At 52.3% G+C, this 124768-nt stretch overlaps 1 protein-coding gene and 1 non-coding gene across 2 annotated transcripts; both read right to left on the reverse strand.

Moving 5' to 3' along the window:
- Nucleotides 1–5092: 5092 nt before the first annotated feature.
- Nucleotides 5093–5230, reverse strand: LOC114815548. Its single transcript, XR_003763338.1, has one exon. It is a non-coding gene; the product is annotated as a small nucleolar RNA SNORA7 (small nucleolar RNA).
- Nucleotides 5231–26080: 20850 nt separating this feature from the next.
- On the reverse strand, nt 26081–112916 carry UBXN7 (UBX domain protein 7). The gene is given in 13 exon segments (XM_029061146.2): nt 26081–28857; nt 35062–35141; nt 35303–35696; nt 48387–48514; nt 49912–50002; nt 51940–52086; nt 60901–61013; nt 64143–64208; nt 76561–76602; nt 76605–76627; nt 78602–78644; nt 78647–78748; nt 112833–112916. Coding segments are annotated over 13 exon segments (1464 nt in total). The 5' UTR covers nt 112906–112916; the 3' UTR covers nt 26081–28695.
- Nucleotides 112917–124768: the final 11852 nt, after the last annotated feature.

Genomic DNA, 124768 nt, shown 5'->3' on the forward strand with positions numbered 1-124768 from the left:
CAGCCTCTGACACCGTCGACCATCCCCTCCTCCGTACCTTATCTCACCTCGGCTTCACGGACTCCGTCCTCTCCCGGTTCTCGTCTCACCTCTCTGGCCGGTCATTCTCGGTCTCCTTCGCAGGCGCCTCCTCCCCCTCCCATCCTCGAACTGTCGGAGTTCCTCAAGGGTCGGTTCTCGACCCTCTCCTGTTCTCCATCTACACTCACTCCCTCGGTGAACTCATTCGCTCTCACGGCTTCGACTACCATCTCTACGCAGATGACACGCGGATCTACATCTCCGCCCCTGTCCTCTCCCCCTCCCTTCGGGCTCGCGTCTCCTCCCGCCTCCGGGACGTCTCCGCCTGGATGTCTGCCCGCCACCTAAAACTCGACGTGAGCGAGACCGAGCTCCTCATCTTCCCTCCCAAACCCGGTCCTCTCCCAGACTTCCCTACCACCGTGGACGGCACGACCGTCCTTCCCGTCTCTCGGGCCCGCGATCTCGGTGTCATCCTTGACTCGTCTCTCTCGTTCACCCCGCGCATCCTATCCGTCACCGAGACCCGCCGGTCTCACCTCTACGATATCGCCAAGATCCGCCCTCTCCTCTCCACCCGGACAGCTACCTTACTGCTATGGGCTCTCGTCATATCCCGGCTAGACTACTGTGTCAGCCTTCTCTCTGACCTCCCTTCCTCCTCTCTCGCCCCGCTCCGGTCTATACTTCGCTCCGCCGCCCGGCTCATCTTCCCGCAGAAACGATCTGGGCATGTCACTCCCCTTCTTAGACAACTCCAGTGGTTGCCCATCGACCTCCGCTCCAAACAAAAACTCCTCACTCTAGGCTTCGAGGCTCTCCGTCACCTCGCCCCTTCCTACCTCTCCTCCCTTCTCTCTTTCCACCGCCCACCCCGCACGCTCCGCTCCTCCGCCGCCCACCCCCTCGTCGTCCCTCGGTCTCGCCCGTCCCGCCGTCGTCCCCCGGGCCACGTCCCCCCGCGGTCCCGGAACGCCCTCCCTCCTCACCTCCGCCAAACGGATTCTCTTCCCCTCTTCGAAACCCTACTTAAAACTCACCTCCTCCGAGAGGCCTTCCCAGACCGAGCTCCTCTTCTCCCTCTACTCCCTCTGCCGCCCCCCCTTTACCTCTCCGCAGCTAAAGCCTCATTTTCCCCTTTTCCCTCTGCTCCTCCACCTCTCCCTTCCCATCCCCACAGCACTGTACTCGTCCGCTCAACTGTATATATTTTCGTCACCCTATTTATTTTGTTAATGAATTGTACATCGCCTCGATTCTATTTAGTTGCCATCGGTTTTTACGAGATGTTCTTCCCCTTGACGCTGTTTAGTGCCATTGTTCTCGTCTGTCCGTCTCCCCCGATTAGACTGTAAGCCCGTCAAACGGCAGGGACCGTCTCTATCTGTTGCCGACTTGTTCATCCCAAGCGCTTAGTACAGTGCTCTGCACATAGTAAGCGCTCAATAAATACTATTGAATGAATGAATGAATTTCTCCGGCTTCGGTTTCCTCATCTGCAAAATGAGGATTAATTCTCTGTTCTCTCTTTCTCTTAGACTATGAGCCTTATTTGGGCCAGGGACTGTGCCTGATCTGGCGATATCTACCCCAGTGCTTCACACATAACGTGTACTTAAATACTGCAATTATTGTTAAATATTTGAGATTCATCTCCTCTCCCTTTTCATGCCCACCTTCTGAAAAGCGAAAAGGACAAAAGTCAAGTGAGGTGGCATGGAGCAGAGGTCTTTGTTGTTATTTTTTAATGGTACTTGTTAAGTGTTTACTCTGTGCCAAGCCCTGTACTAAACCTTGGAGTATATTCAAGATAATCAGGTTGGATGCTATTTTGTAATAATAATAATAAAGTTGGTATTTGTTAAGTGCTTACTATACGCAGAGCACTGTTCTAAGCGCTGGGAGAGATACAGGGTGATCGGGTTGTCCCATGTGAGGCTCACAGTCTTCATCCCCATTTTACAGGTGAGGTAACTGAGGAACAGAGAAGTGAAGTGACTTGCCCACGGTCGCACAGCCGACAGGTGGCAGAGCCGGGATTCGAACCCATGACCTCTGACTCCCAAGCCCTGTACTAAGCACTGGAGTATAGACAAGACAATCAAGTTGGACAGGGTCCCTATCCTTACAGGGGGCTTCCAGCCTAAGTAGGAGGAAGATTTAATCCCCATTTTACAAATGAGGTAACTGAGGCCCCCGAGAAGTAAAGCGGGGGCCACAGCAGACAAATGGCGGAGCCGGGATTAGAACCCAGGCCTTCTGACTCCCAGGCCCGGGCTCTTCCCTCTGGCTGGGAATATAGGAGCTAGTAGGAGCTGGCCAGAGGAACGGGGCATTCCCTGGAGGCCGACGACACACGCGATCCCCTCCTGGGTTCGTACCTGAGACGGAGACAGAGCCAAAGGTGAGGAAAGCCAACTCGACGAGGCGATCCCTCTGTCTCTCTGCGGCAGACGGGCTGGGTCCGTCCGTCCGTCCGCCTCTTTCTCTGTGTCTCTCCCCGGCGGCTGGTCTGACCCCGGCCCGATCCCGTCGTTCCTCCTCCCGGGGACGCCGTGGAGAGGGGCGGAGGGGACGGTGCCTATATGTGAGCCGGTGACCCCTGGGAGTTTTCGTGGGCCTCTCCCTCTCTTCCTTCCTTGGCCCTTAGATGGTTTGCCGGGGAAGAGCTTCCTGCCGGGGTGACTGGTCCCTGCCCTTCTCCATGTGACTCGGAAGAAGGAAAGAAGAAGTCCCGGTCTCATGGGCTGGTTCCCTAAACTGAGTCAGCCTGGGATAATCTGGGATCGAGCCTCTGCTTCTGCGGGCTCGGGGGGGGCCCCCCGACTCCTCCTAACTGAGGCAGACCCTCTTGTCTCCCCGACGGGGCCTGAGGACAACCGTTCCAACCTCCCAAGCCCTCACGGAGTCTACGCTCTGGAAACGGGGGTGCAGGAGGAGGCCCCGGGGGGGGGGGACCGTCCCCGCCTCTCATCACTGGGTCTCGGCACTTAACACACTGCTTGGCACACAGTACCCGCTTAAACAACGGTATCTGAGTGCTTACTACGTGCAGAACACTGTAAGCTCTAGACTGTAAGCTCGTTGTGGGCAGGGAATGCCTCTGTTATATTCTTATAACAATATCGTTTTACTGTTATACTGTATTCTCCCAAAAGCCTAGTTCAGTGTTCTGCACGGGGCCCTCAGTACATACGATCGACCGATTAGACCGTAAGCCCGGCACGGGGCAGGGGTTGTCTCTATCTGATGCCGAATTGTCCATTCCAAGCGCTTAGTACAGTGCTCTGCACATAGTAAGCGCTCAATAAATACTACTGAATGAATGGCTGGCTGCAGAACACTGTACTGATCTCTTAGGAGAGCACAATACAATGGCGTGAACGCATTCCCAGTCTAGTCTAGAATCTAGCGTCCTCAGTGTTATATCATTATCATTATCACGATTGTTATTATTATGAATATGTCTCTGCCATTAACTTGTAAACCTAGGCAGGTCACAACCTCGCCAGGTTTCAGTTTCTGCAACTGTAAGATAAGAATAATCGGATCTGGTTTCCGCCCCCCACCCCGCTATAAGTGGAGAGGATAAAGGTGGTAAAAAATTATGAAAGGTTTTGAATTCTTGGGAAGAAATTTCTAAGTGGACCCTCTTTCCCACTTGGTAAACTTCCATCTCCCCTAGCTCTGATTTCTATCGGCCTTCGGTCCCGCACACCCTCCTGGAATGGAGAGAGCGAAACGAGAAGCCGCGTGAGCCGGTGGGCAGGTCACAGGCCTGGGAGTCAGAAGACCCGGGTTCTGATCCCGGCTCTGCCACGTGTCTGCTGTGTGACCTTGGGCAAGTCGCTTCACTTGCAGCCCGGCTTAGTGAGAAGCAGCACGGCTCAGTGGCAAGAGGCCGGGCTTGGGAGTCAGAGGTCATGGGTTCTGATCCCGGCTCTGTCACTTCTCAGCTGTGTGACTTTGGGCAAGTCACTTCACTTCTCTGTGTCTCAGTGACCTCATCTGGAAAATGGGGATTAAGACTATGAGCTCCTCCCGTGGGACAACCTGATTATCTGGTGGTATCTACCCCAGTGCTTGACATATAGTAAGCGCTTAACAAATACCATCATCATTATCATTATTATTATTCACTTTTCTGGGCCTCAGTTACTTCATCTGTAAAATGGGAATTAAGACTGTGAGCCCCACGTGGGACAGTCTGATTATATGGTATCTACCCCAGCATTTAGAACAGGGCTTGGCACATAGTAAGCGCTTAAATACCATCATCATCATCATCATTATTACTATATGCTTTTCTGGGCCTCCGTTACTTCATCTGTAAAATGGGGATTGAGACCATGAATCCCCTGTGGGACATGGATTCTTTCCAACCTGATTACAGTTCTCTAAACCGTAAGGTCGCTGTGGACAGGGAATGTGACTATTTATTGCTGTATTTTCCCAAGCGCTTAGTACAGTGTTCTGCACACAGTAACTGCTCGGCAAATACGATTGAATCAATGAATTAGCTTGTATCTACCCTGTTGCTTAGTACAATGCCTGGCACATAGTAAGTGCTTAACAAAGACCTTTAAAAAAAAAATGAGGCTGAGCCGTCTGAGGTGGCTTTGAACATCACTGGTTGAAGGATGAGAGACTGTTTTTGCTGAATGGATTTTCATTTTGAGGAGGGAGATGGACCAAATCCAGCTTTGCTGGAGTTTCGGGCTCAGGCTCATCGCTCCGGATCTTCCACAGGTAGAAGAGGGATGCTCTCCTCTTGCTCCAGTGGCAACAGGATGAGAGAAAAATCAATCAATGATATTTACTGAGCACTTACTCTGAGCAGAGCCCTGTTCTATGCATGTCTTACGCCGTTGGATCATCTCCTACCCATAGCGACTCCATGGACACATCTCTCCCGGCACGCCCCACCTCCATCTGCAATCGTTGGGGTAGTGGATCCAGAGCGTCTTCTTGGTAAAAAAAAATTCCAGAAGTGGTTTACCATCGCCATAAACCTGCGTCTCGGCCCTCGACTCTCTCCCGTGCCGCCGCTGCCCAGCGTGGGTGAGTTTTGACTCGTAGCAGACGGCCTTCCACTCGCTAGCCCCCGGCCAGGCTAGGAATGGAACGGACAGGCCTCTGCTTGACTCTCCCTCCCGTAGTCGAGGCTGGTAAAGTACTGGAAACTCTCCAGGTGCCACCCTGAGAGGGAATTAAGCACTTGGAAGAGTACTATTGTTTTTACCAGATGTTCTTCCCCTCGACTCTATTTATCGCCATCGTTCTCGTCTGTCCGTCTCCCCCGATCAGACCGTAAGCCCGTCAAACGGCAGGGACCGTCTCTATCTGTTGCCGACTTGTTCATCCCAAGCGCTTAGTACAGTGCTCTGCACATAGTAAGCGCTCAATAAATACTATTGAATGAATGAATACTATACAACAGACTTGTCCCTGCCCACGACAAATTTAAAGTCAACCTCAGAAAGGACTGGATTGGTCTAAATCTTCCCTCTGCTCCTCCCCCCCTCCCTTCCCATCCCCTCAGCACTGTACTCGTCTGCTCAATTGTATCTATTTTCATTACCCTTTTTATTTTGTTAATGAGATGCACATCGCCCTGATTCTATTTATCTACTATTGTTTTAATGAGATGTTCTTCCCCTCGTTTCTATTTATTGCCATCCTTCTTGCCTGCCCATCTCCCCCGATTAGACCGTAAGCCCGTCAAAGGGCAGGGACTGTCTCTATCTGTTACCGATCTGTACATTCCAAGAGCTTAGTACAGTGCTCTGCACATAGTAAGCGCTCAATAAATACTATTGAATGAATGAATGAATGAATAAATCAATTAAACAATCAACCAAAGGTATTTATCAGGGGCTTACTATGTGCACAGCACTGTACTAAACATTCAGGAGAGTGCATTACAACAGAATCAGCAGACACGTTCCCTGGCCAAAGCGGGCTTACAGGCTAACGTCCCACCAGGGTTGGTAACAGCAGTTGCTGAGAGGGAGGGGTACGCTACCCAGCTGGGGGAATCCTTCGGAAACCCTTTCTGGGCCGCGCGGGGTCCGGGGCTGACCGAAAGACTCTGCCATCTTCAATCAAGCGATCAATCAGTGGCATTTATTGAGCGCTAACTGGAGGCAGAGCCCTGTACTGAGCGCTCGGAAGAGTACAACAGAGTCGGCGACACATTCCCTGCCCACCAGCATCCAGGAGGAGAGACAGACAAAATAAATGATGGAAATGTGCATAAATGCCACGAGGCCGAGGGGGAAAAGCAAGGGCTTAAAAGGTAAAGATCCGAGCGGCAGAGTGAAGCAATCATATTTTCATGTTTACTCTGGGGTGGGGGTGGGAGGGAGAAGGAAAGCGGGGGAGGGAAGTGTTCATAAGAATATTTACTTCTCTATCCGTTTTTCTAACTGAATCCTTTTATTTTTAGAAAATCACACTTGTTTTTGAAACTAGCCAAGTCCTTCTTTTTGCTGATTTCCAGCCCGCCTTTTCCGGGTCTTTCGGCCCAGGGGTTTTCAGGTAAAGAGATCTCCTTGACTGTTGCAGCTCATTGGGAACACCTCCTTCTTCCTCAGATTAGGAATTGGACAGGTGGGAAAAATCCTAATCACAACTGCCGGACTGCTTCCCTCTTACCCTCTAGATTGTAAGCTGGTCGTGGGCAGGGAACACATCTATCGACTCTTTGTAATCAATCGATCCCATTTATTGAGTGTTTGGGAGAATACGATATAACGGAGCTGGTAGACACATTCCCTGGTCCGGTTAGTGCAGTGCTCTGCACACAGTAAGAGCTCAATAAATGGGATCGACTGCACTGAGTCCCTCTCTCTGTGTGTCACCGTGGATGGGAAAAAGAGCGAACGCTCCCTTTTACCTCGTCTTTTCCTGGGAGGATCGGCGGGACGTGAGAACCGTGGGAAGCCAGGGGCCGATACACCCGAGCTTCTTGATTCCCAGCTCCTAGGGGAAGTGGAAGAGATGGGGGCTGTAAACTCCTTGTGGGCAGGGAACCGGTCCACCAACTCTGCTATATGGTACCCTCCCAAGGGCTTAGGACAGCGCTCTGCACACAGTAAGCACTCAATAAACTCTCTTCCCCTCTTCAAAGCCCTGCTGAAAGCTCCTCTCCTCCAGGAGGCCTTCCCAGACCCATTTCCCTCTGCCCCTCCTCCCCTCTCCATCGCCCTGACTCTCTTCCCCTCCTCCCAGCACCTGTGTATGCTTTTATATTATTATTTATTACTCTTTTTTTATTAATGTGTATATATCTATGATTCTATCTATTTTGATGGTGTTGATGCCTGTCTACTTGTTTTGTTTTGTCTGTCTGTCTCCCCCTTCTAGACTGTGAGCCCACTGTTGGGCAGGAATTGTCTCTATCTGTTGCTGAAGTGTACATTCCAAGTGCTCAGTACAGTGCTCTGCACACAGTAAGCGCTCAATAAATACGATTGAATGAATACATACCATTGCTCGGTTGATTGATTTGGCCCAGGTCAAGTGGGAAGCCCAAGGCCTTCTTTGGCGTGGGTTTAGGAGTCAGAGGGTCGTGGGTTCCAATCCCTGCTCTGCCACTAACCTGCTCTGTGACCTTGGGCAAGTCACTTCACATCTCTGGGTCTCAATTCCCTCATCTGTAAAATGGGGATTGAGAATGTGAGCCCCGTGTGGGAATGTGAGCCCGTTGTCGTGTAGGGGTTGTCTCTGTTGCCGAATTGTACTTTCCAAGTACTTGGTACAGTTCTCTGCACACAGTAAGCGCTCAATAAATACGACTGAAGGAACGAATGACTGTCGTGAGCCACCCACCCCCTCCCCGCCCTCGTACCAACCAGGACCTTCCCGGACCGGGGAAGCCTCGGTGACACACAGTAGAAGGCAAACCACACCTCCGATCACCAAGGTTACCGTGAGAAGTCTTTTCCTTAATTTTACCAACTTGCAAGGGAGTGACGCATCCACACTCACTCCCTCCCTCCACCCCACCAAGGGTCCGATACCAGTCTGCGGTCAAAGGAGCCCCTTCTGCCGCCGCTGCCTCTTTCCGCTTCCAAGAGCGACTGCTTTCTGCTGCTTCTCTGAGTGCTTCCCTCCTGCTGCTTCAGTGCTCGCTTCTCCGTGCTGCCTCTGGCTTCCTCCAACTGCCCCCGACCTCAGCGAGGCCCTCATCATTCAAAACCAGCGCCTTTTATGTGCCCGAGGCGGGCGGCTGGGACTCTCCGGGGCAGTCACTGACTGGTCCAGGCCCGTTCCCGGGTAGAGAAGGGAGAGAAAGCCCCGCCACCCTCCATCCTCCACCCCCCACAGGCCCGCAATCACCTGTCTCAGGTAGAGCCCATCAGCGCCTTCGCCAGTCCCTTCCTCCTTATTGTTAGTGGGATCACAAACGGTCACTAGTAAGGCAACTCTCTGTAGGCTCACCACAGGGACAGGGCCTGTATCCAACCCCATTTGCTTGTGTCCCCCACCCCCCGCCCCCAGGGCTCCGTACAGTGCCCGGCAAACAGTAAGCGCTTAACAAATACCGCAAATATGAGTATCACCAGATTTATTTATTTCGATTAACGTCTGTCTCCCCCTCTGGACGATAAGCTCGCCGTAGGCGGGAAATGTGTCTGTTTATTCCTCCACTGTACTCTCCCAAGTGCTTAGTACAGTACTTTGCACTCAGTAAGCGCTCACTAAATACCATTGAATGAATGAATGACCCATCCCCACCAGGGGTGCCCTCACATTCTTGTCTGCTGCGTGACCTTGGGCAAGCCACTTTACTTCTCTGTGCCTCAGTTCCCTCATTTGTAAAATGGGGATGAAGACTGGGAGCCCGTGGGACAACCTGATTACCGGGTATCTACCCCAGCGCTTAAAACAGCGCTGGGCGCGTAGTAAGCGCTTAACAAATACCATCGTTATTTATCCCTTCCGCAAGAATCGCTTTTTCCAAGATGAGGGAGAGCCAGGGCTTGTCTCGCCCCTGGGGATGAGAGACCGGCCCAAAAGGTCTCGGGTCTGAACGGAGGCATTGCTAGCGGGCATGTGTGGCATCTGCTCTGGGGGGCACCCGAGCCTGGGCGTCCTATTTCAGAGGGGCTGTCGGGGGGGGGCCTGGGCTAACTCATCCGACCTTACTCATCCCAGGTCTCTCGTAAAACCTGAGAATTTCCCAGCAGGGCCGCAGAGAACCCAGATGCTGCCTGCCCTCCTTGACTTGTTAGCTTTTTCTGTACATATCCTTATTTCCTCGTACCCGTCATTATATCCAGCCCCGATCTCTCTCTCGCTCTCTGCAGTCTCGCATCTCCTCCTGCCTTCGAGACATCTCTACTTGGATGTCCTTCCATCACTTCAACCTTACTGTGTCCAAAACTGAACTCCTTATGTTCCCGACCAAACCCCTGTCCTTCCCCTGACTTTCACATCGCTGTAGACGGCACCACCATCCTTCCCGTCTCGCGAGCCCATAACCTTGGCATTATCCTTGACTCCTTTCTTTCATTCAACCCATACATTCAAATCCATCACTAAATCCTATCTGTTCCACCTTCACAGTATTGCTAAAATCTGCCCTTTCCTCTTCACCCAAAGTGCTACCACGTTAATCCAAACACTTACCCTCTCCCGCCTTGATTGCTCTATCAGCCTCCTTTCTGACCTCTCTGCCTCCTGTCTCTCCCCACTCCGGTCCATAGTTCACCCTGCTGCCCGGATCATTTCTCTCCAAAAACGTTCAGTCCATGTCTCCCCACTCCTCAAGAACCTCCAGTGGTTGCCCATCCACTTCCACATCAAACAGAAACTCCTCACCATCAACTTCAAAGCCCTCGATCTCCTTGCTCCCTTTCACCTCACCTCGCTACTCTCCTACTCCAACCCAGCCCGCACACTTTGCTCCTCTAATGCCGACCTTCTTACTATTCCTCTATCTCATCTACCTCGCTCCCGACCACCCGTCCACGTCCTGCCGCCGGCCCGGAACGCCCTCCCTCCTCAGATCTGACAGAAAATTACTCTCCCCATCTTCAAAGCCGACAGACAATTACGTTCTCCCCTTCAAAGCCTTATTGAAGGCCCTGCTCCTCCAAGAAGCCTTCCCTGACTAAGCCCTCCTTTCCCCTTCTCCCACTCCCTTCTGCCTCACCCTGACTTGCTCCCTTTATTCATGCCCCTCCCATCCCACAGCACTTATGTATAGATCTGTTATTTATTTATTCATATTAACGTCTCTCTTCCCCTCTAGACTGTAAGCTCGTTGTGGGCTTATTGTTGTATTCTACTCTCCCAAGCACTTAGCGCTTAATAAATAAGCTTGAATGATTTCAATGTCCGTCTCCCCTTCTAGGCTGTAAGCTCCCTGTGGGCAGGGATCGAATCTACCATATCTATGGTCCTGGACTTTCCCAAATGCTCAGCACAGTGCTCTGCTCACAGTGAGTGCCCAATAAATATCTCTGATGGATTGACTGATGGAAGCCTGCTCCCTTCCAGGCCCCACTTCTCCTAATTTCACGCCCCATCCCGCCTCCAACTTCATTCATTCATTCGATCGTATTTCTTGAGCGCTTGGAAAATGCAATGCAGCAATAGAGGGAGACAATCTCTGCCCACAACAACCTCACGAGAGGGGGAGAGAGACATCAACAGAAGGAAACAGGCATCAGTAGAAATAAATAAAATGACAGAAATATACCTAAGTGCTGTGGGGTGGGGAAGGGGGGAAGAGCAAAGGGAGCAGGTCAGGGAGACGCAGAAGGAAGGGGGAGATGAGGAAAAGTGGGGCTTAGCCTGGGAAGGCCTCAAAATGGAAAATTAGCCCCAACCTACCCAGAGGGCCTAATTCAACATGCAACTGTTCAGTCAAGGAGGGAGCACTTGTCTGTTTACTATTATACTATACTCTCCCAAGTGGTTAGTACAGTTCTGTGCATGCAGTGAGTGCTCCGTAAATAATAATGTTGATATTTGTTAAGCGCTTACTATGTGCCAAGCACTGTTCTGAACACTGGGGTAGACACAAGGTAATCAGGTTGTCCAACTTGGGGCTCACAGTCTTCATCCCCATTTTACAGATGAGGTAACTGAGGCACCAAGAAGTGAAGTGACTTGCCCAAAGTCACACAGGTGACAAGTGGCAGAGTCAGGATTAGAACCCATGACCTCTGACTCCCAAGCCCGGGCTCTTTCCACTCAGCCACGCTGCTTCTCTAGCCATGCTGCTTCTCTACGATTGAATCCCAGCTCTGCCACTTGTCAGCTGTGTGACTGTGGGCAAGTCACTTAACTTCTCTGTGCCTCAGTTCCCTCATCTGTAAAATGGGGATTCATTCATTCATTCAATAGTATTTATTGAGCGCTTACTATGTGCAGAGCACTGTACTAAGCGCTTGGAATGTACAAATCGGTAACAGATAGAGATCGTACCCGCCCTTTGATGGGCTTACAGTCTAATCGGGGGAGACGGACAGACATGAACCATGGCAATAAATAGAATCGAGGGGAAGAACATCTCATTAAAACAATAGTAGATAAATAGAATCAGGGCGATGTGCATCTCATTAACAAAATAAAAAGGGTAATGAAGATATATACAGTTCAGTGCATGAGTACAGTGCTGGGGGGATGGGACGGGAGGGGGGAGGAGCAGAGGGACGGGGGGAGAAGAAGGTTTAGCTGCGGAGAGGTTGGGGGGGTAGAGGGAGCAGAGGGAAGAGGGGAGCTCAGTCTGGGAAGGCCTCTTGGAGGAAGTGAGCTTTAAGTAGGGTTTTGAAGAGGGGAAGAGAATCAGTCTGGTGGAGGTGAGGAGGGAGGGCGTTCCAGGACCGCGGGAGGACGTGGGCCGGGGGTCGACAGCGGGATGGGCGAGACCGGGGGACGGTGAGGAGGTGGGCGGCAGAGGAGCGGAGCGTGCGGGGTGGGCGGTGGAAAGAGAGAAGGGAGGAGAGGTAGGAGGGGGCAAGGAGATGGAGGGCCTCGAAGCCTAGAGTGAGAAGTTTTTGTTTTGTGCGGAGGTCGATAGGAGGTCAATAGGCATGGTGGTATTTTTATTATGTCACTCCCCTTCTTAAAAACCTCCAGTGGTTGCCTATCGACCTCCGCACAAAACAAAAACTCACTCTAGGCTTCAAGGCTCTCATTTCTGCAGGAAGATGAGCCAGGCAGCGGAGTGAAGACTAGACCGGAGCGGGGAGAGACGGGAGGAAGGGAGATCGGAGAGCAGGCTGACACGATAATCCAGCCGGGATATTACGAGAGCCCGTACCGGTGAGATAGCCGTCTGGGTGGAGAGGAGAGGGCGGATCTTGGCGATATCGTAAAGGTGAGACCGGCGGGTCTCGGTGACGGATCGGATGCGTGGGGCGAACGAGAGAGACGAATCAAAGATGACACCGAAGTCGCGGGCCCGAGAGAAGGGAAGGATGGTCGTACCGTCCACGGTGATGGGGAAGTCAGGGAGAGAAGATGAGGAGCTCAGTTTTGGTCATGTCGAGTTTTAGGTGGCGGGCAGACGACCAGGTGGAGACGTCCCGGAGGCGGGAGGAGATGTGAGCCTGAAGGGAGGGGGAGAGGACGGGGCAGAGATGTAGATCTGGGGATGAAGACTGTGAGCCTCACGTGGGACAACCTGATTACAGTGTCTCTTCCCCAGCGCTTAGAACAGTGCTCTGCACATAGTAAGCGCTTAACAAATACCAACATTATTATTAATGAAGGAATGAATGCTCCAGAGCCTGGGGCTCTGGGTGAGCCGAGGCTGGGAGGAGGGAACAGTCCTGGGGCCTGGTACATCCATCTGTAAAATGGGGATGAAGACTGTGAGCCTCATGTGGGACAATCTGATGACCTTGGATCTCCCCCAGCGCTTAGAACAGTGTTCGGCACATAGACAGCACGTAACAAATCCCAATATCATTATTATTATTATTATTATTATTCTCCTCCTCCCTCTCCCAGTTTGGTAGATTGGTCCCTGACCATGCCAGTTCCAAGAACTGTCAGGTCGCTCTCAATCTCCCAGTGGAAAGAACGTGAGCCTGGGAGTCCAAAGGAGCTGGGTTCTGATCCCGGCTCTGCCACTTGTCTGCCTTGTGACTTTGGGCGAGTCACTTTTTTCTTTTTACAGCATTTGTTAAGCGCTTACTATGGGCCTGGCACTCTCCTATACACTGGGGTAGATCTCGACTAATCAGGTTGGAAACGGTCCCTGATCCACAGGGGGCTCCCACTCTTAATCTCCATTTCAGATGAGGGAACTGAGGCCTAGAGAAGTGAAATGACTCGCCCCAGGTCACACGACAGACAGGCGGCGGAGCCGGCCTCGGAACCCAGGTCCCTCTGACTCCCCGGCCTGCGTCCTATCCACTGGACCACGCAGCTTCCCACTTGGCTTCTCTGTGCCTCTGTTCCCTCAGCCCTCATTTTTACCAATTCCATAATTCATTCATGATTCATGAATGAATGAATGAATGAAAGAATGAACAATAGAGTAAGTGGTCGCAATCCCTGCCCTCCGTGGAACTTGCAGCGTGGCTTTGTGGCAACAAGCATGTGCTGTTTAGAACCCATGTCCTCTGACTCCCAAGCATGTGCTGTTGCCACAAAGCCACGCTGCAAGTTCCACGGAGGGCAGGGATTGCGACCACTTACTCTATTGTTCATTCTTTCATTCATTCATTCATGAATGAATCATGAATGAATTATGGAATTGGTAAAAATGAGGGCTGAGGGAACAGAGGCACAGAGAAGCCAAGTGGGAAGCTGCGTGGTCCAGTGGATAGGACGCAGGCCGGGGAGTCAGAGGACGTGGGTTCTAATCCCGGCTCCGCCGCTTGTCTGCCGGTGACCTTGGGCAGGCCGCTTCACTTCTCTGTGCCTCAGTTCCCTCATCTGGAAAATGGGGATAAAGACCGTGAGCCCCACGTGGGCCAACCCGATTACCATGTATCTCCCCCAGCGCTTAGAACAGTGCTGGCCACATAGTAAGCGCTTAACAGATACCATCCTCATTATTATTATTATGAGGGAGGAGGGGGATGAGCTTATGAGGGAGTCTCACAGGGCCCGGTCTCCCCCTCTTGGCATATAGTAGGTGCTTAACAAATACCATAATTACTCATTATGATTATTATTATTACAAGGGATGCTAAAGATAATTATAGGCGGGAGGATGTAAGGAGTGCAAAGATGTGGGCATAACTGCTACAGGGTGTGAGTAGCCAAGTGTTGTAGTGTGCTAGTTGGTGGTAGGGTGGGGTCGAGGTGGGGAGTGGAGAGATTAATCAGGGAAGGCCTGCGGAGGAGATGATAATAATTATTATTATCATGGCATTTGTTAAGCGCTTAACTATGTGCCAGCACTGTACTAAGCGCTGGGGTGGATACGAGCAGAGCGGGTTGGACGCAATCCCCGTCCCACGTGGGGCCCACAGACTCGATCCCCATTTTACAGATGAGGTAACTGAGGGCCAGAGAAGTGAGGTGACTTGCCCAAAGTCACACAGCGGATAGGTGGCGGTCGGGATTCGAACCCATGACCTCTGACCCACACCCGGGCTCTCTCCACTGAACCACGCTGCTTCTCCAGCAGCAGATGTGTTATGGCCTAATGCGTAGAGCACGGGCCTGGGACAGAAGGACCTGAGTTCTAATTCCAGCTTCGCCATTTGTCTGCTGTGTGACCTTGGGTATCTCGCTTCCCTTCTCTCAGTTCGCTCATCTGGAAAATGGGGATTAAGGCTGTGAGCCCCACGTGGGATAGGGACTGTGTCCAATTCCATTTGCTTGGATCCACCCCAGCACTGTACAGTGCCTGGCACATCGTAAGCGCTTAACAAATACCACAATTATGATTTTTATCAGCAGGGAGGGCTTTGACGATGGGGAAAGCTGAGGTCTAGACCGTGAGCCCCGAGAGGGACGGGGACTGTGGGTCCCCTCTGATTCTCTGGTACCCATCCCAGCGCTTAGTATAGTGCTTGGCACGTAGTAAATGCTTAACAAATACCACAATCGATATAATTGATGAGGGAGGGAGTTACAGGCAGGAGGGAAGTCTTCATATCCAACAGACCACTAGTCTCCCCATCTTCAAAAGCCCTGCAAGAATCACATCTCCTCCGAGAGGCCTTCCCCGATTAAACCTTCATTTCTCCATTCATTCCCTCATATCTACGGAGCGCTTATTGTGTGCAGAGCACTGTGCTAAGCACTTGGAAGAGGACAATATAACAGATACATTCTCAGTCCACAGTGAGCCATTCCCTCTCTCTTCTGCATCTTCTACGCACCTGGCTCTGCCCCTTTAGGTCTTTGAATACAAAAGATGGTTTTTGTTAAGCACTTACTATGTGCCAAGCACTGCTCTGAGCTCTGAACTTCATTCCAGTCTCTGCCCCACAGCACGCAAGGGCTTAGCCATAGTTTACATTAATGCCTATCTCCCTCTGTAGACTGTAAACTCACTGTGGGCAGGGAACGTCTGCCAAGTCTATTGGATTGAAAATAATCAATTCTATTTACGGAGCACTCCATACGCCGAAGATTAATGTTAGGAAGAATTGCTACGAGGAGCCTAGAAAAAGTTATGAAATGTGCGGCTGGAACCATTGGCCCCAAAATATAAACTGCCAATTCCATGGTGAGAAGCAGCGTGGCTCAGTGGAAAGAGCCCGGGTTTAGGAGTCAGAGGTCATGGGTTCTAATCCCGGCTCCGCCACCTGTCAGCTGTGTGACTTTGGGCAAGTCACTTCACTTCTCGGTGCCTCAGGTCCCTCATCTGTAAAATGGGGATGAAGACTGTGAGCCTCACGTGGGACAACCTGATTACCCTGTATCTTATCCCAGCGCTTAGAACAGTGCTCGGCACATAGTAAGCGCTTAACAAATACCAACATTATTTTTATTATCATTTCCAGGGACGACGTATGGATCCGAAAGCTGGACAGTGAAAAAACAGGATAGAAAAAGCATCGATTCTTCTGAGATGTGGTGTTGGAGAAGGCTTCGGAGAATAGCACGGACTGCCCGAAAGACAAACGAATGGATTTGGGAGCAAATTAAGCCAAAGAGGTCTTTGGAAAGCCAAATGACTCGACTTAGATTAGAATATTTTGGACACGTAATCAGGAGGACTGATTCTCTGGAGAAGACACTAACGCTAGGAATAGTCCAGGGAAACGTGGAAGAGGCAGACCGGCGGCTAGATGGATAGAGACCGTAACATCGATAACGGAAGAACCGTTAGCAAGGTAACGGATCATGGCAAAAGGCAGGGCGTTCTGGAGGAAATACATCCATAGAGTCGCTATGAATCGGAAACGACTTGACGACGCTTGATAATAATATTACGTGCGGAGCATTGTACTAAGTACTTGGGAGAGGACAATAGAACGGATTTGGTAGACACGTTCCCTGCCCACCCTGAGCTTACAGCCATCTGGGGGAGACCTAAGAAGTCTTTTTTAATCATCTCACGCCTTGTAAACCCAGACCCTACCTCATGACATACACTCTTCACCCCACCTCTCACCCTACAGCACTTAGGTACACGCGTTTAAATTATTTATTATAAATTATTTATTCACATTAACATCCGTCTCCCCCTCAAGACCGTAAGCTCATTATGGGCAAGGAAATTCTAATTCGTTAATTCTCTCGTATCATACTCTCCCAAGCGCTTAGAACGGTGGTCTGCACTACTGAAAGCTCACTGCCTCCAGGAGGCCTTCCTAGACTAGGCCCCCCTTCTCCTCTGCTCCTCTTCCCCTCCATCGCCCCGACTCCCTTCCTCTACCCTCCTCCCCGCCCCGCGGCACTTGTGACTATATGTACATGCTTATTCTGTTTATTTTATTAATGTTATGTATATAACAGTAATTCTATTCATTGATATTGATGCTATTGATGCCTGTTTGCTTGTTTTGATGCCTTTTAGACAGTGAGCCCGTTGTTGGGGAGGGATTGTCTCTTCCCGTTGCCGAACTGTACTTTCCAAGCACTTAGTCCAGTGCTCTGCACACAGTAAGCGCTCGCTAAATACGACTGATTATTCAGCACTCGATAAATACCACCAATTGATTGATTTGACTGATCGAATGACAGGGCCGCACTGCAGGATGTTTGCTAACTCACGGTGAGGGACGTTTTTCCCCTCCCAAAGCCAGCGGCTGCTTTAGACGGTGGAGGAAAGCCGTGACGCAGCCTCCACACGTCACCATTTACCACCCTTTTCCATTAATGGGGTGGGAAATGAAGACTTCCCCTTCAGCGGGCCAGAGATGGGCAGCCATTTCAACATCATCCTCTTTTCCCCTCCCTCTATCAGGAGAACGCGCATCCGGCTGACAGCTCCGTGTGAGGTAGAAGGCTGATTCATCAGTCCAGTGCCCAGGGAAGCAAAGATTGGCCGGGGAATGGCGTGGCCTAGTTGGGAAGCAGGGAGGCCGGAAGCAGGGAGGCCTAGTGGGTAGACCAGGGACCTGGGAGTCGGAGGACCCGAGTTCTAATCCTGACCCTGCCACCTATTTGCCACACGAACCTTGGGCAAGTAATAATAATAATCATAATAATGATGGTACTTGTTAAACATTCACTATGTGCCAAGCACTGTTCTGACAGCTGGGGAAGATGCAAATTAATCAGGTTAATGATCAATGGGGCTCACATGGCACTCGCATTCTTCATCTCCATTTTACAGATGAGGTAACTGAGGCCCAGGGAAGTGAAGGGACTTGCCCGAGGTTACCCAGCAGGCATGTGGGGGAGTCGGGATTAGGATCCAGGTCTTTCTGACTCCCGAGTCCGTGATCTATTCATTCATTCGATCGTATTTATTGAGCACTTACTGTGTGCAGAACACTGTACTAAGCGCTGGAAAGTACAATTCAGCAACAAACAGAGATAGTCTCTGCCCACAGTGGGCTCACAGTCTAGAAGGGGGTAGGACGGACATCAAAATGAGTAAGCGGGCATCAATAGCAATAAATAGGATTATAGATACATACACTTTAGTAAAAATAAATAGAATGATAAATATGTACAAATGCACAAAAGTGCTGTCGGGTGGGGAGGGGGTAGAGCAGAGGGAGCGAGTCAAGGCAATGAGGAGGGGAGGAGGAGCAGAGGAAAAGGGGGGCTCGGTCCGGAAAGGCCTCCCGGAGGAGGGGAGCTCTCAGTAGGGCTTTGAAGAGGGGAAGAGAGTCAGTTTGGTGGAGGCGAGGAGGGAGGGCGTTCCGGGACAGCGGGAGGATGGGGGCCAGGGGTCGACGGTGCGATAGGCGAGAACGGGGGACGGCGAGGAGGTGGGCGGCAGAGGAGCGGAGCGTGCGGGGTGGGCGGTGGAGAGAGAGAAGGGAGGTGAGGTAGGAGGGGGCGAGGGGATGGACAGCTTTGAAACCGAGAGGAGTTTTCATTTTGATATGGAGGTGATGGGCAACCACTGGAGATTTTTGAGTAGGGAAGTGACGTGCCCAGAACGTTTCCGTAGAAAGATGATCCGGGCATTGGAGTGAAGTATGGACTGGAGGGGAGAGAGGCAGGAGGTTGGGAGGTCAGAAAGGCTGCTGACGCAGTCATCCACGTGGGATAGGATGATTGATCGTACTAACGTGGTAGCGGTCTGGATGGAGAGGAAAGGGCGGATCTTGGCGATGTTGTGAAGGTGAGGCCGGCAGGTTTTGGTGACCAACTGGACGCGTGGGGTGCATGAGAGAGCCGAGTCAAGGATGACACCGAGGCTGCGGGCTTGGTTGCGACCTACCCACTAAGTCACTTCATTTTTCTGTGCCTCGGTTTCCTCAACTGTAAAATCAATCGATGGTATTTATTGAGTGCTTCCCATGTGCAGAGCACTGCCTTAACGGCTTGGGAGAGTACAACAGAATTAGTAGATCGGGGATTAAATACCTGTTCTCCCTCCTACTTAGAAGGTGAGCCCCATGCAGGGCGGGGACGGTGCCTGACCTAATTAACTTGCACCTACCCCGGCACTTAGATCAGTGTTTGACACATGGTAAGTCCTTAACAGTTATCATTAAAAAAAAAAAAGAACGGGGTTAGCTTTCCCATCTTTCTCCTCGGCCCCGTGCCCGACCTCCCCAAAGTTCTCCGGGCCGACTTTCTCTTCCCTGCCCATCTGCCACTCGGACGGGAAAGTGGCGGGGATCGGCAAGGGCTCGGGAGGGGAAGGAGGGAGGGAGGACCAGCTAGGTAGGCGATCCTATTTCCTGCTGCCTTTCAAGTTTCTGACTCACGAATTTTTCCTCTCTCTAAAAACTTGCCCTCCACCTCCCAGCCCACAGCCACCTCGAAACACCCAACACGCTCCCGTCGGTTCCCCTTCCGGAGCGCGAGGTTTCCCAATAGCGCCGTGTTTCCCAATACCATTTCAGTCCTCCGTGGGAGAATATTTTTCCCAATGGGAAAATATGGTTGACAGCAGTCTCTCACTTCCTCCTGCCGGGTAGTGGGAGTGGATGGTGCGGCTAATTGTCGTCGACACTCCACGTCGGCTTCTGCTCGACATCGGTGCTTGCATCGAGGTGCTTGGCACATAATAAGCGCTTAACAAATGCCATCATGATTATTATTTCTATACGGAAGCCACGGCACCGCCCGACTCGGTGCCGTCGGACCGCCGGCTTCTCCGAGTCCTCGAGTCTTTCCATTTCCCCCTTTATTATTTTGGCATCTGTGAAGTGCTTACTAGCGCTTCGGTGGTAATAATAATAATAATAATGTTGGTATTTGTTAAGCGCTTACCAGGTGCCGAGCACTGTTCTAAGCGCTGGGGTAGACACAGGGGAATCAGGATGTCCCACGTGGGGCTCACAGTCTTAATCCCCATTTTACAGATGAGGGAACTGAGGCACAGAGAAGTTAAGTGACTTGCCCACGGTCACACAGCTGACAAGGGGCAGAGCTGGGATTCGAACTCAATCAGTGGTCAGTGGTCAAACAGTGGTCAAACACTGTTCTAAGCGCTGGGTGTTAATCAGGCTGGAACCAGTCCCTGTCGCACGGTGGGGCTCGAGGGAGAACAGGTATCGAATCCCCATTTTGCAATTGAGGCACAGCGCTTACTATGTGCCAGGCACTGTACTAAGCACTGGGGTAGATACAAGATAAACAGGTTGGACGATCCCCGTCTCACACAGGGCTCGTAGTCTCCATCCCCATTTTGCAATTAATGCCCTCCCTCCTCACATCCGCCAAACTCTCTTCCCCTCTTCAAAGCCCTACTGATAAACCGATATCTATCCCAGCGCTTAGAAAAGTGCTCGGCACATAGTAAGTGCTTAACAAATACCATCGTTATTATTATCACTGAGCTCCCCTCCTCCAGGAGGCCTTCCCAGACTGAGCCCTCCCTTTCCCTCTGCCCCTCCTCCCCCGCCCCATCGCCCCGACTTCCTCCCTCTGCTCTACCCCCTTCCCCTCCCCACTGCACTTGTCTATATTTGTATATACTATTTATTATTCTATTTTATTAAAGAGGTTTATATATCTATGTTTCTATTTATCTATTTTGATGGTATTGATGCCTGTCTCCCCCTTTTAGACTGTGAGCCCGTTGTTGAGTAGGGATTGTCTCTGTTGCCGAATTGTACTCTCCCAAGCGCTTAGTAGAGTGCTCTGCACACAGTAGGCGCTCAATAATACGATTGAATGAACTAGGCAACTGAGGCAAAGGAGTGACTTGCCCAAGGTCACACAGCAGACAAGGGGCACAGCCAGCATCAGAACCCAGGTCCTCTGACTCCCAGGCCAGTGCTCTATCTACTAGGCCACTCTGCTCTACCCAGCTACTTGGGTAGAAGCAGTGTGGCTTAGCGGAACGAGCCCGGGCTTGGGAGTCAGAGGTCGTGGGTTCTAATCCCGACTCCACCACTTAGCTGTGTGACGTTGGACAGGTCACTTAGGAGAAGCAGCGTGGCTCAGTGGAAAGAGCATGGGCTTTGGAGTCAGGGCTCATGAGTTCAAATCCCAGCTCTGCCACTTGTCGGCTGTGTGACTGTGGGCGAGTCACTTCACTTCTCTGTGCCTCAGTTCCCTCATCTGTAAAATGGGGATGAAGACTGTGAGCCCCACGTGGGACAACCTGATTCCCCTATGTCTACCCCAGCGCTTAGAACAGTGCTCGGCACATAGTAAGCGCTTAACGAATACCAACATTATTATTATCATTATTATCTGGGCCTCAGTTCCCTCATCTGTAAGATGGGGATTAAAACTGCAAGCCCCATGTGGGACAACCTGATTACCCTGTATCTCCCCCAGCGCTTAGAACAGTGCCTGGCACATAGTAAGCGCTTAACAAATACCATCATCATCATCATCATCAAAAGCCCCAAGGGATCCTGGATCCGGGATGTAGACTTAATGGGACCCATGAGGATTATCAATCAATTTATTGAGCACTTACCGGGCTGTACTGAGTGCTTGGGAAAGTAAAATTCAACAGTGTTGGCAGACGTGATCCTTGGCCACGAGGAGGTCGCGGTCCACGGCTTACAGTCCGGTTACTTCTCAACTCCCTTACTCCTGCTTGAGGCGGGCGAGGGGAGAATTGGAGTAAGCTCTGCTGGTCTCCGCTCTGGCCCGTCGGCACAACTGAAGTCTTCAAGAGGGTCCCGCCCTCTCAGCCTTAGCCCTTTCTCTCTCCGCTCCCCCTGTCTGGGCCAGCTGGGCTTTGGGGGCAGAGCTCTGTTTGGGCGAGGCCTCGTGAAGGATGAATCCAACTGGGTTTGGCCGCCCATTTCCCATTTCTCTCCTGGGAGACTGCGGCCTGGGAGATGGGACGGCGAAAACCCCGAACGCGCCCGGTACGGCTTCCTGAGAGGCCCGGACTCTGTCTCGCCGCTGACCTCTCGCCTCTCAGAGCCTCGTGGAAGGCCCATCTCCGCCAAGACGCCTCTCCTGGCTAAGCCCTCACTTCTTCTCCCACTCCCGTCTGCGTGGCCTTGATTCGCTCTCTTTATTCACCCAACTGACAACGCTTATGTCCGCATTTATAATTAATTTATATGAATGTCTATCTCCCTCTCTAGTCTTAAGCTCACCGTGAGCAAGGAATGTGTCCGTTATACTGCGCTCTCCCAAGGTTTGTGCCCAGTAAATACGAGTGACTGACTCTTCCCAACCCCGTCCTTCCTCCGTGGCGGGTGCCGGCCGACAGAAGTCTTTGGGGGATCTCGATGATCTGTGCCAGGGATGGAGGGGGGGACCTGAAAAAAAGACCTGCAGAAAACTCAGAAGGCTTATAGACAATTCAAGGGCAGGGAACTGTGTCTAGCTACTGCGCTGGACTCTCCCCAGCCCTGAGAACAAACCCTCCCACGCTCAACAGGTACCACTGAGCGGACGGCAGTTTCTTATTTCTTTGCCCAACATTTTTTAACTGAGTCCTATTTGGGTCAGGGACGGTGTTAGACCTATCATGTATTTACCCCAGTGCTTAGCACTTGGCATAAAGTAAAAGCTCCTTACCCGTTATTCTTCATAATTTTAAGATTTAGTAACAAGAGGCACGACTGACAGATTTCTTTCACCCCCTTTCCCTTTCTTTGCCTCCCATCGTGTGGTGTAATAGAGATACGCTTAAAGACAAGCCACCTCGAAGGAGGAAGAGGGGTCTGTTTAGCACCTACTTGGCCAAGAACACTGGGAACCTGTTTGCAGGTAATATTGTGTGTGCGCGCAGATGACTAAATACATACTGAGAAACAGGACTTTCAAGTACTTCAAAATTCCAAGTGACTTTGGAATTTTAAAGGGCATTCATAAAGAGAGAGCTCACCCAGCAACCATTTACGCCGTCGAACACAGAGCCCCAAAGTGAATACTGAAAACAGTTTTTATTTTTATTTCCAGGATCAAATATTACAATAGGACATTTACATATATTTATAAAAAAATGCAGCAGTTGTTTATATAGATCAGGTTTCCTTGAGTTTGGTCCCCCGTCTTGCAGCACAGTGAGCTGATGTCTTTTAAAAGACTTGGGTTTTTTTTGTTGTTCTCCCCCTTTCCCCGAACAAATTTGAGTTGCAGAATCGATACAAAGCAACTGGGAACGTCACAGCGGGAATATTCACAATTTGGAACAGCCAAAACTAGAAGATCACCCACTGGAGGAGATCCTTGGTGAGAAAGTGTCTATCTATAGATGCCTGGGATAGCTATAGATAAAGGGTGTATATACATATAATCACACCCAAATGGACTCATTTTAAAACAATATCCCTGGTGATAATCTGCACAAGTCTAGAGATGATCGGAGCCTTCCCTCACTTGGAGCCCGGTTAAACTCAGCAGGGGCCACTTCCCTCTTGCTGGAGTTTCTACTCTTTGCCACGCCCTTCCGGAGGTTGGCCTGAATCGGGAAGTCTTCGGATACAAGACGTTCTCGGTGCCTGGAGGGTGACCACCGCCCCCCACCTCCCCACCGGAACGCAGCCGGTAGATCCAAATACGACAATGAAAATGAATGAATCCGGGGCTCCCTCGCGCCCCGGGCCGCAGAGATCCCATCGGCGTGCGAGGGTACGACTCCGAGAGAGCGGCGTATCCCAGCCCAAAGAGAGAGAAGTTCTCGCTAAGTTCCCCCACTGGGTGAACTTGGCAGTCAGACTCAAAGTCCCTCACGTACACGGAACGCATCCTGGTAAAATAGCTACCTTGTTTAGCGTAGGGGAAGAGCTACGACACACGCACACCAACAAAAGGTAACGCCTACATCTTACTGGATTGGAACGGACAGTCGGCTGTCAATCTTTAAGTTTCTATGGCATTTCACCGGTTTAGGACAAGAACCGAGTTTCTCGAATATCTGGAAAAATAACGCGACGGACCGATTCGTCGGAAATCAACCGAAATGGCAAAACCGTCGGCACGCTGTCTGAGCTCTTGCAAAGGGATTCTAAAAGAACGCTGTCTGAGGGAGCTGGGTCAGCCTTCTCTAGGTCCCACATTCCCACTAGGGTCCGGTGTCCCATTTTCATCAATTGCTTGCCCAGCACTCCCCTTCTAAGAATGAGGGTGAGAAACTAAAGAGGGGTAAACAAAAGATTTGCCGTACTACTCACCATTAGAGCAAAACTTCTATCCTCATATTAGAAATGGGCCAGGGACCAATTTTACTAGTCTTTTAATGAGTGATATAAGTTTGCTCTGCCACTAATACATAGATCTTATTATAATATGCTCACAAAGCCTTTCTGAAATACTAGGTGATTTGGACAGGGACTGGAATCATTTTTGGAGACTTAAATTTTCGAGAACTACCTACCTTGAATTCATCCTCGGGGGGAACCCATTTTTGAAGTGACAAAGGACGACCCGTGACAGGAAAGCCAGCCCCCAACGACAGCTTGTAGGATCCGAAGACTCAAAATCACCCTGCGGTTATTTCTGCGACAGAGCGACACACCCGCTTTTCTTATTCGAATCCCAAGAGTAAACTCTGCTACTTTTAAAAATAGCTCGCCGTGGAGAATCAAAATCGCTTCTGGTTCAAGCGGGCAGCTTTCGTAGCCCGATCTCACTTCATTTTGATACGGCGTGGCAAGAAAGCCCTGCAAGACAAACGTAACGAGATCTCGCTCATTATGCTGAACAAGGGAGGGAGCTGGTGACTCGGCCAGATCCGGCAATAACGTTCTCGAAAGAAATGCAGGCCTTCTCAGAAATAGCCATGCCGGTTTCCATTCAAGCAAAGGAGAGCGAAAAAGTACCTTTAACGGTCGTGTAAGCCCGTTGTGGGCAGGGAATGTGCCTGTTCGTTGTTGTAGCGTACTCGCCCAAGCTCTTAGTACAGTGCTTTGCACACAGTAAGTGCTCATAAATAGTACTGACTGAATACTGAAAAACACAACAGATTTTTCTGGTTTCCTGTAACCTAAGATTCAGATAAGAGAAATCCTGTAAGAACACTGTAGGAGGAAAATGCTTCCCTTTAAAGGCAATGAACATTTGGGGAAAAATGGACTCGGTCAAGGGCAGGGAGGTGGGTGGGAAGGAAGAAAAGTTCCTTTCAGTTTCTCCCACGGAGGACGCAGGGAGTGCTACGAGAAGCAGTGGAAAGAGCCCGGGCTTGGGAGTCGAAGGTCATGGGTTCGAATCCCTGCTCTGCCGCTCGTCAGCTGTGTGACTGTGGGCAAGTCACTTCACTTCTCTGGGCCTCAGTCACCTCACCTGTAAAATGGGGATGAAGACTGTGAGCCCCACGTGGGGCAACCTGATTACCTTATATCTACCCCAGCGCTTAGAACAGTGCTCTGCACATAGTAAGCGCTTAACAAATACCAACATCATTATTATCGCCTTTCACTGTCTCCATGATTAATTTTCAAAGACTTGGATGGGAGAAACAAATTATGGAAGAACCAAAGAAAATAAGGAGGTTGATGCCAGGAACTTCCCTCCTTACCCAATGGCCCCTTCGACATTAACTACTCTGAAAACCCTACTGATCAGCAAAACAGGATCATATTCCAAAGCACTTCCTTCATCAGGGTTGTTTCTCTAGTATTCTTCAATCAATAGCACCTCATGGGAAGGGTCTAGACTGTGAGCTCGTCATTGGGTAGGGACTGTCTCTATTTGTTGCCTAATTGTACTTTCCAAGCACTTAGTACAGCGCTCTGCACACAGTAAGCGCTCAATAAATACGACTGAATGCACTGACTGAATGGAGACCAAGGGAGTCACGAGGATAGGGGTAAAAAAAAAACCTTCAATGATGCTACGGAGGAATAGGCGCTTTGACTCGCTGGCGTCCACCGGCTGCCTTCTCCATTTCTCCTCCTTTCCCCAAGTCAACTGGGGACCGCCACAGGCTCTCGCCTCATCCAGAACAGTCCCGGAGTCAGGGGACCAGACCAACGTTGTCGCCTTGCGGGGAGAAATGCCCAACCCTGGAGTCACTTCCAAAGACAAGACACTCACTGTGGAACCACTACCAGAGAACGGGGACGGCCACCTCCCTGGCCCAAAGCTGATGTTGACAGGTACCTTGGGGGAGACTGACAGACACAGAGCAACATTATTTCCAATGTTTTTTCTTTGTTTGCTTTTTTTACACAGTGAAAGGAGGGATTGGGGGGGTGGCTCATTGTATTGTAATCCTATCCAGCAGGGAAACCCAAAATACCCGCTAAAGTCTTGAGTCCTAGAGGGACCGGTATTCCCTCAGCGATCCAGCTAATTCGGGCCCTGGCGTAGACGGGCGGCGATATCTGCAAAACAAGGGAAATCGATAGGGGTATCCGGGTCATTTTGAGTCTGTCTGACTGTATGCCAGTGGCCGATCAGGAGGCCAGTCCTACAGACTCAAATCTGACTCCGTGAACACCACGACCCCCGCCAAAACCGAAGAAACTAACTTTCTATCGAATGACTGAGCGACCGATCCGCTCAGAAACCGGCGGACTAGTCGGATGGAGCTATCGGGCCGGGCCCTGCTCCTCTGCCTCCCTCGAATCCCACAGGCCGTATCAGCCAGAGGAGTCTACGGAGAGGAACCACGGCGGTGGGCCTGCAACAGCAGATGGGGCCCGGAAGTTTAGGGTTAGGCTCCACCGACCCCCTCCACGTCCCCTCCTTCATCAGGGCTCAGCTCCCTTCCTCAGGAAGCGAGCGAACCCGTCGGAGGTCTCGGAAGATGCTACCTGGAGGACCGCTCCGAAACCTACTCCCCAGGACCAAGCACCACGTTCCTGCAAGAAACCGGAAGCTGCTCGCAAACCGGGAGAGCGACGTTGTTCAACAGCTAATCCGACTAGATAACTGAAGATGTAGAGCGTGAAGTCGCAATGATATAAATAGATTTATAAATATCTTTACAGCTGTCGTACTTACACATAAAACCTCGTCACAGATTCGGGAAAACGTGAGGACAATCATTCATCGGTTCACTGGCAGGGATCCTCTAAAAGATACGCAGTTCCTCAACATTTCCCACCCCGCCAGGCATCCCGTCATCAGACGTCCTAGTCGACCATCCTGCGAGATAACCCTACGTTTTTTTTAAGCCTTCAACGTTAAAGAGGGACGGTCTTTGAGAACCAGGTGTGAGGCCTACGGATTTCCTCTATTCCTACAAAACCCAACTTCAATAAACTCAACTCTTGTGATTTCCAACGTTAGCCACTCCTCCCTCCCTAGAGTGTAGACGTGAGCCGGCCTGAATGACGACTAAATCGGGCTCATTCCGTAGGAGGATCGGCGGTATGAGGGGGCCAAAGTGGAGATTTCGACAGGCGCAACTCTCGGTCACTGACGCTCTCTCCGCCGCGCTGGGACGGAAGGCAGGGCGTTCTGGGAAAGAGATTCCTGAATGTCGTGCCTACAAGCCAGACGGTCTCTCCTCCACTCGAGGGGATGCGGGGTTCTCACCTCAACGGCAAGTCAAGCCCGGTTTTGGGTGGCAGCAGATCTAAAGGATCACCGATTTTAAAAGAGGATTTTTCGGTTCGAGCCGGGCTCTTAAAGTAGCTATCAGAGACGGCTAGTCTCATTCGGTCCGAGCAGCTTCTCAAGAAGCTTCAGGACTCCATCCTGGAATCAGAAGGATCCCGCTTCGTGGACCCACCTTCCCCAAACTCGGTGATGTGCTTCACGGCACCTGGGATCAATACCCGGAACGAATCCGTGTCCCATCTCCAGCCACGTGACTGACGGCTACCGTTTCCCGGCCCAGCACCACCTTACCCTGACCAGGAAGTTCCTGAGAACGATTTAGAGGAAACGTGCACGCTTCCTCGTCTCAGAACTTTCAATGTGGTGGAAGATCTTCCAAGCAAACAGTCATCTAACATCTACGTCCCAGAATTACTCGACCTCCGTTAATATTTACTTGAGCTACTTCTAGGTGAGGCCTCAATACCGGGAACCAGGTGACTTAGAAGGCATGGCAGAAGGCGGGCTCCGGCTGGAGTCCTGAAAGTCCCCGTACTCTAGTTAGGTTACTCCGTAACTGGCAAATCGGTTTGCTCATAACATGTACAGCTAGGACAGTATTCCTCGTCAGGCTTGGAAAGGGAACAATGATCCCTGTTTTGAGAAAAAAAAACAAACCCCCCCCCCCCCCAAAATAAACAAGTACAGAAAACACAAACAACCCCAAGATACACTTTCTCCATTTAAGAAAAAACTGGGCAATTTCATCACATGATATTTCCTAAAATTTATATATTTAAAAGAACACTGTTTTAAGACGGGAGGGCCGGGGCAGGGAAATTAAAGTCTTTTTTTTTTTTTTTTTAATCTGGCCACTTTTGCCACAAGAAATGCAAGGGACAGATTACCTTTTTTATTCCAAGAAACTGAAGTGCAAATCTCCCTTTCCCCAATGGTGCTCCCATGCCTTTCGGCTAGGGCCGGGATTGCCTCTCCTCCTGAAATTTTTTTTTGTCATTTGGTCACCAAATTGGGAAGGAGAGGGAAGAGAGATGAAAAGGACAGGAGAAGGAGAGAAAGAAAGAGACCGGAAGAGATCAAGAGCTAAAGGGAGGAGGAGGAGGAGGAAGAGGAGGGGAAGGAGGAGGAGGCAAGCCCGATTTCAGCTCTGTGGTCCTGTGACAGTTCACCTGCACACTCAGTGACTCGGTATGACGGATGAGAGGGAAGAAAGGTCAGCTAAGAGGTCAGGCCCAGGTGTTAATTTCTTTCCTGCACAAAGACCGTCTCTTGAGGACAGAGGCCTGCCTCTTGTAACGTGACATCATAGTCCAGGTGAGAGAGCTTCCTTCGGGGGAAGTTGGTGAGAAGTTCAAAACGTTCATTGGGGTAACCCTTGGACTGGACGTGCTTCACCAGGGCCTGCAAGAGATGAACGGAAACAGTCGAGACCGATTAGCAACGGAGGGACCGGGGGAGCGGGGAGGGGCGAGGGGCTGTGGGGGGAGATGGCCATCCGTGAGGGATCAGTTGGGCAGGTCAACCGCGGAGAAGAAATGCGGCTCACACCCTCGGCTCTTCTCGCCGTTCAATAAATCACACTCGGCGTATGGCTGAGTTATCCCTTTCCCAAAAACACAGTTGAGAGGAAAAATCCATCGACACACTCTAGGGCTCCATACTGATTTTCGTTTTGTGGGGCAGCAATACCAGTGTTTCCAGCTGACAGTGCAACTGAGCTGAGCGGCAGAGGAATCGGAGTTTATTAGTAGCTCCGCCACTTAATGCAAAGAACCAACTGTGGGCTCTAAAATGGGGATTTTGCTTTCCTCCTTACTCCACGGGGTAAAATGGGGATTTTGCTTTCCTCCTGACTGCACGGGGCTGTGAGAAGGATAAGGAAGATACTGGAAGCAAAAGCTTAAGTTTTAGGAAGATCTACAAGGAGGACGATTATCAACTAGGGATGACAGAGTCTGTGTGTGGGGAAAAAGAGAGTTTCTCTCTCTAATTTATCCTCCTCTGTTTCTGACTCTCCTCCAGCTCTGTCACTATTTTTTCCTGCTTCCTCCTTTTTCTTGGACCACCGCCCCTAATCCCTAGGGAATCCTCACCGTGAACTCTGGATGCGCGAGAAAATAGAGAGAGCTTGAATCTCCAATCAAGTTCCTTTTATGTTACTTAACGTGTCAGATTGCTCATCATTTTACAGGAATTGTAGTAACGTGTGGCTTTGTAAAAACCCGGCTCACGTAGTATAAATGGGTTGCAGTCTCCGGGTGCCAACAGCCTGCCCACTGAGCCCCAGAAGAAGACTGGGATCGAGAGCTTGGACAAAGGAATTAGTTATTGATGCTCACCCCAGTCTTGATTTACCTAACAATAATAATAATAATTACAGTATTTGTTGAGCACTCTGTGCCAAGCACTGTTCTAAGCGCTGGATATCCTTATACTCTATGTCCCCGTCTATAATCTCTTTCAATGTCTGTCTGCCCTGTTGTCTGAGCCCTTGTGGGCAACGATCCCACCCGCTAACTCTGTTGGGTCGTGCTTTCCCACGTGCTTAGTACAGAGCTTTGCACTTGTAAGCTAGTCTCTAGTCTGGAAGCTCGTTGTGGGCAGGGACTGTGTCTGTTTATTGTTGTCCTGTGGTCTCCCAAGTGCTTAGGAGAGCGCTCTGCACATAGTAAGTGCGCTCAATGAAGACGACCAAATGGATAGAAGAGTGCCACTTGCACTCTTTTATCCCTGCCAATCACATTTCTGCTGAGGCGCAGAGTGCAATGATAATCTTGATAAGAACAACAATAATAATGATATTTAAGTGGTCATTATGGGTCAAGGACTACAGTAAACACTGGGGTAAATAGGGGCTAATCCAGTCAGACGCGGTCCCTCTCCCACATGGGGCTCACGGTCTAAGGAGGAGGGAGGCAGAGCAGAGACTTAATCCTCATTTTACAGATGTGGAAACTGAAGCACAGAGGAGTTGGGTGACTCGCCCAACGCCACACAGGGCAGACAAGTGGCGGAGCCGGGATTACAACCCAGGTCTTCTGACTCCCAGACCCGTGTTCTATCTGCTAGGCCACGAGAAGCGGCGTGGCCTAGTGGATAGAGCCCGAGTCTTGGAGTAGGAAGGACCTGGGTTTTAATCCTGGCTCCACCACTCGTCTGCTGTGTGACCTCGGGTGAGTCCCTTCACTTCTCTGGGCCTCAGTCACCTCATCTTAAAATGACAGGAATGAAAGCGTTGACTACTACTGGATCTAGTCCCGCTGACCTAGCTGCTCTGAAAAACACCTCCCCTGTTCTTCCTACAAGTCGACAAATGGAGAAGGGGGAGGGAGACTCAGCTGGGCCAAGGGCAAGGGTCGGAGAAGAGAAGCACATTTTGATTGGAACGGCAGTTAAAATGGATGATGATGATAATAATAATAATGGCATTTGTTAAGTGCTTACTATGTGCAACTCAGCACTGTTCTAAGCGCTGGCGGGGCGGATACAAGGTGATCAGGTTGTCCCATGTGGGGCTCCCAGTCTTAACCCCCATTTTCCAGATGAGGTGACTGAGGCCCAGAGCAGATAAGTGACTTGCCCCAAGTCACACAGCTGACAAGTGGCGGAGTCGGGATCAGAACCCACGACTTCCGACTCCCAAGCCCGGACTCTTTCCACTGAGCCGCGCTGCTTCTCAACGCTATTGCCCTGCATTAAACCCCACCTATTCAATCCGTCACCAAATCCCGTCGGTCCCACCTTCCCGACATCACTAAAATCCGCCCTTTCCTCTCCATCCATACTGTACCACGTTAATACAGTCAGTCACCCTCTCCCGCCCGGATGACCGCATCCGCCTCCTCGCCGACCGCCCAGCCTCCTGCCTCTCCCCGCTCCAGTCCATACCTCACTCTACTGACCCGATTATTTTTCTACAGAAACGTTCTGGACACGTCACCCCGCTCCTCAGAAAACCCCAGTGACTGCCCATACACCTGTGTGCCTGTTATTGGGCCGGGATTATCTCTCTCTTGCCGAACTGTACATTCCAAGCGCCTAGTACTGTGCTCTGCACAGAGTAAGCGCTCAATAAATACTATTGAATGAATCAATCAAACAAAACCTTCTCTCCATTGGCTTTAAAGGACTCCATCCCCCTGCCCCCTCCTACCTCTCCTTCTACCACCCAGCTCACACGCTTCGTTCCTCTGGCGCTAACCTTGTCGCCGGGCCTCCGTCTCGTCGCCGACCCCTGGCCCGCGTCCCGCCGCTGGCCTGGAAGGCCCTCCCCCCCCGACAAATCCGCCAACCACTCTCCCCGCCACTTTTAAAGCCCTAGTGAAGGCTCAACTCCTCCAAGAGGCCTTCCTAGACCAAGCCCCATTGTTCCTCAGCTCTCTCTTCCACGTCACCACGACACACTCTCTGCTTTCCCCCATCCCCCGGCCCCGCAGCACTTACGTCTATATGGATAGATCTATAATTCTATTTATTTATTCTGATGTCTGTTTACTTGTATTGATGTCTGCCTCCCCCGCTCTAGACTGTGAGCCCGCTGTGGGCAGCGATTGTCTCCTTTTATTGCTGTACTGTATTTTCCAAGCGCTTAGTACAGTGTTCCGCACACGGTAAGCGCTCAATAAAAGACCGTATGTACTAAACACTTGGGAGAGTCCAACAGAACAGAGTTAGCAGGCATGTTCCCTGCCCACTACGAGCTTACAGTCTAGAGGACCGCAAACCTCTGGGATGCGTCTCCCCTCTCTGTTTCTCCCCCTAGGCTGAGTCTGCTGCCGGGTCTTCTCGGTTCTTCCTCGCCAGCACTTCCAGCGCCTGCCCTTCTCTCTCCCCCCGAACAGCCGCCCCGCTGGTCTTCTTCCTGCTTCCTGCTTCTCCCCCCTCCCGTCCACACGTCGCCTGACGGCGCGCACTTCTTCAAAAACCTCACGCTACGGGCGCTTTCCCACGCTCCTCGGAATACGCCGGCGGCTAACCCGTTCTTCTCCGCGACCAGCGAACGCTCCTGTCCATCGGGCCTTTCGTGGGCAGGGATCGTGCCTACCGAGTCTATTGCACCGTCCTCTCCCGGGGGCTGAGCAGAGTGCTCCGCGGGCGGGAAGCACTCAAGGAATACCACCGGCTGATTGAGCCACCTAATCAGCTCCTCCCTCCTACTTCCCCAGCCCGCTACTCCTCAGCTTCATTCCCCTCTGGCTCAGACCCGCTCGCCGGGCCCCTTCCTCGCCTCCCCTACGGCTCGGGCCCTCCTTCCGTCGCCTCTGCCTTCAGGTCCGTCAGTCCATCGAGTCTCCTCGTCGGCAAAGTCCTTCTGAATTCTCATCTGCTCCAGGAGGCCTTCTGTGATTAATGTCTCGTCTCTCCTGTTGCCTCGTGCCATTTGAGCACTTCCGTGCCACCTCAGGCACTTCAGTATTCGCAACCTGCCCTTCGTTCTGGCTGCCTCCCTCCTCCCAGCTCCTCCCCTCTCCACCCTACTCTGCGCCCATTTTTCTACCCATCCAACTCCACAGACAGAAACCCCTCAGAGTTGCCTTTAAGGCATTCAATTAGCTCTATCTTCTACCTAGTCTCTCTCTTCTCCCATTACATTCCTTCACTAATCAATCGTATGTATTGAGCACTTATTGTGTGCAGAGCACTGCATTAAGCGCTTGGAAAGTACCCTTAAGCAATAGAGACAATCCCCCGCCCACACCGGACTTACAGTCTAGAAGGGGGGGAGACAGATATTAAAACAAGTAAACAGGCATCGATATAAATAGAATTATAGATATGTACACATCGAAATACGTAAACAGGCATCAATATAAATGAATAGATGTATACATATAGACGTAAATGCTGTGGGGCAGGGAAGGGGGGGAAGGGCAAAGGGAGAGCGTTGAGGTGACGCGGAAGGGGGGGAGCTGAGGAAAAAGCGGGGCTCAGTCTGGGAAGGCCTCTTGGAGGAGGTGAGCTCACAGTAGGGCTCTGAGGGGGGAAGTGTGCTGGTTTGGCGGATTTGAGGAGGGAGGGCGTCCCAGGCCAGAGGCAGGACGCGGGCCAGGGGTCGACGGCGGGCCAGGCGAGGACGAGGGCCAGGGAGAAGGTGAGCGGCATCAGAGGAGCGGAGTGTGCGCGCTGGGATGGAGAAGGAGAGAAGGGAGGTGACAACTCAGCTTGACACTTCGCTCTTCCAAAACCAACCTACTCACTCGCCTCCACCTCGTCTCTCTCACCATCAAACTCGTGTGCGCGCCCCGCCCTCTGCCTGGAATCCCTTCCTCCTTCATATCCGACACGCCACTCTCCTCCCCATCTTGGAAGCCCAACTAAAACCGCATCTCCCCTAGGAACCCTCCCCCGACTAACCTCTCATCTCCCCCATCCTATTTTCATCCCCTTCTTTATAATAATTACGGTACGATAAGCATTTACTACGTGTTGAGCACCACGCTAAGCTCAGGGACACAAGGTCGCAGTCCCAAAGGGAGCTCGCAGTCTAAGTAAGGGGGAGTAGGAATTAATCCCCACATTAACTGAGTCGCAGAGAAGTGACTTGCCCAAGATCACACAGCGGGCAAGTGGCAGAGCTGGGATTAGAACCCAGGTCCTTTGACCTCCAGGCCCGGGCTCTTTCCATTAGGCCACACTGCTTTATCACCTATGCCTTTAAGTCTGGACACCCTTAGCACTTAAGTACAGACCGGCGTGGCTCTGTGGCAAGCGCCCGGGCTTGGGAGTCGGAGGTCATGGGTTCGAATCCCCGCTCTGCCACTTATCAGCTGTGTGACTCTGGGCAAGTCACTTCACTCTTCTGTGCCTCAGTTTCCTCATCTGTAAAATGGGGATTAAGACTGTGAGCCTCATGGGCGACAACCTGATGACCCTGCATCTACCCCAGCGCTTAGAACAGTGCTCTGCACATAGTAAGCACTTAACAGTACCAACGTTGTTATTATCATTATTGGATCCTTATGCTCCGTAGCTTCTCCTACCTTTGATTTCATCTTGATATCCGGTGCTTCCCTGCTACACCGCAAGCTCCCCGAGGGCAGGGATTGTGCCTACTTACTCTCCTGTGCTCTCCCGAGCGCTCAGTGCAGTGCTCCGCACAGACCGAGTGCTCAGGAAATAGCGCCGACTGACTGCGATCTTCCACACCCTAGGAAGTCCCCGCGACAGACCGGAGCCTGTGAATTGCCTCAACGAGGCTGGGACTCCGAAGGCCCCGGGTTCTGGCGCCGGCTCGCTCCGCCGCTTCTCTGCCGGGTGACCCTAGCCGAGTCCCTTCTCTGGGCCTCGGTTCCCTCACCCGGAAAACGGGGCTGAAAACCGGGAGCCCCACGTGGCACGCGGACTGGGTTCAACCCAACAGACTTGTATCTACCCGAGAGTCTGGGACGGTGCCCGGCACATAGTAAGCGCTTAACAAATACCATAATAACCACAAAAAAAGCCCCCCCAAATCCCAACACAAAGCAAAACAGAAAAAAAGGTGGTGGGTAGCAAAGCAACTAACCGGGTTTCTCTGGACTTGGGATATCTGTCGACATGTAGAGCTACTCACGTAGCTCTCCTCCGCACCCCGCGAATGCTTCAGGGGAGTGTTCGTTTACTTACTAGAAGCTTAGCTTGTTCTGGAAGAGAAATCTGTTCCCTCTTTCCATCTGGATACCTCAACATGAGTTGTGCTTTTGGTCCTAGGGCAAGGGGGGAGAAAAACACATCAGAGAGGGGCGGGGGAGACGTCGTCCGAGAGCAGAGCGAGATCTGGACGGGGGTCGGCTCCCCCTACTCCCCTTCGCATACGTATCCCAACGCGGGGCGGGGGCGTGGGGACTCCCCCCGCCCCCCGACTCACCATTTGCATCCAGGGCCCCCGTGAGTCCGGCCGTCTTCTCAGGCGACCCCTCCAGGATTTCCGAATCCGTGCCACACAGTCCTTGACGGTTCGCCGCCGACCCGGGCTCAGTCCTGGCCGGGGGCTCAGCGGGAGCCCTCCGACTCTCCTCTTTCCTGTGCCCCAAGTCTTTGTGGGGTGACTTCCTAAACTTGGCGGGATTATCCGCCTCTTCGTCGTCGTCGGAGCCGCAGACGGAGATGAACTCCTCGCTGCCGGAGAAGAGCTCCGATTCGGACTCGTCGTCGGAGCGGCTGTCCTGCTTCGGCTGGGTGGAATCGAAATGCGTCTCCTGCAGGGAGGCCCTGATGGCGGCTTCCAGCTGGCTGTCCTCGCTTGCGTCGATGAGGCTCTCCTGTCGGATGCCGCCCGGATCGATCCGTCGGGAGGGAGATCAGAGAGACGAGACATGTGGAAGGAAACACACAGTCAGGAAAACCACCGGCAGCGCCGCGGGTTGAACGAGCGGGTAAGGAAACCCTTTCCTCGCCAGCGAGCGGGTTCTTCCTCTCAGACGGAGGGAGAGGAACCGGGGTCCGCTTCTTCGCCCTCTCCCTCGATCTGGGCTGTCCCGCTTCCCCCCCCCCGCCCCTTCTTCCCCGCGACCACCGGCCCGTCGTTCTTTCGGGGGAAAGAGGGCGGCGCTGGGACGGAGAGACCCGCGTGCTGGTCGTGGCTCCGCGAGGTGGGGGACGTCGGCGGGAGCTGTGCCGTCCGTCGGGGGTGAAGCCTCCCTTAGGCCACAGTGTAGGGTGGACGGGCCCCACCGGAATCCTGAAAAGCGGCAAGTCCACGGGGGGTCCCGAGGCGGCCCCCGCCGGATCAGGTGCTCGGGCTTCGGGGACTCGCGGGCTCATTCATTCAATAGTATTTATTGAGCGCCCACTACGTGCAGAGCGCTGTACTAAGGGCTCGGCCCACCAAGACCCTTGACAGCGTTTCGCCTCCTCGCACGGGAACAAGCCGCCGGGGGCGAGGGAGTCCGAGCAGCGCTAACGCCAACTGGCTCTCTGGGCCTCCATTTCATCTGTCTTGCCCACGTCCCCTTGCCCGAGTCCTCCCTCTGGCCTGCGACTCCCTCCCCCTTCACATCTGTCAGGCAGATGGCATCTCCACGAATCACACCGCAGCGATGCAGCGTGGCCTGGTGGATCGAGCCCGGGCCTGGGAGTCAGAAGGGACCCGGGTTCTAATTCTGGCTCCACCACTAGTCTGCCAGGTGATTTGGGGCAAGTCGCTGTGCCTCAGTCCCCTCATCTGTAAAATGGGGATGAAGACTGTGAGCCCTACGTAGGACAGGGACCGTGTCCCACCTGATTATCTTGTATCCACCCCAGAGCTTAAAACAGTGCCCGGCACACACGGCACTTAATAAATACCACAGTTATTTATTATTATGGTTATTATCATTATCTCCTCCAAGAAGCCTTCCCTGCCTAACCCCCTCCTCACGTCCCCACCTATTTGCCCTCCCTTCAGACTGACCGTAGTGGGGTCAGTACAGCGCTCTGCACACAGTAAGCGCTCAATAAATACGACTGGATGAATGAATGGGGTCTGTCATCTCTGATGCCCTCCTCACCCCAGCCCCACATTCCCCCGAAGCACTGCGATACTCGGCCCACCCCAGCCCCACCTCCCTTACCTGTATCCGGTTTTAACGTCAGGCTCCCCGACTAGACGGGAAGCTCCTCGTGGCCAGGGAACGTGCCTCCGATCTCTGTTCTACCGAACTCTCCCAAGCGCTTAGTACAACGCTCGGCGTACGGTAGAGTGTTCAATAAATACCACCCATCGACCGACCGCGCAAACCCCTAACGCTAGAATCGGTTTCCTCACACGGGTTCACGCTTTTCAAGCCTCAATATCACCGCTCAGTTTGGGAATAGACTAAGAACTTCCAGGTGGGCAAGATGAGAAGCCCTCCAATCTCTCCCGTGAGCAAATCGGGACACGGACGAAAAGCGTGTCTAGCTTTTCCAAATAATAACGGGAAAACCTCACGGTCCCCTAAGTGGTTCTTAAAAACTCTGAGGGCAGCAAATACCATCCAAAAAACCACAGTGTGCAGAATAAATCTGGGCAGGACCAAAGTTATTCTGAAATAATTCCGGGCAGGGACTGGGCAGAGCTGACACTACAGTGAAACTAAAGTTATTTCTATCCAAACTGTGAGGAGATACCCGGATGGACAAGGGAATTCATTTCTGGAAGGCCTTCGGGCCAATTCGAAATCGAGAGAGAGCCAAATTCCCCGAAAACCAGACGCGGAAAACTAATTCCTGTGGAGGGGCCGTAAACTGTGATTATACCAGTCACACACAAGCTGAACTTTTAAAATACTGAAAAGTACTTCTACGTGACTGGCAAAATTAGCAGCAAACATGGTGATACTGCATAGAGCCCAAAGGAATGAAACCGATGAACAGAGCTGCCTTTATCGTTTACTTAAGATCGGGGGAAGAAAAGAAAAAAGAGAATCGACCCCACCCCCCACCTTTACACCCCAACACCTCCCCATACACACACCCTCTCTCTAGATGAGTTTTCCCCCAGAGACCAGAAGCAGAAGAGAGGACGTACTCTCCCTCCCCGCCGTCTGCTGGCTCCCCGATCCATCCGGGGGACGATGAGGCGGCGGCTGTTGCCGCTCACTACCCCGTCGGACTCTGGGGGTGGAGGACCTCCGGCGGAACGCCTCCCGGATCCCCGGAGGCCGACGGGAGCCGCCCTTTCGCTTTACGGCAGGGCTGGGACGGAGCGGACGTCTTCCTCCTCCCGTCAGGTGGGCCCCAGATAAGCTGGAACACCCTGAGAAACCATCGATCATACGGGAAAATGTCTACCAACTCGGTTGCGCTCTCCGCGCGACTGACCGATTGGTATTTATTGAGCGCTCCTTGTGTGCGGACAACTGGACTAGGCCTTTATTATGTGCAGAGCACTGGACTGAGCACTTGGGAGAGTACGGTGTAACGGAATCGGTGTACCCGTTCCCTGCCCACAAGGAGCTTACAGTCTAGAGGGTGAGACAGACACGAATATAAATTACGGATTCGTATGTACGTGCTGAGGGCCGGGCGGAAGGGTGCATAGAGGAAGCAAATTCAAGTGCAACGACCCCCATTAAAGGTCACCATGTTAAAAAAAAAAAAATGAACATCAAGACATCCGTGAAAGACGAGGCTTTACTGTTCTTACGAGGCCCCGGTTTTAAAATTAGAGGCTCCATTTCTCTGCCCAAATGCCACCGGGTGCTGCACGATGCCCGATTTAACTTCGTACCGCGGTTCACTGCAGCTGTGGACCTCAGAATGATCTCCCATCACTTACGATCCTTTATTCGGTCAATCGCACCATCTCTGCGGGCTTAAACCATTTGAATACTTACCGATCTAATCATCCGAACTAAATGACTTCGCCGTGACGAGACCGGCGCCGAGGTCAGTACACACAGGTTTCCGACCCGCACACCTCAGGCCTCCGACTCGAGAGTTCAGAACTACGTTTTGGGGTACGGGGATAGTCTTCTCTTGAAGGAGCTATTAGAGATCCTAGAAGCTGAGTTCTACACAGTGTCGAGCACCCTGCGAGGCGCTCTGAAATACTTTTGTGGAGAAGAACCCTTCCAGAGGACCGCATCGCTTCGAAAACTAACGGAGTCTCTGGATTCTTCCCTTCAAGGTGCTCACGGTTCCTCTCGGGGAGCCGTCTTAAACCGCGGGGAAAACGGTCTACCGACCGGTCCTCCTCTCAACCCCGGAGGAGGATTTACTATTCCAAACGGAGACGGCTATCCTCCCAAAGACCCAGATAAACAAGGGTTATTTACCATAATCTGAGCTCTCCAAAGGTGTCTGGAGATATCAGTCTAGTATCTGTTCCCAGATGTCCTCTGGACTCCTTCACGTAAAAGCTCAAAGGCTGTCCTGTCAGGAGGAAAGTGAGGGTGTCAGGCCCCGGTCCTCCCTCGAGGGAGCGGCCCGGGTCGCCCTTCCCTCGCTAGTCTCCCCCGGGGCTGACGTCCTGGCGACGCGAATCGACTCTGTTAGGACTCGAGGAAGAAAGCGCCACCCTCCCGAGCGGAGACGGGGGTCCGTGGCATCCCCTGACGTGGTCCCCCCCTCCGCCTTCGGAGAACCCGGGTTATATCAAACGACCCTCCGTTCTCCGGAGGTGGAAGAGCAGGCCGTGGCAGATGATCAAAGCGTGGCTCCAGCCGCACCCGGGGGGCGATTAAATGGAGCGCGGACACTCTTCGGCTCCAGGGAGAGTTTAAGCCGGCCACGTGAACCCACGTAAAATCTGTTTTCACGATCTCCCGTGAAACCGTCGGCCCCAGAATGACTGTCGGTCCGCTTCGGTGACAGGACGCTCGGGCCGGAGGTCGGGGGGGATATAAAAAAACAGGCTCGTGGTAGAATGAGCCGAGATCCGGGTTCCTAGATAGATGGTTCGGGATCGGTTCCGTCAAGCCGACAGAGCGACCGGTCCCGCCGTGGGTCTCAAAAAGGTGGAGCTGAAAGAGGGCTTTACCGAAGCGCATCTCCTAGCCGGAAGCCACATCCGGACGGACGGTAACGGCCACGGGGAGTGAGAAAAGCAGAATGTTTCTAAAGAGATGCTGAGATCACCACCTGACCCTTCATTAAGTGGGCTACGATCTGTTTCTGACATCCTATCTCTTCCTCCGCCACAGCAGAGGGAAAAAAAAGGGAATTCACACAATCGACCGCTTAGAATGAGTTTAGAGACAACACATCCTAAGCTGGGCACCGAGGGAAATGAACAAGTCAACCGCTTGCGTGTCCTGATTAAATCCCCGTAATGGAAAGGCTCCCTTCTCGTAGTTAACACGGTCTTCCCCGGCAATCAGGGTGGGGAGGAGGGGGAGAGAAAGAGAACAGTTTCCGACTGATGTGAAACTCCGACGCTACCTTTCGGACGAACAGCGGGTCCGCGCATGACGACCGTGTGGCCTTAAAAAACACCGCCACGGGGAGTGTTGTAGTGTCACGACTCGGGAATTTTAGGCCGCGGCTCTCACGGGTCTCAAAGGGTGGGGGGGGCCGTTGAGGGAGTGAGGGAGGGGGGCCGCACGAGGAAGCAGCGGGAGGCGAACAGACGCCTCAGAAACCTAATGATTGGGTGAGACGCCCAGAGACTTGTTATCGGAGAAAAACCGGAGGGTCTAGATGAAGAGCCTATCACCTCGGTCTCGGGCCAACTTCGCGCCCAGTGAACTCCAGGTGGGTTAAACAATCTAGGATCGTCAGAACGGGGCATCCCACGGGAACGGCGGCCCGGGGTTGGCATCAGAAAGAAAAGCAGACCCGCCTAGGAGATCTTCTAGCTGGAAGCGTGGCCTCGATACTCAGTCCCAAAACACCTCTCCGGGCCACCTCTAAGCGGCTCACCGATTAGCCTGAGAGAACGCTCGACTTGGGCCCGGACTGGTCGGGTCTTCCACAGCAGACTGGGATCTCTACCACCGTTCCCGGCTTAACCAGTCGGAAGGGCCAGGATCCTCTATCTCTCCTCCTTGTGCCACCACCGGGTCCAACAGCATTCGGGAGGAATCGGGAGGCAGCCCGAAAGCTCCCGCTCATATGCCAGGGCCTCCGCTTCGGCCCCGAACTGAAACCTAGCTTCCGACGCGGTCGCCGGATACCTCTCAGGTCCTCCTCTAGTGGAGCAGCGGGTCGGTGGAGGACACCCAGGTCCGCCCGTCCACCGAGACGGGAACGTACGGCCGACCGTCGCGCCCTGTCTGTTGGAATCGAACCCTGTCTGCAGAGTCGGCCGGTGAGCCGCCCCCTGATATCTCTGGGGACGTTCGACGGGCTGCCTTCGCGCCAACTTGCCGGGACCGGACTCTATCCAGATGGATTCGCCCACCGGGGAGCGAGACACGGGTCGCTAGCAAGTGCTGAGGAGGAGGGTCGGTGAACGGGCACCCCCTTGCCAGGCCCACCGCTGTATACCAACGTCCGCCCTGATCAGTTTCTGAAACGGCCTTCACCCGATCGGGGAGTTGGTGGGGAGAGACACAACTGGAGAGGTTACCTTGGAAGATGGACTGATGGAAGGATCTGAGGAGTTACGAGTAATAAATAATAATTACGGTACTTGATAAGGGCTTACTGTATGTGCCAAGCACCGCTCTAAACGGAGGGGTACTGAGAAGTTAATCAGGTTGGATACAGTCCCCGTCCCAAATGGGGCTCTCACACTCTTAACAGGCAGCTGACTGTGGTTACTCTGAGACCTGAGCGGGACAGGAAAATGTGAACTGTTTGTTTCATTCGACCGTAATTACTGAGCGCTTACTCTGCGCAGAGCACTGTACTAAGGTGGAACGCTCTTTCGTCACGTAGATGACCATAGAGCACGGGCTTGTGAGATAGAGGACCTGGGTTCTAATCCTGGCTCCACCACTTGTCTGCTGGGGGACCGTGGGCAGGTCACTGCCAATAATAATAACTGTGGTATTTATTAAGCGCTTACTACATGCCGGGCACCGTACTAAACGCTGGGGTGGATACAAGCAGATTGGGTTGGACACAGTCCCTGTCCCACATGAGGCTCACGGTCTCAATCTCCATTTTACCAATGAGGTAACTGAGGCACAGAGAATAATAACAACAAATAATGATGATAATGGTATTTGTTAATAATAATAATAATAATAATGCTGGTATTTGTTAAGTGCTTACTATGTGCAGCGCACCGTTCTAAGCGCTGGGGGAGATACAGGGTCATCGGGTTGTCCCACGTGAGGCTCACAGTTCATCCCCATTTTACAGATGAGGAAACTGAGGCCCAGAGAAGTGAAGTGACTCGCCCACAGTCACACGACTGACAAGTGGCAGAGCCGGCATTCGAACCCATGACCTCCGACTCCCAAGCCCGGGCTCTTTCCACTGAGCCACGCTGCTTCTCGGCGCTTACTAGTATGTGCCAAACACTGTTCTGAAAGCACTGGGGTAGATACAGGGTAATCAGGTTGTCCCACGTGGGGCTCACAGTCTTCATCCCCATTTTACAGATGAGGGAACTGAGGCCCAGAGAAGTGAAGTGACTTGCCCAAAGTCACAGAGCTGATAAGTGGCGGAGCCCGGATTAGAACCCACGACCTCTGACTCCCAAGCCCGGGCTCTTTCCACTTGGCCGAGACCACACAACAGACAAGTGGGAGGGCTGGGATTAGAACCCATGACCTTGTGACTCTCTGGGCCTCAGTTACCTCATCTGTTTAATGGGGATTAAGACGGAGGCCCATGTGGAAACATGATTAGCTGGTATCTACGCCAGTGCTTAGTCTGGTGCCTGGCACATAGGTGGTGCTTAACAAACACTATTTTAAAGAAAAAAACACTGCAAAAAACCAAAACCAAAACCAAACTTCTGTGGTACAACCCTACGCCACCGCACTGTTATATTCCACATCCCTTCTGGCAGTTGGTTTGGAGCAGCTTGTGAAAATCGGCCGTCTAAAGAGGAGAATACTCATTATGATGCTTGTTGAGCACTTACTATGTGCCAAGCACTGAGGTAGACACAGGTTAATCAGGTTGGACACAGTCCCTGTCCCACATGGGGCCCCCGGTCTTGTCCCCCATTTTACAGATGAAGGTAACAGAAGTGGAGACATGACGTGACTTGCCCAAAGTCCCACGGCAGATGTGGCGGGGTCGGAATTAGAACCCAGGTCCTCCCAGGCCCATGTTCTATCCACTAACCCGTATCTAGAGAGCGCTCACTGCCATCAGTATCACCTCCTCAGTGCCCAAAATGCACGGACACTGTACTGAATGCTTGCGCTTACGCAGAGCAGGTTGAACTAAATAATAATAATAATAATAATGACGTTGGTATTTGTTAAGCGCTTACTATGTGCAGAGCACTGTTCTAAGCACTGGGGCAGATACAGGGTCAGCGGGTTGTCCCACGTGAGGCTCACAGTCTTCATCCCCATTTTACAGACGAGGCAACGGAGGCCCAGAGAAGTTAAGTGACTTGCCCACAGTCACACAGCTGACGAGTGGCAGAGTGGGGATTCGAACTCATGACCTCTGACTCCCCAGCCCGGGCTCTTTCCACCGAGCCACGCTGACTCTCCGCACACCAGGGGCTCACAGTCGGTGAGGGCGGACGAGGGAGAAGACGAACGCGCAACCAGGGCGACGGGCAATAGACTATAAGCTTCTCGTGGGCAGGGAACATGCCTACCGATTCTGCTGCACTCTCCCAAGCGCTCAGTACGGTGCTTGGCCCTTAGTGAGCGCTCAAGAAATCGACCGATGGCTTGACAAGGTTGGTAAAAGCAGCCCAGTGGGGCCCCTTTCTCTCGCCTTTTTCCTCCACTGGAGAATCAATGGAAACAGTCGTCGACCATCTGAATTTTACACGGGCCTTTCTTCACCCGCCCACCCTCCGGTCCCACTGGGTGACGGGTCTGGCGAAGGGCTGTTGAGACGGGCCCGACCCGGGAGCGGCCCAAGAGTGAAAGGGGAGGACAGGTGGAGGTGGACGGTCTCAAAAACCAGGCTGCGGAACCCGTCTCTCGGGCCTTTTGAAGGAGAGCCTTCAATGTCCTGATCTTGCCTCCCCTGTGAGCCACAAGAAGGCACGGCTCAGATTTCACGTGGGCCCCAGGAAGAGCGCACGCTCCACGGGCCGGGGATGGTTCCGATTCTACGGCTCTGGCGAAATCATACTTGAGTTTCTACACTCCGAGCGCTTAGGACAGTGCTCTGCACGTAGGAAGCGCTCAATAAATACGACTGAATGAATTTCTCACCACACGGTCAAGGGGTTCTTTTTTGGGTGTACACCGGTGAGTGGCCTCGGGGGGTGGTCTGGAATCGGACGTAGTTTCCCGAGAAGGCCCGTGATTTACGTACAGTGTGGTTTAAGACTGTGAGCCCCCCGTGGGACAACCTGATGACCTTGCATCTACCCCAGCGCTTAGAACAGCGCTCGGCACGTAGTGAGCGCTTAACACACACCGACGTTATTATTAGGTAATTTGACCAAATGACCCTCCCAGAGGGAGGCCCTTCAAGCCGGGGTCGGGGAGGGAGACTGGCTTCGCAGCCGGAGGCTCGCGGGTGCTGTACTGAGCGCTTGGGAGAGTAGAGCAGAGCTGGGAGGCACGATTCCTGCCCACAAGGAGCTTTGGGTCTTAGCGCATCCTGCCTTCTTTGGCCTCATCCAGGGGAAAAGATAAAGCTGGTGGCCTCCCCGGGCACCCTTTGGTCTTCAACTCCCACATCCCGGCTCCTTCTCACGTCCGCCAAATTAACTCTCTTCCCCTCTTCAAAGCCCTACTGAGAGCTCACCTCCTCCAGGAGGCCTTCCCAGACTGAGCTCCCCCTTTCCCTCTGCTGCCTCTGCTCCTCCCCTCAGCACTGTCCTCATTTGTACATATTATTTATTACCCTATTTATTCTGCTAATGAGGTGTCCATCCCCTTGATTCTATCTGTCGTGATAATGTCGCCTTGTTTTTGTTTTGTTCTGTTTCGCTTTGCTGTCTGTGATCCCCGATTAGACTGTGAGCCCGTCGTTGGGCAGGGATTGTCTCTATCTGTTGCTGAATTGTCCATTCCAAGCGCTTAGTACAGTGCTCTGCACATAATAAGGCTCAATAAATACTACTGAATGAATGAATACTAGCTAGCTATTAGCTCAAGTTCAGAGGCTGGACAATGCTTCCGGTGCACTGCGTTGGGCCCTTGGACATCGAGTCTAGCGGTGGCCTGGGATGACCAACCAATCAATCCATCGATAGTTTTCGTTGAGCGCTTGCTTTGTGCGGAGCACATGCTAAGCGCTTTTGACAGTACGAGAGAATTGCGAAAGAGAGCCTGGGCCTTTGGACACTCTCATGAAAGAGAAGGAACCCGTACGAAGAGGGCAAAATATACAGAATAGTAATGACGGTATTTGTTAAGCGCTTACTATATTCATTCAACAGTACTTATTGAGTGCTATGTGCAGAGCACTGTACTAAGCGCTTGGAATGTACAATTCGGCCACAGACAGAGGCAATCCCCGCCCGATGACGGCTCACAGTTACCGTTCTAAGCGCTGGGGCAGACGCAGGTAATCAGGTTGTCTCGCAGTCTTCATCCCCATTTTACAGGTGAGGTAACTGAGGCCCAGAGAAGTGAAGCGACTTGCCCAAAGTCACACGGCTGTCAAGTGGCGGACCCGGGATTAGAACCCATGACCTCTGACTCCCAAGCCCGGGCTCTTTCCACTGAGCCACGCTGCTTCTCAAAATATATAAATATATTTACACTATATGTATACATTTATTATATTTTATATATGAAATTTGTATATTATGAGAGGCAGCGGGGCTCAGTGTATACATATATTTAGAGGGAGAGAGCGAGAGAGTCCGCGTGCAGAGAGGACACGTCCACATTCGGTCCACGGGTAGCCTGCACTGAAGGCCGGGAATGGGTCTGTCTGTTGTACTGTCCTCTCCCAAGCACTTAGTACGGTGCTCTGCACACAGTAAGCGCTCAATAAATACAGCTGACCGGCTGAGTGCCGTGTGGTGGGGGGCCACCGGGGTCAGCAAGATACAGGCACCTACTATGTCTTCGGGGCCTCGACGCCGGGGGTGACAATCCTGGGCTGGTTTAGGGGCCTCTCTGGGGTCGGAGACGCCAAAGACGCTGTTTCCCACGGGGAAGGCGCCCCATTGGCTTAGGCGTAGCTTAGTGGACAGAGTGCGCGTCCGGGAGCCAGGAGGACCTGAGTTCTAATCATGGCCCTGCCACGTATCTGCTGTGTGATCTCGGGCAGGCACTTCAACTTGTCCGTGCCTCTGGAAAATGGGGATAAGAGTGTGAGCTCCACGTGCGGCAGGGACTGTGTCCAACCTGATAGACTTGCGTTCATCCCAGTGCTTGGGACATAACAAGCACTTATTAATAAGCAGCGTGATAGCGGAAAGAACCCGGGGTTGAGTGTCAGAGGGCGTGGGTTCTAATCCCACCTCTGCCGCTTGTCCGTCGTGTGACTTGAGGCAAGCCGCTTGACTTCTCTGTGTCTCAGTTCCCTCATCTGCAAAATGGGGATGAAGACCGTGAGCCCCACGTGGGACGACCTGATGACCTTGCGACTACCCCCGCGCTTAGAACAGGGCTTGGCACATAGTAAGCGCTTAACAAATGCCATAATTATTATAATTATTACCATGGTTATCATCATCACCAGGCCCCTGGTATTTGTCAATGAACAGGCAGTTCTCATAACCCTTTCCTAGTGCCGTAGGTTCCCGGGAGCAGCAGGAGAAGACTGTACCGGGCCAGCAAAGACACGGAATCGGCCGTCAAATCCGGTCGGAGAACGAGGACCGGACGGGCCGCGCCTGGACGGACAATTCGCCCTCTCGTCTGACCGACGAGGGCGCTTCCCTGGCTCGGGAGAAATAAATAAAACCCCCAGATCCTCACGTCTGGTTTGGGATGGGATCTAGGGAGTCGAATGCCAAGCTCTAGATGGAGTGGTAAGATTTGAGAGGCTTTCTGGAGTCTCTAGGGTTTTGGGTTTTTTGTTTCGAAATGGTATTTGTTAAGCGTCTACTGTGTGCCGGGCAGCCCACTAGGCAAAGGGCTAACTGTAAGCTCGTCAGGTCGGACACAAGTCCTTGTCCCGTACGGGGCTCAGAGTTTTCATCTGTTCTCCAGCTGAGGGAACTGAGGCCCAGAGAAGGGAAGAGAATGGCTCAAGGTCACACAGCAGACAGGAGACGGAGCCGGGATGAGAAACCAGGTCCTCTGTCTCTCCGGCCCCCTGCTCTCTCCACTAGGCCACACCGCTTCTCTCTTTTCCTCCCACTTGGCGGTTCGCTACGTATAAACCTAGGCAAGCTCCGCAGAGATCTCTGAGTCCTCGGACGGGGGAGTGGGACGCAAAGGGAGGGGGCCGTGTTGACGGCAAATCCCCGCCACAGACCGCTCTCTCCGCCACGGGACGGCCACTCTTAGACATTCCCCTCGCCACCCCCGTCACCTGATTCTTATTTTCTGTTTACTAGAGACGCACGGGGGGGGGGGGGGGGGGGGGGGGTGATGCTGAATGATAATACTGATTCCAATAGACAAGGTATCTGTTAAGCGCTTACTCTGTGCCGGGCACCGTTCTAAGCGCTGGGGTAGATACAGGGTAATCGGGTTGTCCCGCATGGGATTCACAGTCTTCATCCCCATTTTCCAGACGAGGGAACCGAGGCCCGCGGAAGTGAAGCGACTTGCCCCCGGCCACCCGGCGGACAGGTGGCGGAGGCGGGATCAGAAGCCACGACCTTCTGACTCCCGTGCTCCGTCCACCACGCCGTGCCGCTTCTCTACGACGAGATGCGTACGTCTATCCAGTGCGTAATGACATCGCAGTGGCTCTCCTTCGGGGACTGTGGGAGTGAACCAAGGGAGCGGGAGCCCAGCAGCTGCAGCACAGGAAGGAGGAAGGCTCAGGGGCGGGGAAGAGGGGTCGGTCAGTCCATCGGTCCTATCGAGTGCTGACCCAGGTTGCTGGAAGTCGCCTGGAGCGGGGTGGGGAGGGAGGGAGAGTCAGACGCTCTGCCCTGTTGGCTCAAGTCTTTTCTAGGAGAAGGCCACGGGCGAGCCCCACTACGACGGGGATACGGCCGGCCCCGGGGCGGGGCCTGGACCTGCCTGGGCCGGGAATCTCCTGCCTCCTGGCAGGACGGTCTCTGGTCTTTGAGCTTTTACACGGAGGAATCCCGAGGCTCTCTAAAAGCAGACCCCGGGCCACTTCGAGCGGCCCATTTACCCACCTGGACAGAATCTTCCGATTGGTTCTTTCACTCCGTTTTGCCGTCGGAGAAAGAAATGTGGCGGGGGAGGTCAGGAACGCAACCTTTACCTTCTCCTAGCTCCCATTCGAACGAATCCAACCGAGCCACAGTCCCACGACCCCTCACCGAAAGAGAAGCGTTTCCCGCACCGAGGGGCTTGGCCTCCTTCCGCTCGCGCCCCCCCCCCCCGACCCCTGGCACTCACCGAGCGGGCGCACTTTTTGGGGGGGCTGCTGGAGAGTCCGTCCAGCTGTCCGTGCTCCCCCAGGAATCCCGTCACCTGGTCCACAAAAGAGGTCACATCCAGCTGGTGCCACTCCACTAGCTTCTGACCTGTGGAGCCGAACAAGGGGCAGCATCGGTGGCCAGACTCTCGGCGACGGCTCGGGCCCGGCGAGCGGGAGGCGAAGGTACGGCCCCCGGGGGCCGTTATCTCTCCGCCAGCGCCCGCTGCCGAGGCCGGCTGCCGTCCCGGGCCCAAGCCCAAGGGTTGCCCTCCCTCACCCCCTGCCCCTCGGAGGGATCTAAAAGGAGCAGTCACATTGCAGTGATGAAGGAACACGACAGCCCTCCCCGACCCCCTCGGCCCCTCCTGCCTCACCTCGCTACTCTCCTACTCCCACCCAGCCCGCACACTTGGCTCCTCTAATGCCAACCTTCTCACTGTACCTCCATCTCGTCTCTCTCGCCGACCTCCGGCCGACGTTCTGCCTCTGGCCTGGAAGGCCCACCCTCCTCCTGTGTACATATTTATTATTCTACTTATTTTATTAACGATGTGCATACATCTATAATTCCATTTATTGGTGCTACTGATGCCCGTTTACCTGTTTGGCCATCTGTCTCCCCCCTTCTAGACTGTGAGCCCACTGTTGGGCAGGGATCGTCTCTGTTGCCGAACTGTACTTTCCAAGCGCTTAGTACAGTGCTCTGCACATGGTAAGCGCTCAATATATATATGACTGAACGAATGAACTCTCCCCAGCTTTGAAGCCTTACTGAAGGTGATCTCCTCCGCGGGGCCTTTCCCGACTAGGCCCTCCTTTCCTTTTCTCCCACTCCTTTCTGCGTCGCCCTGATTTGCTCCCTTTATTCATCCCCCCCTTCCAGCCCCACAGCCCTTATGTTCCTGCTGTTTATTTAATAATACTGTCTGTCTCTTCCTCTAAATCGTAAGCTCGCTGTGGGCAAGGACTGGGTATATTCTATTGTTATTTGTACTCTCTCTCGAGTGGTTAGTAGGGTGCTCCGCACCCAGGAAGTGCTCCATGAATACGACTGACTGAGATCTCTAAGGAGCCGTCGCGCCCTGGCGATGAAGAAAACGCGGCAACCCCTTCCAACCGGCGTCCACTCAAATGCCGCCTCCGGTCTTTAGAAAGGACAGGTCTGCTTTAGGACGGCTTTATCCCCTGCAGGGAGACTTTTGGGCTAAAGGGGAGGACCCGTTCCGCAAAGATATTTAAACTCTAAAACAGGAATCGCTCTCTTGATACCTTCTGATCGTCCCAAACCTACCGAACGCCGGCTAGACCTGGAAAGAGCTAACCGGCTGGGAGCCTAACGGTTCCGGCCCGAACCGTTCACCGCGAGGAGGTGCGGCCGCGCCCTCCCGGCAGGACAGCCGAAGACGGAACCGGTAAAGATGAACGGGCTCAAACCCGCCGGCTACCTAGGAGTCCCAAAGGGAGGCACCACGCTACTGGGCTCTGGCCTGCTGCTGATCCCACCTGTCCTTGGGTCCAAGATGGAGACGTACGGAAAATCTCCCAGTTTGTAAAACTGTATGTACCGCTGGCCCTCCTCGCTGTCGTGGTATACCTGTCGAACAAGGAGAAAAGAAAGCCGATCAGCCCCCCTCGAAGCAACATCCGCTGCCGTGATACGTATCGGCTTTTCGATCCACTCCATCGTTCTCCCCGACGGCAGGAGTCCCCCTGCTGCCTTTTTTTACGATATTAGTTAAACGCTGACTGCGTGCCGGGCACTGTAATAATAATAATAATATTAACGATGGTATTTGTCAAGCGCTCAGTGTGGCTCAGTGGAAAGAGCCCGGGCTGGGGAGTCAGAGCTCATGGGCTCGTATCCCGGCCCTGCCGCTTGTCAGCTGTGCGACTTTGGGCAAGTCACTTCACTTCTCTGGGCCTCAGCTACCTCAACCGTAAAACGGGCATTAAGACTGTGAGCCCCACGTGGGATAACCTGAACGGTTCGTATCCTCCCAGTGCTTAGAAGAGTGCTTTGCGCTGAGCTAAGCGCTTAACGAATGCCATTATTATTATTATGTGCAAAGCACTGGACTGAGCACTGGGGTAGATACAGGCTAATCAGGTTGTCCCACATGGCTAGTCAGGTTTCCCACATGGGACTCACAGACTTAATCCCCGCTTTACAGATGAGGAAACTGAGGCACTTTCCCAAGGTTCACACAGCAGGCAAGCAGCGGGGCTGGGATTAGAGTCCATGTCCGGTGGACCACCAGGCCCACGCTCTAACCACGCTGCTTAAAAGGGAATTAAAAATTCAACACGTGGCCTAGCGGAAAGGGCCCGGGCCTGGCAGTCAGAGGGACGTCGTGAGTTCTAACTCCAGCTCCGCCACCTGTCTTGCTGGGTGACCCCGGGCAGGTCGTGGGTTCTAATCCCGGCTCTGCCGCTTGTCAGCTGTGTGACTCCGGGCAGGTCGCTTCACTTCTCTGGGCCTCGGTTCCCTGACCTGGAAAATGGGGATGAAGACTGCGAGCCCCACGTGGGACAGCCTGATTACCTTGTATCTACCCCTGTGCTTAGAATAGTGCTTGGCACAGAGTAAGCACTCAACAAATACCATCATTATTATTAAGTCACTTCACCCGTCTACGCCTCAGTTACATCACCTGTCAAATGGGCACTCCATCCTCCTCCCTCTGACAGACTGTGAGCCCTGTGTGGGACAGGGTCTGGCCAACCTGATTAGATCTACCCCTGGGCTAAGTACAGTGCCTGGCACATAGTAGAGGGGTCAACCCCGGGGCCGACAAGTACCGTCGAGAAGAACGAGAGAATGCACGCAACGCTATCACAGTCAGGCCGGTGCCCATCGGGTTCACGATTCCGTCTCCGACAACAGCCCTCGACTGTATATATCTTCATCACCCTATTTATTTCGTTAATGAGATGTACATCACCTCGATTCTATTTATTTACTATTGTTTTAATGAGATGTTCTTCCCCTAGATTCTATTTATGGCCATTGTTCTTGTCTGTCCGTCTCCCCCGATTAGACCGTGAGCCCGTCAAAGGGCAGGGACTGTCTCGGTTACCGATTTGTCCATTCCAAGCGCTTAGTCCAGTGCTCTGCACATAGTAAGCGCTCAATAAATACTACTGAATGACTGAACGAATGAACAGCGGCGAGGTGGCCCAAGGCTCGGTCTGCGGGCTGTCTTCCTCGACGCCCCCGCCCCACCTCCCAAGATTCAGACCGAGTTACTTCCATCCCGAAACACCGCGCTTTCGACCACCGATCCCGCGGCCTGGCAGATACCCATTTAAGCTGGGTAGCGGCTTCCAAAGAGGAAGGATCCGCTTTCCCCCTCTCGCCCCCATTCCAGAGTTTCTTCCGTTGCCGGGCCCAACCGCCCCAGCGGGGTCGCGGGACGGCCCGGGTCAGCTCTCCCTAACTGGGTCAGTTTCAAGAGGGATTAGATATTTACGTTCGCAGCCTCCACCTCCCCCGCCGAGGCCTCTCTGCCTTCCTTCAACCCTCTTTCCTACCTGCCAGAAAATGAAGTGCTCCCGGATCAGATTCTTCACGGCTTCATTGCTCCAGACGTCCCGGTTGAGGCACTGACACGCAAAATCCTGCACGTTCTGGATGTTGATCATCAGCCATTTGTTCTGCATCTGGCCGCATTCTTTCGCCTGCAAGCCGACCACCGCCACGGCATGGGTGAACATTGGCAGGCTAAGTCGGGACGGGGCCGGCTCTACCTCTGTCGCCCGGGAAAGTCCCGAAGAGCTCCTCTCGTGAAGGGCTCTTCTCGGACTTTCCCGAGAAGCAAAATGCGGGTCAGGAGCGATATCGATCATAAACGATCGACGCACTGCTGCAGTAGCCGCACGGACCACTCTCAGGCGGTGGCATGTGGAGATTTCATGGGTGATTGTTGACACTTTTAATTTCTCTCTTTCTTTCCTCCTCTTCCCGCTGCCCCCCGTAAGGGTCCCGGGTTCCCGACTCCAGAAGCGTAGAGCACGGGGCGTGGAGCGTACACCTCGGCACCTCTCAGGGGGCGTCACAACACCTCACTCCGCTAAAGGCCCGGTGGCCGCCATTTTCTTTTCCAAACCAGTTACTGGCTCAATGAACAATGAATCCCTCCAGCGAAAGTGGCGATTTACTTGGTTTAAACATTCTCGGGATAGAAGAGAAGGGCGAGGAGAAAAACGAGCCTTCAAAATTCCAGAAAAGGATTCCAGAATAAGTAGCTTAGAGAAGCAGCGTGGCTCAATGGAAGGAGCCCGGGCTTGGGAGTCAGAGGTCGTGGGTTCGAATCCCAAGTCTGCCACTTGTCAGCTGTGAGACCGTGGGCAAGTCACTTAACTTCTCTGGGCCTCAGTTACCTCATCTTTAAAATGGGGTTGAAGATTGTGAGCCTCACGTGGGACAACCTGATTACCCGGTATCTACCCCAGCGCTTAGAACAGTGCTCTGCACATAGTAAGCGCTTAACAAATACCAACATTATTATATCTCTTGAGTGGTAATGAAGAAGAGGGTGTATCACGAAGACCTTTCTCACGAAAGAAAGATGTGGACCGTCCATAAGGATCCAGTTCTTTCCAGCATGATGGCTTTTGTCCTAGTTTCACTACAATGGCACGGAACTGAATCACTTTCTAAGATGACATCTGTTATTCGCTTACTATGTGTCAAGCACTGTTCTAGTGCTGGGGAAGGTTGGACACAATCCCCGTCCCTCGTATTATATGGTGATCGCGGTACTCAAGTGCTTACTACGTGCCAAGAACGGTAATAACAACAATAATGGTATTTGTGAAGTGCTTACTATGTTCCATGTACTAAGCTCTGGGGGAGATACAAGGTCATCAGGTTGTCCCGCGTGGGGCTCACGGTCTTCATCCCCACTTTACAGATGAGGGAACTGAGGCCCAGAGAGGTGAAGCGACCTGTCCAAAGTGACACGGCTGACGAGCCGGGACCAGAGCCCACGACCTCCGACTCCCAAGCCCGGGCTCCTTCCCCTGAGCCACGCTGCTTCCCCTGCCGGGGTCGATACGAGGCTATCGAGTGGGAGCTAGACCCCGTCCCTCACGGGGCTCACCGCCCGCGCTGGAGGAGAGAGGATTTCATCCTCGTTTTAGAGGTGCGGTACCTGAGGCACAACGTGACTTGCCCCAGTTCCCACAGCCAACAACCAGCAGGGCCATCTGCTGCACGTTCAAGATTGCCAAAGTGTGGGATGGGGGAAGGGAGCGGGCAGGAGTTGCAGGAGGAGCCTTTCCTGGACCGAGTCACCCTGAGCTGGTCTGCAGGCTAAATTGGCGTGTGGGGTGCACGCTAATTGCAGAGGAGCAGTCAAAACTGCACCTCTAATTGCCCACGTCATAACGGTTGGGGAAAAAAAAAGAGAGAGAAAGTATTCTATCACCAACAGGAACCCATCCCTCTGCTTAACAGCAGGGAACACCGCGTAGGATTCCACAGTGAGGTGGGTTTATTTACAAAACTCCAAAGAGCACCAGGAGGAAAATTTAAAGAACGTACCCCTCTGGAAAGAGTCGCCAGAAGGTGTGAAATTGGCTAGACCGGAATTTTCCACTCAAAAATTAAGTGAGACTGTGCTGCGGAACCATTTCCCGGCTAAAGACTCCCTAGAAGAAAAACCGGGGAGCAGCCACTAAACTGAAAGAAAATAAAGACAGGAGGCCGTATCGGGCTTTGGGATATTAAACGAGCTCTAGCGGCTCCCAGGAAACTCTCTCCTGATGGGCTTAAATTGGCTAAATATATCCCCCGACGAATGGGAACTGGTCGTTCGTCAAGGATTTCCATTATTTGAGGTGGCATTCTTCCGCTGGTCTCGTGAGTCCAACGAATCCAAGGGTGCACTTGGGGTGTGGAGACCGTGATGACTTTAGAATACTGGAGAGGGTCAAAAGATTGGAGGACTTTGACGGGGAACAGGAACGGGCAGGGATTATCTCTATCTGTGGCTGAACTGTACTTCCCAAGCACTTCATACAGCGCTCTGCACACGGTAAGCGCTCAATAAATACGGCTGAACGAATGATTTGTGGGGAGTGCGGGAGAGAGAGCTTGTAAGGAGGTAGCGGCGTGGCTCAGTGGAAAGAGCCCGGGCTTCGGAGTCAGAGGACATGGGTTCGACTCCCGGCTCTGCCGCTTGTCAGCTGTGTGACTGTGGGCGAGTCGCTTCACTTCTCTGGGCCTCAGTTACCTCGTCTGTAAAATGGGGATTAACTGCGAGCCTCACATTGGACAGCCTGATGACCCTGTATCTAGCCCAGCGCTTAGAACAGTGCTCTGAACATAGTAAGCGCTTAACAACATTATCAACACCAACATTATTATTGTTATAGGGAAGCAGTGGGGCCTAGGAGAAAGAGCGCGGGCCTGGGAGGCGGAGGGCCTGGGTCCTAATCCCAGCTCTGCCTCCTGTCTGCTGCGTGACCTTGGGCAAGTCACTTAACTTCTCTGTGCCGCAATTCCCTCATCTGTAAAGTGGGGATTAAGATCTCTAAATACGACCGATCGGTTAATTACCATCTCTGCTGTAAGCTTGGGGGCAGGGAAACGTGTTTACTAACTCTGTTTTATTGCACGCTCCCAAGTTGCTTGTCACATACCTGTATCTACCCCAGTGCTTAGAACAGTGCTCTGCACATAGTAAGCGCTTAACAGATACCAACATTATTATATCTGTTGAGTGATAATGAAGAAGAGGGTGAATCATGAAGACAGCTGTGTGAATCATGAAGAATCAGCTGTGTGACCCTGGTCAAGTCACTTAACTTCTCTGTGCCTCAGTGACCTCATCTGTAAAATGGGATGAAGCCTGGGAGCCCCATGTGGGACAACCTGATCACCTTGTATCCTCTCCAGCGCTTTGCACATAGTAAGCGCTTAACAAATGTCATCATTATTATTATTATTCTCTTGACGTACAAATGGACATCTTCAATCCCACACCGTCCATCTCACTCCCCTGCCTCTCCGCCGATCCACTAACCCCCAACCCTGGATCCGCTCCCTACTACCTTTCCTCGACTCGAGCTGGAGGAGTTGGGGCGCTCTCCCCTCCTTCAAAGCCTTACCGAAGGCACATCTCCTCCAAGAAGCCTTCCCTAAGCCCCCCAATCCTTTTTCTCTTCTCCCGCATCCCTTCTGCGTCACCCTGACTTGCTCCCTTTATTTACCCTCCCGCCCAGCCCCACAGCGCTCCTGTACAGATCTGGCATTTATTTATTTACATTAACGCCTGCCTCCCCCTCTAGGCTGTAAGCTCGCTGGGGGCGGGGAATGCCTTTTCGTTGTTATACTGTAGGCTCCCAAGCACTGAGTACAGCGCTCTGCACCCGGTAAGGGCTCAAAAAACTCGACTGAATGATTGAATGAGCGCTGCTGGGGGAAATCCAAATACCTGGCCCACCTCGTCCATCTCAGATCCTCGCTCAGCTCCTTTAATCTGTCCCCTCCTCCGCCCGACAACACTATTTTTCCATCCTTCCTGACTCCCCCACCCGTTGCACGCACCAGCTGTTCCGGATGGTTAATTCCTTCCTCGACCTCCTGTCCCACCACTCGTTCATTCATTCTCTACTGTTTCTTGAGCGCTTAATATGTGCAGAGCACTGGAATGTACAGTCCGGCAACAGATAGAGACGAACCGTGCCCGATGACGGGCTTACGGTCTAATCGGGGGAGACGGATGGACAAATCTCTTTCCCCTCACGACCGGGCCAGGTCCTTCACTGAGAAAATTAAAATCAATAGGCGTGATCTCCCCTGTCCCTCTCAGTCCCTCCCTCCCCCTGCCCCATCTTCGACTCTCCCAATCTTCCCGGCAGTTTCTCAAGAGATCTCCCACCTCCTCTCAAAATTTCATTCCTTCCGTCGCATTTATTGAGCGCTTACTGTGTGCGGAGCACTGTACAATTTGGCAATCTACCCCCACCACCTGCATGTCTAACCCCATCCCTTCGTATCTTATTAAAACGTCTGCCCCCTCCCATCTCCCCTCCCTGACTGCCCCCTTCGACCGTTCACTTTCCGACGGCTTCTTCCCCACTGCTCTCAAAGGTGTTCATGCCTCCCCAATCCTAAAAAAAATCCTCCCGCGACCTTTCTCTTGCCAAATCAAGCAGCGTGGCTCAGTGGAAAGAGCCCGGGCTTGCGAGTCGGAGGTCACGGGTTCGAATCCCGGCTCCGCCACTTGGCAGCTGTGTGACTGTGGGCAAGTCGCTTCGCTTCTCGGTGCCTCATCTGTAAAATGGGGATGAAGGCTGGGAGCCTCCCGTGGGACAACCTGATGACTCTGTATCTACCCCAGCGCTTAGAACAGTGCTCTGCACATAGTAAGCGCTTAACAGATACCTAAAAAAAAAAAATCCAACGGCCCCTCCTACTCCAACCTAATTCTCCTCGTCCTCTCCACTGACTGTGACACGGTGGCCCGCCCCCTTCTTCTGGGGAACTTTATCCAACTTTGGCCTTCCCTACGCCATCCTCTACTGGATCTCTGGCTGTCCTTCCTCAGTTTCTTTTGCAGGCTCCTCCACGGCCTCCCACCTTCTGCTAGTGGGGGGGGGTCCTTCGAGGTTCAGTTCTGGGTCCCCTTCTAGTCCCCACGTGCACCCACTCCCTTGGAGACCTCATTTGCTCCCACGGCTTCAACTTCCACCTTCACATGGATGATTCCCAAATCTGCCTCTTCGGTCCCAACCTCTCGCCTTCTCTGCAGGCTCACATTTCCTCCTGCCTGCAGGATGTCCCACAGACACCTCACACTAAACATGTCCAAAACGGAATTCCTCATCTTCCCACCCAAACCCCGTCCTCCCCGCGTCACTCCCATCACTAGCCCCCTCGTCTCGCAAGCCCTCTATATTGTAAGTCTGTTGTGAGCCGGGAATGTGTCCGTTCACTGTTGTGCTGTACTCTCCCAAGCGCTGAGTACAGTGTCCCGCACACGGTAAATGCTCAATAAATACATCTGAATGACTGACAGTCCCAGTGATACTCATCTCCATAGCCCCACAGCATATCTGTAATTTACTTATATAAATAAATTTTAAAGTATTGTCTGTCTCCACTTCTAAACTTTAAGCACCATGTGGCAGGGAACGTATCTACCAACTCTGTTGTATTGTACTCTCTCAGGTGCTTAGTAGATAATAATGATGTTGGTATTTGTTAAGCGCTTACTATGTGCCGAGCACTGTTCTAAGCGCTGGGGTAGACACAGGGTGATCGGGTTGCCCCAGGTGAGGCTCACAGACTTAATCCCCATTTTCCAGATGACGGAACTGAGGAACCGAGAAGTGACGTGACTTGCCCAAGTCACACAGCTGACAGGTGGCGGAGCCGGGATTAGGACCCGTGACCTCCGACTCTCAAGCCCGAGCTCTTTCCATCGGGCCACGCTGCTTCTCTGGGCTTTGCAAATGGTAAGCGCTCAATAAATACAATGGAATGAATGAATTCTCTGCACGATGGAAACACTCAATAAAGAAAACCTCACGGGAGTCACGGTCTAAGAACAGAGGGGGAATGGGCACCGGGCGTACGGGGAAAAGGCGAAGCACGGGACTCCCGCCAAACACTACGGGAAACCAACTCCGTGGATAAATCCAACAGAAAAGAAGATAGAGAAGGAGAGCTCGGGGCTTCTGGCGGTTCCCGCTCCACGAGTGGCCCCGAGAGCGGCTCCGGCTTCGGCCCCCCGCGGCTGCTTCCGCTGTGGCCGCGGCGCTGGAGGAGATGGTCTGGGATCGAGGATGCGGTGGGGGGCGGCCCGGGGGGACCGGGAAGTTAGGATTGCCACTGCCCTCCACGGGCACTGGGCACGGGCACCGCGATCGAGGCCCCGGGATGACCGGGGAGAGGGAGGGCGTGTGGGGGACCACCGCGCGCTAGCAGTGGAGAAGCTCGTCTGTCCGTGGGGGGCGGGGGGGCGGGGGGGGGGGAGCAGGGGAGCCCTCTTTAGCTTTTTCCTACTGAGATTCCCTTTTCCAGCATCTCCACTCCTCGGCAGGCCTGTCAGATGGCGGTGCGGCCCTCTCTCGCTTGGACTTCCCAGACCGCGTCCCGTTCATTACTCTGAACTCACGTTCGAATCAAAAGCAGCGCGGCCTCTCGGAGAGAGCACGGGCCTGGCAGTCCGAGGACCTGGGTTCTAATTCCGGCTCCGCCGCAGGGCTGCTGTGTGAGACCTCGAGCAAGTCACTTGGCTGCTCTCTGCCTCAGTTCCTTCCTCGGTAAAATGGGGACTAAGACTGTGAGCCTTATATGGGACACGGACCTTGTCTCATCTGATTAGCTTGTATCGACCCAGCGCTTAGTACAATGCCCGGCACATAGTAGGTGCTTAACAAATACCATTTAAAAAAAAACCTGATTATCCAGTTTCGTGTAAATCTCTATGAATACTTCTAAGTCTAGGTGAGCCAAACAAACCCTTCTCCACCTCCAGCCATTACCCGTTTCGGACTTTTTGTCTTCGCGAGTTATTCGGAATTCTAAGGCCCTCCCTTATCTGGTCAGCTCTTCCCGTGCCCGCGATGCTGTCGCTCAGGTAATCGCCGAGGCCAGGGCTCCCACCTGGACAGGCAGGTTTCCTGGCCCCGATTCCCGGTCTGGCTTTCCGGTCCGGTTTTCCGCTCCTCGCTCGCCCCACGCGAACAGCCCCGATTCCCGGGCCCAAAGGCACTGTGGGAGAGATGCTCCTCGACCGGCTCCCGCCGAGGAAGGAGGGCAAGACGTCGAAAAGCGGGCCCGCCTCCGGAGCCAGGGACCAGAACCTGGGGACCGCCGAGACGGACGCTCCTGTTCTGGCCCCGGAGGCAGAAGGCTTTTGGGCCATATTCCTTCCTCTCGCCAAAGAGGGTATGGAACAGAGGGTTGGCTCTCACACTATGAGCTCGCTGCCAACTTGGTTCAACTCTAATGATAATGTTGGTATTTGTTAAGCGCTTACTATGTGCAGAGCACTGTTCTAAGCGCTGGGGTAGACACGGGGAGATCAGGTTGTCCCACGTGAGGCTCACAGTTAATCCCCATTTCACTCTCCCAAGCGCTTAGTACAGTCTCCGTACACAATGAACGGAGAAGCAAAGCGGCCTAGTGGATAGAGCACGGGCCTGGGAGTCGCAAGTTCTATTCTGGGCTCTGCCCCTTCTCTGCTGGGTCACCTTGGGCCAGTCGCTTCTCTGTGCCTCAGTAAGGTCATCTGTAAAATGGGGGTTAAGACTGTGAGCCCCAGGTGGGAGATGGACTGTGTTCAACCTGATTAGCTTGTATCGACCCCAGCGCTGAACAGGTACCATAAAACAAAACAAAACAAAAAAAGACGCTAAAGGACTCCAACCCAGTAAGTGCTCAACAGTTACCAAGGACTGATTGACCTCTTTCATTCATTCAGTCGTATTTAATGAGCGCTTACTGTGTGCAGAGCACTGTATTCAACGCTTGGAAAGTACAACCTCTGCTCTCAGAAGGTATCCAGACGGGGAGACTCTCCCGTTCAGATTTCATTTAGGGGAAGAGCTGACTGGAGGCAGAGAAGAGCCTCGCACTCTAACAGGTTGGATCGCCCTGGATTATTTAGCGCGGGACTACCCGAGGCCTGTTGTTTCTTAAAACGTTTGCCCCCTCCCATCTCCCCTCCCTGACGGCCACTTTCGACCGTTCCCTTTCCGATGGTCCCTTCCCCACTGCTTTCAAACGCGCTCGCGTCTCCCCATCCTAAAAAATCCTCCGATGAGCCCAGGGCTCCCTCCAGTTACCGCCTCATCTCCCTCCTGCCGTTCCGCTCTAAACCCCTCGAGTGAGCTGGCTCCACTTTCTCTCCTCCAAATCTCTCCTCGACTCCCTATCGGACTTCCGCCCGCTTCGCTCCACAGTAACGTGCCCTCGCAAAGGTCACCGACGACCTTCTTCTTGCCAAATCCGACGGCCCCTACTCCATCCTAATTCTCCTTGTCCTCTCCACTGCCCGCGACACTGTGGACCGCCCCCTTCTTCTGGGGAACTTTATCCAACCGCGGCTTCTTTCCACTGCCCCCGTCAGAGGCTACGCAAAGGATCGGAAAAGGCGGGACGCTCAACAGCTGATGTTATTTTTTAGGAACTCTGATGAAATGTTCGTTGGCAGAGAAGGTTGAGGCGATGGGCAAAATGACCTTTGGTAATTATCCACGAATTTCCACATTTCACTTCATCCATCTCCCGAGACTGAGATTAATCTTAAAGAGATTTATTTCCCCTCATCAGGAGCTGCCGCACGGAATATCTGTACCCAGCGACAATGACTGTTAAATGCCATTTTCTGCCCTCTGGCAGCACCTGAAATCTGCCCTCGAAAAACTGGCAAACGGCCCCAGGACCGGTTGAACCGATGGCGGAAAGTAAAGCAAGAGGCTTATGAAGCCATTTTCATTTCCTTCCTGAACAACTCGGAGTCATTAAGGACGTACCGTTTCAAAGCTGCCTTTGTGCATGAGGTCAATGGGAGGCCGGAAGAGATCCGCCAGGGTAGTCAGCTTCTTATCTATCGCTCCTCCGTTCCGCAGCTCCTGCTCTTGCCGAACTGCGGAGGCCCAGGAGAAAAATTCATTCCATTAGATGGAAAACGCCATCCACCGTCTTCACAAAACAGCTCTTGTGCTAGGTGACGTAGGATGAGGAAGATACCGAGGGGAAAAAAATGCCAGCAGAACCGGACTGTATCATCCTGTCTTCTGACAGTAATAATAATTATGGTATTTGTTAAGCGCTTACTATGTGCCAGGCACCGTACTAAGCGCGGGGATGGATAAAAGCAAATCGGGTTGGACCCAGTCCCTGTCCCAGAGGGGCTCCCGGTCTCAATCCCCATTTTACGGACGGGGGAAGTGACTTGCCCAAGGTCACATACCAGATAAGTGCCTGAGATTAGAACCCATGACTTCCTGACGCGCAGGCCCGGGCTCTATCCGCTAGGCCAGCAGCTCTTGCATGAGTCCCCCGAGGGACAGGGACTGTATATTCTCCTCCACTGCTCAGGAAAGTGCTCTGCACACACAGTAAGCGCTCAGTAACTATTATTACTACTAGATGAAGTAGGGTGGAGAGGATTCTGAGAAAAACTGCTTGGGCACCATCAAAAATAAGCCTTTGCTTTGAAAATGAACTCCGGTCCAATAGTTATAGTATTTTATACTCCGGGTATGGATTCTCCAGTGTGGGGATGTTGTAGGCCCCTCCTTTCTCCTTACTCCTCTGTGGCCTTTTGACCGGTTTACTCCCTGTTAGCAGTGTGGCTTAGTGGAAAGGGCGTGGGCCTGGGTTCTAATCCTGGCTCCGCCACGTACCTGCTGGGTGCCCGCAGCTCTCTCTTCTGCAAAATGGGGATTCGATACCTGTTCTCCCTCCCACTTGGACTGTGAGCCCCATGTGGGACTTACTATGTTGGATCTATCCCAGCATTTGGTTCAGAGCTTGGTAAGCAATTAACAAAAATACTATAATTATTACTATCACCACCACCGACGGGAAGGAGGCACAACTGAATTGATCGATTTTGATTCCTTTTTCCAGCTCTGGCAGATGGAGGTAAAAGCTTGGAACAAATAGCTAACATGAGAATTTTCGATCAGGGTGGATTTAATAACAATAATGGTGGCATTTGTTAAGCGCTTACTATGTGCAAAGCACTGTTCAAAGCGCTGGGGTAGATACAGGGTCATCAGGTTGTCCCACGTGGGGCTCACAGTTTTCATTCCCATTTGACAGATGAGGGAACTGAGAGGCACAGAAGTGAAGTGACTTGCCCAAAGTCACACAGCTGGCGAGCGGTGGAGTCGGGATTAGAACCCATGACCTCTGACTCCCAAACCCGGGCTCTTGCCACTGAGCCACGCTGCTTCAATAACGTTGGTATTTGTTAAGCGCTTACTATGTGCAGAGCACTATTCTAAGGGCTGGGGTAGATACAGGGTCATCAGGTTGTCCCACGTGGGGCTCACGGTTAATCCCCATATTACGGATGAGGGAACTGAGCCACAGAGAAGTGAGGTGACTTGCTCACAGGCACACGGCTGACGAGTGGCAGAGTCGGGATTCGAACCCATGACCTCTGACTCCCAAGCCCAGGCTCTTTCCACCGAGCCACGCCGCTTCTCACAGATTTCCATGATCTGTGCTGTGACCCCCTCTGCCTGGTCACCGCTAGGGCTGGCCCCGGTTTCGAGCACAAAGGTGGAAAATCTGGCACATCTTCAGCTCCGACTGGGGATGGAATCGCCCTAGTCCCCTTCTGAAAAGCCAAAAACCTCCAAGAGACAGGACCCTTTCCCGAATATTCAGTCAAAAGGGCTCAACACACTTGCTTCTGATTTTGAAAATATACCTACACCTAAGAACAAATATTGGAGGCTTCCCTGCAATTAAAAAAAATTGCCCTTCAATTTTTTAAGCAATACCATTTCGACCTACTTTACAAAGCTGAGTGTTCCAGCTTCCTATGGAAGAAGAGTTTAGTTTCGGTTCTTTTTCACGGTATTTCTTAAGCGTTTTCTATGCACCAGGCGCCGTACTTACCGCTGGGGTAGATACAAGCTGATCAGGTTGGACACAGTCCCCGTCCCACGTGGGGCTCCCAGTTTTAATCCCCATTTCACAGATGAAGTAACTGAGGCACAGAGAAGTTACGTGACTTGCCCGAGGTCACACAGCGGACAAGCGTTTGCTGTCGCACCGCTCCCTCCCAAGCGCTTAATGCAGTGTTCTGCACACAGTAAGCGCTCAATAAATATGACTGAATGAAAAGAGGAGGAACCGGGATTGGGACCCAGGTCCTTGCGACTTCCAGGCCCGTGTTCTTTCCCCTAGCGGCACACTGCTCCTCTTTTAGTCCAAAAAGTAGCAATAGGTCGGTAATCAGCAATAACTGAGAATCGATCTTTCATTCATTCACTTCGATCCTATTTACTGAGCACTTACTATTGTGCAGAGCACTGTAGTAAGCGCTTGGGAAAGGACAATGCAACAGTGAACGGACACATTCCCTGCTCGCAACGAGCTTCCAGTCTAGAATGCCCTAACAGGATGGGAAGCGAGCAGCGTGGCTCAGTCGAAGGAGCACGGGCTGGGGAGTCAGGGATCATGGGTTCAAATCCCGGCTCCGCCGCTTGTCAGCTGTGTGACTTTGGGTAAGTCATTTCACTTCCTCTGTGCCTCAATGACCTCATCTGGAAAATGGGCACTAAGACTGTGAGCCCCACATGGGACAACCTGATCAGAGAAGCAGTGTGGCCTAGTGGAAAGAGCCAGGCTTGGGAGTCAGAGGTCATGGGTTCGAATCCCAGCTCTGCCACTTGTCAGCTGTGTGACTGTGGGCGAGTCACTTCACTTCTCTGGGCCTCAGTTACCTCATCTGTAAAATGGGAATTAAGACTGTGAGCCTCATGTGGGACACTCTGATTACTCTGTATCTACCCTAGCGCTTAGAACAGGGCTCTGTACAGAGTAAGTGCTTAACAAATACCGACATTATTATTATTATTATCACCTTGTACCTCCCCCAGTGCTTAGAACAGTGCTTTGCACATAGTAAGCACTTAAGTGCCATCATTTTTAGTAAGAGAGCAATCTGCAGGCTAGAGGGAAAAACAATTAGATTTTTTCCTAATCCCATACCATAAATGGAGAAAAATGACAACATTCCACAGATACCTACTAGTTTCAGTCTGAAAATCCCGAAAACCATCAAATATCGAGCGGGCGGGTCGTCTTCTTTTAGGAGCTGAGAAGAAAAAAAATATATGTATGTATATATCTCTCCACAGAACTTTCTCCCATAGATTTAAACCAAAGGATCTCATCTGAATGTGTCTCTCCCAGATTCCACCCAGAATTTTTTTCAGTCACACAAGCATTCAGGGGTGCAATTCTCCATCACTGAAATCTTCAACGGACAAATACAAAAACACATTCAGCAAGATATTCAACAGTTAATGGAAAAGAGACAGAAAGGAAAAAACATCCCAATCAATCGGTTACTAAACAGTAATCTCTAGGTACTTCAAAGATATAAAAGCGTATACTATTGACAAGAAAACATTAGCCTTTTCAGATCGTTTCTCTCTAAATAAGGGCCAGTCTCAGGATTAACAAATAGATTAAAAAAACCTACCCCTACCTTTCCCCGTTGTTTTCTACCAACCTAAAGAAGTCTAACCCAGTTTCAAGATGCAGGTCACTCTACCTCCTCTCACCACGTCAACGGCGACCGGAGACGGCACGGATAATTTTAGCCAACACTTCCGACCTTTCCCTACTGGCTAAATTTTAGCCGGAGCTATCAAAAAATGAGAAATGAAATCGGGGTTTCACTCATCTTTTTCTCCCCGAACCCACCACTGGATAGAAGTCCTACTTGTTAGAGAGTGCAAGAGAAGAAACAGAGGCCTAAATGATAATAATAACTGCGGTATTTGTTAAGCTCACTGTGGGCAAGAAACATGCCTACCAACTTTGTTTTATATATATATATAAAATATATATTTTCTAGATGAATATTATATATATATATATGTGTGTGTGTGTATAAAACCCCTGAGGGTCTCTCAGGCCCTCTCACAGGTCACCAATCACCTCCTTCTTGCCAAATCCAACGGCTCCTAATCCTCCTCGACCTCTCAGCTGCCTCTGACACAGTGGACCACCCCCTTCTTCTCAACACGGTATCCAACCTTGGCTTCACTGACTCGGTCCTCTCCCGGTTCTCCTCTTATCTCTCTGGCCGTTCATTCTCAGTCTCCTTCATGGGTTCCTCCTCTGTCTCCCGACCCTTAACTATGGGGGTTCCTCAAGGGTCAGTTCTGGGTCCCCTTCTATTCTCCGTCTATACTCTTACTCCCTCGGTGAACTCATTCGCTCCCACGGCTTCAACTATCATCTCTATGCCGATGACACCCAAATCTACATCTCCTCCCCTGTCCTCTCCCCCTCCCTCCAGGCTCGCATCTCCTCCCGCCTCCGGGACGTCTCCACCTGGATGTCCTCCTGCCACCTCAAACTGAACACGTCCGAGACCGAGCTCCTTATCTTCCCTCCCAAACCCTGTCCTCTCCCTGACTTTCCTGTCACCGTGGACAACACCATCATCCTTCCCGTCTCACAAGCCGCAAGCTCGGTGTCATCCTTGACTCCGCTCTCTCACTCACCCCACACATCCGATCCGACACCAACACCTGCCGTTCTGACCTTCACAACATCGCCGAGATCCGCCCTTTCTTCTCCATCCAGACCGCTGCCTCGTTAGTACAGTCACTCACCCTATCCCCACTGGATGACTGCATCGGCGGCCTCCTTTCTGAGCTCTCGACCTCCTGCCGCTCCCCAGTCCATACTTCTCTCCGCTGCCCGGATTCTCTTTCTATGGAAAAGTTCGGGGCCTGTCACCCCCCTCCTCAAAAATCTCCAGCGGTTGCCTATCAACCTCCGTATCAAACAAAAACTCCTCACCATTGGCTTCAGAGCTGTCCATCACCTTGCCCCCTCGTACCTCCCCTCCCTTCTCAGTCCCAGCCCGCAAGCTCCGCTCCTCTGGTGCCGCTAACCTTCCCACTGGGCCTCGTCCTCGCCTGTCCCGCCGTCGACCCCGGCCCACGTCCCACCTCTGGCCCGGAAGGCCCTCCCTCCTCACGTCCACCACACACTTCCCCTCCTTTCAAAGCCCTACCGAAGGCTCGCCTCCTCCGAGAGGCCTTCCCAGACTAAGCCCCCCTTTTCCTCAGTTCCACCTCCCCTCCCTGTGGCCCCGACTCTCTCCCTTTGCTCTGCTCCTCTCTCCCCGCCCCACGGCACTTGTGTATATATGTACATACCTCTAATTCTATTTATTTATATTGATGCCTGATTACTTGTTTTCACCTCCATCTCCCCGCTTCTAGACTGCAAGCCCGGTGTGGGCAGGGATTGTCTCTCTTTATTGCCGAACTGTACTTTCCAAGCGCTTAGTACGGTGCTCTGCACACACTAAGCGCTCAATAAATAAATACGACTGAATGAAGAGGGCTAGTATAGTGCTCTGCATCCAGTAAGCGCTCAATACATACCACTGATTGATCGCCTACCGTGTGCCTAGCATTGTATTAAGCGCTGGGGTACGTGCAGATGAAATGACCCAAAAACACAACACACCCTTGAATTACCTTTCTTTTCTGCAATAGTTTACTTTTTTACTTTTCACTCGAACGGTGGTATTTACCGAGCGCTGTGAACAACGAGCAGCGTTAGTAGTCTGCAGTCTACAATCTAAGTAGCTAACTGGCTCAGTGGAAAGAGCCCGGGCTTGGGAGTCAGAGGTCATGGGTTCGAATCCCGGCTCGGCCACTCGTCAGCTGTGTGGCTGTGGGCAAGTCACTTCACTTCTCTGTGGCTCAGTTACCTCAACTGTAAAATGGGGATGAAGACTGTGAGCCCCACGTGGGACAACCTGATTCCCCTGTGTCTACCCCAGCGCTTAGAACAGTGCTCTGCACATAGTAAGCGCTGAACAAATACCAACATTATTATTAACTGATTTAGAAGCCGAGTGAATGAATTAATAAAGCCACGTAGCCTAAAGAAAAGGGCACAGGGCTGGGAATCAGAGGAGCTGGAGTCTAATCAGCGTGGCTCAGTGGAAAGAGCACGGACTTGGGAGTCAGAGGTCGTGGGTTCTAATCCCGGATCCACCACTTATCAGCTGTATGACTTTGGACGGGTCAGTTAATAATAATAAAGTTGGTATTTGTTAAGGTCTTACTATGTGCAAAGCACTGTTCTAAGCGCTGGGGCGGATACAAGGTGATCAGGTTGTCCGACGTAGGGCTCACGGTCTGAATCCCCATTTTACAGATGAGGGAACTGAGGCCCAGAGAAGTCAAGTGACTGGCCCAAAGTCACCCAGCCGACGAGTGGCAGAGACGGGATTTGAACCCATGATCTCTGACTCCTCAGCCCAGGTTCTTAACCTCTCTGTGCCTCGGTTACCTCATCTGTAGAAGGGGGGATTATGTCTGTGAGCCCCACGTGGGACAACCTGATTTCCTTCTGTCTACTCCTGCACTTAGTGCTTGGCACACAGTAAGCGCCTAACAAATACCATTTAATCATTTTAATAATGTTGGTATTTGTTAAGCGCTATGTGCAGAGCACTGTTCTAAGCGCTGGGGTAGACACAGGGGAATCAGGTTGTCCCACGTGGGGCTCACAGTCTTCACCCCCATTTTACAGATGAGGGGACTGAGGCACAGAGAAGTGAAGTGACTCGCCCACAATCACACAGCTGACAAGTGGCACAGCTGGGATTCGAACTCATGACCTCTGATTCCAAAGCCCATGCTCTTTCCACTGAGCCACGCTGTATTATTATTATTATTAATCCTGGCTCTGCCACTTGCCTGCTGGGTGACCTTGGACATATCACAACTTCCCTGGGTCTGTTTCCTGCTTTGTAAAATGTGAATTCCAAACCTACTCTCCCTCCCCGATTTAGACTACGAGCCCAAGTCAGACAGGGATCATCTGACCTGATTATCTCCTATCTCCCCCCAGTGCCTGGCATTAAACTCTTATCTTCATATTTGTTATTCACAGTCAGTCAAGGGTATGATTGAGCACTCAGTGGGTGCAGAGCACTGTACTGAGCACTTGGGAGAGAAAAACATAACAGCAGTGTTATGTCAGTGAGAACGACATTACGGTCGAAGTGTAGGCCCACCGTACTGGGAGCTGGAACTGGACTGACATCTGGCATAAGACACAGGCCCAGAACGGGCAGATTTGGGGGTCGGCGGCCCCCCGGCTCTGCCCGATTGCCAGCTGCCTCCGCCCCGCCCCCCGACCTTCCGCTCCGGCCCGAAACCCCGGGTTGCACGTCCACGGGAGCGTCTGGCTGGTCCTCCCCCATCCCCCAAGACCCAGTCGCCACCCTGGCCGTGGCCACCACCCTCTCCCCGAGCCAGGGAGCCCACTTGCCCCCCGGCCAGGGTGGGAGAGGCGGCTGCCGGAGACCCAGTTGGAATTCGTCCGACCCCCAGAAAGAGCGGCCGCTGATTTGAGACGACCAGATGAGTGCTGGGTGACTGACAAGATGACCAGGAACCCTGCTCCCACCCCCTTATAAACTGGCCCATCCATCCCAGCAGCCCCTCAAGAGATCTCCCGCCTCCTCTAAAATCTACCCCCTCCGCCTGCGTCTCTGACACTTCTCCTTTTATCGTTTCTTATGGTATTTGTTACTGCACTTCCTATGAGCTAAGCACTGTTCTAAGCGCCGGGGTAGATCCAAGCTAATGAATCCAGGTCATCTTGTCAGCCGCTCGGCGTGAACGAGAAGACTCATCAACGGGTTCCTTCTTGAAGAGGTAACTTTTTAGGACTTTGAAAGTGGGGAGCGATGTGATTTGGTCAAGGTAAGGCAGGAGAGACGGGAATCCAGGCGCGGGGAAATGCCCTGAACGACAGGTTGGAGGCAGGGGAGTTGAGAGCAAGGAACGGTTAAGGAGGCGAACTCGACGGAGAGGGAAGAATACACCAGAAGGAGGAAAACTACCAGCCTGGATTTTACTCTAACGGACGAGGCCCAACGGACCAACGGCTGACTTAATTTCATGAGATCATTTCGTTATTCTGTATTTCTTTTCTAAAAGATAATAACCCCTCAGTAAAAGCCAGAAATAACGAGATTACTGAGATCTGAAGATTTTATTGATTTGTTTTAAAAGTTATTAGCAATTTGTTTTGGCGAGCAATCTTTTTAAAATAATTTCCTGAGGACTCGAGACCGGAAAACATGAAAACGAGGGCCAGAGCAGCATTTTTTAGGAGTCGGCTGGGAATGGCGAGGAGGTATTTACCCGTTGGCTCCTCAGAGCTGCCCTTTCGGGGAAGGGAAAAGGCTCGTCCTACCCCAGGGGTCTGCCCTTCTTGCACAGTAAAAGAAAGCAGAAGCGATTTCGTGGTTCATGAATCCTGCAACATGGCCTAATGGCAAGAGCCCGGGCCTGAGAGTCAGAAGGTCATGGGTTCTAATTCCCGCTCCGCCGCTGGTCTGCTGTGTGCCCTTGGACAAGTCACTTCACTTCTCTGTGCCTCAGGTACTTCATCTCTAAAATGGGGATTAAGACTGGGAGCCCTATGTAGGACAGGGACTGTGTCCCACCCGATTTGCTTGCATCCACCCCAGCGCTTAGTGCGCATAGTAAGAGCGCTCAGCACATACCGTAATTATTATTATTATCCACCCAAGATACTTGGGGGGTTCGATCGAGGTTATTTCTTGAGCGCTTACTCCGTGCCAAGCACTGTACTAAGCAGGTGGGAGAGTACAATATGACAGAGTTGGCTGGAGGTTTCATTATATCCATTATATCACCCCCCTCTTCACCCCACCTTGCTCCCATTCATTCATATTCCTTCCTTCCTTCATTTTCCTTCCTTCCTTCATTCAATAACATTTACAGAGTGCTCAGTGTATGCAGAGCACTATAGTACGCTGTCAGAGAGCACAATAAAAACAAAGGACACGGTCCCTGCCCTCCGGGGGCTTATAACCCACAACCCCTTCCCGCTCCGACTTTTCCCCCCGATTTAAACCTTCTTCCACTCCCTCCGATTGGTCCCGTTGGGTTCCTCCATTGAGGTTTCGGTCTCCAAGGCTTGAGGCCAGGTGTCTACGCTGGTCACGCCCTCGCTTGTATTTATACTTTTTAATTTGTCTCACCCTCCTCCCACCCCCTTATAAAGTCGCCCATCCTTCCCAGCGGTATCTCAAGCGATCTCCCACCTCCTCTAAAATCTAATCCCTCCGCCTGCGCCTCCGACACCATCCTTTCACCTCTTCCATCATTTCTTAGGGTGTTTGTTCCTGCACTTCCTACGAGCCAAGCACTGGTCTAAGCACTGGGGTAGCTACAAAAGCAGACAGAGAAGACAGAGGAAGCGGCGTCTTTTAGTGGAAAGAACCCGGGGCTTCGGAGTCAGAGGACGTGAGTTCTAATCCCGGCTCCGCCACTTGTCTGCTGTGTGACCTTCACTTCTCCGGGCCTCAGTCCCCTCATCTGTAAAATGGGGGTTAAGACTGTCAGCCCCACCCCGGCGCTTAGAACAGTGCTTGGCACAACGTTAAACGCTTAACAAATGCCACAAGTATTATTATCATTAATATACAAGCTAATCAAGTTGGACACAGCTCCTGAGCCACAAAGGGCTCATAGTTTAAGTCAGAGGGAAGATGGTTTAATCCCTATTTGACAGTTGAGGCAACTGAGGCACGGAGAAGTTCAGTTCCTTGCCCAAAGTCATACAGCAGACAAGGGGCACAGCTGGGATTCAAACCCAGGTGCTCTGACTCCCAGGCCCATACTCTTTCCACTGGGCTTAACTTCTTCTTTAAACCCTTGTTAAAAACACTTGCCCCCTACTCTGTTCCCTCCGTGACCCGCCATCTTCAACTGTTCACTGTCCAGTGGCTCTTTCCCCACCCTTTTCAAACACGCCACGTACCCCCCATCTTAAAAACCCCCCTCCCTTGACCCCATCTCCCTTCTACCATTCTTTTCCAAAGTCCTCAAATGAGTTGCTTAAGCTCACAGCCTCCACTTCCTCTCCTTGACCCCCAATTTGGGCTTCTGCCCACTCTGTTCCCAAGAAACTGCCCTCTCTGAGGTCAGCGTCGTCAGCGCTGTGGACCACCCCCCTTCTCCTGGAAACCATCTCCAACCTCGGTCTCACCGGCGCCATCCTCTCCTGGTTCTCCTCCCAGCTCTCTAGCTGCTCACTCTCCTTCCCTTTCGCGGGCCGCACCTCTGCCTTCCACTCGCCCCAAGGTTCAGCTCTGGGTCCCTTTCTGTTCTCCATCTCCATCCACTCCCTTGGAGAACTCGTTCGCACCTGTGGCTTCAACAACCCCCTCTATGCCGATGACTCCAGAATCTACGTCTCCACCCTTGACGTCTCTCCTCCTCTGCAGGCTCGAAATTTCCTCCGGCCCTCATGAAATCTCTACCTGGAAGTTCCGCCGACACCTCAAGCTAAACACGTCCCAAAGAGAACATCTCATCTGTAAAATGGGGATGAAGACCGTGAGCCTCACGTGGGACAACCTCATTACCTTGTACCCCCCCAGCGCTTAGAACAGTGCTCTGCACACAGTAAGCGCTTAACAAATGCCAACATTATTATCATCATCATCTTCCCGCCTAAACCCTGTCCTCCCTCCGACTTTCCCATCGCCGTAGACACCACCACCATCCAACTCCTAGTGTTCGTGTACAGTCGTTGCACTCTTCTGAGCCCTTAATACATGGCTCCGTACCCAGTAGACATTCAGTACATACTATTAAGTCGAGTGATTCTTAACACCAATATCCAGGCTCTAGTCTTTCCCTTGGGATCTTTAGCATCTCTATTATTTGAAAGTCGAAACAAGTTCTATCTAGTGATCATTTGAGCTCTCGTTGAGTGCTTCCTAGATGCCGAGCACTGTACCAAACACTTTTCAATGCATTAGACAGTGTTTATTGAGCGCTTACTATGTGCAGAGCACCGTACTAAGCAGTTCCCCAGCACTCATTAATGCAGGTACACAGGTTGTCAAAAATTCACTGCATTCACATCAGCAGCTCCATTTTTCTGGGAAAGGGGTAGAATCATTTTTACAAAAACATGTTGCTTCAAAGTCCCTTCTCTGTCCCAAGTCGGGCCCCTAAAAAAAAAAATACATAAATAACAACATAGTAACGACAGCATTGCTTTCCTGACTGGTAACGGTCAAATTCCCCACCTCCTTCCTGTTTGCTCAAACCAAACCGAAGAGGAAGGTGGGTTTTCTGGGCAAGTCTTTTGCCTTTACTTGGCGGCGGGGCTGCTGCTTTTAAAGTATAGATTTTTCATGTTTTTTCAAAGAAATCCATGATACGTAATTACACGTCATTACTGTTATGATTCACATAAAGCAGTATTTTCATGGCAAAAACTTCTTTGGTAATACTGCTCCTTTCCAATATTTGCAAATGATAGAAATGGCTAAAAAGAGCACTCCGCTACAGTTCACCTGTTGGTCTGTGTAATACAAAGTAGACTGCGAGCCCGTCACTGGGCAGGGATTGTCTCTATCTGTTGCCGAATTGTACATTCCAAGCACTTAGTACAGTGCTCTGCACATAGTAAGCGCTCAATAAATACCACTGAATGAATGAATGAACCAGCCCCACAGCACTTATGTACACATCTGTAATTTTATTAATTTGTAATGTCTGTCTGTCTTCCTCCCCTAGACGGTAAGCTCACTGTTGGTGGAGAATGTCACCGTTTATTGTTGTATTGTACTTTCCCAAGCGCTTAGTACAGTGCTCTGCACCCAGTAAGCGCTCCATAAATACAATCTAACGAATGAATACCCAACACAGAGAGAAACAGAGAGAAACCAAACCTGTCCATAGGTGTCCATTACCGACTCAATCAATTGTATTTATTGAGCGCTTACTGTGTGCAGGTCACTGAACTAAAGACTCGGGAAAATACAATATAAAAAGGAGGTAGACACACTCCCTGCCCACAGGGAGCTTAGAGTCTAAAGGAAGAGGTGGACATTTAAAAAAAAACACCTCACTCAGATAAGGACATTCAGTGCTGCATACTTCCATCTACCCCAAAACATTGATCGTGCTTGTAAAAATGACTAAATCTCCCAGACATCATACTGCAAAATACATGCACGTTATCTGGCTGATTGGCGACATGGCAACTCATCGAATATACTAACTTGCGTTAACCTGGGAAATTAGAATGGATTCCTCTCAATCCGAGTTCATTTCGCAAGTGAAAAATTAAGTCTTTTCCTGCTTGCTTTTCACTGTCTGATCCTAAAAAGAATAACTCAGGGAGAGTAGAGAAAAATGTTGGTCGTAAAATGAATACCCTAATAATAACTGTGGTATTTGTTAAGCGCTTATGGATGTCAGGTGCCGTGCTAAGCATTGGGGGAGGTTCAGGATAATCGGGGCCCACACTGGGCCCCCGGTCTAAGGAGGGGTGAGAGCAGGTATTGAATCCCCATTCTGCAGATGAGAGAACTGAGGCCCGGAGAAATAACTCTCGCAGCAGGTAAGTGGCGGAGCCAGGATTAGGACCGTGGTCCTCTGACTCCCGTGTTCTTTCAACCAGGCCTTGCTGCTTCCCCACTCAACCCATCTTCTCCCGAAGCCAAGCTATTTTCTCTGAAGAGTGAAGATGAGGCTATTTTTTAATGGCATTTTTTAAGCTGCTCTAGATTGTAAATTCAGAACAGGCAGGGAACCTGTCTGCTAATCCTTTTGTATTGTACTCTTCCAAGTGCTTTGTACAGTGTTCTGCACATAGTAAGCACTCAATAAATACTACTGCTGATTGATTAAGCACGCTTACTATGTGGCAGACACCGTATTAAGTGCCGGAGAAGATACAAGATAATCAGGTTGGACACAGTCCAAGTCCCACATGGGGCTCAAAGTCTTAATCCCCATTTTACGGATGAGGGAACTGAGGCCCGGAGAATAATAATGTTGGTAATTATTAAGGGCTTTCTATGCACCAAGCACTGTTGAGTTATTTTGTTAATGAGATGTACATCACCCTGATTCTATTTATTTGCTATTGTTTTAATGAGATGTTCTTCCCCTTGATTCTATTTATTGCCATTGTTCTTGTCTGTCTCCCCCGATTAGACTGTGCGCCCGTCAAAGGGCAGGGATTGTCTCTATCTGTTACCGATCTGTACATTCCAAGCGCTTAGCACAGTGCTCAGCTGATAGTAAGCGCTCAATAAATACTACTGAATGCATGAATGACTTGCCCAAAGTCACAGAGCAAACAGCAGTGCCGGAAATAGAACCCAGGTCCTCTGACTCCCAGGCCCGTGCTCTTTCCATTAGGTCACGCTGCTTCTCTATGACAAAGCATATCCAGAATAAATTTACATGCAAAGCAACTAGTCAGCTCTTAACTGCAATAAAATTAGGATAAATGCACATAAAACCTTTCGAAATAGCATCTGTTTCACTCGGTGGCAGGCCCATACCTATGTTTCTTCCACCCGACCTTACTGCATTTCTGGTGGCTAATTTCTTCCTAGCAGTCCACCTCCCGATCTACAGCATATCCTGCTAACCCACCCTTCCTTCTCCAGCCCAACCGCGACTACTCTAATCAAAGCACTTACACTGCCTCGCTCGACTACTGCATCGGCCTCCTCGCTGACGCCCCCGCCTCCTTTCTCTCCCGACTCCGGTCCAGAGTTAATAATAATGTTAATAATAATGTTGGTATTTGTTAAGCGCTTACTATGTGCCAAGCACTGTTCTAAGCGCTGGGGTAGACACAGGGGAATCAGGTTGTCCCACATGGGGCTTACAGTCTTCATCCCCATTTTACAGATGAGGTAACTGAGGCACAGAGAAGTTAAGTGACTTGCCCAAAGTCACACAGCTGACAAGTGTCCGAGCCGGGATTTGAACCCATGAACTCTGACTCCAAAGCCCGTGCTCTTTCCACGGAGCCACGCTGCTTCTCTGGAGCCACGCTGAGAGTTCCGTCGAGAACCTCCAGGAGTTGTCCATCCAAATCTGCATCGAACCCAAATTCTTTACCGTCGCTTTTAAGGCGCTCCATCAGCTCTCGCCGCTCCTACTTTAACTCCCTGATCGCCCGCTACGACTCGGCCGGCGCGCTTCGCTCCTCTACCGCCGGCCTATTCCCAGTACCTCGATCTCATCTGTCTGGCCACCGACCCCTTGCCCGAGACTCCCACTGGCCTGGAAGTCCCTTCCCCTTCGTATCCCAGAAAACGTCACCCTCCCCACCCTCGGAGCCCTCTTCAAATCGCATGTCCTCCGAGAGGCCTTCCCGGCCTGCGCTTTCATTTCCCTCCCTTCTGCGTCACCTGAACACATATTCACCTCATCCTCAAATCACTTACAAGCCTATTCTTCCACTCTGCCCCTTCCCTTATCTGTAATTATTGTAACGTCTTGTCTCCCGTATAGAATGTGAACTCCTTTGTGGGCAGGGATCACATCTACCAACTCCATTGGACTGTACTCTCCCAAGCGCTTAGCACAGGAAACACTCAATTACTACCACTGATTGACTGATTTCTTTCCCACTTTGAGCTCGTTCCTTCACAGCACCACCCCAGAACCATTCATTAACGCTCAAGAGCCTTCCCTGACTAAGCCCTCCTTTCCTCTTCTCCCACTCCCTTCTGCCTCACCCTGATTTGCTCCCTTTATTCACCCCCTCCCTCGGCCCCACGGCATTCACCTCCATATCCGCAATTTATTTATATAAATTCCTGTCTCCCCCTCGAGACCATAAGCTCGTTGTGGGCGGGGAGCGTGTTTTACCAATTGTTTGTACTCTCCAAGCTCTTAGTACGGGTGCTCTGCACACAGTGAGCGCTCAGTACATACAACTGACTGAGGCCTTCCCCGACTGAGCTCTCATGAATGATGAAAATGGTATCTGTTAAGTGCTTTACTATGTGCTGGCACTGTACGAAGGCGCTGGGATGGAAACAAGCAAATCGCTCACGCTTCAATTCCTATTTTCCAAATGAGGTAAATGAGGCACAGAAGTGAAGCGACTCGCCGGGACAAAGAGCCGACAAAGCGGCGGAGCCGGGACTAGAACCCAGGTCCTCCGATTTAACAAATACCCCAATTATTATTATTATTCCCACGACTGATTGAAGTTAGAGGGTTCCCCATAAACCCGTTTTTCCTATTTTATTTCTCACATCTGGGGCGCGACAGAAGCCAGAAGCCAGCTGTAACTGCGACGGTAACCTTGTATTACCCCCATGGCACAGAAGGACTCTGGTCCTCAGCTGTGACCAGTTGTGACCAGAGATATTTACCCCTACACATCCTTCGCAGAAAAGGCAACAGCGAATGAGGCCAGAGGAGACAGCAGCCCCCGCTTCCCACTCTGCCAAAATAGAAACCGGACAAATCCGCTTAAGGGAAGACAACGGCGACTTCATTCGGTTCTTCCGACACCTCTGGCAGAACTCCGGGCACGGCCCTGCAGAGAAATGAGCATTAAAGAATGAGAAAGAAAAAACTCACCCCCAAACAGTGGCTCGGGTTCCACCAGTATTTCCTGTTTTGGGGAATGGGAGCTCGTACTTCATCCCTAGAAAAGAGGGGACGGAGACAGAGGGAAAACGTCAGGAGACGGGTCATTTTCTGTCGCCTGTTCTTCCTAACTACTACAGATCGCACGTTTAGACCGAGGCCAGAGGAGGGCCGGGCCCTACCGACTTTTACGGAGCGAACTAAGCGTCGGCTTTAGCTTTTTCAAGGCCGTGTGGGGAAGCCGCTGCGGCAGAACCGTCTCTAAAGCGCACCCCAAACGCTGAGAACGAATTTTCGTCTCGCCACCTGCCTGGGAATCCATCTAAGGATGGATTTAAGGACCGAAAGCTAGGGACACTCTGCAGGGTGGCCCAGGGGAAGAGCACGGGCCCGGGAGTCCGGGGACCTCGTTCTCATCCCAGCTCTGCCGAAGGCTTGCCGTGGGACCCGAGGCAAGTCGCCTGACTTCTTCGGGGCCTCAGTTTCCTCAAATGTGGAACGGGGGTCCCCTATCTCTTCCCCCTCCAGCTGTGAAGCCCCACGCGGGACTGGGTCCAACTGGATGAACCTGTATCTACCCCAGCGCTTAGAAAAGTGCGTGACATACAGTAAAGCACTCTAACAAATACCATAATGATGATAACCTCACTTCTCAGCGGCCTTTACTTTTCCACTCTGGGGCCATTAAAAAGATCGAAGCGTCTCTCGTTTAGGGGTGGCCAGAAGTGTCTCCTGGGGAAGGTCTGAGAAGTCGCTCCTCCTGGCCCTGGCTGTACGGTATTTCAGACCCTCTTTCCCGAACTGAGGGAAGAGGTCACCGCCAACACCAGTCTCGGGCCCCCGGCCCTAGTGGAAGAGCTTTCGATTAGCCATCGTCACACCTCAGAGTCCCCCCTTTGGCCGCTCGACGGCCAGCTGAACGACAACTTGGCGACGCTGCGATTATAATCTGCTGGACTCTACACACCTGTGGAGCTGGGACTCTCTTAGCGCAACAGAAAAAAAAAGTCTGTGCCAATGACGCTTGTGGGAGCCTTGTTTTCGCAGGCCACAGGACCTTTGGGCAAAGGGAATTGTCGTCTTCTCATTCATATATCTAATTTCTATTTTTCTAAGCTTCGTATTTGTTCCTCTCAACTCTAGACATGGTGAGGATCATCCCGATTTAATAATAATAATAATTATGTTGGCATGTGTTAAAGCGCTTCCTATGTGCCAAGCACTGTTCTAAGCACTGGGGTGAGATACAAGGTAAAACAGGTTGTCCCACGTGGGGCTCACGGCCTTCACCCCCATTTACAGGTGAGGTAACTGAGCACCGAGAAGTGATTGGCCCAAGGTCACAGAGCTGACGAGTGGCAGAGGCGGAATTAGAACCCACGACCTTGACTCCCAAGCCCGGGCTCTTTCCACTGAGCCAGGCTGGAAGTCCCACCTCCTCAGCCTGAGCACGTTCTTGGTCTCGGCATTCTGAACGGGAAGCTGGCTCTCCTATCGCGTGCCCAGGAGCTTGGCTGGGGTTGCCACGAAATTTGAGTTTACGCCTCCCCGCCCCGCCGCGTTTATTGCTATGCTGTACTCTCCCAAGCGCTCAGTACAGTGCTCTGCACACAGTAAGCACTCAATACTACTGAATGAATGAAAAAGCTGGACTCTCCGTCCCCGTCTTCCCACTCTCTCTTTCTGGTCCTGGCCTTGGCCACGATCTGGACCTCCCCCTCCATCCCACCAACGGTGACCTGAATTCTGGCTCCTTCCCCACTCACAGCCGAACTACATCTGCTAGAAGGGCAGGGTTTGGATCTAAGAGACGAGGGACAGGCTTAAATTTAATCCCTAGGAAACCGACAAGGGAAACGTGCCCAGGGGACACTAGGCCATCGAAGACACCGCGCACGGCTTCGACGCTCCGTCCCTCTCCTCTCGTACGTCTGAGCGGCGGCGAGGGGCGGCCCGAGAGACCTTTCGGGGAAATCGCCACCCCGCTCCCAACGGAACCAACGCGGAACGGCGGGAAAGAGAAAGGACGTACTCGGTGAGCGGTCGGACGGTCGACACCCCTGCTGAGCTGGTGCTGGCTCCTCGGCTATCCCTCCACCATCTAGAAACATAGTGACGGCCATCTCCAGATTATTGTTGCACGCTTCGAGCATGTGCTTCCCTACGCTCTCATTGGCACCTAGAACACCAGAGAGGCAAAGAACAAGTAAGTCCAAGAGCTCGGAACTGGAAGACGGATAATTACAATTCTTTACTAAGCGCTGAAGCGATTAAAAGAAAAGTCAAAAGTAAACCAAACAATGGAGCGTGACATTTTAATTGGCTTTTCTGGAGTCATTTATAAACCACCCGTGGGCGGCGGGAGCCGACAGTGATAGGAACCTACTGTAACTGGATCCTACTGTGATCTTTTTTTTTTTTATTAGTTTTCTGAAGTCCTTCTCGCTCTCTAAAAGTGCAGGCTGACTGATAATGCCCCAATGCTGACAGACGTCAACTCTGCCAGTCTTTGTTTCTGGGTTTTTGCATCTGGTTTTTTCTCTTTTGGAACCTTCCTGGTTGAGCTAGAATCTGAAGGTGCGTGCTCGTCGGTCGGGGGCTGTTTTGGCTAAGAGCTGAAATTAACTCGTGTTATTTTATAGGTACCTGCCTCACAATCAATTGCAAATTTTTACTGATTCACAATCATCTGAAGTGAATCCCCCAATAAGCCGAGCTGTTTTACTACAGGACACTAAATAAGTTCAGGAATAAGACCGGGGTTTAAACACCTAATTCTATTTCACCATTTCTTCTTAAGTGAAAATAGAAGACTATTTCTCATCACGGCTTACCCACTGGAGCAGATTCAAATAAGCCACAAAGATGCCGGGCACCTCGAATGCGCACACGTCCAGAAACTCGAGACGTGCGCTCAGTTGTGGGCAGGGAATGCGACCACCAACTCTGTTGTATTGTACTCTTCCAAACGCTTAGGACAACGCTCTGCACCCAAGCGCTCCACCTCCCTCCCTCTGCTCTTCCCCCTTCCCCCACTGCACTTGTGCATATTTGTCTATATTATTTATTACTCTATTTTATTAATGGTGCATATATCTACGATTCTATTTCTCTTGATGGTACTGATGCCCGACTACTTGTTTTGTTGTCTGTCTCCCGCTTTTAGACTGTGAGCCCGTTGTTGGGCAGGGATGGTCTTTATCTGTTGCCGAATTGTACATTCCAAGCGCTTAGTACAGTGCTCTGCACACACTAAGCGCTCAATAAATATGACTGAAATACTGCGGATTGTTTTAGCACAGTGCTCTGCACACCGGAAGTGCTCAATAAAGATCACTGACGGTAGGCAGGTCCAGAACGGATCAAAAGCTTTCTTTCACCGGATTCACGTATTGCTAGGGTATTAATAACAAATAACAACACTGGCATTTGTGAAGGGCTCGCTACGTGCCAAGCACCGTACTAAGCGCTGGGGTAGATACGACGGAAGCAGGTCGGACCCGATCCCAGTCCCCGTCGGGGCTCGTATCTAAGGGAACAGGACTCAAACTGTCCTTTGCTCTCCCCGGGCAATTCTGCTTAAAAGCAACAGGGTGGCCAGGAGCAAATGGCTGCTGGGCAGGGTCACCTCCAAGGGAACAAGGGACACAGACTGGCACGAGAGAAAGGTGCAGGGGGAGAAACCAGGACCCGGAGCCCAAGGGAGGGAGAGAACAGGGCGACACGGAATGCGGAAAACGGGATAAAAGTGGGAATGGGCTGGGAGAGACAAGAGGAGGGGACTGGCTCACAGTGGCTCTACTGGGGTGAGGAAGGCCTAAAATGGCAGCCCAGCGACCCAGTGGAAAGACCACTGGACTCGGGAGTCCGGAGACCCGGATGGGAAGCAGCTTGGCTCAGCGGAAAGAGCACGGGCTTGGGAGGCTGAGGTCATAGGTTCGAATCCCGGCTCTGACACTTAGCTGTGGGACTGAGGGCAAGTCACTTCACTTCTCTGTGCCTCAGTTCCCTCATCTGGAAAATGGGGATTAAGACTGGGAGCCTCACGAGGGACAACCTGATGACCCTGTATCTACCCCAGCGCTCAGAAGAGTGCTCTGCACATAGTAAGCGCTTAACAAAGACCACCCTTCTTATTGTTAGCTCCAGCTCCGCCCCTTGCCTCCTGGGTGACCTCGGCCTAGTCACTCCATTTCTCGGGCTCTCAGTTTCCTCATCTGTAAAAGGGAATAAAATCCCTGCTCTCAGTGAGGGGCAGGGACGCCGTCCATTCTGATAATCTTGTATCTGCCTCCAGCACTGAGGGCAGGACTGACAGCTGGTGGGCACCAACTACACACTGCTAGAATTCTGCGTGGCTCAGTGGAAAGAGCACGGGCTTTGGAGTCAGGGCTCATGAGTTCGAATCCCAGCTCTGCCACTCGTCGGCTGTGGGACTGTGGGCGAGTCACTTAACTTCTCTGGGCCTCAGTTCCCTCATCTGTAAAATGGGATGAAGACTGTGAGCCCCACGTGGGACAACCTGATTCCCCTATGTCTACCCCAGCGCTTAGAACAGTGCTCGGCACAGACTCCCAAACCCGGGCTCCTTCCACCGAGCTATGCTGCTTCTCCTCTAACACACTCCAGCGGGCCAATTTTCCCTGCCCAGAGCGGCCCACCAAACTTTTCTTCAAAATAACTGTGGTATTTTTTAAGCGCTTACTAGGTGCCGGGCACTGTACTGAGCGCTGGGGTGGATACATGAAAATCGGGTTGGACGCGGTCTAGATTCTAGATTGTGAGCTCGTTACGGGCAGGGATGGTCTCTCTTTATTGCTGTATTGTACTTTCCCAAACAATTAGCACAGTGCTCTGCACACAGTAAGCGCTCAGTAGCGCTTCTCAATTGAGAAGCGGCGTGGCTTAGCGGAAAGAGCCCGGGCTTGGGAGTCAGAGGATGTGGGTTCTAATCTCGGCTCCGCCACTTGTCGGTTGTGTGATCTTGGGCAAGTCACTTCATGAGGCTGTGAGTTCTAATCCCGGCTGCCACTTAGCTGCGTGACTTTGGCCCAGTCACTTCACTTCTCTAGGCCTCAGTTCCCTCATCTCTAAAATGGGGATTAAGACCGTGAGCCCAGGGACAACCTGATCACCTTGTATCCTCCCCAGAGCTCAGAACAGTGCTTGGCACATAGTAAGCGCTTAACAAATATCATTATTATTATATTATTATTATTATTCTCTGGGCCTCAGTTCCCTCAACTGTAAAATGGAGATTAAGACTGTGAGCCCCACGTGGGGCAAGATGAAGACCCTGTGTCTACCCTAGTGCTTAGAACAGTGCTTGGCACATAGTAAGCGCTTAACAAATGCCATAATAATAATAATATAATAATAATATGAATGAATTCATTCATTCATTCAATAGTATTTATTGAGCGCTTACTATGTGCAGAGCACTGTACTAAGCGTTTGGAATGAACAAGTCGGCAACAGATAGAGACGGTCCCCGCCGTCTGACGGGCTCACGGTCCGATCGGGGGAGACGGACGGACGAGAACGATGGCAATAAATAGAGTCGAGGGGAAGAACGTCTCGTAAAAACAACGGCGACTAAATAGAATCGAGGCGATGTACATTTCATTAGCAAAATAAATAGGGTGACGGAAATATATACAGTTGAGCGGACGAGTACGGTGCCGAGGGGAGGGGAAGGGAGAGGGGGAGGAGCAGAGGGAGATGGGGGGAAAAGAGGGTTTAGCTGCGGAGAGGTGAAGGGGGGTGGTAGAGGGAGTAGAGGGAGAAGGGGAGCTCAGTCTGAGAAGGCCTCTCGGAGGAGGTGAGTTTTAAGTAGGGTTTCGAAGAGGGGAAGAGAATCCGTTTGGCGGAGGTGAGGAGGGAGGGCGTTCCGGGACCGCGGGGGGACGCGGCCCGGGGGTCGACGGCGGGACGGGCGAGACCGGGGGACGGCGAGGAGGTGGGCGGCGGAGGAGCGGAGCGTGCGGGCTGGACGGTAGAAAGAGAGAAGGGAGGAGAGGCAGGAAGGGGCGAGGGGACGGAGAGCCTCGAAGCCCAGAGTGAGGAGTTTTTGTTTGGAGCGGAGGTCGATAGGCAACCACCGGAGGTGTTTCAGAAGGGGAGTGACAGGCCCAGAGCGTTTCTGCGGGAAGATGAGCCGAGCAGCGGAGTGAAGAATAGACCGGAGCGGGGCGAGAGAGGAGGAAGGGAGATCGGAGAGAAGGCCGACACCGTAGTCTAGCCGGGATATAACGAGAGCCCGTAGCAGTAAGGTAGCCGTGTGGGTGGAGAGGAGAGGGCGGATCTTGGCGATATCGTAGAGGTGAGACCGGCGGGTCTCGGTGACGGATAGGATGCGCGGGGTGAACGAGAGAGACGAGTCAAGGATGACACCGAGATCGCGGGCCGAGAGACGGGAAGGACGGTCGTGCCGTCCACGGTGACGGGGAAGTCTGGGAGAGGTCCGGGCTCGGGAGGGAAGATGAGGAGCTCGGTCTCGCTCATGTCGAGTTATAGGTGGCGGGCCGACATCCAGGCGGAGACGTCCCGGAGGCGGGAGGAGACGCGAGCCCGAAGGGAGGGGGAGAGGACAGGGGCGGAGATGTAGATCCGCGTGTCATCTGCGGAGAGATGGTAGTCGAAGCCGTGAGAGCGGATGAGTTCACCGAGGGAGTGAGTGTAGATGGAGAACGGAAGAGGGCCGAGAACTGACCCTTGAGGAACTCCAACAGTTCGAGGAGGGGAGGGGAAGAGGCGCCTGCGAAGGAGACCGAGCAGGACCGGCCAGAGAGGTGAGAGGAGAACCGGGAGAGGACGGAGTCCGTGAAGCCGAGGTGAGATAAGGTGTGGAGGAGGAGGGGATGGTCGACGGTGTCAAAGGCAGCAGAGAGGTCGAGGAGGATCAGAATGGAGTAGGAGCCAACGGATTTGCCGAGAAGGAGGTCACGGGTGACCTCGGAGAGAGCGGTCTCGGTGGAGCGGAGGGGACGGAAGTCAGATCGGAGGGGGTCCGGGAGAGAATGGGAGTTAAGGAATTCTAAGCATCGATCGTAGACGACTCGTTCTAGGATTTTGGAAAGTAGGGTAGTAGGGAGACAGGGCGATAACTGGAGGGGGACGTGGGGTCGAGAGCGGGTTTTTTTTAGGATGGGGGAGACGTGGGCGTGTTTGAAGGCAGAGGGGAAGGAGCCCTTGGAGACTGAGTGGTTAAAAACAGAAGTTAAGGAAGGGAGGAGGGCAGGGGCGACGGTTTTAATAAGGTGAGAGGGAATGGGGTCCGAGGCGCAGGTGGAGGGGGTGGCACTGGCGAGGAGGGAGGAGATCTCCTCTGAGGATACTGCAGGGAAGGATGGGAAAGTAGGGGAGAGGGTCGGTGGGGGGGCGGGGAGAGGCGGAGGGGTGACTTTGGGGAGCTCAGACCTGATCGTGTTGATTTTTTTGATGAAATAGGTGGCCAGCTCATTGGGGGTGAGGGATGGGGGACGGGGAGGAAAGTAACTGACGACAGGATTAAGAACAGATGCACTAACTTTTGCAAGATATTTTAAGCCACGGAAAAGAAGGGACCGTTCCCCTACGGGTTGGGGGGGGGCGGGGGATTCTAGGAAAATATGCATTATTATTTACATTACAGTTAAGTTTATTTTACAGATTCATTTCACAGTACATGATTTTACAGAACATATTGCAGATAATGAACTTGGCAAACAACTCTCTTTGATTCTGTAATTCAGAAGGAGCAACATTTTAGTGTTAGTCGAGCAATACTTACGGCTAGGCAATAATGATCGTTAGAGATACAGATCTAATTACACCCTGACTCCTGCGCCCCAAAATGACGATGATTCTCCTTAATATTTTCCAGTTTAGCATAGAGGAAATGGGGCAGACCATCAACCATGCAAAACTACTTACTGAGCACCGCCTGAGCACTGTAGTACGCTCTTGGGAATGGAAAACTTGATCGACACGATCCCTTCCTCGAGGTATTTACAGTCTGATCAAGGGTAGAAGGAAGGACTTTTTTTTCCGTTATTCTCGGTCTCTTTCAGAGGTTCCTCCTCCGCCTTTCACCCTCAAGGTTCGGTTGTGGGTCCCCTTCCAGTCTCCATCTCCACCCCTCCCTCCGAGAACTGACTCGCTCCCACGGCTTCAGCTACCACCTCTGTGCGGGTGATTCCCAAATCTACACCTCCAGCCGCAGACAGCGGGGTGGAAAGAGCCCCGGGCTGGGGAGTCCGAGGTCATGGGTTCGAATCCCGGCCCCGCCGCTTGCCAGCTGTGTGACTTTGGGCAAGTCACTTCACTTCTCTGGGCCTCATCGGTCAAAGGGGGATTAAAACGGTGAGCCCCACGTGGGGCAACCTTGATCGCCTTGTATCCCCCCCCGGTGTTTAGCACATAGTAAGCGCTTAACAAAATACCACCATTATTAATATTATCCTTCCTGTCCTGGAAACCATTACCTTGGCGCTTCCTCGACTCATCTCGCCCAATCGACCCACATGTTCTACCCCTCCATCCCGTACGTTCAACCTTCCCGGCGTCGCTACAGTTTCTCCCTTTCCTCTCCGTCCAAACTTTTAACCCCGTTAATAAAAATGTGGGTATCTGTTAACGCTTACTATGTGCCGAACACCGTTCTAAGCGCTGGGGTAGATACGGGATAATCGGATTGCCCCACGTGAGGCTCACAGTCTTCATCCCCATTTTCCAGATGAGGTCACTGAGGGCCCGAGAAGTGAAGTGACTTGCCCGAAGTCACAAAGCTGACAGGTGGCGGAGTCGGGATTAGAACCGACGACCTCTGACTCCTAAGCCCGGCCTCTTTCCCTAATCCAAGCGCTTACCCTATCCCCCCCTTGATTACCGTCTCCATCTCCTTCCTGACCGCCCTGCCTCCAGTTTCTCCCCACTCCAGTCCATACTTTATCTTGCTGCCCCGTTTGTTTTCCTACAGAAGAATCTCATATCGGCCACTCGCCAGCTGTGCGACTGTGGGCATGTCACTTCACTTCTCTGTGCCTCAGTCACCTCATCTGTAAAATGGGGATTAAGACAGTGAGCCTCCCGTGGGACAACCTGATGACCCTGTGTCCACCCCAGCGCTTAGAAACGGTGCTCTGCACATAGTAAGCGCTTAAACAAATACCAACGTTATTATTATTACAGAAGCGTTCCCCGCTCCTCAAGAACCTCCGGTGTTTGCCCACCCACTCCTCATCCAACAGAACATCCTCTCCATTGACTTTAAGCAGTCGATGCCCTTGCCCCTTCCTACCTCACCTCACCGTTCTCCTACTAAAACCCAGCCCTCACACTTCACTCCTCTAATGCCAACCTACTCGCCGTACCTCGGTCTCGTCTATTTCGCCGCCGTCCCCTGGCCCACGTCCTGCCTGGGACGCCCTCCCTCCTCACATCCGACAAACGATGGCTCTCCCCACCTTCAAAGCCTTACTGAAGGCACGTCTCCTCCATGAGGCCTTCCCTAAGCTCTCATTTCTTCTTCTCCACCCCCCCGGGTTTTTGCGTCACCCTGATTTGCTCCCCTTATAATAATGTTGGCGTTTGTTAAGCGCTTACTATGTGCCAAGCACTGTTCTAATCGCTGTGGGGGGATACAAGGTGATCAGGGTGTCCCTCGTGGGGGTTTCACGGTCTTCATCCCCATTTTCCAGATGAGGAACTGAGGCCCAGAGAAGTGAAGCGACTTGCCCACAGTCACACAGCTGACAAGCGGCGGAGCCGGGATTAGAACCCATGACCTCTGACTCCCAAGCCCGGCTCTTTCCACTGAGCCACGCTGCTTTATTCACACCTCAGCCCAACAGCACTTATGTACGTATCCGTAATTTATATTTATTTAATTTATTTATTTATTTAATTGGAAGCAGCGTGGCTCAGTGGAAAAGAACCCGGGCTTGGGAGTCAGAGGTCATGAGTTCGAATCCCAGCTCCGCCACTTGTCAGCTGTGTGACTGTGGCCAAGTCGCTTCACTTCTCTGTGCCTCGGTTCCCTCATCTGTAAAATGGGGATGGAAGATGGTGAGCCTCATGTGGGACAACTTGATTACTCTGAATCTACCCCAGGGCTTAGAACAGTGCTCTGCACATAGTAAGCGCTTAACAAATACCAACATCATTATTATTATTATGCTCACGCCTGTCTCCTCCTCCAGACTGGAGTGTGTTGTGGACAGGAATGTGTCAACTGACTCTGTTATTCTGTCCTCTCCTAAGCACTTAGTACAGTGGTCTGCACCCAGCAAGCGCTCAATAAATGCAGCTGATTTGATTAATCAGGACTTAGTGTCCTCGTACCTTTCCTCCAGAAAGAAGAAACATTTCCTTAGAAAACAAGCCAGCATTAAGGAGAAATAAATCACAACTAGCACTCTCATGGAAAAAAATCAACTACCCCCTTGGAAATAAAACCTGAAATGGGTCTGATGAGATTTAGTTTCAAATTCCAAGACTTCGGTAATTTCTAATGCCACATGTGGATCACCCTTGCATAAAACATTTATATGCTATCCATACGGCACGCCTGCAATAATATCTGAAAAACATCTCTATCCTGCACTGCAAATCTTTCTATTCATTCATTCATTCAATAGTATTTATTGAGCGCTTACTAGGTGCAGAGCACCGTACTAAGCACTTGGAATGGACGATTCGACAACAGATAGACACTTTCTACTCACCATTCCAAAAGAAAACGGTGAGTTCTTTAGTTTTTAAATTGCATTTATTCCATTTCAACAGGATGACATCTTTGGGCCCCCACCTGTCTAATGCTAGGACAGGATAAATACAGGCCACAAGACAGATATGGGTTCCCCCCAAAACGAAAGCCAAGCATGAGGTTTATTATTTCATCGCAATGGCTCAGGTCTATATTTATTACAAAGGAGAAGAAAGAAAGGCAAAAAAAAGAGATATGAGACGCATCTTTAATAAGCTAAACATCATCAGTGTTACTCCCACCCACGTGGTAACAGGCTACTTTTAACGGAACTACCAGAGCAAGCCGTTTAGTTGGACTGTGGCGTAGTGGATGCAGCACGGGCCCGGGAGTCACGGGTTCTAATCCCGGCTCCGCCACCTGATCGCTCTGTGACCTTCACTTCTCTGGGCCTCGGTTACCTCACCTGCAAATCGGGGATTGAGACTGCGAGCCCCAAGTGGGACAGGGACCGTGCCCAACCCGATTTGCTCGGATCCACCGCGGCGCTTGGCCGAGTGCCTGACACGCAGTAAGCGCTTAACAAAAACCACAATTATTATGCATTCAGTAGCATTTATTGAGCGCTTACTATGTGCAGAGCACTGGACTCAGCGCTGGGCATGTACAATTCGGCAACGGACAGAGACCATCCCTGCCCAGTGACGGGTTCACAGACCAAAGGGGTGAGACAGACGGCAGAGCAAAACAGAACAAAAGACATCATCGAAATAAGTGGAATCAAGGAGATATACACCTCATTAACAAAATAAATAGGGTGTTATTCTTTAATATAATTGAGAGCCGCTACCAGCCTACCCCACGATACGGCCAGCTTTGGTGTCCCGATAGCGTGGATGAACTGTGGACGGCTCTGACACGGAGTACGTTTGCTCCCCGACTTCTGCGCCTCGGGGAGGTTCCTGCTCTGACAGCCGCGCGGCACAAGGTGCCGTACAGGGGCTCTAAAATCCTCCTCCACTCCCAACGTACGCTCCCTTCATCCCTCGACTCGAGCGGCCTCGCCGTTCCCACCCTTCCCCGTCCCCTCCCCAATCCCCCCTCTCCCGCCCACCGCTCTTCCCCCTTCCCCTCCCCTCGGCGCATATCTGTATATTACAGATATCGATTACAGTCGATTAGACTGTAAAGCCTGTCAAACGGGCAGGGATTGTCTCTATCTGTTGCCGAAATGTCCATTCCAAGCGCTCAATAAATACTATTGAATGAATGAATTGATGACCCTATTTATTTTGTTAATGACATGCCTATCTCTAAGGTTCTATTTATCACATCTGTTTAGAGAAGCAGCGTGGCTCAGTGGAAAGAGGCCGGGCTTGGGAGTCAGAGGTCATGGGTTCTGATCCCGGATCCGCTGCTTGTCAGCTGGGTGACTCTGGGCAAGTCACTTCACTTCTCCGGGCCTCGGTTCCCTCGTCTGGAAAATGGGGATGAAGACGGTGAGCCCCATGTGGGACAACCTGATCACCTTATATCCCCCAGCGCTTAGAACAGCGCTTTGCACATAGTAAACGCTTAACAAACGCCATCATTATTACTGTCTTGTTGGTGCTGCACTGTTTTTGCTTTGCTGTCCGTCTCCCCGGTTGAGACTGTGAGCCGATCACTGGGCAGGGATCATCTCTGTTGCCGCACCGTCCATTCCAAGCGCTCAGTACAGTGCTCTGCACATAGTAAGCGCTCAATAAATACTACTGAACGAATGCATGTCCCCTCAACTCAGCCACCACACCCACACCCTCACCCGTCTCCCAGTCCCTTCCACACTTCCGAGCTCCGGGATGCCTTTTCGGGGGGCGTGTGGTGTGCAGCTTGGCCTAGCGGACAGAGCCCGGGGGCCAGAAGGTCATGGGTTCTAATCCCAGCTCCACCTCCTTGTCCGCTGGGTGACCTGGGGCAAGTCACTTCGCTTGCCTGGCCCTCAGTCCCTCATCTGGGACGGGGACTGCGTCTATCCCAGTGCCCAGACTGTGCCTGGCACATAGTAAGCGCTTAAATACATTATTATTATTTTAATAATAATGTTGGGTATTTGTTAAGCGCTTACTATGTGCCATGCACTGTTCTAAGCGCTGGGGTAGATATAGGGTAATCGGTTGTCCCACGTGAGGCTCACAGTCTTCATCCCCATTTTACAGATGAGGTAACTGAGCACCGAGAAGTTAAGTGACTTGCACACAGTCAAAACAGCTGACCAGTGGCAGAGCAGGGATTTGAACTCATGACCTCTGACTCCCAAAACCTGAGCTCTTTCCACTGAGCCACGATTCATGTGTATTTATTGAGCGCTGCCGGTGTGCGGAACACTGTGCTAAGTGCTTGGGAGAGTACAGTGCGACACTGTAACTTTTTAACTTAGCACAGGGGGTTCGGCAAGAGCGAACATTGCCTCCTCCCCGCTCTGACCCGGTAGCCCAACCTTCTTCCCTGGTCAAAGCTGCAAGAAGGGGAACGGGGACCAAAGGGTAGGGAGAGGTGACGGGGGCGGGAGCAGCGGGGACCCAAGACGGCCGCCGCGTCGCTTGTCCCGTCACTCCGGTCCCGTCCGTCCCTGAGGCTTCGGGGTTGGCAACTCTACGCTCACCTCAAGGCGTTATTCGTTCATTCCGATAGCATTTATTGAGCGCTTACTATGTGCAGAGCACTGTACTAAGCGCTTGGAATGGACAATTCGGGCAACAGATGGAGACCATCCCTGCCCAGATGGGCTCCCAGTCTAAATCGGGAGAGAGATAGCAAATCAGAACAGAACAAGTAGTCTGGTGTAGATATCAAGATAAACAGAATCACAGATAGAGACATATCATTAACAAAATAAAGAGAGTAATAAATAATACCTATGCACGGTGCTGTGGGAGGGGAAGGGGGAAGAGCAGAGGGCGAGAGAAGGGGGAATGGGGAGGGAGGAGGAGTCAATGAATCACATTTATTGAGCATTTACTGTGTGCTGAGCACTGTATTAAGCACTTAATAATAATGTTGGTATTTATTAAGCGCTTACTACGTGCAGGTTACGAGAAAATGAGATTCTACGGTGTGAAGACGGAGGGAGTCCGGGGGAGCGGACTGAGCCTGGAGCGCGGGGGAGGAAACGGAGGGCTTCTCAGAACAGGAGAGGCCAGGGAGGTGAGGAGAGATGATCGTGATGCTCATGATGATGCTATTTGTTAAGCGCTATGTGCAAAGCACTGTTCTAAGCGCTGGGGGGGGGGGGATACAAGGTCATCGGGTTGTCCCACGTAGGGCTCACAGTTTTAATCCCCAGATGAAGAGTGGAGAGGGAATCGACTTTCTTGCAGCGCCTGGATGTGAACGTTCGGGGCAGGGCTTAGGCCCGTTGGGGCGACAGAAACGGCCAGACCGCTCCCAACCGAGGCTGTGGTTACTGCCAGGTGGCCAGGACCCAGACTCGCCTCTCCTAAGATCCTCTACTTCCTAGAAGTCACTGGTCATCCATATAACTAAATGAACAAAAATCCCTGTCCTTTCAAACCTCCAAATACTGAAGAACAAAAATTAACATTATATATATAAGAATATATTATATTATAATATATTTCACAATGTATTATATAATGTATTATATTACATTATAATTTATTGCTATATAATATAATGTATATATGTATACATATATATGTGAATTGCCAATTACATATATATATATATATGTAATTGGCACCTCCAAACTAAAAAAATTCCTAAGCTGCAAACAGCCTCTCTCCTCTACCATAAAGGCCCATCCCATACACAAAGAAGGGAATGTGAGCGTTTATTGTGGTACTGTACTCTCCCAAGTGCTCAGTGCAGTGCTTCGCACGTCATAAGCGCTCAATCAATACAACTGAATGAATGATAAGGAAAGAGGCGTAACAACTAAGACATTGGGCAGTTCTCTTCCCAGGACACTAGAAATAGTACAGAATTGGTAGAAGACGCAATGCCCTTTTGAAATTTCTGCCGCGCTTTTCTGTCCTTCCTACACTAATTTTCAAATCTTTAGCAAATTCTTAGCATTTGCCTTTGAAGACGACTGACGAACAGAGGGAGCCTGCTCCATTTACCAGCTGCTACGTTCCTGGGAAAGACCAGGGGGTCCAAATGGATCCCGGGGGGAGTAAAACACCACCGGCAAACTGGTACCGTGGGACTGAACGGTAAGTAGGGCGATTAAATAAATCTGGACTACTTATTCATTCATTCATACATGCGTCCTGTGTGCGGAACACTGTATTAAGCGCTCGGTGAGAGGACGATACAACAATAAACCCATTCCCTGTCCACCGACGAGCTTAGGGTGTAGAGCTACGAGAAGCAACGGCGTTATTAGTCACCCTCATTACCCGGCGGCAGCTAATTTATATAATATACAGCAATACAGGAAATGCAGATCGTTCTAAACTACAGTCAGCCACTCTTGTTAAAATCCACGTGCTTGGGAGCCACTCCTGTTAAACTCCACATTGCAGGGAGACACTCCCTGCCCACAAGGGGCTTCCAGTCTAGAGGGGGAGACGGATGTTATTATAAGTTACAGATATATAGTATATAAATTAATCTGTACGTAACGCACAGGTATAGAAGTGCCGTGGGACCGGGGGTGGGGGAGAGATACCGAGGGTCCAAAGGGTCTGTGCGTAGATAATTGCAGAACAGTCCAAAGGGTCCGTGCCAGTGCACGGATAATGCAGAACAGTGCTTGGCACAGAGTAACCGCTTAACAAATACCATAAAAAAAAAAAAACGCAGAAGGAGGCGGGAGCTGGGGAAGAGAGGGCTTCATCGGGGAAGGCCTCTGGGAGGAGACGTGACCTTAATGAGGCTCCGAGGGTGGGGAGAGCGATGGTCTGGCGCATACGGAGCGGGAGGAAGCTCCAGGCCAGAAGGAGGATGTGGAAAAGGGTCGCACGGTGAGCAAGCTGGCGGCAGCGGAGCCCCGGCGTACGGGCTGGGCCGCAGCAAGAGACGAGGTAAGGCAAGGGAGAAGGGGGGCGCGCCGACTGAGTGCTTAACGCCGACGGTCAGGAGTTCCTGTCCGAGGCGGGGGGGGCACAGGCAGACCCTAAAATAAATGACAGAGGGGAGGAGGAAGACGGAAAGGGGGCCGGGCTCACGGCTTAGTGAGCAAGTCGGGAGGTCTGGAAGACGCAGCAGCGCGGCTCCGTGGGAAGAGCCCCGGCTTAGGAGTCGGGGGTCATGGGTTCTACTCCCGGCTCCGCCGCCCGTCGGCCGTGTGACTGTGGGCTTCTCTTCTCGGCGCCTCGGTTCCCTCATCTGGAACACGGGGATGAAGACTGTGAGCCCCACGTGGGACGACCTGATCACCTTCTACCGCAGCGCTTAGAACGGTGCTCGGCACCTAGTAAGCGCTTAACAAATACCAACATTCTTATTATTATGTGAAGGAAAGTGCCACGGGTACCCGAGTGACGCGACGGCGGCCAAGTGCGGAGGGCACCGTCGGAGGGAGGGTGGAAGCTGGGGAAGGCCTCGCTACCAGAGGGGGTGGATGTCACCGCAAAAGGCCTTTCTGCACTGTACGCTCCTTGGGGACAGGAACGTGTCTGCTCATTCTGCCGTGTTGCCTTCTCCCAACCGCTCAGTCCAGTGCTCTGCACACAGTCGGCGCTCCAGAAATACCACTGATCGACCGGGTCGATTAAGAAGGGGAGAGCTGCAGGTTGACGGCTTTGCCGGGACGGACCTCCAGGCTGGAGGGTGGGTGCGAGCAAAGGGCGGGGGAGGTCAGTCGACTGAGTTTATTGAGCGCTTACTGTGTGCAGAGCACTGGACTAAGCGCTTGGGAGAGTCTGACTCAACAACAGACACATTCCCTGCCCACAGTGAGCTTACAGCCTAGAGGAGACAGAAGAGAACAAGGCTCGGGAGGAGGTTAAGTAGAGAGGCGAGCTGGAGAAGAGCACGGTTATAGCCCAGAGAGGAGCGAGGATTCATTCAGTCGTGTTTACTGAGCGCTTACTGCGTGCAGAGGCACCGCTACCCATAAACAGACACGTTCCCTGCCCACAGCGAGCTTACGGTCTAGAGGGGCAACCACTTGAGGTTTGTTGATGAGGAGTGGGGAGATCTGTGCAGAACGACGTTTCGGAGAAACGATCCGGGCGGCAGAGTTGAAGTAGGGCCTGGGGAGAGGGGAGGGATCGGAGGCTGGGAGACAAGGGGACTACCTCATCCCCGCTGCCGCCTCCAGCCGGGATGTGGCGAGTGCCAGACGGGAAAGAAAAGGGCAGGACGGTGGACGCGTCGTGAGGGAGAAATTCACGTTTCCGAATACGGAGGCTGGAAGCGAGGGAGGGGTCACGGATTGACGCCGAGGTTCCGGGCCTGAGGGGGGGGAGATTGTTTCGTCCCCTGGGATGGGAAAGTCAGGTGGAGAAGAGGATATCTGGGGAAGAAAAGGAGTTTGGGGGTCCTGGGGCTGGCAAGAAACCCATGCGGGGATGTCCTCCGACTGTCACTGTGGGCAGGGGACGTGACCACTCACCGTACGGTGCCCTGCACGCGGTAAGTGCCAAATCAGGATGATTGATCGACGTCCTGGAGGCGGGAGAGGTCGGGGTTGGCGAGGTGGAGTTGGGAGTCGAAGCCATGAAGGGGGATGAGCTCCCCTGGGACCGAATGTAAGAGAGGGAGAAGACGACGGGAGAGGAGAGAGGAGGGGACCTGGAAAAGAGCCCCGAGAGGTACCTACCTTTAGGGCACAGGAGGCTGAAGAAGGGCCGGTGAGAAAGACCGAGCAGGATGGGCCAAAGAGGGAAAGGAGAAACTAAGAAAGAACAGGGTGAGACCAACCGGGGTCAGAGACTGTTTCCCGGAAAAAGGAGTGCCAGAGTCGAAGCCCACCAAGGGGTCCAGGAGGAGGATGAGGCTGGAGTAGAGTCGGATGGATGTGACGCCCGCCGGACACCAATCTTGGCAATCGGCTCCCTAATTAAGCCGGCACCGCCCTTGCCCGCCCAACCCGCCGACCGACCGTCCCGAAACGTAGGAGGTTCCGGGGCCCCCCGGTGATTCTGGGGGTTCTGGAAGCCTCCACCTGGGGGGCCCGGGAGGAGCAGGGCAACTCCGAGCTGGGGTTCGGTTCTGTTGGGACAGAAAACCGGGGCCCGGTCCGGGCGGCCGCCGGCCCGGGGCTTCTCTGCCCCCGCGGCGGCCACCGCCGGGGACCCGGATCCACGGGCCACAGAAGGGGAGGCTCGGCCTCAGGCCCCGCATCTCTCCCACCCCCAGCTGAGGGTCCCCTTCAATCGGGACTGGGGATGGGGTGGGAAAGAGAAGGGGCGAGGCAAGGGCGGCAAGGCCACCCTGCATTACCCCGCAAGCAACGCGGTCTAGTGGCCCAATCAATCCATCCTATTTATTCGGTGCTTACTGTGTGCACAGCACTGTTCTGAGCGCTTGGGAGAGTGGTGTATAAAGCGGTAAGAACCCGGGCCTGGGAGTCAGGAGTCATGGGTTCTAATCCCGGCTCTGCCACTTGTCTGCTGCGTGGCCTTGGGCAAATCACTTCACTTCTCTGTGCCTCCATTACCTCATCTGTAAAATGGGGAATAAGACAGTGAGCCCCATGTGGGACAGAGACTGTGTCCAACCCGATTTCCTTGTATAACAATAATAATAATGATAATAACAAGGGCATTTGTTAAGTGCTTACTATGTGCCAAGCACTGTTCTAAGCACTGGGGCAAATGCAAGGTAATCAGGTTGTCCCACGTGGGGCTCACAGTCTCAATCTCCATTTTACAGAAGGGGTATCGGAGGCTCAGAGAAGTTAAGTGACTTGCCCAAGGTCAATCAGGAGACAAGAAGCGGAGCCGGGAATTGAACCCATGCCCTCTGACTCCCAAACCCGGGCTCGTACCACTAAGCCAAGCTGCTTCGCACCCCAGCGCTTATTACAGCGCTTAGCAGGCCTGGCACACAGTAAGCGCTTAAAAAATTCTTATTAAAAGCCACATCCCCGCCCACAGAGGAGCTTAGAGTCTAGGGGACTGGCCCAGCTCCGCCACTTGCCTGTCGAGTGACGCTGGACAAGCCACTTTAACTGTCTCTGGACCTCGGCTTCCTCAACTGCCAAAATGGGGACTCAACACCTGTTCTCCCTCCTACTCCGGACTGTGAACCCTACGTTCATTCAGTCGTATTTATCGAGAGCTTACTGTGCCGGAAGCACTGTACTAAGAGCTTGGAGAGTAACAGTTCGGGCAACAGATAGAGACCATCCCTACCCAACAACGGGCTTCCCAGGCTCGAAGGGGGAGCCAGACACAAAACAAGTCGACAGGCATCAATAGCAACAAAATAGATAATAGATAATGAATAAAATTACCGCTCTCTCTAAGCTCACCCATTGACCACGTTTCATTCACTCACTATTTCTTGAGCGCTTACTGTGGGCAGAGCCACTGTACTGAGCGCTTGGAAAGCACAGTCCGGCAACAGGTGGAGACAATCCCTACCCAACGGCGGGCTCTCGGTCTAGGAGGGGGAGGGACGTCCACGTAGTTTCCGAGCCGTGGCCAGAGCGGTTCGACGGATTGGTGCGAACTTCTCCACGTGAACTCTACGTGGAAGCGGCGAGGCTCGGTGGAAAGAGCCCGGGCTTGGGAGTCAGAGGTCATGGGTTCGAATCCCGGCTCTGCCGCTTGTCAGCTGTGTGACTGTGGGCGAGTCGCTTCACTTCTCTGTGCCTCAGTTACCTCATCTGTAAAATGGGGATTAACTGTGAGCCTCGCATAGGACAACCCCATTACCCTGTACTACCCCAGCGCTTAGAACAGTGCTCTGCACATAGTAAGCGTTTAACAAATACAAATACCTCCTCTTGCCAAATCCAATGGCTCCTACTCCATTCTAATCCTCCTCGACCTCTCTGCTGCCTTTGACACCGTCGACCATCCCCTCCTCCTCCACACCTTATCTCACCTTGGCTTCACGGACTCCGGCCTCTCCCGGTTCTCTCCCGGTTCTCCTCTTATCTCTCTAGCCGATTATTCGGTCATTCCCGTCTCTTTTGCAGGCGCCTCCTCCCCCTCCCAGTCTTTAACCGTTGGAGTTCCTCAGGGGTCGGTTCTCGGCCCTCTTCTGTTCTCCATCTACACTCACTCCCTCGGTGAACTCATCCGCTCTCACGGCTTCGACTACCATCTCTGCGCAGATGACACGCGGATCTACATCTCCGCCCCTGTCCTCTCCCCCTCCCTTGGGGCTCGCGTCTCCTCCCGCCTCCGGGACGTCTCCGCCTGGATGTCTGCCCGCCACCTAAAACTCGACATGAGCGAGACCGAGCTCCTCATCTTCCCTCCCGAGCCCGGTCCTCTCCCAGACTTCCCCGTCACCGTGGACGGGACGTCCGTCCTTCCCGTCTCTCGGGCCCGCGACCCCGGCGTCACCTTTGACTCGTCTCTCACGTTCGCCCCGCGCATCCGATCCGTCACCGAGACCCGCCGGTCTCACCTCTACGGTATCGCCAAGATCCGCCCTCTCCTCTCCACCCGGACGGCTACCTTACCGCTACGGGCTCTCGTCGTATCCCGGCTAGACCACCGTGTCGGCCTGCTCTCCGATCTCCCTTCCTCCTCTCTCGCCCCGCTCCGGTCTATTCTTCGCTCCGCTGCCCCGGCTCATCTTCCCGCAGAAACGCTCCGGGCCTGTCACTCCCCTTCTTAAACACCTCCAGTCGTTGCCTATTGACCTCCGTTCCAAACAAAAACTCTAGGCTTTAGTCACTCTAGGTCACCTGGAGAAGTTCGCACCAATCCGTCGAACCGCTCTGGCCACGGCTCGGAAACTACGTGGACGTCCCTCCCCCTCCTAGACCGAGAGCCCGCCGTTGGGTAGGGATTGTCTCCACCGGTTGCCGGGACTGTACTTTCCAAGCCGCTCAGTACAGTGCTCTGCCCACAGTCACCTAGTTCACTCTAGCTTCGAGGGCTTTCCATCACCTTGCCCCTTCCTACCTCTCCTCCCTTTCTCTCTTTCTACCGCCCACCTCCTCACCGTCCCTGGTCTCGGCCTATCCCGCCGTCGACCCCCGGGGCACGTCCTCCCCGGTCCGGAGCGCCCTCCCTCCTCACCTCCGACGACAATCTAATTCTCTTCCCCTCTTCAAATCCCTACTTTAAAGCTCACCTCCTCCGAGAGGCCTTCCCAGACTGAGCTCCCCCCTTTTTTCCCTCTGCTCCCTCTACCCCCCCTTCACCTCTCCGCAGCTAAACCCTCTTCTCCCCCGTTTCCCTCTCCTCCTCCCCCTCTCCCGTCCCACCCCCTCAGCACTGTACTCGTCCGCTCGACTGTATATATCTTCATCACCCTATTTATTTTGTTTAATGAGATGTACATCACCCCGATTCTATTTAGTTGCCATCGTTTTTATGAGATGTTCTTCCCCTCGACTCTATTAATTACCTCTTGTCTGTCCGTCTCCCCCGATTAGACCGTGAGCCCGTCCAAGGGCAGGGACTGTCTCTATCTGTTGCCGACTTGTCCATTCCAAGCGCTCAGGACAGTGCTCTGCACATAGTAAGCGCTCAATAAATACTATTGAATGAACGAATGAAAATAAATAGGATAATAAATATGCACAAATATACACAAGTGCTGTGGGACAGGGCCTTATTTGGCCCGATGAACTGGTATGTTTCCCAATCTGTTGACGCACATTAAGTGAGTCAAGAGGAAAAAGCAGCCCAGAAATGCTCGGCTGCAGATGGGCCGAAGGGATGGGCCACCATCCGCCACCCTGCCGGACCGGGCCAGGTCTGGACGGGCCGGAGTCTTCAGGATCTCACTCTGCCCGGCTCCTTCGGAGCGGTGGTGCTGGCGGCTCGGCTGTTTGCTCCACTCCCCCCCGCCCCAAAAGGAGCAGACGGAGGGGTACGAGGTCAACGGCTGCCCGCCCTTTCCACGGCCTGAACCCCAATCTGATCCGAGCCTGGAGCGGGGAACACGTCTGCTAGTTCATCTTATATCGCGGGCTCCCGAGCACCGAGAACGGTACACTGGATTCTAGTTAAGCGCTCAATAAATTACGACCGAATCACTGATCGATCTGAGGGCTAAGGTGGAGGCTAGCGGCTAGTTCCGGGAAAGATACGGCACCCGAAGTCTGCCTACGCAGATCAAACGGGGCTAATTAGCCACCCTGATTGTACACGGCTTTCTAGCCGAGATTTTTAGGGCCCTGTGAAAAAATCCTAAACATATTCCAGATGAGGAAACTGAGGCACCGAGAGGGGGTTGACGTCACCTCCCCCGTAGCCAGTAACCTCCCGGTGAGCAGGGATCACATCTGCCAACTTTATCGGACTGGTCTTCCCAAGAGCTTAGAACAAAAACCCTCCAGTGGTTGCCTATCAACCTCGCGCCGAAAGAAAAACTCCTCACTCTCGGTTTCAAAGCTCTCCGTCACCTCGCCCCTTCCTACCTCTCCTCCCTTCTCTCTTTCCACCGCCCACCCCGCACGCTCCGCTCCTCCGCCGCCCACCTCCTCGCCGTCCCCCGGTCTCGCCCGTTCCCGCCGTCGACCCCCCGCCCCCGTCCTCCCGCCGTCCCGGAACGCCCTCCCTCCTCACCTCCGCCACACTTCACTCTCTTCCCCCCTTCCAAGCCCTACTGAGAGCTCCCCTCCTCCAGGAGGCCTTCCACACTGAAGCCCCCCCTTTCCCTCCGTTCCTCCTCCCTCCCCATTTCCCCCGACTCCCTCCCTCTGCTCTACCCCCTTCCCCTCCCCACTGGCACTTGTGCGTATTTGTACATATTATTTATTAGCCTATTCATTTTGTTAAAGATGTTTACATCTCTAGGATTCTATTTATCTTGATGATGTCTACGCTAGTTTTGTTTTGTTCTGTCTTGCTTTGCTTTCTGTCTCCCCCATTTAGACTGTGAGCCCGTTACTGGGCAGGGATTGTCTCTGTCGTTGCCCAATTGTACACTCCCAAGCGCTTAGTACAGTGCTTCTTGGGCACATAGTAAGCCCTCAATAAATACTGTTGAATGAATGAATGAACAAGGCCCTGCACACAGCAAGCGGTCAGTAAATATTACAGATCAATCGATTGACCAAATTAGCGGCGGAGCTGGGTTGTCAGATGCCAAATGTACGTCAGTCAAATAATTATACATTAGTACAGTCACTCACCCTATCCCGCGACTGGATGACCGCATCAGCCTCTTTTCTGACCTCCCCACCTCCTGGCCTCTCCCCTCTTCCACTCCACACTTCACTCTACTGCCCGGATTGAGAAGCAGCGTGGCTCAGTGCAAGAGCCCGGGCTTGGGAGTCAGCGGTCCACGGGTTCTAATCCTGGCTCCTCCACTTGCCAGCTCTGTGATTTTGGGCAAGTCACTTCACTTCTCTGGGCCTCAGTTACCTCATCTGTCAAATGGGGGATGAAGACCGTGAGCCCCACGTGGGACAATCTGATTATCTTTGTATCCCCCCAGCCGCTTAGAACAGTGCTTTGCACAAAGTTCCAACTGCCCAAACCTGTACACTCCAAGCGCTTAGTACAGTGCTCTGCACATAGTAAGCACTCAATAAATACTAATTGAATGAATGAACGAATAGTAAACACTTAAACACCACCATTATTATTATCTTTCTACAGAAATGCCAAAGGCAAGTCACCCCCCGCCTCTCCACCTCCGTATCAAACGAAACTCCTCACTCTTGGCTCGAAAGCTCTCCATCGTCTTGCCCCTTCTTACCTCGCCTTTCTTCTCTCCTTCTCCATCCCAGCCCATACGCTCCGCTCCTCCGATGCTAACCTTCTCCCTGGGCCTCCATCTCGCCTGTCTCGTCGCCGTCCCCTGGCCCACGTCCGCCTCTGGCCCGGAACGCCCTCTCTCCTCAAATGCACCAGACGATCACTCTCCTCCCCCTTCAGAGCCTTATCGAAGGCCCACCTCCTCCAAGAGGCCTTCCCAGACTAAGCCCACTTTTCCTCATCTCCTCTCCTTTCCACGCTGCCCTCTCTCCCTTTGCTCTCCCCCCCTCTCCCCCGACCCTACAGCATTTATGCATATACCTGTAATTTTATTTCTTTATATTGATGCCTGTTTACTTGGATCGATGTCTGTCTCCCCCCGCTCTAGACTGTGAGCTCGTCGTGGGCAGGGATTGTCTCTCTTTAATAATAATAATAATGTTGGTATCTATTAAACGCTTACTATGTGCAGAGCACTGTTCTAAGCGCTGGGGTAGACACATGGGAATCGGGTTGTCCCACGTGGGGCTCACAGTCTTAATCCCCATTTTACAGATGAGGTAACCGGGGCACCGAGAAGTTAAGTGACTTGCCCACAGTCACACAGCTGACAAGTGGCAGAGCCGGCATTCAAACCCATGACCTCTGACTCCAAAGCCCGTGCTCTTTCCACTGAGCTACGCTGCTTCTCTCATTATTGCTCTCTTTATTATTATTAAATTATTATTATTATTATTTATTCGTTCATTATTTATTATTATTATTATTGCTCTCATTATTCTCTATTGCTTTATTGCACTTTCCCAACCTCTTAGTACAGAGCTCCACATACAGTGAGCGCTCAATAAATACGACTGAACGAATGAGTGAAATCCAAAGCACTGAACCACAGAATGATCTGTCCTGAATTAAGTGAAATTGGACATTGAACACTATTCATTTTAGTCAAATTTGAACATTCAAAAACTTCAGTCATGAATGAACATTTACTAGATGTTCCAAGCCCACTGGGCCTGAATAACCTCAAAAAGAGGTGCCCTCACCAAGCTCTGGTCTAAGTTGAAATCCATATTTTTCTTCAAACAGGAAGAGACTCTCACAGATAGGACGGTGGCTATAAGGAAACTGGTAAAAGCTACTAGCTTGGCTCAATTCTTTTTTCCATAATAGTATTTGTTAAACGTTTACCCTGTGCCAGGCACTGGATTAAGCCCCAGAGGGGGATACAAGCTATTCAGATGGGAGGCTTCCTGGGGCCTCCATTTTACAGATGAGGAAACTGAGGCACAGAAGCGAAACGCCTTGCCCGAAGTCACACGGCAGCCACGTGGCAGGGCCGGGATTAGAACCCAAGTCCTCCTGACTCCCTGCCAGTGCTCTACCCACTAGGCCACGCTGCTTTCAACTCAAGCCAAGCCGCCCCACCACGTCCTTAGCCAAGGGTTAGCTTTCGGGCAGATTTGGGCTTAGAGAGGATGCTGCCTGTCCCTTAAGACTTTTTACAAGGAGGGCGGGAAACTGAATTCTGTTTTCCTGCTCCCTACGTTCAAACGTATCAACTCACCTGAACTTCCGTAAAACACACCAAAATACTCATTCCTTCCTGTCTCTGCCTTTCTCACCAGCTGGAAGTCGTGAAGAAAAGAGGAACGGCAGAAATAAGAAATAAGACAGGGCTGGACGGTGATATTTGAGGAGGGGAACGAAAGAGAGAGATTCATTACAGTTTGGAGCCCTTCTAGACTGGAAGCTCCTTACGGGCGGGGAACGTGTCTGCTAACTCTCCCGCGCTGAACTCTCCCGGGTGTCTAATACGGTGCTCTGCTCATAGTGAGTGTTCCGTAATGTAATGGACTCCCAAGCCCGGGCCTGGGAGTCGGAAGGTCATGGGTTCTAATCTCAGCTCCGCCACTCGCCTGCTGTGCAACCCTGGGCCCGTCACATGACTTTTCTGGGCCTCAGTTCCCTCATCTGTAAAATGAGCATCGAGGCTGTGAGCCCCACGTGGCACAGGGACCGTGTCCAACCCGATTTGCCAGCCTCCACCCAGTGCTTGGTGTAGTGCCTGGCACACGGTAAGCCCTTAGCAAATACCAGAATTATCCTCACCGACTGATGAGGGAAGGGGGAAAAATCATGGGGCTTTAGAAGCATTACGAGGGTAAAGTACGGAGCAGAGGAGAGATTTTCAGCCAGCTGCAGACGGGAGGGGGAGCCGGGACTCAGGTCTCCCGCTGCCCAGAGCTTCGGGCTGGCCGCTGGTCATTCCTGACCCACCCCGATCCGGTTCCAACCCCTCCGCGCCACCGAGGCTGCGCCACTCCAAGGTCACCGCCGACCTGCCCCTGAGCGAATCTTACCGTCCTAATCCTCCTTTGACCCCTTGCTGCCTCAGAAACGGGGGGCCAGTCCCTCCTCCCGAGGTGCTATCTGATCTCGGTTTCAGCAGAAGTTAATTTCGGTTTTCCTCCTACCTCTCTACCCGGTCCGGTTTCTCTCGTCCCCCCCCCCTCGCCCCTTCCTCCTCTCAGGCTCTAACTGTGGGTGCTCCTCAGGATCCATTCGGGCGCCCTTACTCTTTCAGGGGTTCACCGGGGGCTCGGCTACTACCTCAAAGCCGAAGACTCCTAAATCTCTCTCAGTGGCCCCAACCTCTCCCGGCATCTGCAGTCTCTCTTCTCCTCTTGCCGGCAGACACCTGTAGAGCCGTGGCCGGTCAAAACTTTGTGCACAGTGTCAAAAAGAGAACTCTGCATCTTCCCTCCTTATTCCCTCCCTCCTCTCCGTAACTCTATCATTCCTTCAATCGTATTACTGAGCGCTTACTATGTGCAGAGCACTGTACTAAGCGCTTGGACTGTACAATTCGCAACAGATAGAGACAATCCCTGCCCAGTGACGGGCTATCACAGTTGACAACCCCAACATCCCTCCCTGTTTCAAACCCCACAACCTGGGTATTTTCCCTCTGGACTGAAAGCTCCTTGTGGGCAGGGGTTGTGCCTGCCAACTCTGCTATACTGTACTCCCCCAGGCGTCTAGTACAGCATCCTGCACCACAGTAAGCACACAAATAATAACACTGATTGATTGCTGATTTCCCCACTCTCATATCTAATCAGTTACTAAATCCTGTCGGTTTTTCTTCCAAGGCTTTTCCAGATCCATCGATCGATCAGTCAGTCAGTGGTATTTACTGAGTGCCTTCTGTGTACTAAACGTTTGGGAAGGTACAATGCGGAGATGGAAGGCAGATATTACTGTAACTCAATTGTGGATATGTACACGGGTGCTGTGGGGCTAAGGTGGGGTGATTATCAAGTATTCAAAGGGCAAGGGCTCTGGAGCCAGCCTGATTCATTCAATAGTATTTATTGAGCGCTTACTATGTGCAGAGCACTGTACTAAGCACGCGGAATGTACAATTCGAGAGCCAAGCCCTACCCAATGATGGGATCACGGTCTGAGCTGACCTAATAACTCCTCTAATAAGAATCTCCAAAGACTGTCTATTCAACTCGATGCCCCCAACCAACTCCTTACCGTCGGCTTTAAGACCATCAGCTCTCTCGCTCCTACCTTACCTCGCTGATCTACTACAGCCCGGCCCGCACGCTGCACTCCGCTAATGCCAAAATACCGGCCGAGCCACGATCTCGTCACTGACCCCTTGCCCGCCTCCTCCCTCGGGGCTGGAACTCCCTTCCCCCCGGCCCGCCGCCGTATACGACAAACCGCCGCCCCATCGCATTTATAAATTCTTTATATCGCCTGTTTTCCCCTCTACACTGAGAGCTCGTGGTGGGTGGGGAGCGTGTCTCCCAACTTAGTTGTCCTGTACTCGAAGCATTTATTACAATGTTCTGCCTCTGACCTCCTCGCCGTGCCACGTTCTCGCCCGTCCCGCCGTCGACCCCCGGGCCACGTCCTCCCGCTGCCCCGGAACGCCCTCCCTCCTCACCTCCGCCAAACTGACTCTCTTCCCCTCTTCAAAGCCCTACTGAGAGCTCCCCTCCTCCGGGAGGCCTTCCCAGACTGAGCCCGCCTTTTCCCTCTGCCCCCTCCTCATTCCCCCTACTCTCCCCCTCTGCTCTATCCCCTTCCCCTCCCCACATCCCTTGTGCATACTTGTATATATTATTTCTCTATTTTATTAATGATGTGTATATATCTATGACTCTATTTATCTTGATGGTATTGATACTTGACTACTTGCTTTGTTGTCTGTCTCCCGCTTTCAGACCGTGAGCCCGTTGTTGGGCAGGGATTATCTCTGTTGCCGAACTGTGCATTCCAAGCACTTAGTACAGTGCTCTGCACACAGTAAGCGCTCAACAGATACCACTGATGATGATGACCACCACTCTCCCCACCTGCAAAACCCTCCTAAAATCGCATCTCCCCCAAGAGGCTTTCCCAGACTGGGCCCTCATTTCCCCCGTCACCCTTCCCTCTACATAACCTGTGCACGGGGCTGCGCGTGTACCCCTTAAACACTTCGATACTCACCGGCCCCTCACCCACGTCTTCCCTCGGGCCTGGATCGCCCTCCCTCCTCCAATCTCACAATGACTCTCCCCTCCTTCGAAGACTTATTGAAGGCACATCTCCTCCAAGAAGCCTTCCCCGACTAAGCCGCTTTTTCTTTTCTTCCTCTCCCTTCTGTGTCCCCAGACTTGCTCCCTTTATTTACCCCACCGCCCTTATGGACATTTCCATAATTTATTTCTATTAACGTCTGTCTCCCCCTCTATACTGTAAGCTTGCTGTGGGCAGCCAATATGTCTATCGTCCTATTGTACTCTCCCAACCGCTTGGAGTACCGTGCTCTGCACACAGTGAGCACTCAATAAATACGACTGAATGAACACTCACCCCAACTCCAAAGACCTCTGTAAACATCCTTATACTCTACTAATTCTCCTATCTGTAATCTGTTTGAAGATCTGTTTCCCACTCTAAGCACTCTGATACTCACCCCAACCCCAAAGAGCTATGCAAACATCATTCAGTAGTATTTATTGAACGCTTACTATGTGCAGAGCACTGTACTAAGCGCTTGGAATGCACAAATCAGTAACAGATACAGTCCCTGCCCTTTGACGAGTCAAACATCCTTATACTACTCACTCTATCTCTAATTTATCTTGGTGTCTGTCTCCCCCTCTAGCCCATAAATTACTTAATGATCGTAATAATAATAATTATGGTATTTGTTAAGCTCTTACAACTTGCCAAGCACTGTTCTAAGGTAATCAGACTGTCCCGCATGGGGCTCAGGTCTTAATCCCCGTTGTACAGATGAGATACCTGAGGCACAGAGATGTGAAGTGACTTGCCCCAGGTCACCCAGCAGACAGTTGGCGGAGTCAGGTGAGATCCCACTGACTCCCAAGCCTGTGCTCTTGCCACTAGGCCACGCTGCTTCTCTTTGTGGGCATTCAGTCGTATTTATTGAGCGCTTACTATGTGCAGAGCACTGTACTCGGCGCTTGAAATGTACAATTCAGCGACAGATAGAGACAATCGCTGCCCAATGACGGGCTCACAGTCTAAACAACTGTGGGCAGGGACCATGTCTACCAACTCTACTCTGTCGTACTCCTCCAGGCATCTGGTACAGTGCTCGGCACACAGCAAGTGTGCGGCTCAAGGAATACCACTGACTGACGGCTCCGTCCACGCTGCTCCCCGGCCGCTTCCCCCTCTATCCCCGTCTTCAACTTCTCTCCTTTCCCGCACCCACGCTTCGCTCTGGATCATCTTTCTAAAAGATTCAGCCCTCATCTCTCCAGTCCAGGAGCAGCGTGGCCAAGTGGAAATCAATCGCTCAGTGCTATTTACTGAGCACTTACTGGGTGCAGACCGCTGTACTAAGAGCTTGGGAGACGACAGTGCAACAGAATTAGCAGAGACATTCCCTGCCCAAAATGAGTTTACCGTCTAGAGGGGGAGACAGATAATCTAAACAACTAATTTATCATTATAAATGAGTGCCTAAAGAGGCTGGGGCTGGGAATTGGGAGGACTTGGATTCTAATTCCGGCTCCACCACTTGTCTACTGTGTGACCCCTGGGCAAGTCACTTCACCTCTGGGCCTCGGTTACCTCATCTGTAAAACGGAGATTAAATCCTCCTGCCTCCGACAAACAGCGAGCCCTATGTTGTATCTAGAGAAGCAGGATGGCGTAAGGGCTAGAGCCCGGGCCTGGGAATCAAAGGTCATGGGTTCTAATCCTGGCTCCGCCACTTGTCTGCTGTGGGACCTTGGGCAAGTCCCTTCACTTCTCTGGGCCTCAGTCATCTCATCTGTAAAAAGGGGATTGAGACTGTGAGCCCCCCAAAGGACTGGGTCCAACCCAATTTTCCTGGATCCACCCCAGTGCTTAGCACAGTCCCTGGCACACAATAAATGCTTAACAAATATCACAAATATTATCATTATTATTACCCCAGGGCTTACAACAGTGCTTGACACATAGTAAAGAGCTTAAATACCAGGGGGAAAAAAATATTCAAAGTACCTCCAGACATTCTTTCTTCACCTTCATATCAAAGTCCTGCCCATTGTTCCCATCAGCTCCCGCCCTCCTACTTATCCTCCCTTGTCATTCCAGCTGGAACTCTCCGTTGCTCCCAAGCTCACCTTCTCACTGTGCCTCATTCCCACCCCTCCTGGGACCCACTGCACCCACCTCCAATCTGCCAGGCCAGAACCACCCCAAGTTGACGATGATGGTATCTGTTTAGCGCTTACAATGTGCAAAGCACTGGTCTAAGCGCTGCGGGGGGGGATACAAGGTAATGAGGTTGTCCCACGTAGGGCTCACAGTTTTAATCCCCATTTTACAGATGAGGTAACAGGCAGAGAAGTTAAGTGACTTTGTCACACAGCTGACAAGCAGCGGAGCTGGGATCAGAACCCATGACTTCTGACTCCCAAGCCCGGGCTCTTTCCACTGAGCCACGCCTACAAAATTAAAAAAGGGAAAAAAAGCACACCTCGCCTCCTCTAGCAGGCTTTCCCGTCCCTATTTTTCTCTTCCCGGAGTTCCCTCTTCCCTACTTCTAGCTCAGCGCTTTTGCCCTGACAAGGAACTTGTGGTACCCACTAACTCTTGCTGCATTTCGGTATATAATCTGCTATTTGAGCACTTCCTCCCATCTGCAACTTTGTCGGCCAGCCCCCCTTAACAACAAGGCTCTTTTTTGGGCAAGGACTGTGGCTTTTCCTACTCTACTCTTGCAAGCACTGAGCAGAGTGCTCTGCCCACAGCAGATTGACTGCTGTGGCTGCGTAAGAGACGGAGTACTGACTGGGGAGGATCGCCGCGGCCAGGGGCTCTTGTTGTCCTGCTGCCCTGCGTTTCCTGGAAAGGATCTGGTCACTTGGCCATTTCTGTACATGTCAATTTTACCTGTATTTCACTGCTGAATTAACACTCTAAAGCCCCAAGCCAGTGATGTCCTTAATCCTTTGGGGAAGCCACATCAGTGAACATGTGTTTCCAGAGAAGACTCGGGATCTATCCCTGTTAGACAAGTAAGAGGGGAAAAGAAATTCTCCTTCGACCCTCTCCGGCTGGAAGACTCAGCTGACTGGAAACCTTTCAAAAGCGGATCCCACGTGAGATCGTGAAACCCGCTGCAAGGGCCAACTGCCCGAAAGGCTACAAGCCGAGCTGGAAGGCCGTCTTCTTTGCTATCGACTTCCGACTTCTTTGAAAGGAGAACTGAAAGCATTTTACACGCCTGGATCGAAAAGCAATTTCTAGAAGTTTTGTTTTGACTCCCAGAATGAAGATGTCCGTAGAAGAACGGGCAATGAGGACAGACGCGCCGAAAGACCTGTTGCCAGCCTGGTGAAACGTACCTTTTCTACCATTTCTACTGCCCGCCCTCACATCGTCACCTCTGCACAAATCTACCGCCTTCAAAACAAACGCCCAGGTTACAGCAGTTTAACGGTTGGCCAACTAAAAGCCCCAAATAGCCCATCGACAGCTCCCCGGACCCCTTTTAGCAGCACTCGGTACGTGACCAATTCACACTGGCCTTCGAGTGGCTAATAAGTGACCTTAGGGGAATCAAAATCGATAGGAAAACCGATCAGTTAGGCCTAAACAGCCCATGCATGTCTAAACTATGATCCTTTTCTGTAAAAGCAGCCTGGCCTAGTGGAAAGAGCACATGGCCGCAAGGGAGAGGGCAGTCAAAAGGCCTGGGTTCTAATCCCCGCTACGCCACATGCCTTTTGTGAGACTCTGGGGGGGGGTCACTTCACTTCTTTGGGCCTCAGCTTCCTCACCTGCTCTCCCTCCTACTTAGGTTGCACGCCCTACATGGGCTCTATCTTGCATTTATACCAGTACTTAATAATAATGATAATGTTGGTATTTGTTAAGCGCTTACTATGTGCAGAGCCCTGTTCTAAGCGCTGGGGTAGGTACAGGGTCATCAGGTTGTCCCACATGAGGCTCACAGTCTTCATCCCCATTTTACAGATGAGGTCACTGAGGTCCAGACAAGTGAAGTGACTTGCCCACAGTCAAACAGCTTGCTTGGCACAGAGTAAGAGCTTAACAAATACCACAATTATCATCAAGGTATGTGAAAAACAAGGACTGAGTGTGTTAATTTGTTTTACCACTTCACCTCCCAGAGGCAAAATATATCCCAACAGGTTTTAATTAAAAAAAAAAATCTCAACCACCCTAAAGACAAACAGCGCTGCTTTCCCTCTTGTGGACTTTCGACCTTTGATGGCAGGAATTTGCTTGGCCTGCTTTAAGCCCACAAAAGTGATAGGGAGTGTGGTTAGACTGTGAGCCCGTCGTCGGGCGGGGATTATCTCTGTCTGTTGCCTAATTGTCCATTCCAAGCGCTTAGTACAGTGCTCTGCACATAGTAAGCGCTCAATAAATTCGATTGAATGAATGATTAGGTGAGAGGGGGTCTGAAGGAGGAGTCTTTAAAAAAAAAAAAAAAAAGACTTATTTTACCTTTCATTCTTTTCAGTTAGTTCTCTTGGAAAATGATTTGACAACCTACTTTTCAAGATACTGTGGGGACTGATGAGAAGGTTGGCAGAACATTTCGAGTTCCTAGGAGAAACTAGCTTGTATTTATTCAGCAGCTACGAAGAATTAGTTAGAGAAGCAGCTTGGGTTGGTCAAAAGAGCACCAGTCCGGGAGTCAGAGGATCTGAATTCCAACCCTGGCTTGGCCAGCTACTTGCCGTGTGACCGTGGGCAAGTCATTTAGCCTCTCGGTGCTTTTCTCCCCTCATCTGTCAAATGGGGGATTCAATACTCGCCCTCCCTCCTGCTTGGACCGGGAGCAGCGTCTGACCTGATGATCTTGTCTCTACCCCAAGAAGCAGCATGGCTCAGTGGAAAGAGCACGGGCTTTGGAGTCAGAGGTCATGGGTTCGAATCCCGGATCTGCCACTTGTCAGCTGTGTGACTGTGGGCAAGTCACTTAACTTCTCCGTGCCTCAGCTACCTCGTCCGTAAAATGGGGATTAAGACTGTGAGCCCCACGTGGGACAACCTGATTCCCCTGTGTCTACCCCAGTGCTTAGAACAGTGCTCTGCACATAGTAAGCGCTTAACAAATACCAACATCATTATTATTATTACCCCAGTGCTTAGTAGAGTACTTGGCACACGGTAGGCACTTCACACAATGATTATCATCTGCGTTAAAAGCACCTCTAAAAAGTTTGGTTGAAGAGGGAATTGGTAAACAGTGGATAAAAATCACTGATGCAATCTGACCTACTAATTCCGAATACTCCAAGTACAGACCCACACAATCATTTATTGCTAATAAAAATAAATCTTGTATCTCCCTGCCTTCACAAAAATGGCTATGGGGGCACTCTGAAGAACATGTGGGCAGGAATTGGGTCTCTATTGTACTCTTCCAAGGGCTGGGTACAGGCACTCTGCCCAACAAAAAGTGCTTACTAAATACCACTGCTTGATTGGTTTTTAGAAAAGGGGATTCTGGAGAAGCTGTAGTGAAAGAGAAAAAGAATATATCCCTTCCAGGCTCATTTTTACTTTACCAACTCTACTTTCCTTAATTTTCTCAGGTAGTCCAAAAACGAAACCTAACTTTTCAAGAGTCCAGTTTCACTTATGGTGGGGTCTGAAAAAGAATACCGAGGATGGGCAGGAAAAGTGACTTGAAGTCCCCCTTTCCTTCTTAAATTTCATCTGTTCAGCTCTTTGTGCCAGGCACTGTACTAAGCTTTGGGATACACACAAATAAATCAGGTTGGACACAGTCCCGATCCCACACGGAGCTCATTTTGCAAATGAGGGAACTGAGGCCCGGAGAAGTTGACTCGCCCAAGGTCACACAGCAGACAAGTGGCAGCGCTGGCGTCGGAACCCAGGTCCTTCTGACTCTCGGGCCTGGGCTCTATCTACTAGGCAACACTGAAAATAAACTTATCCTTAGAACCGGGCTCATTTGGCAGTCTTTAAAACTCCACACCTATACGGAGTGGAAAGTCATTTTCTGCACGGCCAAGTCCACTTCAGGAAGTTCTGGATTTTCAGTGAGGCCTTGAGGCCTGACGCCCTCCCAAAAATGGAAGAAAAATCCCCCCCAAAACACAAGAAAACGGTGAATGACACGTGGGCCCACGGACTCTCCATTCTCTCCATCATCTGCTCGGCCCTCTAATCACCCAAGCCAAAATAAAAGTTTGGAAGCTCGAGAGAGGAAGGAGAGGGAAGAAAGGCCTCCCGGGGTTCCCAAGAAGAGGTGCCAGTCTTCATCCCAGGGCATCAGGGCGGGCTGGGGCTTCCCCCGGGCATTTTTCCCGGGGATTAAGCGCCCACCCCGCTCTGGGGATGGTCACCGTTCCCGGGATGGCACCCTAAAACTGGGGGTCCCCCCCACCCCCCAAGGGGAGAAGGCGGCCAAGCCAAGCGCCCAACGCCCTGGGGGGCTCTGGGCCTGGACCGGGGAGGGGTGTGAAGGTGTGGGGAGGTGTGGAGGGGTGTGTGGGTGTGTGGAGGGGGTGTGTGTGGTTTTGTGTGTGCAGGGGTGTGGAGGTGGAGGGGGTGTGGGGTGTGTGGAGGCGGAGGGGTGTGGGGGGGGTGTATGGGAGGATGGAGGTGTGTGGAAATGAGGGTGGGTATGTGTGGGGGTCTGTGGGGGGTTATATGCAGAGGTGGGTGCATGTGTGTGGAGGTGAGGAGTGGTAAGGGGGTGTCTACTTGATGCCTGCCTACTTGTGTGGTGTCTGCCCCCGCCCCCCATTTAGACTGTGAGCCCGGCGTTGGGCGGGGATGGTCTCTCTCTGTTGCCGAGTTGTCCAGTGCGCTGCACACAGTAAGCGCTCAATAAATATGAATGAATGAATGTGGGTGGTTGTGTGGGTGGAGGTGGGGGAGGAGAGGCATGGGGGGGTGTGGGGGAGGGTTTGTAGAGGGGCGTGGGGGGCAGTGTGTGGGGGGAGTGGAGGGCAGCGTATATGTAAGGGTGGGGGGCAGGGTGTTGGGGGGCGGGCAGTGTATAGGTGAGGGTGGAGAGCAGTGTATTTGTGAGGGTTGGGGGGGCAGTGTATTAATTAGTGAGGATGGGGAGCAATGTATCTGTGAGGGTGGAGGGCAGTGTAAATGTGGGGGTGGAAAGCAGTGTGTCTGTGTGGGTGGGGGGCAGTGTATAGGTGAGGTTTAGGGGCAGTGTATTAATTAGTGGGGGTGGGGAGCAGCGTATTAATTAGTGAGGAGGGGGAGCAGTGTATCTGTGAGGGTGGAGGGCAGTGTAATTGTGGGGGTGGAAAGCAGTGTGTCTGTGAGGGTGGGGGGCAGTGTATAGGTGAGGTTTAGGGGCAGTGTATTAATTAGTGGGGGTGGGGAGCAGCGTATTAATTAGTGAGGAGGGGGAGCAGTGTATCTGTGAGGGTGGAGGGCAGTGTAATTGTGGGGGTGGAAAGCAGTGTGTCTGTGAGGGTGGGGGGCAGTGCATAAGTGAGGTTTAGGGGCAGTGTATCAATTAGTAAGGGTGAGGAGCAGTGTATTAATCAGTGAGGGTGGGGAGCAGTGTAACTGTGAGGGTGGGGGGCAGTGTATCTGTAAGGGTGGGGGGCAGTGTAATTGTGAGGATGGTACGCAGTGCGTTGGTGAGGTGGGGGGCGGTGTATTACTTAGTGTGGGTGGGGAGCAGTGTATTCATTAGTGAGGGTGGGGGCAGTGTATTCATTAGTGAGGGTGGGGGGCAGTGTATCGATTAGTGAGGGTGGGGGGCAGCGTAAATGTCAGGGTGGGGAGCAGTGTATAGGTGAAGTTGGGAGGCAGTGTGGGGGGCAGTGTATGTGTGGGTGGGGGGCAGTGTATTGGTGAGGGTGGGGGGCACTGTGCTAATTAGCGAGGGTGGGGGGGGCAGAGTATTAATTAGTATGGGGGGGGGGGAGCAGTGTAATTGTGAGGGTGGGGGGGAGTGTGTGTGTGTGAGGGTGCGGGGCAGTGTGTTGTGTGGGTGTGTGTGGTTGTGGCGGGTCTCGGCGCCGGGGGGGGGCGCTCAGACAAGTCCCGCGGGAGCTGAGAGGGAGAGAGGGAGAGAAGGAGGGAGGGAGAGAAGGAGGGAGGGAGGGAGGGCGGTCGGAGCAGGGCTTAGCACACGGTGAGGGCGCAGCGCCCCCTCCCCCCTCCCGCGCTCCTGAGGGGAGGGGTGGGGGAAGGGATCCTGAGGGAAGGACGGGGGGGCGGAGGGCGGCCGGGGGAGGGCCCGGGGGCGGCCGGGGGGGCCCGTCGCCTCTCACCCGTGATGGCGGTGAACTGCTGGATCAAGCCCTTGAGCGCCGAGGAGGCCGCGGAGCCCCCGGGCGCCGCCATCTTGCCGCCGCCGCCGCCGCCGCCGAACAACAACACAGCGCCACCCACCGGTCCGCCCCGCCCCGCCCCGCCCCGCCCCGCCCCGCCGCCCCCTCCGCGCAGGCGCCAACGCCGCTCCCCGACAGACCGCGCAGGCGCCAACCTGCCCCGCCGCCCCCCTCTGCGCAGCCGCAGTCACCGCCCCCTTCGCTCCTCCGCCTCCCCGCCCCTCGGACGGACGGCGCAGTCGCGGAGCGGCCTCCCCCGCCGCCCCATCTGCGCAGGCGCCACCACGCCCTCCCCGCCCCTCGGACGGACTGCGCGGTCGCGAACCTGCCCCCCTTCCTCCCCGCCCCGCAGCCCCAACTGCGCAGGCGCGGCTCCGCCCCCCGCTCCCTCGGACGGACTGCGCGGTCGCGAACCCGCCCCCCTTCTCCCCGCCCCGCGGCCCCATCTGCGCAGGCGCGACCACCGCCCCCTTCCCTCTTCGCCTTCCCGCCCCCCTCGGACGGACTGCGCCGTCGCGAACCTCAGCCCCGCAGCCCCATCTGCGCAGGCGCAACGGCCTCCCTCCTCCGCCGAACTGCGCAGCCGCAAACCTTCCAGCTGCTCAGTCCTTTCATTCATTCATTCAGTAGTATTTATTGAGTGCTTACTAGGTGCAGAGCACTGTACTAAACGCTTGGAGTGGACAATTCGGCAACAGATAGAGACCATCCCGGCCCAGTCTAAAAGTGGAGACAGAGAACAAAATAAGTAGTCAGGCATCAGTACCAACCAAACAGATAAATTCATTCAATAGTATTTATTGAGCGCTTACTAGGTGCAGAACACTGTACTAAGCGCTTGGAATGGACAGATCGGTAACAGAGACAGTCCCTCCCCTTTGACGGGCTTTATCGGGGGATCATAGATAGATACACATCATTAATAAAATAAATAGGGTAATAAATGTCCTCGAAAAATAACCAGAAAGTGTCAGAGTGAAGATGGGCAATTCCGATCATAGGGTTCGATTACCTCAGGTGGTGATAGAGATCCCAGCTCTGCCACTTGGCTGTGTGACTGTGGGCAAGTCACTTCACTTCTCTGGGCCTCAGTTCCCTCATCTGTAAAATGGGGATGAAGACCGTGAGCCTCATGTGGGACAACCTGATGACCCTGTATATCCCAGCGCTTAGAACAGTGCTCTGCACATAGTAAGCGCTTAATAAATGCCAACCTTATTATAGAAAGACTTGGAGACAGGAGTGGGGATAGCGCAGAAAAGAGGAAAGTGGCTACACATCAGTTCATCCCAGTGGGATACGAGTGGCGTGTAGCCCCGAACCTCCCTCAGAACATTGCCTTTATTCATTCAATAGTATTTATTGAGCGCTTACTCTGTGCAGATCACTGTACTAAGCGCTTGGAATGGACAAATCGGTAACAGATAGAGACAGTCCCTGCCCTTTGACGGGCTTACGGTCTAATCGACGGGCTTACGGTCTTGAAGCGTACGGCCAATTGGTGAGAAAGGGAGGAATGGGGGAGTTCGCCATCAGTTCCTGGGTTCAGTTCCTATTTTCCGGAGATAAGCAGATGTGCGGTCGACAGTTAGCAGCTGCAGCCAGGGTTAACAACTTGAAGTGATCGCGGATTCTTGATGTGGGAGTCAAAAGAATGTTGTGGTTATCTTTCTTGTCTGGGGGTCGACAATTTCTCAAACTGGAAGGGGCTCATAAACTGGAGGGGATCATAAAATGAAAGGAAGTCCTGGATTCACTAAAATGGAATCACTCTTGTCCTCTCAGTTCCGCTCCATAGGCCTGGATGCCGTCGGTCGGTTCTTGTGGACAACAATAAATAATGTATACAAATACTGTTTTTGTCTACCCGTCTCCCCCGATTAGACTGTAAGCCCGTCAATGGGCAGGAACTCTCCTTCTCTGTTGCCGATGTGTACACTCCACGCGCTTAGTACGGTGCTCTGCACATAGTAAGCGCTCAATAAATACTATTGAATGAACGAGGAGAAGGGGGAAGAGCAGAAGGCAGGAGAAGGGGGAATGGGGAGGGGAGGAGGAGCAGAGGGAAAGGGAGGGCTCAGTCTGGGAAGGCCTCCTGGAGGAGGGGAGCTCTCGGTAGGGCTTGGAAAGGGGGAAGAGAGCCGGTTCAGTGGATGTGAGGAGGGAGGGCGTTCCGGGCCAGAGGTAGGACGTGGGCCAGGGGTCGACGGCGGGACAGGTGAGAACGAGGCCCGGTGAGGAGGTGAGCGGCGGCAGAGGAGCCGAGCGTGCGGGCTGGGCTGGAGAAAGAGAGAAGGGAGGTGAGGTAGGAGGGGGCGAGGGGATGGACAGCTTTAAAGCCAATAGTTTTGGCTTCATGCAAAGGTCGATAGGCAACCACTGGAGGTTTTTGAAGAGGGGAGTGACATGCCCACAGCGTTTCTGTAGGAAGATAATCCGGGCAGTGGAATGAAGTATGGCCTGGAGCGGGAAGAGGCAGGAAATGGGGAGGTCAGCAAGGAGGCTGATGCAGTCATTCAGGCAGGATAGGATGAATGATTGGATTAATGTGGACCTAGTTTGGACGGAGAGGAAAAGGCAGATTTCAGCGCTGTTGTGAACGAGGGACTGACCGGATTTGGTGACAAACTGAATATGTGGTTGAATGAGAGAAAGGAATCAGGGTTGACGTCAAGGTTGCGGGCCTGTGAGACAGGAGGGATGGTGGTGCCGTCTACGGTGACGGGAAAGTCAGGAAGGGAACAGGGTTTGGGCGGGAAGATGAGGAGCTCTGCTTTGGACTTGTTAAGTTTGAGGTGACAGGAGGAATCCAAGTAGAGACGTCTCGAGGGCAGGAGGAGATGCGAGCCCGGAGAACCATCAGGGTTGGAGATGTAGATTTGGGTATCGTCCTCATAGAGGTGGTAGGTGGAGTCGTGGGAGCGAATGAGTTCTCCGAGGGAGTGGGTGGAGATGGAGAACAGGAGGGGACCCAGAACTGAACTTTGGGGGACCCCCACGATTAGGGGGTGGGAGGCAGAGGAAGAGCCCGCGAAGGATTAGAACCCAGGTCCTTCGGACGCCCAGGCCCGTGCTCTCTTAGAGCTCTGTTTTGTTGAAAAGGTCAACTGATCAGGTCACCTTAGATAGGAGAGGAGCCAGAGAAGGGGAAAGAGAGAGAGAGTATGAAGAGAGGGAGAGACAGTGCTAGAGGAAGAGAGGATGCGTCACTCTGACCTCTTCCTTTTATTCATCCCCCCTTCCCAGCCCCGCAGCACTTGGATACAGATCTGTCATTTATTTATTTCTACTAATGTCTGACTCCCCCGCGTGGCTCAGTGGAAAGAGCCCGGGCTTCGGAGTCAGAGGTCATGGGTTCGACTCCCGGCTCTGCCACTTGTCAGCTGTGTGACCGTGGGCAAGTCACTTAACTTCTCTGTGCCTCGGTGACCTCATCTGAAAATGGGGACGAAGACTGTGAGCCTCACGTGGGACAACCTGATTCCCCTGTATCTACCCCAGCGCTTAGAACAGTGCTCTGCACATAGTAAGCGCTTATCAAATATCAACATTATTATTATCATCACTCAGTCGTATTTATTGAGCGCTTACAGTGTGCAGAGCATTTGGGAAAGTCCAGTACAACAATAAACAGACACACTCCCTCCCACAACGAGCTCACAGCCTGGGGCAGGGGGGACTGAAGACTGTAAGCTCACTGTGGGCAGAGAATGTGTCTGTTTACTGTTATTCCGTACTCTCCCAAGGGCTTAGTACCATGTTCGGCACACGGTAAGCGCTCAATGAATACGGACGGATGAACGTATGAAGGAGGGGATGAATTCTTTCCCTGCTCCCTGCCCAGTTTCAGAGAGTTTGCTCAAGCCACAGAGCCATGTCAACATTGCCGCCCGCCTGCACAGCGGGCAGTGATGAGTGAGAGCAGAGAGGGGCCTCGGTAGCTTCTGCTGGACCAGGGATGGACTCTCTTTCTGGTGCTGCCCGATGATGATGATGATGATGACGATGCCTGTTCCAGAAACACCAGCCACAAATAATAATAATTTTTATGGCATCTGTTAAGCGCTTCCTATATGCCAGGCACTGCACTATGCACCGGGGTGGATACAAGGAAATCGGGTTGGACACAGTCCCTGTCCCACGTGGGGCTCGTAGTCTCCATCCCCATTTTCCAGATGAGGAAACTGAGAAGTGAAGAGGTTTGCCCAACGTCACACAACAAAGCGGTGAGGCTGGAATTAGAACACGTGACCTTCTGACTCCCAGGCCCGTGCTCTGTCCACTAAGTCATAATAATAATAATAATGGTGGTATTTGTTAAGCGCTTACTATGTGCAGAGCACTGTTCTAAGTCCTGGGGTAGATACAGGGGAATCAGGTTGCCCCACGTGAGGCTCACAGTTAATCCCCATTTTCCAGATGAGGTAACTGAGGCGCAGAGAAGTGAAGTGACTTGCCCACGGTCACACAGCTGACAAGTGGCAGAGTCGGGATTCAAACCCATGACCTCTGACTCCCAAGCCCGGGCTCCTTCCACTGAGCCACGCTGCTTAGTAGTAGCGGGACTGAGCACTTACTGAGTGCCCATTTGGCAGTGCACTGTACTAGGCACTTGGGAAGTACAAAGTAAAGAAGTGGTTTTACAGATGAGATAAGTGAGGCCCAGAGCAGTGAAGTGACTCACCCAAGGTCACATAGCAGACAAGTGGAGGAGGCGGGATTAGAACCCATGACTTTCTCTCAGGCCCCTACTCTATCCACTACGCCTAAGCTCCTACTGAGAGCTGGGTCCTCTGCATCAAGACCTTGGCAGAGTCCAACCAGCATGAAACGCACATTCCCTGCTCTTGAGGAGTTTACAGTCTCATGGGGGAGACAGACAGAAAGCACAGAGAGTCACCAAGTCAGATGGAAAACAAGTAATAATAATAAGAATGGTATTTTCAAACAAATATATAAACAGAGAAGCCGGATTGGATGAAGACGAACGGGGAGTAAAGATTGGAGGAGGGAATGTGTGTGGCTTTGGGCAAGTCACTTAACTTCTCGCTGCCTCAGTTACCTCATCTGTAAAATGGGGACTAAGACTGGGAGCCCCACGTGGGACAACCTGATTCCCCCGTGTCTACCCCAGCGCTTAGAACAGTGCTCGGCACATAGTAAGCGCTTAACAAATATCAACATTATTATTAAAGAACCTTCATTATGCAGAGGATACCCCTACTAGCGGAAAGTGAAGGAGATCTGAAGGGCTTATTATTAAAAGTTAAGGAGCAGAGCAAAACGACGGGCCTCCGTTTAAATGTCAAAAAAACAAAGATCATGACAACTGGCAGTTTTAACGCATTTAAAGTGATTGGAGAAAAGATTGAAATAGTTGACAGTTTTTCTCTCCTTCCATTCATTCATTCAACTGCATTTATTGAGCTCTTACCGTGTGCAGAACCCCGAACAAAGCGCTTGGAAAGTACAATGCAGCAATAAAGAGAGGCAATCCCTGCCCACAACGGGCTTACAGTCAGGGGGACGGGGGGAGGCAGCATCAAAACCAAGGAAACAGGCATCAAGATAAACAGAATTATAGATATATACATATAGACATAAGTGCAGTGGGGCAGGGATGGGGAGAAGAGCAAAGGGAGCAAGTCGAGGTGACGCAAAAGGGAGATGGAGCTGAAGAAAAGGGGGCTCAGTCCGGGAAGGCCTCCTGGAGGAGGGGAGCTCTCGGTAGGGCTTTGAAGAGGGGAAGAGAGTGAGTTTGGCGGAGGTGAGGAGGGAGGGCGTTCCGGGACCGTGGGAGGACGGGGGCCGGGGGTCGACGGCGGGACGGGCGCAAACGGGGGACGGCGAGGAGGTGGGCGGCGGAGGAGTGGAGCGTGCGGGGTCGGCGGTGGAAAGAGACAAGGAAGGAGAGGTAGGAGGGGGCAAGGAGATGGACAGCCTTGAAGCCAAAAGTGAGGAGTTAAGCGCTTCCTATGTGCGAAGCACTGTTCTAAGCGCTGGAGAGGATACAAAGTGATCAGGTTGTCCCACATAGGGGTCACAGTCTGAATCCCCATTTTACAGATGAGGTCACTGAGGCACAGAGAAGTGAAGTGACTCGCCCACAGTCACACAGGTGACAAGTGGCAGAGCTGGGATTTGAACCCATGATCTCTGATTCCCAAGCCCGGGCTCTTGCCACTGAGCCATGAGTGTTTGGGTAAGGCCAGGGATAGGCTAAAGATTATGTGACACTGAGGAAAGGAAATGTCCATAAAGTACTTTTACCTCCAACACAATTAACATCACAATCCAGTCAGTGGATTTTGATGATTTTTTTCCCACATTTAAATGAAAAATTCACTTTGGCTGTAGTGACACCAATGCCGAACAAATGATTTTATGCAGCTCTGCCCCATTCATTCATTCATTCATTCATTCAATGGTACTTATTGAGCGCTTACTGTGTGCACAGCACTGTTCTAAGCGCTGGGGTAGATCCAGGGTCATCAGGTTGTCCCACGTGAGGCTCACAGTCTTCATCCCCATTTTCCAGATGCGGGAACTGAGGCACAGAGAAGTGAAGTGACTCGCCCACAGTCACACAGCTGACAAGTGGCGGAGCAGGGATTCGAACCCATGACCTCTGACTCCCAAGCCCGTGTTCTTTCCACTGAGCCACGCTGCTTCTCTATGGGACAACCTGATTACCCTCTGCCTAACTCAGTGTTTCTCCCCCGATTAGACTGTGAGTCCGTTAGTGGGCCGGGATCGTCTCTATCTGTTGCCGAATTGTCCATTCCAAGCGCTTAGTACAGTGCTCTGCGCATAGTAAGCGCTCGATATATACTATTGAATAAGGAGTCCTCCAGTTTGCCCAGGGGAAAAAGGCTCTGCTCTGGAAATCTGGACCCCAGGGTTCTAGTGGTTCGGCCTGCTGTGTGACCTAGGGGACCCAGTGAGAGGATCGGGGTTCTAATCCCGACTCCGCCACCTCTCTGCTGTGTAACTTTGGGCAAGCCACTTCACTTCTCTGTGCCTCAGTTACCTCATCAGGAAAATGAGGATTAAGACTAGGAGCCCTGCATGGGACAACCCGATGACCTTCTATCCTCCTCCCAGCGCTTAGAACAGTGCTTGGCACAGAGTGAGCGCTTAAAAAATACCATTTAAAAAAAAAATATCTCAACTATTACTACAGTGTGGCTTAGTGGAAAGAGCCCGGGGGCTTGGGAGCCGGAGGTCATGGATTCTGATCCCCGTTCCGGCGCTTGGCAGCTGTGTGACCTTGGGTAAGTCACTTAACTTCTCTAGGCCTCAGTTACCTCGTCTGTAAAATGGGGATGAAGACTGTGAGCCCCACGTGGGACAACCTGATCACCTTCTATCTACCCCAGCGCTTAGAACAGTGCTTGGCACACAGCAAGCACTTCATAAATTCCAACATTATTCTTATCATGTACCCCAGTGCTTAGTACAGTGCCTAGCTCATAATATGTGCTTAGGTGCAGTGGAAAGAGTCACTTGTCTGCTGAGTGGCTTTGGGCAAGTCACTCCACTTCTGTGGGACCGACTCAGTTCCCTCATCTGTAAAATGGGGATCGAGACTGCGAGCCCCATGCGGGACAGGGAGTGTGTCCAACTTGATTTCCTTATAACCACCCCGGCGCTTAGTACAGTGTCTGGCACATAATAAGCCCTTAACAAATACCGCAATTATACAAATGCCATTATCGTTTTTATTATTAACAAATAGGGTAAAAAGCATGGCTCGGTGAAAAGAGCCCGGGCTTGGGAGCCAGAGGTCATGGGTTCGAATCCCAACTCTGCCACTTATCAGCTGTGTGACTGAGGCACAGAGAAGTGAAGTGACTCGCCCACAGTTACCTCAACTGGAAAATGGGGATTAACTGTGAGCCTCACGTGGGACAACCTGATTACCCTTTCACAGAACAGTGCTCTGCACATAGTAAGCGCTTAATACCAATATTATTATTGAAAAGGGGTTATGCTATCAGTGGGGAAGATTTCTTTTTAGAAAGCAGCACCTAGGGTAGGGAGGGATCCAGCATTTGGCTTCCTGGATCTGCCCTGAGATTTCTTCTTGACCTACTTAAAACTAGAACTCTCGAATTAAGATGCATCCCGACTGAAGACGCTCTCCTCACGTCTCAAAATTTGTCCGGTCAGTTCAATACCGGAATTCTTACTGACTTGATCCAAGCTGCTCTGGCACTAGGCTTACAACTATCCACTTTCATAGGAACGAAGTGAATTATATTGCTTTTTGAACTCTATTACTGCTAAAAATTAAAAAAAAAACCCATACGTTTGATTAGCCGAACGGGCTCTGCTTCACCCCGTAGCAATAAAAACAATTCACGGATCTCCGAACGCGTGACCCCTTAGTGAAAATGTCTGGATGGTTCGGGCCGGGGGCATTCCTCGAGGTGGACGGGCCCGCAGGAATCCCCCCCAAATTCCTGGCTCGTCCATCATTCGATCCATCGGTCTTATTCACTGAGAGCCTTCTGTGCACGACGTTCTGCAAAGCGCTTGGGGGAGTACAATATAAGAGAGGTGGTAGGCACGTTCCCTGCCCACAAAGAGCTTACAACAGTGTAGAGGGGGAAGACAGCGGTTTTAATATAAATGAGGGATGCGTATCCAAGTGCTGCCGGGTTGAGGGAGGGGTGAATAAAAGGGAGCACATCCAAGCGCCGCCGCGTGGCTCAGTGGAAAGAGCCCGGGCCTGGGAGTCCGAGGTCATGCGTTCGAATCCCGGCTCTGCCACTTGTCAGCTGTGGGACTGTGGGCAGGTCACTTCACTTCTCTGGGCCTCGGTTCCCTCATCTGGAAAACGGGGATTAAAACCGAGCCCCACGTGGGACAACCTGATCACCCTGCATCTACCCCAGCGCTTAGAACAGTGCTCTGCACATAGTAAGTGCTTAACAAATACCAACATTATTGTCTGCTGGGTGACCTTGAGCCAGCCACTTGACTTCTCTGGGCCTCAGTGACCCATCTGTCAAATGGGGATGAAGACCGTGAGCCCCACATGGGACAACCTGATGACCTTGTATCTGCCCTAGCGCTCAGCACAGTCAGTGCTTGGCATGTAGTAAGCCCTTAATAAATACTATAATAATAACAATCACACTCCGCCCCCTTCAAAGCCCTACTGAAAAGGCTCACCTCCTCCAGGAGGCCTTCCCAGAGAGAGCCCTTTTCCTCAGCTCTTCTCCGCATCGCCCCACTCGCTCCCTTTGCTCTACCTCCCTCCCCATTCCACAGCACTTGTGTAATAATAATGTCGGTATCTGTTAAGCGCTTACTATTTGCAGAGCACTGCTCTAAGCGCTGGGGTAGACACAGGGGAATCAGGTCGTCCCACGTGAGGCACACAGTCTTAATCCCCATTCTACAGATGAGGTAACTGTGGCCCAGAGAAGTGAAGTGACTTGTTAATGAATTGTACATCGCCTTGATTCTATTTAGTTGCCATTGTTTTTATGAGATGTTCTTCCCCTTGACGCTGTTTAGTGCCATTGTTCTTGTCCGTCCGTCTCCCCCGATTAGACTGTAAGCCCGTCAAACGGCAGGGACTGTCTCTATCTGTTGCCGACTTGTTCATCCCAAGCGCTTAGTACAGTGCTCTGCACATAGTAAGCGCTCAATAAATACTATTGAATGAAAGTGACTTGCCCACAGTCCCACAGCCGACAAGTGGCAGAGCCGGGATCCGAACCCATGACCTCTGACTCCGAAGTCCATGCTCCTTCCACTGAGCCACGCTATTCTCTTTATTTATATAAATGCCTGTTTACTTGTTTTGATGTGTATATATATATATCTATAATTCTGTTTATTTCCATTGATGCTACTGATGCCTGTTTACTTGTTTTGCTGTCTCCCCGCCCCCAGACCGTGAGCCCGTTGTGGGCGGGGATTGTCTCTCTCTACTGCTGAACTGTACTTTCCAAGCGCTTAGTACAGAGTTGTGCACACGGTAAGGGCTCAATAAATACGATTGGGTGAATGAATGTATACAAGAGACCACCGCCCCTAGTTCTGGGTGCTCTAGCACGGCAGAGGCATTACAGTTTATTTTGCTTTCTAAATGGCATTTGTTAAGCACCCACTACGTGCCCGGCACTGTAGCAGGTGCTGCGGGGTAGAGACAAGCTATTCCGGTTGGCCACGGTCCGTGTCCCACATGGGGCTCACGCTTTTAATCCCCATTTGACCGATAACTGAGGCCCGGAGAAGTGAAGCGACTCGCCCAAGGGCACGCAGCAGACAAGAGGCGGAGCTGGGATTAGAACCTGTTCCGATTTTATTTTCCTCGTATCAGATAATTGCTCTCCCTCACTTTGAAGCCTTATGGGAGGCCATCTCCTCCAGGAAGCCTTCCCTGACGGAGCCCTCCTCTCCTCCCTCTCCCTTCTGCCCCGCTCTTTCTTGCCCCTTCCGTCATCCTCCCTCCCTTCCCCACAGCACCCGTGCACAGATCCGCCTCGTCTTACGCCGTCCGGTCGTTCCCGACCCGTAGCGACACCGGGGACGCATCTCTCCCGGGAGGCCCCGCTCTCCATCTGCGATCGCTCCGGTGGCGGATCCGCGGAGTTTTCTTGGTCAAAATCCTGCAGTGGATTACGATCCCCGCCTTCCCCGCCTTAAGCTCGAGTCTTGGTCCTCGACTGTCTCCCGTGCCGCCGCTGCCCAGCACGGGTGAGTTTTGCCTCGTGGCCGACGGCCTTCCGCTCGCTGGCCACTGGCCAAGCCGGGAACGGAAGGGACGGGCCTCTGCTTGACTCTCCCTCCCGTAGCCGAGACCGGTAGGGTCCTGGAAACTCTCCACGTGCCACCCTGGGAGGGAGATTTATCCGTACAAACCTGTCACTTATTTCTACCACTGTCTCCCCTCTAGACCGTGAGCTCGTTGTAGGCAGGGAATGTCACTGTCTACAGTCGTATTGTACTTTCCCAAGCACCTAGTACAGTGCTTTGCAGAGTAAGCGCTCATCAGCTGTGTGACCGTGGGCAAGTCACTTCACTTCTCTGTGCCTCAGTTACCCCATCTGTAAAATGGGGATTAACTGTGAGCCTCACGGGGGACAATCTGATGACCCTGTATCTACCCCAGCGCTTGGAACAGTGCGCGGCACATAGTAAGCGCTTAACCAATGCCGACATTATTATTAAATACGATTCATAATAATTAACCACCACTCGGGCCCTTCTTCCAGGCTTGTGCTCTACCCATTAGGGGCAGGCTGCTTCTCTATTAGAGTGCGGTGTCTTGAGCAGGAATTAGGTCCTGCACGTAAAAACGTCAACGTGCCTTTGGCAACGTGTGGCCCTACGCGTGCACTCGCTCGCCGGCCCCGCGCCGCGGGGACAACATCGTAGGGGCGATGAGAGAAGGCGTACGGGGGCGTTGTACGGGGGGGAAGGAGCGCGGCCAGACGGAACGAGCCCGGGCCCGGGTCTCGGGGACCTGGATTCTCACCCCAGCTCTGCCACTTGCCTGCCGTGGACCCCTGGGCAAGTCCCCTCACTTCTCCGGGCCTCCATTTCCTCATCCGTCAAACGGGGATCCGAGACCCGTGCAGCACGCTGTAATGGAAACTGTAAGAGGAAGCAGCGTGGCTCGCTGGAAAGAGCCCGGGTTTGGGAAGCAGAGGTCATGGATTCGAACGCCTACTCTGCCACTTGTCGGCTGTGTGACGGTGGGCAAGTCACTTCACTTCTCGCTGCCTCAGTTCCCTCATCTGTAAAATGGGCGTGAAGACCGAGCCTCACGTGGGACGACCTGATTACCCTGTATCTCCCCCAGCGCTTAGAACAGTGCTCTGCACATAGTAAGCGCTTAACAAATACCAACATTA

Source organism: Ornithorhynchus anatinus, chromosome 1, assembly GCF_004115215.2.
Source record: "Ornithorhynchus anatinus isolate Pmale09 chromosome 1, mOrnAna1.pri.v4, whole genome shotgun sequence".
Classification (NCBI taxonomy): domain Eukaryota; kingdom Metazoa; phylum Chordata; class Mammalia; order Monotremata; family Ornithorhynchidae; genus Ornithorhynchus; species Ornithorhynchus anatinus.